This window comes from Sphaerodactylus townsendi, linkage group LG02 (assembly GCF_021028975.2).
Source record: "Sphaerodactylus townsendi isolate TG3544 linkage group LG02, MPM_Stown_v2.3, whole genome shotgun sequence".
In the NCBI taxonomy this organism is placed as follows: Eukaryota; Metazoa; Chordata; class Lepidosauria; order Squamata; family Sphaerodactylidae; genus Sphaerodactylus; species Sphaerodactylus townsendi.
The window spans coordinates 25,848,939-25,993,117 of record NC_059426.1 but is presented as its reverse complement, the minus strand read 5'-3'; the positions used below and the strand labels follow the sequence as shown (position 1 = coordinate 25,993,117).

General features: G+C 44.1%; 3 protein-coding genes and 1 long non-coding RNA gene across 10 annotated transcripts in view; 2 read left to right on the top strand and 2 right to left on the bottom strand.

The window, feature by feature from the left end:
- HNRNPA3 (heterogeneous nuclear ribonucleoprotein A3) overlaps positions 1-3,525 on the top strand; it is a 17,734-nt gene extending 14,209 nt beyond the window's left edge. For 2 of the 7 annotated variants that reach the window (XM_048483512.1, XM_048483505.1), the window contains 5 exons: positions 1-853; positions 941-1,006; positions 1,900-1,963; positions 2,658-2,822; positions 3,384-3,525. The exon at positions 1-853 is cut by the window's left edge and continues 1,896 nt beyond it. The gene's annotated coding sequence lies outside the window, so the exon portion shown is untranslated. The remainder of the gene's footprint in view (positions 854-940; positions 1,007-1,899; positions 1,964-2,657; positions 2,823-3,383) is intronic. The other 5 variants (XM_048483507.1, XM_048483510.1, XM_048483508.1 and 2 more) reach the window with 5 other exon arrangements.
- A 4,518-nt stretch (positions 3,526-8,043) lies between these two features.
- On the bottom strand, positions 8,044-42,098 carry NFE2L2 (NFE2 like bZIP transcription factor 2). The gene is made up of 5 exons (XM_048485255.1): positions 41,945-42,098; positions 15,383-15,646; positions 14,841-14,936; positions 14,444-14,635; positions 8,044-10,712 (listed from the first exon to the last, which is right to left on the bottom strand). Exons 1-5 carry the CDS (start codon positions 41,963-41,965, stop codon positions 9,504-9,506), a joined length of 1,782 nt encoding a protein of 593 aa, XP_048341212.1. The 5' UTR covers positions 41,966-42,098; the 3' UTR covers positions 8,044-9,503.
- A 40,226-nt stretch (positions 42,099-82,324) lies between these two features.
- AGPS (alkylglycerone phosphate synthase) lies at positions 82,325-140,393 on the top strand. Its single transcript, XM_048484774.1, has 20 exons — positions 82,325-82,646; positions 90,668-90,757; positions 91,517-91,607; positions 95,948-96,068; positions 96,159-96,233; positions 97,238-97,309; positions 99,785-99,864; positions 100,451-100,531; positions 106,988-107,113; positions 108,678-108,786; positions 113,395-113,522; positions 115,739-115,790; positions 118,834-118,910; positions 121,172-121,284; positions 123,572-123,641; positions 125,289-125,350; positions 126,463-126,552; positions 127,070-127,169; positions 128,093-128,150; positions 137,933-140,393. The coding sequence occupies exons 1-20, from the start codon at positions 82,456-82,458 to the stop codon at positions 138,052-138,054; spliced, it is 1,908 nt and encodes a 635-aa protein (XP_048340731.1). The 5' UTR covers positions 82,325-82,455; the 3' UTR covers positions 138,055-140,393.
- On the bottom strand, positions 133,254-143,746 carry LOC125426476. Its single transcript, XR_007243520.1, has 2 exons — positions 143,512-143,746; positions 133,254-133,774 (listed from the first exon to the last, which is right to left on the bottom strand). It is a non-coding gene; the product is annotated as an uncharacterized LOC125426476 (long non-coding RNA).
- Between the last annotated feature and the right edge of the window lie 433 nt (positions 143,747-144,179).

The following is a 144,179-nucleotide window of genomic DNA, read 5'->3' as shown; positions in this document are numbered from 1 at the left end:
CTGAGGAGAGAGTTCAATTTCTTATTTGTGTAAAAAAAAAAAAATCATATCCCACCCTTTCCAGAATCTGCCCAATGTGGCAAATAGTTTATACTCAGGCAAAACTTGTCAACTGAGCATCAGTTTAGTATTGTGGTATGGAATTTTCACATTACTAAGCCATGTGGTGTTCCTTTTTTTTTTTGTTTTTGCAAGGACAGAATAGACCCGAATCATCACTTCCAGGGCTACTGTTGGTTGCAGAGGCAGAGCCAGAGGATGGGTTTGAGGGATTTCATCTGTTCCTAGTCCATGTATATGGTGGGTGGGAGTCTTGACAGTGTCCACCGTGGGATTCACAGCAGCCCTGCGGGAAAAGAATTAATTGCCTAGCGTCTTACTTTGTTTTGCAAACCTCAATGTGAAATCTACAAGCTGCCTGTTGTTGGTGCCAGTGACTTAGACCTAGTTCTTTGATGCAAATGTGGAGAAGTGTCAGCTGAGGAGAGTGGCTTGCCAGCTGTAAAGACTCTAGAACGTGATTCTTAGCCAAAGTGTGGATCGCAGGAGACTCAGACAGGACTTCAGCAGCCTTTTGTGTATGTGGACCAGTCAGCCTAATAAAAGAATGACGAGGCAGCGACAGCACAGCACCAGCTTCAACTTCCAGGAAAAAAGTGAAGGCATAAGATTCTATGCTGATAGTGAGCTTTTGGAGAGCTGCTAGTTAAAACTACCTTTCACTGCTGAAAGATCGAAGAAAGTCTAGCAAGAGTTCTTCACCAGTTGGAGCCTCCTTGAGTCATAGCTACTTGAGTTGACCCAAAGTCATAGGTCTAGCATTTAGACCTGAAAGGAAGGGGAATAAGAATAGGTAAGGTTTGTCTCTAACACTTTTCATGAATTAAAAAAAAAGCATCCCTTTTCTGGACAAGGTGAAAACCATCTCTTTGATTTGCAGGTCATACAAGAAATCTCTGCTGGACAAGAGGCGGGTTTCTTACCCCGATTGGAAACCCTTGACTTGGTAAGATTCTACAGTACTGTGGTTGTCAAAGCAGCAGATGGGGGCCTAAAACCAGGAGGAGGAGATGGTATAAGTTGGGACATGGTCCTGGGAGGCCCAGTGGCAAATTCTGGGTTGCCTCTGCATGATTTGTAAAATGTCCATGAAACACGGCCTGTTGTTCAGTCATGGTAGATGCAAAACATGAAAAAATAAATTGCATTCTTGTGTGAGATTCTGTGCTTTATGTTGGGAGCAGCAGAGTTTTGCAAATGAGTCCTTGGTATTACATTCAGGCTTAGAAATGGATCTCCTTTCAACCATTTAGAGAACCACTCATCTCTAGTAGACTATAAAACCCACAATTCTGACTGAGAACACACACAGCTTCTGTGACTGGAAAAGCTATACGCAAATACAAAGCAGGTGCTAATGTGCAGCATGCATTGTCCTTCCAAGATACAAAATGGTGTATGGCCCAGTATCAAAAATGAAAGCCGTATCTGGCTGGTTTACAGACATATTGACTGCAACTGGTGGTGATATATTTAAGCATTTTCTTTAGAATGAAGATTAAAAAAATGCTGGTGGTTATACTGAAGTCACTTAGTGGACTCCTGCAGGTTTACTGAAAGGTGGTTCTCCAAAAGTGAACCCTAAAGTTCATGTTCCTTTACCATAATAGGTCAGCAAAGCTTTCCAGGACTTTGAAACAAGTTCAGCAAGCTGTCATGAGCCTGACGGCCAACAGGAGCTGACTCCTTAACATTGTGATCCTGAGCATTTCTATAATTTACACTTGAAATCGGTAGAATAGTCCATAGCAACTGATAAAGAGTCTTCTGAAAACTCAGTTGAGAATTGCAGGTATATTCAGCCAACTAACTTTGCTGATTTGCTTTGCTAAATTTCAGGCAAGGAAACGGGTCACTCGCTCATCTGGAACATGATGTGGCTTCAGGTGTTTGTTTTTTTCAGGTAACAAGTTTTTCTTCTGAGAATGAGTTCTTTCTAGTCCAGGGGTAGGGAACCTGCGGCTCTCCAGATGTTCAGGAACTACAATTCCCATCAGCCCCTACCAGCATGGCCAATTGGCCATGCTGGTAAGAGCAGATAAAGTATGGACTCCTAATTTATCCTGAGCTTCCTGGGATCTGTTCTAGTCAGTCTAACATCAGATATAGGATTGAATGCGACCAGCTTCTCTTTAACATTCAATGGGGGGTTGAATACAACTAGATTCTTCACTCAGTTCATTCCCATGCATGTCAGCTGCTCAGAACCTGACTTCAGTTGGGAAAGGCATGGTATACATTTAAATAAATAAAATCCGTCCTTCTTTGCCGTTGTCTATGCAGGACCCACAACCCCCAACATAATGTCCAAAGGGGATCCCTTTTTTACCAGTGGAAAACCTGTTTGGATCCAACCCCAAATCCCATTCCTTTCAGTTTTGTGAAGGAAGAATCTTCCGTTTAAGTGAAGGTGGAGTCATGTTTCTAGACGACCTGTACCTACTGGTACCTTGCCTGCCAGCATCATATTTGCATCTCTGTTCCGCTGTGAATTTACCCCACTGTGAACTTACCCATGGGTGATGTGGGAGATTGTAGATTTCTGCACGTACAGCAGGTGCTCACAGATGTATTGCACATTCTTGCCTTGAATGCAGATGCTTAAAATGGTTGCGTTAGAGCCTGCTTCTGGATTGGCATTTTCTTTTGCCTCCAGGCATCTTGAGTGAATAACAGCACCTGTGCCTGCTTTCAATCTTGTAAAATGGGGACAAGGCCAAGCTGTGTGCAGCTCATCACTGCCCAACAGAATGTAAAGTGGGGTGAGTGCACCTCAACTTCTCTCTCTCCTTCCCAAGCATCAAGAAGAAGAGGAGTTTGGATTTATCCCCCCCTTTCTCTCCTGTAAGGGGACTCAAAGGGACTTACAATCTCCTCCTCCCCACCCCAAACAAACACCCTGTGAGGTGGGTGGGACTGAGAGAGCTCCAAAGAACCGTGACTAGCCCAAGGTCACCCAGCTGGCATGTGCTGAAGTGCACAAGCTAATCTGGTTCACCAGATAAGCCTCCACAGCTAAAAAAGAGTGGCAGAGCAGGGAATCAAACCCGGTCCCCCAGATTAAAGTGCACCTGCTCTTAACCACTACACCACACTGGCTTTCAAAGATCAGCCGGCACTCTGAGGCTAGGAAAAGGGTCAAGCATCAGCCAGCTGGAGCTCTGCCGAGCGTAGTATTAGTTGGATGGTGTGGAAGGAGAGACAAGCACCAAGGAGCAGACCAGTAGAGAAGTGATGCTCCTGCCCCTTATATTGTTGCAAAGGTGGGGCTCTTGACTTACTCAGTACACTGGATTTGTGACTTGTTTGTTTTTACTCTGCAGGGTAACTAATCCTGAACATCTGTTCTCTGAGATGAAAGGCGATGATGTAACACACAAATAACACAAAGCGTAATGACAACCACAATTGACTGCGGTCTCAACACTGTTGTTCAGATGTTTACAATAAAGTGCCATAATTTATCATTCGTCTCTCCTTTTCTAGCTTCATGTAGTTCTTTATATCTGCCCTGTTCAGTGTTGCAGGAGTTAAGATTGTTTCAGCTCCCACAAAACGTTAAAGCTGAGAGACTTTGAAGAATATGGATTTCTCTAAAACTACAGGTTTACCATGTTTCCATTAGATGTAGAGTGGACTCTCTGGAATTTATTCATATATGGGAACACTGTTGATGTTACTTACTTGGATTTCAGTAAAGCTTTTGACAGAGCATCCCCATGATGTTCTGATGGAGAAACTGAAGCACTGCTAGGTGGTTAGGGAACTGATTGGAGAACCATGCCCATAGTGGCTGATGGTATTTATCTGATTGGAGGGAGTTGTTCAGTAGGGCTTGGTTCTGAGTCCAGTTCAATATTTTTATCTGGATGAGGAGGCAAAGGGACTACTCATTAAATTTGCAAATGACATCTACTTGGGAGGACTAGCAAATTCCCCGGAAGAGAGATAAAATCCAGCAAGATCTGGATACTAAAAAAGTGGGCAGATGTAAACAAGATGCAATTCAACAAGGATAAATACAGAGTTCTACATCTGGCTAACAAAAATGAAAAGTGACTTGTGGGTTTTCCAGGGTGTGGCCCTGGTCTGGTAGTTTTTGCTCCTAACATTTCTCCTGCATCTATGGCTGGCATCTTCAAAGGCGTGTCATGGTAGATGCAGATGAAACGTTCGGAGCAAAAACTAACAGACCTTGGCCACAGCCTGGAAAAAAACTCCACAGCAGCTGGTTCATTCTAGCCATGAAAGTCTTCAACAATTTTTCTTACTTAGATCGAGTGGTTTTCTCAACCTGTGGGTCGGCGACCCCCCCTTTGGGAGTCTAGCTGACCCACTTTCACAGCAGAGATTTGCCCTAAGACTCTGCATCAGTGTTCTCCATCTGTAAAATGGATAAATGTTAGGGTTGGGGGTCACCACAACATGAGGAACTGTATTAAAGGGTCGCGGCATTAGGAAGGTTGAGAACCACTGAGTTAGAAGCACGCATATTGGATGGGGGGGATACATGTCTGGGTAGCAGTGCATTGTAACAAGAACTTGGGGTACAAGTTCTGGCAGCCATTGATAAACTAAATGCTACCAAATCCCCTGGCCCAGATTGCATTCACCCAAGAGTTCTTAAAGAGCTCAAGCATGAAATTGCTGATGTTCTCACTTTAATATGCAACTTATCCTTGAAATCAGGCTCCATCCCTGAAGACTGGAAGATGGCCAATGTCACACCAATCTTTAAGAAAGGATCTAGGGACCGACCGAGAATTACGAGACCAGTCAGTTTGACATCACATGTTCCTGTAGTAAATTTAGTAGAATCTGTCATTAAAAGAGATAAAATTATTAAAGCATGGTAGAAAAGCAAGAACCTGCTGAGAAAGTCATGCATGGCTTTGCAAGGAAGAGAACTAAAATCCTGTCTTACAAACTTACTGGGGAAGTTCTTTGAGGGATGTAAAAATAGAGCATTGTGGATAAAAAAAGGGGAACCGAGTGGACATTGTCTGCTTGGATTTCCAAAAGGCTTTTGACAAAAGTTTCCTCACCAGAGAGACGTATTACGAGAAAAGAAACTCAGCAATGAAGGAATAAAGAGGGAAGTCCTCCTATGGATTAAAAAACTGGTTGAGAAGCAGGAAGCAAAAGGTAGGGTGTAGAAATGGGAGAATTCTCACAATGGAGAGATGTGGGGAGTGGAGTGTCCCCAAGGATCTGTATTGAGGACCGAGTGCTCTTTAACCTATTCATGCAAATGACCTGGAAGTAGGGGTGGAGTAAGCGTGAGTTGGCCAGAGTTTTGCAGATGATACCAGAATTGTATGTAGAGGTGGTGAGAACCACGAAAGGATTGCTGAGAGAGGAGCTCCAAGCGGACCTTGATAGAGATTAGGGGTGAAGTGGGCTAAGAAATGGCAAGTGATGCAGTTCGAATGTAGCAAAGATGTAAAGCAGTGATGCACATGAGGGGCAAAAAAATCCAAACTTCACATACACGCTACAGAGGGGTCAGGAGTGCTATCAGTCACAGACCAGGAAGGGATTTGGGCGTCTTAGTTGATAGTTCCATGGGAATGTCAACTCAATGTATGGCAGCTGTGAAAAAGGCAAGAACTCTATGTTGGGGATAATTAGGAAAGAAGAATTGAGAATAAAACTGCAAAGATTGTCATGCCCTTATATAAAGCCGTTAGGATGCGACCGCACTTGCCGAAGTAACTGTGTTCAGTTCACTGGTCCACCCACATCTCAAAGGATGACTTGAAGAGATTGAAAAAAGTGCAGAGAAGAGAGGCAAGGAGGATGATTGAGGGACTGGAGCACCTTCAGCTTATGAGGAAAGAGGCTGCAGGCGTTTGGGACCTCTTTAGTTTGGAGAGGGGAGGCAGCACGTCTGAGGGGACATGATTGAAGTCCTATAAAATTATGCATGGGGTAGAAAATGTTGACAGAGAGAAATTTTTCTCTCTTTCTCACAATACTAGAACCAGGGGGCATTCATTGAAAATGCTGGGGGGAAGAATTAGAACTAATAAAAGGAAACACTTCTTCACGCAACGTGTGATTGGTGTTTGGAATATGCTGCCACAGGAGGTGGTGATGGCCACTAACCTGGATAGCTTTTAAAGGGGGGCTTGGACAGATTTATGGAGGGAGAAGTCGATTTATGGCTACCAATCTTTGATCCCTCTTTGATCTGAGATTGCAAATGCCTTAACAGTCCAGGTGCTCGGGAGCAACAGCCGCAGAAGGCCATTGCTTTCACATCCTACATGTGAACTCCCAAAGGCACCTGGTGGGCCACTGCGAGTAGCAGAGAGCTGGACTAGATGGACTCTGGTCTGATCCAGCTGGCTTGTTCTTATGTTCTTATGTTCTTACAGGCCAATTGTAAGGTAAATATGAGTAGCCAGTGTGATGCAGCTACAAAATAGGCCAATGTGGTCTTGGGGTGTATCAGCAAAGGCACAATATCGAAATTGCAAGATGGTCAAAGTCCTGTACGTGTCATTGGTCAGGGTGCACCAGTAGTACGGTGCAGTTCTAGAGGCCTCACATCAAAATGGATATGGTCAGAATGGGAATGTGTGCAGAGGAGAGTGGCAAGTGACCGAACCCTGTGACGAAAAGCAAAGGGACAATTTGGAGGAGGCTGAGAGGTACATTTGGAAATCTTACAAAGGATAGTGGTCGCAGCCACAAAACAGCTGCTGCAGGAGGCAGAACCACCCACAAAATGATCGCTGTAGCATAACTTCAGCAACAGTGTAAACCTTTGTGCTGCAGTGGCAAAATGGCCACCAGTCAGAAGCTTGCTGAGCAAAAACTGCTGCCCCTTCTTAAAAGCACACACACTGACACTGTGTTGGGGACTTCTGCTTTAGGCTGATCCTGAGTTGAGCAGGGGGTTGGACTTAATAACCTATACGGCCTCTTCCAACTGTGATTCTATGACAGGTTTCTAACTCCAGCCTCTCTTTGGCCCCTTCCGCACTTGCAGAATAATGCACTTTCAATCCACTTTCACAATTGTTTGAAAGTGAGTTTTTCTATTCCACACAGTAAAATCCAGCCCCAGAGTGCATTATTCTGCCAAGTGCAGAAGGGGCCAAAGAGAGGCCTTTAAGGTGCAAATCAGTGTCAAAATTTTAAAAGAATCAAACAATGGCATAAATCTTGACAAAGCTGCATCGTGACAATGAACTGTCCTGTCGGCAGAGTACCAGAGATTGACCTGATTGTCATTTTCTATGGACAGGATTGCTTCATAGTTTGCAGCTGGGAAATGTAAATGCTGAATGGCTTCTCCGCAAAGTATGGCTTTTCTCTACGGAATGCAAACTGCAACCTTGTGAAGAATTCAAGCTTTGTTTCCATAGGATGCTCTTTCTTAACTGTCTTTTAGAAATATGCTCCCAACTATGGCATCTGATGTTCAAAGTAGCCCTCAAGCTAAAGTGATTGCAGCAGTCCAGTTACATAAAACTTCTTGCTATGTCCCAGAACAGGGATAGTGAGGACTTGGGGGGGTGGGGGGACAACTCAGAACAGGAGTCTGACTGGCTGCATGTCACGTTCCTGTGGTTTAGTGAAATTTCTCTTAATCCCCAAATAACCAGTTCAAGGCCCCTTCCGCACAGGCAGAATAATACACTTTCAATCTACTTCCAATGCACTTGGAAGCTGTGCGGAATAGCAAAATCCACTTGTGAAAGTGGACTGAAAGTGCATTACTCCGCATGTGCAGAAGGGGCCTTAGACACCCAAAAGATTAAATCGCTGGCTTTGGGAGATGAAAATGTGAATAAATGTCAAACTGGCAGCATGGTGCAGGTCTCATCCCAAAATAGTTATCCCAAGATTCTATTTTACAAAAACTTCCAGATGAAAATGTGAATAAATGTCAAACTGGCAGCATGGTGCAGGTCTCATCCCAAAATAGTTATCCCAAGATTCTATTTTACAAAAACTTCCAGAACTGAAGGATAAATGCAATCTGTTTAATATCAGCATCCAAAAGTCAAAGTATCTGATTACAGTGTCTTCCGCAGTTGCATAGGAATGTAGTTCCAGTGAAATCAGTGGGACTTAATTCTGTATGTTTTTGAGACCATTAAATTTTAAAAGTGAATGAATCCTGAAAACGCCATACTTAAATGGGTTTAGATGTCCCTGTTTATTTCCTGTTGTGTTCGTTTATACAAACTATGTTCAACGTACAGAAGGCCATTTTTTTAATATAACAGATCAAGTCTATAGACTAAAAAAATCGGAAGAAGTATACTGCATAATACAATGTAGAAGTCGATACAATTGTTCTGGTTTAAAAAATAAGTGTCTAGTCAACTATTTAAGTGTCCTTATTCAAGAAAGCCTGCATGCCGTGAACTGCATTAATGCAACTGAGCCGATCAGAAGACTGTCCCATTTTGGTGGCTGTCATTTTAATCATGAGTAGAGCTCCAAATCTTGGACTCTTACCCCGCCGCCACCTCTGGCTTGTTTTGATTTCCACAGATTCTACAAACTTTCAAGCACATTACAAAAGTAGAAATTCTCAACTGTACCCAATTGCACATTCTGTTCTTTTGCAAAGATTGTGACAGAATTGTACTTCCCTGATTGTAATCAATATGAAAATCACACACACACACACACACACAGAGGGTAAATAAGTCCAAAGTCAAAAGATTAGCATATATTCATATGCAAAGCATGTTTATACTTTTAAAATTAAGGGTGCAATGCAGCTAAGGATAAGCGCTTCAAAGGCTTCAGTGATGCTTAACTCTTCCATTAAAATTGAAGAGACTTTAGGGTACTGAACTTGGCTGTTTGGCACCCCAATTGTATTCCTTTATTATGTGTGTATTCTTAATGAAGCAAAGCAAGTAAAAATCTAAGAAACAGCAAATGTTCCATTTATAGTTATGAAATGCAAGTGCAACTTGCAAATGCAAGACTGATCCCCGCCTAAATGAGATCATCATGCTGGATACACAGTTCAGTAAAACAATAAAAGCATATAAATAAGTCCTGAAATATTTACACAGAAACAAATTAGTCAATCTGCTGCTATATATAAAGGGAGGAACTAAAGTTTTTGTAAAAGCGATACCCATTGCGCATACATTCTTTTTAACCTAATGATTTTTAAGTATACTTGTATATACGTAAAGTGCCGTCAAGTTGCAGCCGACATGGAAACCTCAGGTGTGGTTTTCAAAGCAAGAGACGTTCAAAGGCGGTTTGGCATTGCCTGCCTCCGCGGCACGCCCCCGGTGTTCTTTGGAGGTCTCCCATCCAAATACTTGCCAGAGTCAAGGCTGAGGGTGTATATATGCTTAGAACAGTGTTAAGTCGCTTGAAAATAGGACACGTTTTTGCATTGCGGAAAGGGTTAACTATAAGTGCAGCTCTGCAAACACAAGCCTTCCTGATCCCCGTCATTTAGTCTCTGGCTTCTTGATCTTAGGGACAAGGAAAATGTCTCCATCTCTGGTCTGCTGCAGCGAATAATCGCTCGGCGAGTACGGCTTGCCATCTTCGTCCCGGAGCATGCCGAAGACCTCGAGATACAGGGTGCTCAGCTGTTTCTTCAGCAGGCGCAAGCTTTGGTCGTTCGCCCCTTTCTCTTTCAGGAGCTTTTCCCTCTCGTCCTTCAGATCATCCAAGTCGTGCTCCAGCTCCGCTATGTTCTCCAGCTTCCTTTTCCGGCAGTTCTGCGCAGCGACCTTGTTCTTGCCTCGCCTGCGGATGTCCCGGATCAGAGTCAGCTGCGCCTCGCTGAACTGCTCCTTGGCCATCATTTCGTTGAAGTCGTCCACCGGGAGGTTGATGATCGTCTCGACGGGGAACGAGATGTGCAGAGCCTTCGCTCTGAGCTCGTCTCTTGTGAGATGAGCGTTGGGCTGGCTGTTCTGTTTGTCTTTCATGAATGGAGACTCAGGGTGTCCTGGGTTTGTGGGCAGTTCCTTTGGGGGCGTGTCTGAAAGTTGCAGGTCCGGCTTCTGCGTATTTTGCTCGAGAAACAGAGAGGCTTGCGGGTGCAACTGAAAGGAATGCGTTCTAGCATCACTTCCTTGAACACTGCCAGGGGTGCTATCCATCTCTTCCATTTCGGAATCACTGTAGCCAAAGCCTGTGTCTCTGTAGATGGAAGACGACCCGTCAGAATGAGGCGAAGCGGTTGTGCTGGGACTTGCGTTGAGCGAAATGCCGGAGTCCAAATCGCTGCATTCCAGTGCGTTCCCTGCCAGGTCACGGTTAAAAGCTTTGCACAGAGCAAAATCAGAAAGTTCAATTGACTCGTTTAAAAAGCCAGCCGAGACTGGGTTCACGAACGATGGCGGCGGCGGCGGCGGTGTGAGGGACATGTCACTGCTCATCTTGATATCAACGAAAGAGTAGAAATCCTCAGCAAAGTCCATGCTTGCAGGTGAAGAGATATCTTGCTTGAGATCACCAGGCAGTGCACTGCCAGGGTACGAAGGCTCCAAATTGTTCAGGAACTCTAGGCTGCAGCCGGCAACTTCTTTCTCCACGGCAGGCAGCGCGTTGTAAAAAGCAAAGTTCACATCTGCCTCCGGTGCTGGGTTGTCAGAGCACGTGGTTGTGGTTACATCAGCCAAACTGTCATTTTGAATGTTAAGACACTTTAAAAAAAAAAGAGCCAAAACTCATTAATAACATACCCACGCAATACAAGCCCTTCTCAGATATTATAAATTCGAATCACTGGAGTCCACTAGCTATGTGTTCATTGTCCCATTGGGACAGAGGCGTAGCTGGGCCATACTGCGCCCGGGGTGCACTCTGCCCCTGCCACCTCCCGCCCCCCGCTCCCAACACACACACTTACCTTAGTTCAGCCTGAAAGTGGAGGCTGAAAATGGCCTAGTGGGAACTACACTTCCCAGAAGACCTTGCAAGCCCCTCTTGGGAAGTGTAGTTCCCACCAGGCCATTTTCAGCCTCAAGTGAACAGGCCGCTTTTCCAGCCTCCACTTTCAGGCTGAACTAAGGTAAGTGTGGGGGCGGGGGGGGGGGGCGGGAGGCGATTTTCTTCTCCTCCCAGCACATGCTCAGTGCAATGCGCACCTCCCCGCCACCTGGTAGCTCTCCCCTCCATTGGGAAAATCAATGCATAGCTAGTAGGCTCCAGTGATGTGAGCCCAGTGTGAGCTCCAGCCCAGATGTGTGAAGAGGGGCAACGTGGTTTTCAACCGTGTGGCTCTGCCTTCAGACCACACGAACTGGCCACTGAATTTTTCAAGGTTCATGTAGTCATGTCCCAGTACCTAAAGCTATACAAATGCAAACAGGCCACAGGGTGAAGGACCATGAGTAGGGCATGCTCTAAGCCCATGCATTTAGTAGGCTCCCAATATTTGATTGTAACATCTGACAATGTACACCATTGTAATCTCCATTCTGTTTCTGCCCTTCTAATGCTGTGGAGGAGTACTCTAGGCTGTCAAGCTATCCCAAACTTCTCTTTAATGGTGCGTCTTTACAGTCTGCTGGGGCATACAGCAAAAGAAGTGGGAAATCATGCAGATATCTATGAGCCACACCACAGCCTGTAAGAATCCCTGCAAAGAAAAGAAAGGTCATTTGGGTGCTTGCATCCTATCAGCTTTCAGCATTCTGTTTATTCGTTCCTCTATGCTCTAGGTTCAGATCTCCACTCGACCTAAAGCTCCCTAAATCAGCTTGGGCTCTTTCAGCCTAATTTGCTTTGCAAGGGTCTTCTGAGTATAAAATGGAGGACCGGCATAGGCAAAGCTACAAGGGGGAGGGGGGGTGCGTGCCTCACACCAGGCATACATCTGGGGGGGTGAAAAATCACCCCAACCCCTCCCCCTTCCCCAGCGCCCCCCACTTACCTTAGTTCTTAAGTTTCAGGTTTAGTTTCAGGCTGAAAAGCGGCCTGTTTCATTCAGGCTGAAATGGGCCATTGTAGGAACTACACTACCCAGGAGACCTTGCGAGCCCCAAGGGCTCCTGGGTAGTGTAGTTCCCACCCAGGGCTTTTTTCAGCCTGAACTGAACAGGCCGCTTTTCAGCCTGAAACTAAAAACTAAGGTAAGTGGGGGGAGGGCGGGGGGCGGGGCAAGAGCAAGGCCCATGGGAAGGGAGCGGAAAACATAGAGTCTGCACCGGAAAACGTAGAGTCTGCTATTCTTTCTGCCACAACCCTCTCATTGATCATGCAATTGTCTGCAGCATTCCTGCTGCTGAGTGACAACTTCTTCCAAAGGCTTTTACAAACTTTTCAACATTTTGAGGGTGAGTGCAAGCCACTCAGCATGAGAGTGTTTGGTCAACTTTCAAAAAAAAGCAACAAGCTACAACCAAACCCAAGCACCACCCTGCCATGGATAAGGGACAGAGAAGGTTTTCCAAAAGTACCAGCTCTGTCTGCAAAAAAGAATCTTACAGAAATTACAAGGCAGTTTCCCCACCCAAAAGGCTGTCCACCCCATCCATGACAGGACAACAGATGTGCTCACTATAGAGCTACCACAAAACAAAGTGTTCTTTTTTTGGGGGGGGGGGGAATTAACAGTGCAAGCAGAGTTACACCCCTGAAATCCCAATGACTTCAGTGAACTTAGAGTGAGGTCACTGTTCTAAAAAATCACTATAGAGCTATCACTGAACACTGCTGCGTACTGGACCCAGCTCCGTGTAAACTGAGGTAACATGAGATCGGTTTTGGTCCCTGTGATTCCCTGGATTTAATTAAGCTTCAGTATCAGGCAATCCCTTTTGGTAGCCTCTCTCGAAAGAGAGGGGAACAGAACAACAAATTACAAAAGGCCCCTTCCGCACATGCAGAATGAATGCACTTTCAATCCACTTTCACAACTGTTTGCAAGTGGATCTTGATATTCCACACAGTAAAATCCAGCTGCAAAGTGGATTGAAAGTGCATTATTCTGCAAGTGCGGAAGGGGCCAAAGCTCCACAAGGAGGGATAGGGTCTGTCCTCCAAAAAGAATCAACTATAGTCTGTCTGGTTTTCAATGGACAGAGATCAGTTCCCTTGGAGAAAATGGCTGCTTTGAAAGTTGATCTCGATGGCACTGTACCCTGCTGGAGTCCCTCCCTTCCCCAAACCCCACCCTCCTTAGACTCCAGCCACAAAATATCAAGGAAGTTCACAACACAGAGCTGGCCAGCCTATGTATTTGTGGCAGAGAGAGGCAGACGTGGGCCTGTCTGCCTGAGGTCTTAAAGTAATAATTTGTGGCAGCTACCAAGTGAGAGTGTGCGGGCTATTGATTCAGAGGCAAGCGATAGCCAAATGGTTCCAGAAAGGCTGGGAAAGAAAGGTGCTCCATTGCTGGTTTCCCCCTGACCTTCCTGAAGGAGTAACCATGACAAAGGGGAAAACCCATTTATTCATTAATACATTTCATTCTGCTCTTTTCGTCAAGAAGATCAGGGCATGTGGTCTTCTTTCCGTTTTGTCTTCATAACAATCCCATGAGTTAAATTGGGCAGGACAGTGCGAGTGAATGAGTGGTCGGCTCAAAATTCTGTAGTGAGCTTCATGGCTGAGCCCTAGGCCAACCCTCACTGTGTTTCACTGGCTGTCTGCATCCAATCCCCGGTTCCAAGGATGTGCATTTGGCCTCGAGCAGAGCCTTCTCTGCTGTGGCTCCAGTCAGGTAGAACTCTGTCAGCAGACACCAGGGCCCTGCAAGACCTTAAACAGAACAGAGATGTTCCACCGTGACCTTTGGCTAAGGCCACACGGTTATTCCGTATCCATCTACCAGCCTCCAAACAGCTAACCACCAACACGTGATCTGGCATTGTTGACAAATTCTGCCTCACGCTCATAAAATGAGATTTGAGTCGAAACAAATTGGCTGGTTATCATAGGTCTAAGTCATTGCTTTGCCATCAGAAATTTTAGTTAGGCTGATGGACTGATTTTATATGTGATTTTATGGAATTGAATGTTTTAATTGTAAGCCACTCTGAGCCTGGCCTTGGGTGGTGTATAAACCTAATGAATAAATAAATATTAATCGGTGAGCAAATATAGCTGTCCGGGCATTTTTAAGTCACAGCCTTCAATCTTGTTAATGTAGATCCGAAAATAATTTGAACAAGTCACATGGGGAGGATCCTATTTGAAGCTATCATCTATCGATTGAGATTAGTGGTCCCATCTACCATTGCCTTCTCTGATTGGCTGCTGCTTTCAGACTGAAAGAGGCCTTCTCCTGATACTTGCAATTTGAGATCTTTTTAGCTGGAACCAGCTCGCCTTGACTATTTAGGGACAGAAACAACTAATGCTGGATTTCTACTTTTTCTGTTATCCGACAGTGCTTGAATATTCATTTGGCAACGTCTGCTGCTCTTACCTGTAGCTCTGGAATAGAAAACAGTTCTTTCCAGACTTGTTCTATAACTTGCAAGCCATCATCATCAGCCGACTCTGGAATGGAAGACTGAAGGCCGGAGGAATCATGTGACCGCACTGGATTAGAATCAACAAAATCTTGGCTGCTCTCAGTCTTGCATGGTACCACTTGTTGAAATTCAACCGAGGGAATCTGGAATGTTATCAAACAGACTTTGTCAGCTCGCTTTTGAAGTTGGCACTGCTAGTCAGAAACCTGCACCAAAAGAATTTTCAGTACATTCAGATGCTGTTTTTTCCTCAGTGCATAAAATTAGGGAGTGCATCACCAAAACGAAAACAGAAGGGACGAGTTTTACAAGGAGACTGTATTAAAAGCAACCTGATGAATATTTTACCTCATTTTCGTCCACAAAGGAGAATGTCTCTGCCAAGAGCTGCATACAGTCATTGAAGAACAAGTCATCTGCATCTTGTCTGGAAATGTGGGTACTCTATAGATGAAAAAGAAGGAGGTTTTAACAATTGGATGCAGACTCAGTTCGGATTTTGAGCAAATTGGATGTACTGAGAAAAGAAATGAGGGTTTCGGGCCTATTTCTATCTCATAATCAAGGAGGCTTCCGTGTCTGTCAGGAAGGATAGCAACATCAGCGGATAGCGGCTATGGGGCTAAATGGAAACACCAGGTTCGGAAGCAGTAAACCTATGCCACTTATTGAGGGACAGACACAGGAAGAGGTATTGACCTTTGTGGACATTCCAGGAGATTTGATTGGCCGCTTCAGGAAACAGGATATTGGCCTAGATGGGCTGTTGGTCTAAAAATCCACCAGGATTCATCTTAGGTAACATTCTTCTTTTACAAAAAACAACAACAAAGAAAAAAAGGTGTACAATGTGAAGTTCACCATGGTTAAAAGTGGATGGGTTTGTTTACCTGTGGATAGTTACTGGATATATCTGTGTTTCTTGACTCAATGGCTTCAGCGGGCTGTATAGGAAGAACTTCGCCAGTTTCTTCATCCAACTGCAGTTGAGCTAGAAAAGCTTTTTCTTGATCCTTCTGGAGCTGTTCTTGTCTCTCACTTTCAAGTTTCTTCTGCTTCTCAAGCTCATATTCCTTCTGCCTCTGACTGAAATCAAAAACTTCACGCCTTACTCCAAGATCTATATCTTGCCTCCAGAGAATGTCTATCAGGTTCTGTATGTATAAAACAGAATAAATCAGATTATGAATACTCAAGTTTCTCTATAAAACAATTTTAAAACAATAAAAAGTGCTGCTATTTTATACAAGCTAACTTAAGGAGCAGCAGTGGCGAAGGGGTTAAGAGCAGATGTGCTCTAATCTGGAGGAACCAGGTTTTATTCCCCACTCTGTTGCTTGAGCTGTGGAGGCGTATCTGGGGAATCTAGCCTGTGCACTCCAACACACGCCAGCTGGGTGACCTTCTTCTGAGCTCTCTCAGCCCCATCTACCTCACAAGGTATTTGTTGTGAGGGGGGAGCGGAAAGGAGTTTGTAAGCCCCTTTAAGAACATAAGAACTAGCCTGCTGGATCAGACCAGAGTCCATCTAGTCCAGCTCTCTGCTACTCGCAGTGGCCCACCAGGTGCCTTTGGGAGCTCACATGCAGGAGGTGAAAGCAATGGCCTTCTGCTGCTGCTGCTCCCGAGCACCTGGTCTATTAAGGCATTTGCAATCTCAGATCAAGGAGGATCAAGATTGGTAGCCATGGATCGACTTCTCCTCCATAAATTTGTCCAAGCCCTTTTTAAAGCTATCCAGGTTAGTGGCCATCACCACCTCCTGTGGCAGCATATTCCAAACACCAATCACACGTTGCGTGAAGAAGTGTTTCCTTTTATCAGTCCTAATTCTTCCCCCCCAGCATTTTCAATGAATGCCCCCTGGTTCTAGTATTGTGAGAAAGAGAGAAAGGAGAGAAAAGGGGATATAAATCCAAACTCTTCTCCTTCTTCTTCTTCTTCTTAAATGAACGCCTGAACACTGCTAGTCATGAGACATTCTATGACCTGAAACATAAGATTTGAAATGGTGCTCCGGATGTTCTTGGGAGCATAAATATAAAACTCATTAGACGAAAACAGCTTGAAAGTGCATGGAATTGTAACTGATTAAAGAACCATTACTAACCCTACAATAAGACTGCACATACTCAAAAGAAATCTCATTTTCTTCAACACAGCTGTATTTTATGAGTGAGCATCCATAGGATCAGCTAGCCTCTTCTATTAATATGCACTGGAGGTTCTAAGGCATGAACAAGGAAACCCGTACCCTGCAGCTGGGAAGTGATTATAGAATTCCACTACAAATCAAGAATACTCCAAAATGCTCCCACTAAAGTGTAGATATGAATAGATGTCACACTCGTTGTTCATGCTGAAGTCCCAACAAGCCGTCTTTGAAACAGATACAGTGGTACCTCGGTTTTTGTCGGTAATCCGTTCAGAAACAACCGGCGAAATCCAAAACTGAGGCAAAGAAGTCAGAGCAGGAAAAACACATCGGTCGCCTTTTATTCGCGCAAAAGTCGCAGCGAATTTCGTCAACAAAATCCGAGGTGACCGACGAAAATCGAGACAAGAAAATAGCTGGAAAACCGAACCGACAAAAATCGACGTCAACGATAACTGAGGTACCACTGTATTCACATCCACAGATTATTTGTAGAAGCCACGTATCGTCTCTGCTCAAAAATGGTCTCTTGATTTACAAACGGTTATTTTTTTATTTGAATAACCGGGAAAAGCAATGGTAAACTACCCCACAAAAACGGCTTGCCCATGAAATCACTGCTTGCAGTGGTACCCCAGGGTTGGACACGACTGAAGGGGAAATTTTACCTTATTCTGTGATTTAGCAATTACTTTTTAAAAAACGTCAAAGCTGCTTCTAACATTCACACATTCAGTAGTTTTTAGAATTGAAAAAGCTAGGATGGTGCAATGTACTCCCACACTTTAACTTCTTCAGGCAGGGAAACCACTCACTGACCTGTCTTGTTAGATTTTTCTAACAGTTTTGATATATGGCGGATTATCATAAGAAATTAAATAGGGAGTTTGGGGAGTTTGGCAGAAGCCACAGATGACACGTAAAGGTCACCAGATGATACAGAAAAAAGTTTAGAAACTCAGAAATGCATAAAATATATCTACAGTGTTGTATAATATCAGCATATTGTATCTTTTAATATCATAAATACACACAATTTCTGTTCTAACGTTGAAATAAAAGAAAAATTCAGATTCATTCTCTGGTAGGAAGGGAGGGTCAAAAAAATTTATGTGGATTTCCAAATTTGGGGTGGGGGGGTAGGCAACGTGTCCCTAACTCCAGTGATATGGAAGGGATAATGGTATATGGAGAAAGGTCTGGCTCAAGGTGTTTTCTTGCAGTCAGGAGAAATCTAAGCAACCTGGAGCTCTCCTTCCTCCCAGGTAGACATCCATCACTTCCCCCAACACACACCAGATGAGCCAGAATGGAGAAGGAAGACAAGACCCAGCATGACACTACCAGCAGTGTGCTGGAGTTCGCTTTGAACCTGGGTAGCTCAGGTGTGATGGCAGACAGGTGCAGGGAGCAACAATGGATACAAGCTATGCCTCTCACCTCTTCCCCACCTCAAATTGCTTCACTCTAAGCAGCCAACTGAGTTGGGTTGCTGAATGAGTCCTCTCAGATCACAGCATCAGAGCACAGGGACTGCCCAATGAAGCTCATTGGTAGCGGGTTCAGGATGAAAAACAGGATTTACTTCTTTGAAGAAGAGTTTTGGGTTTATATCCCACCTTTCTCTCCTGTAACGAGACTCAAGGTAGTTTACAAGTTCTTTTTCCCTTCCTTTCCCTGAAACAAACACCTTGTGTGGTAGGTGGGGCTGAGAGAGTTCCAAAGAACTGTGACTAGCCCAAGGTCACCCAGCAGGATAGCAAAAACACATCTAGTTCACCAGATGAGCCTTTGCCGCTCAGGTGGAGGGGTGGGGAATCAAACCTGGTTCTCCAGATTAGAATCCACCTGCTCTTAACCACTACACCACGCTGGCTCCTACACCATGCTGCATAAACTTTACAGCACTCGATACTACGAGATATGACGTTAGCTTTGATTCCTTTTGAAAGGATCAAATTCATGGGCCAATAGCTCTTGTCAACATGCAGCAGCTGTGATAGCTAAATGAAGCCTCGGTATTCTGAGGCTCTGTATCACTGTAGTCCAGAAAATCAGGATGAATCTCCTACGGAGTTACTAGATTGATGTGATGCTTATAAAATACCCAGAATCACGTGAGTGGAAAGAGAATGCTGGACCAGATGCACTTTTGGTTTGATGCAATAAGACCATTCTTTTGTTCTTGCCTCTGAATTGGCACAACTCCCACATTTCAGACATTCTCTGTAATTTTTAATTAAACCACCTTTAACATTTCTTGGACTCAGATGCCAGTTTACGCCATCACGCACAACAATGAAGATGCTGAAATATTTACTGTCAGCTGCCCAAGATAAGGGCTTGGTTCTTCCAGATTGGCAAGGTAAAACGAACTAATTAAATCTGGCGGTAATAAGAGAGTGCGATATGGCAGGCCTTCATTAAGGGCCGGCACTTTGCCAGCTGCTAAGGCTCTTCTCTTGTGGCAGATTCAAAACAGTGTCTTCATCTCTGAGCATTTGCAGTATGTTATGGGGAGAAATAGCAGGACCTGGATTTTTTTATCCTGTTTCTAGAAAACTCATCTTCAGGTTACCACGATAATGGATTTCCCTGCTATTTATATATCAATGAGATCAGCCAGCTCAGCACCCCTCTGTGATCCTAAACATGGCTGATCGCTAGAGCTCTACTCCTAATATCCGGGTTTAATTTTAGCTAGAGATATTGACAGAACATTTTAAAATGCAATGTCAAGTGCCAGACAAGAAACTATCTAGTTTGAAATGGATATATACGCTACAGCAATAGATATACACAGCAATACACATGCTTTTTTCCCTTTCAGACCTGAGGTGACCTCATAACATGCATGTTATACCACAAACTGTGCCAGCAGTGGAAAACAATAAATAACATTTACATATAGAAGCACAATGTGTCATTGAATTGTAACCGACTCATAGGCCCCTTCCGCACACGCAAAATAATGCATTTTCAAACCACTTTCACAACTGTTTGCAAGTGGATTTTGCTATTCCGCACAGCTTCAAAGAGCACTGAATGCAGTTTGAAAGTGCATTATTCTGCATGTGCGGAATGAGCCATAGCAACCTTCTCCATGGCTTGTTCAAGCAAGAGATGAGCGGGGCAGTCTGAATAGCCCTGATTGTCATCAGAGTTTGGAACCTGAGCAGGGTTGACCATGGTTAGTACTTGGATGGGAGACTACCAAGGAAGACGGGAACTGCTATGCAGAGAATGTTTGCCTGTGGCAAACCACCTCTGATTATCCCTTGCCTTGAAAACTCCATGGTCCTATGGTTGCCATGAGTTAGTTGAGATTTGGTGGCACTCAGTCATTATTATTATATATCAGAAAATGGGAGCACCAAACATCTAAACAATACCCTACAGCACTGAGTTAAGAACAGCTTACACAATGTATCTTCTTGTTCACCATGTCCCTTGAAAAGCCATTCCTGATAGCAAGAAAACCTTGAAAACTGTGGGACCCGCTGAAGGGAAGGATTGCATCACATGAAGGAAATCAATGGAAACAGCAGACACACACCTTGTGAACATGCAAAGGCACATTTGGTTCCAACCAGTGGTGGGATCCAAAAATTTTAGTAACAGGTTCCCATGGTGATGGGATTCAAACTGTGGCGTAGTGCCAATGGGGCTGGGCAGGGCACAACAGGGGTGTGGCCGGGCATTCCGGGGGCGGGGCATTCCTGGGCAAGGACGCAGCCACTGCGCCGGTCCTTGGGCGGGAAACGAAAGCACGCAGGCACAGGCTGCCACGCACGCCGGTGCACCTCCTGCTAGACTACTTCAAGTTCTGCACGCTACTGCTGAGAGGAGGAGTGTAACTAAGGCAAAAATCACGTGGCAAAATCACCAATTAGTAACCCCCTGTCAGCACACACAAATAATTAGTAACCTACTCTTGGGAACCTGTGAGAACCTGCTGGATCCCATCTCTGGTTCCAACCCAATGACTTTTCAGTTAAGTGGAATATGTTCAAAATGATAGCTTGTGGGTGTACTAGCAGTTTAATTATTTAGAATAATAGTAGATCTTCCTTTTCAAAAAGTATTTCATGCATCAGATTCTAAATAGATTGTTCTCCACACACTTAGGTTCCTTAGACATAAAAAAGTTTCCACAAATGCTTCTTTCAACTGCGTTCTAAATCAATGCCAACACTAAACTGAATGTGTCAATAACTCCATGCAAGATCAACAAATGGCACCCAAATGTGTTCCACACGTCTGGTTTTCAGAGCACTCCCCGCCACATCATAGAGAGCAATTTGCTGCCAATAAAGAGATGGTGTCATGGAGTAAATCTTGTGACTGACTCCACAAGCATTCTTTTGTTCTACCTTCAGTTCTGACAAGTTCCCTCATTATGTCAGCGGAAGTAGCCGCTTTGACAAATCCACAAAAGGGGAATGCCCAAGGAAATAACAGGAACCCTGTCAATGCATGTTAAAATCCAGTCTTCTGGCAGCTAAGGTGTTTTTCTTGATCCTGTGAGTTTTGCTAGATGCCAACTGATGTCAAAAGGTATGAGAGGACTTGTGCAAGATTCCAAAGCAACTTCTGTGGTAGACACAATTTAGTTATGTGAGAAGTACTATAGTCTTTGTCTAGTGAATTTGCTCAAGTCTAGGATCTAGTTTTTTAAATCAAACCATGAATAATCATAATATATACGAAAGAGCTGCAGCTAAGCCACATTATAGTATACCTCGGTTTTCGTTGGTAATCTGTCCGAACAGAATCGATGAAAACCAAAACCGATGAAAACCGAGGCAAACTTTTCCATAGGAATCAATGTAAATCCAATTAATCAGTTCTAGGCGCTCCAAAAAACATACCAAAAACACATTTTTGGGTGAATAAGCATAGTGTTTCATGCTGAAAACAGTAACAAACAATAACACTAGGACCAGCTTCAGAGCCAGTGGGCCAATGTCGCACCAGAAAGCTGTCCAAAGAGGTCTGTTTCTGACGCCTCTTTAAGATTTGTCTGAAATGGGGCAAGACATTGTCATTAAAGAAGTTGCCGACATGGCCTGCAACAGCTTTGTCCGGGTGATTTTTCTCCACAAACCCCTGCACCTTGCTGCAAATCGATGAAAACCGAGGAAAATCGATGAAAACCGAAACGAATTTTTCACTGAAAAAACCGCTGAAAACCAAAACCGATGAAAACCGAGGGCAATGAAAACCGAGGATCCGCTGTAGTTGGGAAGAGAGGCATTTTCATTGGCCGCGGAGACTTAACATGTGCTAGGAGTCAGCCCTGGAAACAGGTTTCAGCACTAAGGCCAAGTCTTAGAACATATAACATAGCAAGTTCCTCTGGGCATGAACAGACTGCCTGTACTTCGCCGCTGCTGTCAAGATTAAAAAGGAAGGGCTTCCAGGGCCAATTACGCGGCTCCTCAGCAAGCTCAGCATTCAACGCCCACACACTCCTTTTCTTTTTCAGAAATTAAGCACTGACTGCCATGTGGTGTTTTTACTCATTTACTGATAGGTTTTTCCAGAGTCTGTTCCAAGCCACATTGCTAGCTTAGTCCAGACTTATAAAAGGCAGTTTTAATAAGATAAACATAAATGTTAAACAATTCACATTAAGCCGCCATCTGGACCCCAATGGAAAATTTCATGTTTTAGATTTACATATCAGCATTTGCCATCTGGGTAGCCAGTTTTACATTTTATGGGAAACCCTCTGCGTGCATTGTAAAGTTTGACTATTAACTCTTATTGCTCTTCAGCAAACATATTTGCACTAGGATAAACAAAGAAGTGAGGCAGCGACCCCATCTTTAGATTTATGCGAGCGCGTACGAGTGCACGTGAGCACAATTCATACGACGAAAGCTTTTCCGCGGCCCAAATATGTTTTCAAATCCCTGCCAGCATGGAGAAGCATTTACAGAATGGAAGACGTTCATGGGAAACTATATAATTCAATTTGGAGGCAAAAAGAGAACAAGGTGTTTCAACCAGATTGCCAGTGGCTTCTACCTTCTATCCAGTGATGGCGAACCTATGGCACGCGTGCCAGAGGTGGCACTCAGAGCCCTCTTTGTGGGCACGTGCGCCATTGTCCCAGTTTGGGCACTCAGCAGTGGCATAGCACCAAGGGGACGAGGGGTGGGCGACGCACTGGGCATGCGCCCCTGCAGGGGCATGGTGAGAGAGTTCTGGGGGCATGGCGGGGGTGTTTCAGGGTGTTCCAGGGGCATTCCAGGTCAGGGAGGGGGCGGACAGGGGCATGGCAGGGGCATGCATGCCCCAGACACAGTTTCCCCTTGCTCCACCCCTGGCACTCGGTCTCTAAAAGGTTCGCCATCACTGTTCTATTCCATTCCTGCCTCACACCCTTATCAGTTTTTTAAAAGAAATACTGAACTTCCATCCTGGGTACATTCTACACAGAGGAACACAGAGAGAAACCGTTTGAATATCCCTATACATAATTCTCTTAAGGGTTTGAAATGTCCGATGACAAACCCCCAGCCAATGGGTGCACAGGATTCCCATCAGTTGGAAAAGTGTCCCTCACATTCCAACTATTCCCCACCTCCCTTTTCAAGTCCTGCAGACCTTGGGAGGCGAGGTGGGGGGAGAAGCACAAACGATTGGCCCCCACCTCCCTCCCGTTTCCCAAGTCAGGCAGGGGGAAATGAGGGGGGGGGGACAGACCAATCCTCCATGTGGGGCTCAGCTAGGATCGGGGTCCCTTCCCTGTTTCTCACCCTGCACAGGGCTTGGAAAACAAGGTGGGGGCTGCCCCAGTGGTGGGATTCAGCAGGTTCGCACCACTTCGGCAAAACCGGTTGTTAAAATGGTGCTTGTAAACAACCAATTACTTGAATCCCACCACCAGAACCGGTTGTTAAATTATTTGAATCCCACCACTAGCCAGCCCCCTTCTCCCCGCCCCCCACATCTACAGCCCATTTTATTTCATTTTTAAATGGGCTTTAATGCTAGTAAATAAATAAAAAGACTGATCTTCCTTGTCCCTTGTGAGCCAGTGTGATGTAGTGGGTCAGGGAGAGCTGGGTTCAAACAGTCACTCAGCCTTATCACTCTCTCTTAGGTTGATTCCACACAGGTCCAAAGTCATGGGTGTAGGACACTTTGTAACCTGGGGGTTTTTTTGGGGGGGGGGCTTCGCAAAACGAGCCTGCCCCATTTTATTTCCTGCAACCTGGGATTTTCAAAAATCGCTAAACCAGCAATCCAGCAAATCCCATGTGAACGGCCAGGCACGAGGTGCTTTATTTTCCTCCCTTCTGCCACTGGCCCCAGTATGTGTCTGGTCCATTGTCACCCAGTAAATGTCCATGGCAAAGTGTGGATTCGAACCTGAGTCTCCTAAATCTTAGTCCGACACACTAACCACTACACCACTAGCATGAAACAATTAGCTTCCTTTTTTAAAATGCAAAACTCTATTTTTTGGAATCAGCAGCTCTCAACCCAATATTCAGTTGGTTGGTCTGTATCATTACCACAGAGGCAGCAAAATCAATACCACCCCTAGTCAAGGTTGTGGCTTCTATACATTCAAGGGGCTCTTCAGATATGCAGAAAAGTATGACACTGTAAATTAACCAAGTGGTGGTCAAAAATGGCTTGAAGAGGCTTGAACATGTTCCAAGAGGCACGAAATTTAGACCACATTTGGAAATATGTTAAGGGAAAGAAGGAGGAATTAGTCCATTTGAGCCCCTGCTTATAGAATCCTGGGTTTGGGGGGGTTCCAAATGATTTATTCCCCAAGAAATTCTCACAGGCCCCCCAGCTTCTTCTGATAGCAAACTCCATGGTTGAGTACCTGTCACAAAGACTAGTTGCAGACAAGTTGGAGGTTTCTGCTGGGGGGGGGGGGGTGTCATTTCTAAGGTATGCAGAAAAATATTGTTTTGTAAATTAAAAAGAACTCCCCTGACAAGAAGCCTGACCAGAGACTATTGAGTGTAGACAAGAGCGTGGGAGTGGGGGAGAATATTCTGCATGGTTGCTTAACACTTTTATCAAATCTTGGAAGATGAAAACTGGGGAAGGGAAATTTTTCAGCAATGTATTCCTGCCACCCTACATTTCCTCCCAGGACCCCCAACCGCTCTGTTCTATTTCTTACGTGTATTCCATGCATGTTGCCTACAATGTAAAATTCCTCTTCGTTTAATTCCAGCCAAGTGCTTTGAGTTGCTATAATGGATTTCCTCAAGTCCCAAGCCAGTTGGCGGGAAAAGGGGTCTGGCCCAGCCCCTAAACACATATGTTTACATCCCAACATCTGCAACCCGCCCCCCCAAAAAAACCATGTTCATCAGCATGTCTATAAGCTCCGTCATGTAATGAGGAACCCTTGTTTTTCCAGCCCTCCCAACCACATGGAGGAGCCTCTGCTTGTACATACGTAGTTGAACAACGCAGACATTCAGTTGTAGGCGTGTGTGTTCCAGGAGAGGGCAGCAGGTGAGCCCCATTGCTCTCTACAGTCATTCAGAGCATACAATCTGGAACGTCTACTCAGGGCTCCGGTCCTACAAAGTAAAGCAATTGGCAGCAGATCCGAGAAAACCTCCCCTAAAAAGCACAAACCCTTAGGACAAGATCTATCCGCAATGAGAGAGACTGAGCTACCCGTGAGAGCAGATCCTTTCACAGGTGTGGCCTGGATCTTCACAGTCAGCTTACATAAGAGGCATGCTGGAACAGGAAGGTGTTGAGCTTATGATTCTCTTTCATAAGGATGTCTCTATCAACTTGCTTTCTCTCTGTTTCACTGGGCTTCCAGCACGTTCCATAACTTAAAAACACTGTAAATCTGGGTCACTTAACTCAATGTGTCAAGGTGCTAGCTAGGAGGCAGACACTATGGCCGATTATGGATGGGGGGAGCTTACCTCCTCTCCCCAACACAGTGGCTTCAGGCATGCACCTAAAGTGCTCTTGCTTTCCATAGAAGTGGGCAGAAAAAGCAGGAGGCGCACAGCAACAGTGGCGTAGGAGGTTAAGAGCTCGTGTATCTAATCTGGAGGAACCAGGTTTGATTCTCCGCTCTGCCCCCTGAACTGTGGAGGCTTATCTGGGGAATTCAGATTAGCCTGTGCACTCCCACACACGGCCAGCTGAGTGACCTTGGGCTAGTCACAGCTTCTCGGAGCTCTCTCAGCCCCACCTACCGCACAGGGTGTTTGTTGTGAGGGGGGAAGGGCAAGGAGATTGTAAGCCCCTTTGAGTCTCCTACAGGAGAGAAAGTGGGGGATATAAATCCAAACTCTTCTTCTTCTTCTTGTACGTCAGTTGCAGGCATGAGGTAATTGGCTGCTGTGTAATCAGACTATGGATAACATACTACTAAACAATGAAATATATAATAAATGAAGAAAGGTGTAGGAAAATATATTGAGGGGGCATGTTACAGAACAGTGAAGAATGAAAATAGGGAACAAATGAACTTCTCTCAGGCTCCGTATAGGACATAGCGGGTAGCAGAGATAGACTGGCAATTTAACTCTGGTCCCAGCCTGGTGGAACACTGTATTGTCAAGCGAAACCTGGTACGATTTCACAGGGCCTGAAAGAGGGGCTGTTCCGCCAGACTTCTGGTTGAGGATCGCCGTGGCATTCCATCTATTGGCCTCCCTCCTCCTCTTCCTTCCTTTCCCGTAATCCTGATCCTGGTGTGAATGGTGGTTTTAAGGTGTATGGCTTTATTTATTTATTTATTTATTTATTTATTTATTTATTTATTTATTTATTTATTTATTTACTTACTTACTTATTAATTAATTAATTAATTAATTAAATTTATAGGCCGCCTCATCCCCGAAGGGCTCGAGGCGGCTCACAACATAACTGTTTCCAGAACAGTAAATCAATATAACATAAAATCTAACTCATTAAAATTCAGCAGCAATTAAAACAATAAATACAGATTGAACAACAAGGTTGTGTAAAAACACACACACACAGGCACCCGGTCTAAAGGCCAAAGGAGAAGGGAGGAGAGGCAGGGCCCAGGATGGAATCAGGGCCCTACCAGGATGGAAAAGGCAGCTTAGTTCCGGTTTCAGTGGGGGGGCAATGAGAACCGCTGCCAGCCCTCCAAAAGCCCGGTGGAATAGCTCGATCTTACAGGCCCTGGGCGGAATTCACCAAGAGAACCTCCATGCAGGGAACCCGGACAGCTGGAGGTAGAGCATTCCCACAGGCAGGGGACAGAGCCGTAAAGACCCTGGCCCGGGTCGAGGCCAGCCGCATTGTCGCAGGGCCAGGGATCACCAGCAGTTCTGCCGCAGTTGACCGCAGTGGCCTATGTGGGACATAAGGGGTGATGCGGTCCTGTAGGTATGAGGGCCCCATGCCGCGTAAGGCCTTAAAGGTCAATACCAACACCTTGAAAACGATCCGGAACTCCACGGGGAGCCAGTGCAGGCGGCATAGCACAGGGATGATATGATCTAGATAATCACCACCTGTCAACAGCCGGGCCGCTGCATTCTGGACCAGCTTCAGCTTCCGGATCAGTCTCAAGGGAAGGCCTGCGTAGAGTGAGTTACAGTAATCCAACCTCGAGGTGACCATCGCATGGATCACAGTGGCCAGGTCGGACTGGGAGAGATAGGAAGCCAGCCGCCGTGCCTGGCGAAGATGAAAAAATGCAACCCGGGTAACGTGGGCCACCTGGGCCTCCATTGATAATTTAATTTAACTGTTAATTTAACTCCATTGATAATTTAATTTAACTGTTAACCCTAAGTGGAGTCTATGGCGCCGAGCTACAGTGAATTTTATTGCTTCTGTTGTTATTGACGATGTTGCATGCAGCCCTCAGCCTGCCTGGGGGACAGCGGTCTGTAAAACGAATACAAAAAATAAATAAAATAACTTACAGGAAAAATTCCTGGAGGGCCATTGGGAGCCAGCGGCAAGCAGGGCAAAGTGTGGTGCAGTGGTTAAGAGCAGTGGGCTCTAATCTGGAGAACCGGGTTTGATTCCCCACTTGAGTGGCAGACTCTTATCTGGTGAAGCAGGTTTAATCCCCTGCTTCCAGAGGAAATGCACCCTAGTGCACTGGCGCGTCCTCCACCCCGCCCACCCCCCCGGCCCCAGAACGCTCTTGCCACACACCCCACAGGGGTGCGTGCCCAGTGCATTGTGCGCACCCCAGCCTCTGCCTGCTTCTACACATGAAGCCTGCTGGGTGACCTTGGGCTAGTCCCAGTTCTCTCCGAAACCTCTGAGCCCTACCTGTTTCACAAGGTGTTCTTTGGGGGAAGACAAAGGGAAAGAATTTGTAAGCTGCTTTGAGACTCCTTAAAGATAGTGAAAAGTAGGGTATAAATCCAACTCTTCTTTAAGCTCCAGTAGCTCTGCCTGGACCTTTCCTTCCTTGCTCAGGGGTGGTACCGCACTACTCAGAGGAGGGGGTCAGAGGCATGCATGCATTTTTTTCACTGAAAATATAAAAGCACAACTACACCAGAAGTTCAATATGCCCAAAAGATGGAAATTGCAAATTGGTTTTTATGCCCTTGTAGTATTGTCATGTCAAAGGGTAATATTGCTGTTACAGATTGCAAACCAAACAACAGGGGCTGCATTCTTGTGTACAGTTATTCACTATTAGAAGGGAATTTCATATTATTAATAGAGAGCTACCCTTAATTTATCCATTAATCACTTCAATAAAACACTTGTTATGAGACCAGGTAGTCTTTCCAAAACTGAAAGCCTTTCCAAAGTCTTAAAGTCTTTCCAAAACTGAAAGCCAATGAGATTTCCTAGAACCAGAGCATTTCCTGTCTTATTCAGCAATCCACAAGCCAGCTGTCAATTGTGGAAGGAGAGAGGGGCCATTCCAAAAAAAGCTGTATTATCTGTCGCTTTGACTGGGAACATTCATTGCTCCTGACCACAATAATAAAACAAAAAAACCCACAGAAGAACTAAGAAATGTTCTGCACAACATATATGTACTTCTGGGACTCCTCTGCCTATTTTCCAGTGTGTAAACATCTGGTTAATACCTTGGTTACAATAATCCACTTGACTATCCACATAACTGCTCTAGAACAGGTTCAGACCTAGATTCCTTCCACTAGATTTATTTAGCACTGATTCGGCTTTGCCAAAGTTGTACAGACAAGTCACTTCTGAAGCCTTCTGTACACTTATACATAATCCAGAATCAGTGTTTAGAAAGTGAACATAAATCTTACATTAGACTCATCACCCAAAAGATCAAACTGTTAGAGCTGAAAGTTACCACTTTGGCAATTCTTAACATGAAAGTGATATGAAACTGTAACAAATACATGACCTCCATGTCCTTGAAACGGTCTTTAAGAGGGCTTCAAAAACCAGCAGACCCAGTTTGACTAGAGACAACAGTTGAACCACAGTGTTTACTCCATGGTCAACTTTGGCTCTATAAGATGACCTTCCACTATCCTAAAAACTATTCTCCCTCCAGCCATGCCAGAAGCATCCTTCAGGCTAATGTGGTGACGCAGTGCTAAGCGAGAAGTGTGACATTTTCCTATATGTCATTCCTTTGGACACTCCCGTCCACAGTGACCCTGCTAGACCCAGCTCTCCCAGTTAGATTAACAACAATCAGCGGTACAGGTACTGGAACTGTCCTCCCACAGGCTTCCAGATGTCAAGCAGCCCAAATCAGCACACGTGAAAGAAAGGGTGAGCCTTCATGTCAGTCAGCAGAAGGGACCCACAGGAACAAAGGAGAACATGTGTGGACTGGTATTCATGGAGAAGTCCACATAATAAGTCTGACAGCTTAGGACTGCACTGTAGAACAACCACATATGTGCAGATTAGTAATATGATCTAATGTCCACCCATTTCTTTATTTTGGTTTTAACAAAATATGGATAGCTGGTTCTGGTGGGTTTTCCGGACCATGTGGCCGTGGTCTGGTGGATCTTGTTCCTAACATGGCTGGCACAGATACAGACAAAACGTTAGTAATAAGATCTACTAGACCACGGCCACGCAGCCCGGAAAACCCACCAGAACAAGTTGAATCTGGCCGTGAAAGCCTTCGACAATACAAAATATGGATAATTGAGACAGAACCTGCAAGGCCAAATACAAAGAAGAGTGAGCTAAATAAGAAGGAAGGTTGAAAAATATGGGGAAGAGACAGCTGAAAGGGAACATGAAAAATGGTAATGGAGGGACGATACAAAACATAATGGTGTGACTCATGTATTCCGTTGCTCTTCAGGTGCTTTCTAGCAAGCATTTAAACTTTCACTTAGTTTTATACAACACCTGAAATAGTGTAATGAGGCTTTGTATCCTTAAGCGTTGCAGTAGTTAATGAGTACCTTCAAAGTTTGAACTATGTAACAGTAACATTTTATTGCATGACAGATCTGTCCATAATTAACTTTACATTTTGTTACTAGGCAATGTAATTATTTATTAAAACAAGCATGAAATACAGCTATTAGGTTGAGCAACTGTGGTGTCTCAACTATCAGAGCGTGAGATTTCTCAGGTCCAAACATATTTCCTTTTTCTGAAGTCCAGCTCTTCCTTTTTTTTTTAGCTATAGAACTCGTCGGTTGCATAAGTGGTAAAAGAACACGTTTTCGGAAGACTGTCCATCTTGCTGAATGTTTAATTTCTTCTACTTAAAATGTACACACTTTTCTCCGAGCAGAGTCCAACACTTTCTAAACAGGTTTCCGTCACAAGACTGAAGAAAAGCATTAGGAGGCAGCGAATTCCAGGTTTTCTGAGAGTATTCAAAGCAGAGAAATAGGTTGCTTTCGAATGGAATGGGATAGCTGGGACCAAGACAAAGTTTAACAAGGCTGTTATTCTGTGCTCCATTATTCATTTTGGCTGAAATTCAAAACACAGGTAGGGCAGATTAATGTTTAATTTCTGCCAGCTCTGCTCAGACCTGTGCACCAAAAGGTAAACTACTCATGTAAGTTAAAAAACAACCAGCTCTTCTTACTTTTAAGAACTAAGCAAGGCAGTGAATAAATCTCAAGCAGAAAAAGTGACATGGGACTGAGTAGGATTTTTCTGAAGACTTTTTGAGCGCAGAACATACAAAGCCACCATATCTTATGTTCTATTGCTAGGCCTGTGTCTCCACTGTGCTGTCAGTTTCTCCAAGACAAACTTGGGAGCTGTCATCAATGGCCATTTTAAGGTTGTTAACAGCGAATGAGCTCATGGAGTGAGCATACGTAGCTATGCACCCATAAAAAAGGACAATCCTAAACTGGCCTACTCAGAAGTAAGCCGCATTTTATTCCATGGTTCTTACGCTAGGGAAAGTGCTCTTAAGCTTTCAGTCCAAAGGTCCACTTCACACAGCTAGGCAAGTTTCAACAAATCCCAGGCACCGTAGTACCTATTAATTTCATTGTGGCATCTCGTAATGATTTTCTTGTAATGTCTCTCGGCCACGGGCAGAGGAAGTAGGAAGCTGATTTTTCATTTCACTTCAAGGAATGCTTTGTAGCATGAAGTTCCTGTCATTGCTTGCTTATATGTCAGTGTTACACCTTTCGGTGGCAGTAGACCATTTCTTGAATAGTTGCTTTCTGTCCAGTGTTCAGTGAAATAGAGCAGCAATGGAATTATTAGAAACTGGGGAGAAGGGAGGTTAGGTTTAGAGCAGGAGGCCCCAATCTTTTTGAGCCCGAGGGCACATTTGGAGTTCTTCTGACACGGCTCAGAAACAAAATGGCTGCCATAGGAGGCTGGGCCAGCCAGAAAATGGCTGCCACAGCCTAACTTTAGTAACACAGAATAGTTCATTGTGCTAAGGTTGCTGCCAAAGCAACATTTTTAGAAATCTGCACAGCCAATCAAATTTCTAATAGTTAATCAGAAATCTTGCTGGGCAAAAGATTTGCCTGGCCCCACACCCTTGCTAAACAATGTTCATGGACACCAGAAAAGGTGTCTGTAGGCACCCGTGGGTACCCCATAGGAACCCTTGATTTAGAGCTTAGCTTTTTGTCAACAATATGATAATCAGGATCACCCCACATTCCTTTATACCAGGGGTCTTCAAACTATGGCCCCCCAGATGTTCATTAACTACAATTCCCATCAGCCCTGCCACTTGGCCATGCTGGCAGGGGCTGATGGGAATTGTAGTCCACGAACATCTGGAGGGCCATAGTTTGAAGATCCCTGCTTTATACACTAGGCGGCTTTTGTGAGATCTTTAATAAAATTACAAGAAACTGCAAAGCGTTTAGGATTAGGTTTTGTGGCAGAAATAATTAGAAAAGATGGTAATTAAAATACAGTGGTGTAAAAAAATGTGTCTGGCTGGTTCCTAAAAGCAAAGGGAATTTCTCAGGGCCTGACCTATAAATCCTGCCACCTATTCCAGTCTTCCTCTTCTGTCTTCTACTTGGCACACCTGAAATCCTGCTACCTGCAGCATGAAGATAGAATCAGGGAAGAAACAAGCCCAGTGGAAGCTGTACCTACTTCCTCCTCCACCTTCACAACATGTTTGACAGACCAATTAATCAGCCATTCAGATGTTTGTCTCAGTCCCGTTCCTCTCCCAATCGTCAAGTGAGCCGTCCATCTTTTTTAAAAAAGTGCAACGTGTATATTTATGCATTCATCCCTCTATTTATTGCAGAACTATTAAATTTATTTATTTATTTTACTCAATTTATGATACCCCCCCCTTTCCCAACTGGCCTCAGGGCATCATACAGAATCATCATCACAAATACAAAAAAAAAAAACCCCGTACAAATCCATACATTTCAGCACCATAAAACCATTTAAGGGGAGGTAATGAAACCCGTATCTACAAACCCCATTCTTACTGTTTAAGGCAGGGGTCTACAACCTGTGGCTCTCCAGATGGTCATGGACTACAAATCCCATCAGCCCCTGCCATGCTGGGAATCGTAGTCCGTGAACATCTGGAGAGCTGCAGGTTGCAGACCCCTGGTCTAAGGGAAAGGAAGACGGGGAAAACAAAGGAGAAGGAAAACAAGAAAGAGAAGGGGAAAGAGAGGCCAAACAGATGGAATACCATTGCTATCTGCAACTATAAGCCCACTGGGTGGGGTAAGGGTTGGCGCAAACTACACCAGCCATAGCCACCTTCTGCAGCAAACTGACAGATCCCACTTCTCTTCAACTCAATCCTGGTGGGGAGGGAAAGAATGTGTGTATAAAGTACAGTGAGCAAGCTCCAACATCAGCCTGGCCATTTGTATCCACCCACTCACCTAAGAGAAAAATGAGAGAAAGAGCAGAAACTGGGGGCGGGGGGTGGGTGGGAATCAGCACATGCAAACAAAGGAATTGAAAAGCTTAGGTCCCAAAGCGCAGACTGGGATTGAAAGATGTGGAGACCACGTCTGAAAAGGCTGACAACTACTATGTTACACAATCCGCAGACATGGACAAAATAGTAAGGGATTGAAAGGGATCCTATGAAAAGGAATTGTGGCGTTTGTGCCATTAGATTCCAGGCTAGCAAGATAGAAATAACAACAACAACAACTACTACTACTACTACTACTACTACTACTACTACTACTACTACTACTACTACTACTACTACTACTACTATTATTATTATTATTATTATTATTATTATTATTATTATTATTATTATTGAATCTTGTATACCGTCCTCCCCCGGAGGGCTCAGGGCGGTGAACAGCATGAATACAAGTAAACACAAAATGGCAGGCAACTGGGAGAGGTTTCTAAGTTGCATCAGTGAGAACATGAAGTGAGGTAACACGAGGAAGTGAATCACAAAATGAGACAAACCAACATTATAGGAGTAGATATAACTATCTACAGAAAAGTTTAAGATACATGTAGTGTAAACAATTTGTACACAGGCCATCTTTATTTTTAGGTTATAAACCTCTTAATCTCACCCAGTACAACAGATACCACTTTGGATATCCAGCATCTTCACGCTCCATTTTGTGCAACGGGTCAAGTGAGCTATAGCTCAGAAAAGCTCAAGCCACAATAAAATTGTGCGTCTTTTATGGTACCAAAAGGTTCCTGTTTGTTTCTACAGCAGAACTCGCACAGCAATCCTTCCGGAAATTTAAGTTCTATTCACTACACAGAGGGGACTAATTCTGATGCTTTAAACCAGGGGCCGAATTCCCACTGAGAATTTCAATCTGGATACAACCAGGTTCCAAAAGAATCGGCACCTTTTCATCACGGTTTCTTCCTCCCAACCGCAGCTACAGTCTAGTAATCTATCCAGGTTTCGAGCAATGCAGGAATTCCCATGATCGCACGATCGAATGTGCAATCTGCTCAGCGGCTATGATCTCCTTATCCTGATTTGCTGTTGTGTTGTGTTGGGGCGGGATTTTAAAAAAAAATTCTGTGGAGCCACGTCACTATGCCCATGCGTAGATTGAGTCGGAGCCGGATGAAATGAGTAGGAACCGGATTTGTTTCCACAAAGAAACTCCCCTGTTTCCGCAATGTGCTTGGCTCCATATTAACCTTTGCTTACTACCCTGAGAACGTGCAATTGGTCCCAGTTACTCTATAGTTTGCACACAAGTCAAAAACCCGGGTCCATGTTTTAATGTAGCCCCATTGTAACATTGCCTCCGTGGGCGCCCTGGTCCCCCTCCCTCTCGCAGATCAGGTGTTGCTTTCCCGGGACTTCAGTTTCCACTTAATCAGTGTTGAGAGCAAGAGATTTTGGCCGAGGGGCTGTTCCCAGGGGTGGGAGGGGCTCTTTGGGTTTGGGTCGTGTGTACTCTGGGGAGCCCAGATCCCACCCGGCACCCCACACTGCTGCTTTGCCGAAGGCTGTGCGCCCTGCTGTCCAGCGTGCTCAGCTGTGTGGATCCGGGCAAGAGCCGCTCTGCCCCTTCCCTGCGGGTGGGCTGGACCTGACCCTTTCAGGTTGGGAATGGAGGCCCCGCAGGTCCTTGCGGCAGGGCAGGGCAGACCAGCGGTTGGGAGCGGGCGCCTGAGCCTCAGACCATCTAACCCAGCCATTCTCAACCAGGGTATCGTGGTACCCTGGGGTGCCATGAGCATGTCCCAGGGGTACCGCGGCAACACTACCGCCCCCCCTCATTTTTGTGGTGTCTCCCACCGGCACCAGCAAGGACATGGAGCTGGCCCATGGGGCAGGGCCTGCCACAAGGTCAACAGCCACCACCATCCCCAGTGCTTCCCTTCACCCTGGGAGGGTAAGGTGGGGGGTGTGGCAAGCAGGGGCAATGGGAGGGGAAGGTGGAGGGTGGCGGCAGGGGTACCGTGAGATATGAAGAGTATCACGGGATTAATTGACCGTGGGGAATCGGCCAGGGATCTCCAACCTATAGCCCTCCAGATGTTCATGGACTATGATTCCCATCAGCTCTGCCAACTGGCCATGCTGGCAGGGGCTGATGGGAATATTAGTCCATAACCATCTGGAAGGCCATAGATTGGAGACCCCTGCTCTAAACCATACAGCTATATAAGTGACTGGCAGTATAATCCTATGAACCAGTGTGTCAGCCAGGATGGTCTAGTGGTTAAGGCAGCGGTCTTCAAACTGTGGCCCTCCAGATGTTCATAGACTACAATTCCCATGAGCCCCACCACTTGACCATGCTGTCAGGGGCTGATGGGAATTGTAGTCCATGAACATCTGGAGAGCCGCAGGTTGCAGACCCCTGGGTTAAGGTATCGGACTAAGACCTGGGAAACATAGGTTCAAATCTCTGCTTGTGCCATGAAAGCTTGCTGGGTGAACTTGGACCACTCTCAGCCCTGACCATGGCTACTATTTGGATGAGAGACTTTCAAGGAAAACCAGGGCCATGATGCAGAGGCAGGTAATGGCAAGCTACCTCTGAACAATTCTTGTCTTGAAAACCCTATGGGGTTGCCATAAGACAGGGGTGTCCAACTCTGGCGCTTGAGATGTTCATGGACTACAATTCCTATCAGCCCCTGCCAGAGTTGGACACCTTTACCATAAGACATCTGTGCCTCAATGCCCCCCCCCAAGCCCCACTGAACACAGTGGGAGTTAGTTCACAGTAAATGTGCATACAATTGTAGTGTGAAGGTGTCAGAGTGAAATCTTAATGCCACTTTAAAAAGCATACTTTCTCCACAAGATGGAAATATGTCCCTAATAAGAAACTCCTTAACAAATGACCAGCAATATTTCAGACTACACAATTTTATACCCATGTCGGGGGTTCTTTTAAATTAAAAAGAATTTGGAAAGTTACCCAACTTTCAAAACAAGGGAAAAAAAGATAACTGTACTACCACTCTTACATTGTCTTCTGACATCTTGATATTTCTGTTTCTAGGAAGGAACTGTATGCAGAGTTACTGCTCACATGTACAGTTCTAAAAGTCATCTCCCCCCAATCTGTACACACAAGTCAATTTTAAATATTTACAGGTAACTAGTGTAAGTTTGATTCTGGAACTGTACTCTGAAAGGCTCATTCCAAAACAAAGTCGCCCTGAGGGAAAAACAGATGGTTACACAATTCCAACCTTCTTTAAAAGCCCTGAAATTTGCACGCTAAGAACAAAGAGGGCCCTTTTAGGGGGACCATGACGGACAACTGCTACTTTTCATCCAAGAAGGAAAAGCACTGAAATATCTTATTTTAGTAGCACAATGTATGAAATACGTGTCATTGTTCAAGTCGGCACTCTAGACATATTTCCAAGCCAGCAGGAACACGAGCTCAATTTATCTGAACATATTAGAGCATTTCATTTATGCAGCCGAGTTCTAATCAAACTGTTTCTAGGTGTGCCTTCAAAGGAGCAAACAGTACAGCTGGTAACAAGTTTGCTTTAGTATCATTCCATCATGTCTTATTCGGGATACGTTGTAAAGGGAGGATAGTAAATTGCCACCCTGGAGATAATGATTTCCCCCCTGATCTCCACCTCAGTGAAAAAAGTCACAATAATTTCACTGTCTCAGACAGAGAATGCCAAAACCTGTGTAATACAGGACACGAGCCAAGACTTCCATCTCACCGGTATAAAACTGAGTGTACACACTGCATGTGTGGCATCTGGTGCTGTGAACCCTTCTGTTATAAAGACTTCCGCTGATTTATTTGCCTGCCTTCCCAGGATTTGAAACACACTCTCCTTTAGGTCACTTACACCTAAATCCTAAAACCTGAAACATGTATCTGCCTGCCAAGCTTATGCAACACCACGGCAGAGTCAGCCCCAAAGCCTCATTTCAAAAGGTTGCTTTGCAACCTAATACGAGGGAATGGTACTCGGAAATAAATCCTGTCATGTTCAGTGGGGCTTTCCCTATCTAAATGCGCACAGGGCACATTTAACACACATCCTAAGCAACTGTGTGCTGCTAAGTATACAGCCCCCCTGCTCACAGTGCTGAGTTTCTTTTTGTGCTCCTGGCAACTGTTTCCTGGCTGTCTGACCTAGTTATCAGATCAAGAAGAAACACCTTAGTCCAGGTGTCTCCAGTGGTCATCTACCAAGGCAGTCACAGCAGGGGTGAAAGAGCCAGGATGGCATAGTAGCTACAGTGTCGGACTAGGATCTGGGAGACCCAGGTTTGAATTCTGCTCACTGGGTGACCTTGAGTCAGTCACACACTCTCAGCCTGACCTACCTCACAGGGTTGTTGTAGGGGGTAATGGAGGAGGGGAGAATGATGTAAGCTGCTTTGGGTACTCATTGAGGAGAAAGGCGAGGTATAAAGCAAATAATAAACTTGAGATGACCATCCACCAAGGAGGTCTTCTACCCCTTGCGGAAGACAGATCTTTCCAGCAGTTGAAGCTTGTAAATTTCGTTGCGTTGTAAATTTCGTTGTGCATGCACAATGACAATAAACGCAACGTTTCGTTGCGTTGTAAATTTCATTTCGTTGCGTTGTAAATTTCGTTTCGTTTCATTTCGTTGTAAATTTCGTTTCGTTTCGTTGTAAATTTCGTTTCGTTGTAAATTTCGTTTCGTTGCGTTGTAAATTTCGTTGTGCGTGCACAATGACAATAAAATGCTTATGCTTATGCTTATGCTTTTCTTGCCCTGTTAGCATTTATTTACTTTATTCATACCCTAATGCAGTGATGGCGAACCTATGGCATGAGTGCTAGAGGTGGCACTCAGAGCCCTCTCTGTGGGCACTCACGCACAGGGTTCATAATGCAGGGGGGGCAGAAAATCACCCACCCACACACACATATCTAGGCTGGCTTGGGCCGTTGGGCACGACACCCCGCAGAGAGCAGGAAGGACTCGGCTGGCGGGCCTGGTGCCTGTGCTCTGGATGGCTGCTGCCCAAGGGGAGGCAGAGGATTAGGAAGCGGAGATGCTAGAGAGGCGCAGAGCAGTGCGTGCAGGACTTGCTGGAGGTTAGAGCAGGCTGGCCCCTGCTCGAGTGGGTCGGGTGGAGGCACTGGAGCAGTGCAGGGCAGAGCGGCGGGTGCATGCAGGACTAAAACCTCAGTATTCAGGTTAAATTGCCGTGTTGTCACTTGCAATAAATAAGTGGGTTTTAGATTGCAATTTGGGCACTCGGTCTCGAAAAGGTTCGCAATCACTGCTTCCAGCTCGGGCCAAGGGGGCTTACATCGTTCTCTCCTCCATTTTAATCCTCACAACAACCGTGTGAGATTGGCTAGGCCAGAGGTGTCCAACTCTGGCACTTCAGATGTTCATGGGTTACAATTCCCATCAGCCCCTGGTGGTATGGCCAAGCAGGGGCTGATGGGAATTGCAGTCCATGAACATCCAGAGTGCCAGAGTTGGACACCCCTGGGCTAGGCTGAGAAATGTGTGACTGACCCAGCAAACTTTCATGACAAAGTTAGGATTCAGACCTGGATCCCCCAGATCCTAGTCAAATACTCTACTCACCACAACACCACACTGGCTCTCACACTGCTGTACAACTGCTGCAGAAACTAGAGCCTTTTACTCTTCTCTTGTCTAGACACATTACAAGAACCCACAATTCTGTAATCTGCACCCACTTGGATGAAGGAGTGGCATACGAAATTACAAACCAGACAATGCATTTATATGGAGCAGCTATCCTAGACCAGATTTTCTTTAAAGAAAAAAGGTCACCAAAAGCAGAACATTTATGTGAACTGGCCCACTATGAAAGAACAGCCAGGAGGTACAAGGGTATTTCTGTGCCTCGGTCTCCAAGCACTTATGATGTAGATCTGCGGCGTACCAAGAGTTATCCTCCAAGGCCACGAGTATACTCGTTCTCGTATTCATGGAGACCACAGCAAAACTCCCTTCTGACTATCACTATGACATCAAGTGTTCCTACTTCATTAACAACAACAACAACAACACAATCTAGTGCATTAACAACACAAAAGGAGTGTTGCCTCAGATTACACCCTGCATTTGATCAAGTTCAAGATGGGAAAGCGCCAAACTCTTGTTTATGCTGGGATCAAGAGATATGTATTATTCAGGCCAAACCTGGTACAGCCTCACTCCAGGAATGGAGAAAGAAACAATTCACAAAATGTTTGCCTATGGACAGTGAAGAAAGGCATGCAAGCATAATCCTCCTCTAGTTTAACATCAGTAGGAGATTCTCAAAAAAGATATATGTTTCAAAACTTTTCAAGCAGCTTTGAATATGTTTATTCTTTCCAAGTCCCCTTTTTTCTTTATCTCTGGCACCGAGCACTAAGCATGCAAATAAAATTCCAATAATCAAATTTACATGAACAAGTTAATGACTACTGAAAAGCAGTTCAAGGACTCTTTAAAGGCAGGGAAAGTTAATGCATATTGCTAGAAGTTCCCCAGAAACTGCGGACCTATGAGCACACCTCAGAAACTATCAGAACATGATGCAAGAAAAACTCAGGAGGTAGTACTGAATTTAGCAACAAGACATTACTACTGCAGTGCAGGTCTGGTTCTTGACCCACGTAACCAGGACAAAATGCATTGATTCAGTACTTCCAAAGCAATGATTTTGAATCTTTTCTTCACCTATCGGAGAGCCAGTGTGGCGAAGTGGTTGAGATGTTGGACTAGCATCGGGGAAATTCAGGTTCAAACTTGTGGGCTGATCTTGGACCAGTCACACACACTCTCTCAGCCCTGACCCTAGTAAGTATTTGGATAGAAGACCTTCAAGGAATACCAGGAGTGCTAAGCAGAGGAAAGCAACGGGCAAACCATTTCCAAACATCTCTTGCCTTGAAAACCCTATGAGGTAGTCATAAATCAACTGTGACTTGACAAACAAACAACCCTGACAACCCAACTTTTACAAAGCCAGAGCTCTCACATGCAACTCTGATTTTATCTCAGTTGTCCAGATAGACACTTTTTCCTTTTCCTGCTCTCCAAACTTTCTATTCCCCCATAGAGCCCCTTCCCCACAGTGTTCCTCAAGGCATCGAATTTAACCTCTATTGTCAGGATATTTCCCAAGAAAAAAGAAAGCTGGGCACAAGGCTTTGAGGAAGTCACACCCGCCACTCTGTCTCATCTGACTTCAAACTGTGACAATTTACGACTATTATTATGAAGGAGCAGCTCCCCTGACTTGGATGGCCAAGATTAGCCCAAGGTTGTCATACCTCAGAAGCCAAGAAGAGTCAGTCCTGGATGGGAACCACCAAAGAAGCCAGAGAGTGCTACACAGAGACAGGCAGTGGCAAATTACATCTGTTTGTCTCTTGCCTTGAAAACCCTAGCCCTTGAGGGGGTCATGAAAACTTTGAACAGAAGTTTAGCTTTTTTATGGCACCATGACTACATTAACAACACTGGTGACTTCCCACCCATCATAGGAGATAAGTACTTTCAGAAGCAGTGAACAGTTTTCTGTTTTCCCAGATAAGATATAAAACTGACATAACTGCATTTCGCTCTGTACTTCCTGCATTTCATGACTTCTTGACATTGCTGGTTGTGGGGTTTTTTTAAACACCTAATGTAGTGCAGGCCACTGAACTAGGATCTGACAGACCCAGATACAAATCCTTTACTCTTCGAGTGAAGCTTTTTAGATGAGCCTGGGCCCCTCACTCTCCCGCAGTCTGATCTACCTCAGAATGTTACTGTGAGAGTAAAACGGAGGGAGGAATAACACACACTGCCCTAAAGGAGGAATAAAAAATGGGCTAAAATGGGCTAAAATGAACACAGACTGAAGAAAGCAGTTAACTCTTCAACTCTGAAGAAAGCAGTTAACATTTTCTTCTGCCTTTTAAGTGGCCACAGCCTCAGGCTTGTTTTCACCCACTCAACAGTCACTGTAGGATTTATAGCAGTGGTGGCGAACCTATGGCATGGGTGCCAGAGGTGGCACTCAGAGCCCTCTCCGTGGGCACGCAGGCACAGAGTTCGTCATGTGGGGGGGAACTGCCCCCCTCACATCTAGGCTGGCCTGGGCCGCTGGACTTGATGTGCGTGAACCTCGGCTGGCAGGCCTGGTGCCTGTGCTCCAGGTGGCTACTGCCGGGGGGGGGGGGGGGGGAGCAGAGGCAGCAAAGATGCTAGAGAGGTGCAGAGCAGAGCATGTGGGACTTGCTGGAGGCTACAGCAGGCTGGCCCCTGCTTAAGGGGGTTATTCAGGTTAAATTGCCACGTTGGCACTTTGCGATAAATACGTGGGTTTTGGGTTGCAATTTGGGCACTCGGTCTCGAAAAGGTTCGACATCACTGATTTATAACCAATAAGAGGGAAGTGATAGGTTTATACAATCTGTATGAGCCTGTGTCCCAACTGTCCTCAAGCTACAGCTGGGTCATGGCAACCCAGGAACGTTTTCAAGGAAAGAGCCAGGAGAGGTGGCTTGCCATGGTCTGTCTCTGCACAACACCCTGGTACTCTTTGGTGGTCTCCCATCCAAATATTAACCAGGTCTGGCTCAGTTTCTGAGCTCTGACAAGACCAGGCTAGCCTGGGCAGAGTTTGGAGCCTGAGGGGGCGAAATCTCCAACTCTCCCTATAGCCCCGCCCTCCGCAGCCGGTGAGTCAGCGCGCCTGACTACGTGACGTCACAGAAGGTAGGCGGACCGAAGCGGCGGCGAGAATGGAGAGTCGCGATCAGCGCGACTCGCGAAAAGCAGTGTGGGCGGGGCCTCCTCTCCTCACCACGCCCTCCGAACAGACTTCAGAGAACGGAGGCGCTAGAAACCACGCCTCCTCCGCACGGGGGAGGGGGGAGAGGAGCTGTTGCGCACCTGTGCGCTTCTGTCCGCCCAGGTGGGCTCTGGCGGGACTTACCTGTGGCATCTCGACCTCCATGGTGGCGGCGCTCACCTCCGTGCTCGATGCGGCGACCAGCCGGGAATCCTGCCTTCTGCTACCGTCCCCTTCGCAGTTCCCGACCCCTCTGCTCCTCCGCCGGGAACCAACCGGGCCGCCTACTCGCCTCTGCTCCGCCTCTTCCAGTCACTGGACTGCGGGAGGAAGAGGGCGGAGAGGCGCCCTCTTCCTCCTCCCCCCCCCCCCCGCTTCTCGAGGGAGGGTGGCGATGCCGGGCACGCAGTTGCAGGACAAAACTCAACTCTCCCAGGCAGACGCTTGTTGCTGCTGCTTTGCCCCCTCTCGCCCTGCCAAACTAAACGAGAGTCTTGGAAAGTCTTCGAAGTTAACTTTTTATTAGTATATAACCGCCTCGTAAGGTTTGGTTACTTGGTGTCGTCGTCTCTCCCGCCCCCCTTGCAAGTGATGAGTTTGCACAGGGGTCTTATCCGACTAAAAGATGGTTGGGAGGAAAACTTTGCATTTCGCAGCCCCCTTTCTTGTCATTGTGCCAAATAGGTCCTCACCCGCTGGGGCTGTTGCCCTGCATTTGGCATGGTGACAACTGGGTTTTACCTAATTAGTGTGGCGCTGGTGTTTGCAACCTTTTCTTTTCTTTTCTTTTTTTTTTTTTTTGCTTTCTGAGCAAGTTTGAAGTGAGAAAAACGACAAAGTAAAATCTATAATTTGGGTATGTGAGTCTGCTTGGTGAGGGCTTGCTACAATGTTTCTGATAAAACGGGTTCAGGAGAGGTGGAATAAAAAATGGCTAGTGTTTCAGGTGTCCTAAAACTGTTGTTTAATTTTACTGCAACAAAGGAACAGCGCTGCTCCTCACTGGAGGGCAGTCATTCTTGGCCACCTTGGCAAAGAGATGAGGAGGATCAAGCTGGAATGCAGATTTTGTGCTCTGAATGTGCTGGGTGACTTTTACTCCCCTAGGCCGGTATTCAAAGGAAACATTGCATAAGAAACATGCTTGGAAGCCCTCAGCTGGTAAGACTTAAGCAAAGATTTCACTTTGCTTGGTCAGTTAATCCACATTCCATAGGAACCTGCTTATTGTTTTGTAATCTGCAGGCCGGGCCCTCTCTTGCACTTTTTGTGAATTGTCTAACATTGCAGAAACACACACACACCCCGCCCCCCCAAAAAAAGAGTTTTAGGAAACCCCCCTAGCACTTGTAACTGAGTGACGCCTTCTAAAAGGGTGACTCAATAGGGCAAGCCCAAGTAGGTCTTCTCAGAAGTAAATCCCAGTTCATTCAGCAAAGCTTCCTTAAACCCAGGAAAGTGCTTTTAGGATTGCAGCTGTAGTTTTTTAACTGTCTTGATAATTGGAAGTAATTAAAAAGAATTATGGGTTAATTTGAATATGAGTACCCTGTTTCCCTGAATATAAGACATCCCCTGAAAATAAGACATAGTAGAGGTTTTGCTGAAGTGCGAAATATAAGGCATCCCCCAAAAGTAAGAACACAGAAAAATAAGACATCCCCTGAAAATAAGACATAGTGCATCTTTGGGAGCAAAAATTAATATAAGACACTGTCTTATTTTCAGTGAAACACAGTACCAGAGTTTTTTTCCCCCAAAGTTTAACTTTGTGTCTCCTGTGTGCAAATGATATCATGAATTGGTTGGCTTTTAGCCCCTCTGACATATTGCAGTAACATAGTTAAAAGAGTCTAGTTTTAACACGCTTTCAAAACACACATCTAATCCATCACTGGATATGTGGAATGCAACTCATAGCTGTTCTAGATTACTTAATTAAAAACCCATGAGTGTGCTGTGTTATAAAAGATCTAACAGGTGATTACCACTATCACAATATGGTTACACACCTGCTCCAGTTCCCTGAGTGGGGGAGATGTTCCAGTTCTAACACTTACTTAGATTGGTTCCCTTTGGAGAAGAGAGTGGGGGAGACTTATGGCATCTTTGAAGCATTTGCTTTATTTACAAATATACAAGTAGACATCAGCTGAAAGTTCAGGAGCCGTTCTGCAGTACAGCAGCTCCATCATGCTACATCAAACCCTCAGAGAAAAAGAGAGATCTTGCTTATACCTCCCACCTGAAGAAGAAGAGGAGTTTGGGTTTATACCCCACCTTTCTTTTCTATAAGGAGAGTCAAGGTGGCTTACAAGCTCGTTTCCCTTCCTCTCCCCACAACAGACACCTTGTGAGGTAGGTGGGGCTGAGAGAGTTCCAAAGAACTGTGACTAGCCCAAGGTCACCCAGCAGGAATGTAGGAGTGCGGAAACACATCTGGTTCACCCAATAAGCCTCTGCCGCTCAGGTGGAGGAGTGGGGAATCAACCCCGGTTCTCCGGATTAGAATCCACCTGCTCTTAACCACTACACCACACTGGCTCTCCTGGGCTTCAGCCCATTAATAGCTGTTCACTCCTCTCTCCGTCTCCTGCCTTGAGTATTCATATCACACAGAGGCCCATTTATCTCCTCCCTCTGGTTATACAGCAGCTCACCTCTTCCAGCCCTTGTACAAAACCATTCAAGACTCATAGGAAACAAGTTATTATTCCCTTTGTCTTGGCACTTGCTCTCCCAAGCGTGGTACTTCAAGCTTGTCAAGTAAAACAATTTGCAAATCCCAAGCTTGTCATAGGACTTTTTAAATATCTCCTGCTGCCTTTTTCCCCCCCTGGCCCATTCACTTTGCCCATGCCATCCTGTATGGAATGTACCATATCCTTTTCAATAAAAAGTAGAATTGTAATTTCATCCACCATCTTTGTTTTAGAATGCCCCCTTTGGGTCCTAGTGCTTACTTCGTTTTCTTTGATAGGCGCTAGGACCCAAGCAGAGCATTCTAAAACAAAGAAAGTCCAGCAAGTGGTGGATGAAGTTACACTTCTATTAGTTCTTTTTGTTGAAAAGGGTATACCCAAAACACATACCATGAGGGCATATCCTCTCAGTGGATTAAACTAGGGAAGCTGACAGGGGGATTGTATCTGGTGATTAGATTAGATATTTATTTTATATACCGCCCTCCCCCGGAGGGCTCAGGGCGGTGCACAGCATAATAAATGAACAATACATGGTAACACAACAAGAAGTAAGCAAAACAATATCAATCATACAAGCCCCACATGAACCAACAGTTCAATAAATACTTGATTATTATATATCAGGTTAACAATGATTGAGATGCATTCCTAACTCAATGTAACTACTACAAGATATATGTAACCAGTCTGATATATGTTATCACTGCCATTCTGGAACATTCTTTCCTTGATCTGTGCTTTATGGCTTCACACGCCAAGTGATAGCTAGGCTTTTCCCTGACACTTTAGTCTCATGGGAAACAGGATTGTTTCCATTGTCCTGGGGGGTTGGATGCCAGGTGGCTTTATTTCTGTCTATCGCCAACCTTGGGATGCCTCTGTCCAAACTAACTCTCCCATTCCTTGGGAGAAAGAAAGAGGGGGACCAACACTGTAACAAAATGGGTAGCAAAAGCCAGGTTCCCCAGAACTTGGCTTTGCCAAGCTGGGCGCTTCGATACCAATCAATAAATGCTGCTGATCAACAACCCAGAGTCCGTTTATTGCTTTAAGGTTCAAGACTTAATAGCCCACACTTGTCTATATTGTACTTTGATGTCTGTTGCTGTGCAGAACACAATGCACACTGAAATCAAGACACATAATGGAGGGGGAAGGGGCATAAGCACAACCCTCTTTCTAGAACTCCCCTCCATCCAGAAAGGAGCAGAGCTACTGCAAAATGAAACCTACAGTCCCTGTTTTCACAAGACACTCCAATAGGCTACTATCATGAAAGCAAGCCGTCAGCATCAGACTCTCTGGTTACCATCTCAACCTGCACGCAGCCTTCTCCTCCCAAAATGCTCACACTGGAATCACGAAAGCAAGCCTGCCACAAAGCCATGAAGGTGTGTACCCTGGAGTATCGGAGACCACAAAAGCTGCCACCATATCATGAAAGCAAACCTGGGAGAGTCACGCTTGTTTCAGTAAAATCCTTTGGGTCCTTTTCTCCAATAACTCCAACCAGCTGAGGTCTCAACTATTTTTACTGAAAAACAGAAATAAAAGAAATAAAACATAAATGCAGTAAGAGATTGCTCAACTGGTTACATTCCTTTTGGTTCTTTGTCCCCATTCCAGAGAACCCATGCTTCTCTGACCACGTCTCAAGATGGAATTCAAAAACCTTTGTTTTCCCCTTCTCAGGAAAACTCTGTTCAGGCCACGAGGTAACTTAGGCCTTTGAAGTTTCATCCTGGCACCTTTGTATGGCTTCCTGTCCTCCCTCCAGGAGATCAAAAGGCAAAGATACTTTTCACAGTCATGTGTGATTTTGCTAGTTTTACAATACTATTCCATCACAGCTACGATGACTGATAAAATCAAAAATCTTTGGGAGCCTGACTATCCTCCAAGAGGGGCAAGAAGGGCAGCTGCCACCCAGGAACCCAAATTATAAAGGCTGCAAGCAGTCAGACGATGTACAACTACAATCGATACATTCCCTTCACCAGAATTATTTGTGTTGATGCCCTTGCCTGAAAGGGCTTGGAGAGTCAACATGGTCACAGAGAATCACAACCCCTCCAGCTCCCCAGTGAAAGTAATCTACTGTGCCTGTGTGCTAAACCCAAGTTATTCTTCCTGAAATTCCTCTGCTATCTGGCTGGAAACTTGAGATAAGAAGAGAAGGCCAATCCTAGATTCACGACATTGCTATTAAATACTTTTTATATGATAAGCATTTTCCAGCTTCCAGGTTTGCTGATCACGGGTGTAAGAATGGAAGCATTAAAACCAAGCACAGCCGTCCAGTAATAAGCTTGGAATTTACCTTTGCTGAGATTGATAGTTAAATATGGAGTTGATAAATTGCTAGTATTAAAGTGGGGGAGGGGGCAAACTTGTGTGGTTTGGTTTAGGCTAGTTTCAGACAGTTCTGTAGCAACCTCCAGATTGCTTGCAATAACCACATCATACAAACATCTGGCCAAAATTGATTTTTGACATGCTATATGACTCAGCCACACAGCTTTTAGAACACTCCCAGTCAGCAGAAGTTGAATATCTGTTTTGATAGCAAACATAGTTTGTAATTGTTTACAGTCTGTTGGACATCTGCTGCAAGACTAATTGGAACAATAAACAAATCATTCTTGGGATAAAATAGCGTTTTTGCAGACTCCATGTCGGACGAAATTCTTGTTGACTCTAGTGGGGTTAACAGGCTTTAACTTACATTGCTTCTCTCCTCAGTACTTTTAAAACAGGATCAGATTGTTTCTTACTACCAAAGTTCAGCTGCCATTTTGGTTACCCTGGCAACAGGCAAGGAGTGGTAGACTCTCTAAAGAAGAGAACTTACAGGAGTTTGGGAACTAGCTTACACAGCTTCTCATATTGTTTTTAAAGTGGCCTGGAAGAGCAAGGATTATCACAATTTAAAATATACCCCAAAACAAACAAACAAGCCATCAGCTAATCCTTCCCCCCAAGTTGTTTAGGTAGGGCTACCAAGCATCTGGTGGGAGCTGGAGATCCTCCAGTTCAGGGGTCTGCAACCTGTGGTTCTCCAGATGTTCATGGACTACAAATCCCATCAGCCCCTGCCAGCATGAACATCTGGAGAACCACAGGTTGCAGACCCCTGCTCCAGTTACTTGGCTGGTTCCATTGCTCATCACCACTGGAAGTGGCATCAGGAGAAAATTTTTGTAAAAGAATAAGGTCTTGTCTACTTACAGCACATTATTACCCTAGAGTTCTTGGCATTCCTAGAGTTATCTAGACAAAAGGTAGCTCTAGGAACTGGCAGAAACTCTTTGTACAAACCTCTGGGTTTTACTGTAAAGTTTCCAGAAATTCCTTGAGATACCCTTTAACATTTCCAAGTAAAGTTAGCAATTGCCAGAAACTCTTATGATAAGATCTTCCTGTAAGTGGATTTTATTTTTCTTTTAACTTTTCCTCTAGGGTGTTGCCCCACCCCCAACAACCTTCCAGCCAATTGCCAGGTACAGACTGGCAACTCTACCTAGATTCTATACCAGGGGTCGGCAACCCGTGGCTCCGGAGCCGCATGCGGCTCTTTCAGCCTTATACTGTGGCTTCGCGTGGCCTGGAGGTCGGAGGGTAGCATGGGCGTGTCCCTCCATCCCTCCAGAGCAGCGCTGGAAGGAAAGGTGAGTGGAGGGGTCGAACCGGAGGCGGCTCCGTGCGTGAGGGCACCGCTTTTCGCATTCCCTCAACTCACCTCTCCTTCCAGTGCTGCTCTGGAGGACTGAAGGGACACGCCAATGCTGGCCTCCGACCCCTGGAGGTCGGAGGGTAGCGTGGGCGTGTCCCTCCAGAGCAGCCGCCATCCCCCCTCTGCCATCCCTGCAGCTGCCATTCCCCCTCTGCCCCACGGAGCAGGTGGCTCCCTGCTCCACCGGGCAGAGCAGGTTTCCCTGCCCGGCGCCTCCGCCTCTCAGTGCTGGAAGGAAAGGTGAGTGGAGGGGCCAAACTGGCTCGGTAGATCTTCGGGGCTATGGAAAACAGATCCAAATGGCTCTTTGGGTGATAAAGGTTGCCGACCCCTGCTCTGTACTCTATAAAAAGCTCTGACACATAAAATGGTGCTGCAGCATCTCCTGAATTTTTTTAAGAGGGTGGCCCCCTCACCTCTTTATGCAGACCGTTCCACAAACTGGGAGCTACAATGGAGAAGGCATTGGCTCCAGTTGATGGCAGGTGTGTTGGAATTTGGTTGAATATGGATCAGCCTCGTCCTGCGTGTGAGTTCAGTAAAGGAGCTCTTCCAAACAAGCATATGAAAAAAGGAAAACTTACATTTATTTCAAGTAACTTCAGATCACAGGCATTGTTCCAGGTGAAAGGTAAGAAGTAAGTATCCTTATACTAAAGAGATAACTTTCCCCTATCACAAGTGGGCATTCTAACACGTATGTGCAAGTGTGAATTGTTTCTGTGGGAAAGCCCCAACATGTGCTCGGTGCAAAAGGAGAAGAAAGAAAATGGCTGCAGGGTGAAGAAGGAGGAGTTGGTGGGCGGAGCCTTAGACATGGAGAGCAAACAATAGAGCAGTTTAGAGATACATAGCGCCCCTCCCCCCATTGTCCAGGCATGCAGAAGTCGCTTATTCCAACAAGAAGAAGAAGAGTTTGGATTTATATCCCCCCTTTCTCTCCTGTAGGAGACTCAAAGGGGCTTACAATCTCCTTGCCCTTCCCCCCTCACAACAAACACCCTGTGAGGTAGGTGGGGCTGAGAGAGCTCTGAAGAGCTGTGACTAGCCCAAGGTCACCCAGCTGGCATGCGTGGGAGTGTACAGGCTAATCTAAATTCCCCAGATAAGCCTCCACAGCTCAGGTGGCAGAGCAGAGAATCAAACCCGGTTCCTCCAGATTAGATATACGAGCTCTTAACCTCCTACGTCACTGCTGGTGGGCCATGTTAAATAGGGCAAGAGGCAGAAGGTGGCAGCCCAAGGCCTGTAGCTGGTGTGCAGGACATAGGAGAGTAGGTGTCCTTTAGACACACTGTTCGTAAGCTGCAAAGTTCTTTACAGGTGATAACCAGTACCCAGAGGCGTAGCTCCGGGGGGGGGGGCGATGCACTGGGCCAGGAGCGTAACGAGGCAGCCCTGGGCAAACTGTAGCCCTGGGCAAAACCTGAGTTGGATGTCCCCCCCCCCATGGGCGGCCACTCCACCACGACCAATGGGAGCTAATAGGAGATGGGGGCTACAGTTTTGAGGGTCCATAACTTTGGCCCCCCTGAACCAAACTGCATCAAACTTGGGGGGGTGCCATCATCTCCAGATGATACCCTGAAATTTTGGTGCCGATACATCGAAAAATGCACCCCCTGCAGGAACATGCTAAAAATTTGCCCAAGAATCTTTGTTCTGCATTGAGTTTTCTGCATTGCTGTCAATGGGGTTCTCCTGATGATACACTGAAATCTTGGTGCCACTAGCCTAAAAACTGCACCCTCTGCAGGCCAAAAATGGAAAACCACTAAAATACCCAAAACCGAACCCAGCATTTTGATGCCCCCCACAAGGTGATGCCCTGGGCAGCTGCCCACCTTGTCCAATGGGCATTACGCCAGTGCACTGGGCGCTCATCCCTGTGGGGGCATGATGGGGGCGTTCTGGGGCGGGACAGGGACATTCCAGGGCGGGGAGGGGGCAGAGGACGCCCTGGTACACTGGGCGCTTTCCCCCCTTGCTACGCCTCTGCCAGTACCCTGAATTGGACTCAGAAATTAGTTGGCAGTCAGTGCAGCTGTTTAAAGATAGCCAAGATGTGTTCCTATTGGCCAGCCCCTGACAATAATTGGGATGCCTCATTCTGAACGAGCTACAGTTTCTGGATTGTCTTCAGGGCAGCAGTGGTTGGTATGCATGAGGGGGGAAAACCATGTTTCATCTGAGCACCGTTCCTGTACAAGTGAATGCTTCTAACTTTGCATGGTGTGTCTGATGCAAATAGCTTAATGCAGTGCATACCTCAAAATCACAGACAAATGCATTGACTAAAAAGCCCCTTAAGAGTAGAGTTAAGCCGTTTAAGAGTAGAGTTAAACGCAAGTAGGAACCTGAAAGCCCCCATAGCCTCTTCCTTTTTCCTGCTACTTTCCTTCCCACCCATCAACCAACCTATCTATCTCTATCTGACTTTCTTCAGCTTTCCCTCCTTAGCTTAAAGCTACAGATGCTGTTTCTGTTCTTTGTGGAGGAGGACAGATTTAACTCCCAATTTTGTATTTTTAGATTTCTGATTTTTCTCTAAATCTGAGGCTTTTCTCGATTTCGTAAAAAATATTTGTCTGGTTTGTTCATGGCCCCAATCTCTGGGTTAAGTATCCACAGACAGAGCCAAATTGAGATTATAAATATGAAAAGTGAAGAACTTGAAAAAAAGGAAGCTGAAGGTATTTCACAACTGGGAGGACAGCCATTCCACAAAATAGAGAAATGGAAAAAATGAGTGGGTTGAGCTAAAATCATTTAAGAACATAAGAACATTTGCAGTATGAAAGTCATTTAAGAACATAAGAACATTTGCAGTATGAAAGAGAAAATATATATTTTTTAATTTAACCGTTTTCGTTCACCATGGTCATTTTAAGATATACGGTTCCTGCGGAGTCTGTATTTCACACTGTAGCAAAAGTTGTCGCTCAGTGATGGTAGGAGTGGTCAATTTTGCATTTACTTTCAGGCAATCCTGTAGGATTCCTGCTGGATGTTGCCACCTGGTGGAGAACAAGCGGAACTGTGATCCTTGACCTCAAATACCAGTGTTCCTGTCAGGGCCCCTTGGGTCATCTCTTCAGCTTTCTGAACAGAAATACGTCACTGGACAGCAATGAAAAGAATGTAGAGCCGTCTCAAGAGAGTTGCAGAGTAATAGCGCTAAAGAGTTACTGTGTTCAGGGAATCTGCGAGAGAGACAGGGGCAAGCAGATGGTTTGCACACAAACTAAAACGTACAGCCGCTGTCCCAAGACAGAGAGCAGGCTGCTTCATCTGAGTTATCCTCTTGGGTTGTTGCAAAGAATCAAATGGCACAACTGTGCTAATATCTGTATGTTCTTATACATTCTTCAGGTTATAGTGGAAGCTGAGCTTGAGAGATCACTGATTTCATTTTTTTTAAAAAAAACTTGTACATTGCATGGATAGGTGTGAGTTTCACCAGCCTTCTTCATTGCTTAGGCAGGGGTCAGAAAAAGCATAAATCCCTTGCCCCTGCAATGCTAACTGTCATTTAGAACATGGCTGTCCCATCTGAGCACCATGGTGCGCAAGAACAACTTTTCTGATGGGTTCTGGTGGATTTTCCGGGCTGTGTGGCCGTGGTCTGGTGGATTTTGTTGCTAACGTTTCACCTGCATCTGTGGCTGGCATCTTTAGAGGTGTATCACAGAGAAAAGTATGTTTCACACTGTGTCTAAGTGAGAAGGGAAAGTTTAGTGTGGTATATTGTCCATGTCCCAGGGAGGGGAACCAATCATTAAGTGTTTGGGTGGAACTTGCTATGCAAAGGTGTGGTTGAGTGCATTGTATTGCGGGTGGGGTTATCAGTCCATTTTTTAAGTACTGGGAGCCAAGCTTTGCTAATTTTCAGAGTCTCTTCTTTCTTATTGAAGTTGTCCTGGTGTTTGTGAAAACCCACCAGAACCAGTTGAATCCGGCCGTGAAAGCCTTCGACAATACAACTTTTCTGATGCCCACCAAGTGTTTTCAGAAAGTGGGTGAAGCCAAGTAAGGCTTCTGATGGACTACTGGAGATTTGATTGGCTGTGCAGATTTTTAGAAATGTTACCTTGGCAACCACTGCCACCACAGCAGAAGGATCTGCACTGCGTTACTGAAGTTCAGCTGTAGCGATCATTGGCCCTTTCCTCACAAATCTCCTAAAACGTTTGTAAAACGTTTGTAAAATGTTTTCAATCTTCTCCCTTTTTTTGTTCTCCTTTGAAACAGTTCCTGGTCAACATTTTTTAATTTAGGTGAAAATGTCCTCCTCATTCCGGTAGCTGCGTGTACACTTAGCACTAGCCAGGTTTGACCTTGTAAAACACAGGTGTCAAATTCGCAGCCCTCCAGATGTTATGGACTACAGTTCCCATAATCCCCTGCCAGCATCATGCTGGCAATGGATTATGGGAACTGTAGTCCACAACATCTGGAGGGCCGCAAATTTGACACCTATGTTGTAAAAGAAGCCCTAAATTCAACCACTTCACGCTGATTAGGAGATGGAGCCTGGTTCTCTGGAGCTTATTTATTATCTTCTGGGATTCCTAGTTTGCGTTGCTAACCCTGGGTTGAGCCATTCCTGGAGATTTGGGATTTGACTGTAGAGAGAGCAGGGTTTGGGAAAAGAGGGACCTCATCAGGGTATAATGGCATAGAATCCACCATCCAAAGCACCCAGGACAACTGATCCTTGTAGTTGGATCAGCTGTAATCCTGGGAGGTCTCTGGGCCATTCCTGGAAATTGGCATGCCACCTCCTAGTGCTCACCCAGTTAGTTCCTGAGCAGGTCCACATCGACTTAAATGATGCTAAAGCAATGGGAAGTCCCAGACCATCTGCTGGGAGTTCTTCTTAACTTGCTCCAAAGCTAATTTTAACTATCCAAGTGGGGGCGGATCCTCAAGTAAATAAACTTTTCTAAACATGTCAGAGAAATAATCATTCCAAAACAGGTAGTATGTGGCAGCAAAAATAAAAGTTCAGTTGCACTTTAAAGATTAGCAAAATTGATTGCTGCAAAAGGTTTCATATCTCAACTGCACAATCATTTTAATGACACCTTTATAACCAAGACTAATACCACAGGAATAATCATAGTCATCTGCTGTGGGGAAAAAACAAAAGGCATTCTTTGGATACATCAAAGACTAATAGCATTACCAACTCCAGCCTGGGAAATTCCTGGAGGGTTGGGGGCAGTGTCTGGGGAAGGTGGAGTTTAGAGAAGGACGAGATTGGTGTAGCACCATACAGCGTTCCCTCTGAAGCTGTGATTTAATCCATGTGAACTGATCTCTGTGATCTGGAGATCCACGATAATTCCCGTTGGACTCCAGGCCTATGCGGAGCTTGATAACTACTAGATTTATTATAAATTTTGTTCATCCTTAAGGTGCCACTACATTCCGGTTTTATTTAACATATGTATTGTGGAAATTGCAATGCATATGGTATCTATAGGCCTCACTGTATATGCTTTCCTTTCATATCTAAGACTGCAGTCCCCACAAAATGTCATTTTACATATTGCACTAATTCCGTTATATGCTGGCACCAATGCATGCATATAGATAGATAAGTGGTTCGTGAACAGGGGGGGTCAGTAATGAAAAAGAATTTCACACCCGGGCCTTCTGAAGGTTCAAAAATGCTTCTTGCGTGTTCCTTTGTGTATCTCTGGGCATGTAAATCAAAATCAACCAGAAAATGAATAACCCATCTGGCAGTACACTGCACTAACGAAATAGTGTAATAAAGATGAAATTATTTAAATTAATATTCAAACCATACAGTCAGCCTTGATTTAACTTTCAATTATACAGAGGTAATTGTATTAAGGAATTACTTCATTCGCTGGTTGGGGGCTGAAAATAGCTGGAGTGTTTTAATATCTTTGTGTCTGCAAGATAATATATGTCTTGGTCTGCAGTTCAGAGCTGACTAGAATCCTAATTCTTATTGTGGTGGGTATATATGACAGTGGAACTATCGGTAGGGTCTGAATGTGACCCTCTGGACACACACTGCACAGTCTACTAAATCTGCTGGAAAGGACTTCCAAGATTTTTCTATGCCTGTTGCAGCTGCATAAGCTAGAATGGGTTTTACATCTCTGCTGCAGATTTTGTTCATCTTTATGGTACTGCTGACAGCCAATGTGGGGTAGTGGTTAAGAATGAAAGACTAGTGACTGGAAGACCCAGATTTGAATCCCAACTCACTTGCTGGGTACCCTGGGGCGAGTCCAGCCATCTTCTCAGCCTGACCTACCTCACAGGGTTGTTGTGAAAATAGAATGGAGGAAGAGAGAATGATGCAAGTTACTTTGGGTCCCCACTGGGAAGAAAGGTGGGGTATAAATGAATGAATTAAGTAAGTGTTATTTAAAAAATTGAGAAGCTGTATTAACTAGACTGTGCCTTGATATCGTGCCGCCCGTCTCCCTGCTGCAGCTGATTGCTCAACAGGTGAAGACGTGCTTGGGTTTTGGAGAAGCAAGCCAGCTGGGTCAACATAATCATGTTCTGTATTACTGCCCCCTTCATAACAGGGCCAGAACAAAGTTCCTCTCAATCTTATTGATGGGCTTAGAGTGCTGGACAGACCAGCAGAAGATGGTTTATCTGTTAAACAACGAATCCAGGGATTCTCTAGCAAACAGCCAAGTTTTTATGCACGGTCATAAACAAACAATCTTAATTTTGCTTTGTACTTTGTCTTTTAATTTTTGTCTTTTATTTTAAATCTTTGCATTATGTCATTAAAAGTTATCTGTACAAGTCATTGGGTCAACAGAGCTGGAAGATTTGTAATCACAGGCAGAGGTAGAAGTACCAGGGGCGGGGGGATGCACATTACACTGGGTGCGCACCTGGGGGGGGCGGAAATTCGCCCCCCATGGCACCCCCTCCTGCCTCCCCCGTGGCACCCCTTCCCACACACATACTCTTACCTTAGTGAAATAGTGCAGGGTGCACTCCTCTTCTACATCACTATTTTAGTGCACTCCTTTCTCCCTTGCTTGTTTATTTGCATTATTTCTGTTTGTTTTTTAATTGGGCAGGTCAATCTTTGAAGCGCTGAGTATACAAGGTGTAGAGAATCACAGCACGAAGCTGTGGAGCATTGAAGCACTGATTCTGCTTCTAACTCAAATGGTGACCAGGAATTGTTTCAAGGAGGTGAATGTACATTGTGGCAAAGGGGATGAGAGTTGAAAATGTTTTAGAAACATTTTAGGTGATTTGTGTGTCATCCATATGTTAAGTTTTCCAGAGGCTGGAAGTATGAAAGTAATCACTGTATTAGTCTGATCCAGCAAGATTTTTAAAATGTGTTTCTCTTCTCTCTAACCAGTATAAGTATACAGAGGTCTTTCAAAGGCTAGCATTTATTAGCAACCTGGTTGGTTGGTTTTTACGTGGAGAACTAACTTGGAACACTAATTGTTTCCCTCCTCCTCATAAGTTATAACATAACCCGGTTTGCTCTGAAAATGATCCTCCCCTATCTCTGTTTCTTTGAATTTTTTCTGGGTTTCCTTGGAAACAGTGGAAACAGTAAACTGTATCAAGTTCAAACCAGTTTAGCATGGAGCAAGAAAGAACAATCTTAAGTTCAGGTGTGCCTGATAACAGAGGCCCAGTTCTCTTGGCTCAAAAGAGCAAAGGCATTACATTTTTTTGAATAATATACTGAATGAAATAAAACCAGTACTAGGAGCTCTGTGTGTGATAAACAATGTGAGGAAAATCTAGTGAAATCTTTTTTTTGGAGAAATTTGTCCTCCTTAACACTAGTAGTTAGTGATCAGCTCGTCTTGTGACTATCAATGTATTCAATACCATAACTGTAAATCAGGGGTGTCCAACTCGGGCACTTCAGATGCTCATGGACTACAATTCCCATCAATCCTTGATGTTGATGGGAATTGTAGTCCATGAACATCTGAAGCGCCAGAGTTGGACACCTCTGCTGTAGATTATGATCCATATACTTTAAGATCCATATACTGTAATTTATGATCCACATACTCAACAGAACAAACTATTTGGCTTCTTTTATAATGCGCTAATTTCACCACAACACATCCCAAAGGGGTAGCCATGTTAATCCACCGTGGTCAAAATAACCAACCGAGTTACACCCTTCTCAGCCCATATAGGTCTGTTTAGCTCTGTTTAGGATTGAACTGTAAGGGAACAACCCTAAGGAGGTTTTCTCAGAATCCTATTCAAGTCTAGTGCTAGTGAGAGATCTGTATTTGTATTGCTTCCTTTTGGGTCATTCATCACCATTACAGAAAACTGTATCATATTTAAGGCTATTGTGGCCGTTGAGTGATCTTCCTCAGTAGCAAACCGCTGTCTGCACATCACAGATGTGGGGAAGCTCTTCTTGTGGGGGGGGGTATCAAACAATGTTCACAGATGTCCCCCTGAGCTCAGTTTCCCAAGAACATTTTCAAAATCCTGAAAATAGTGAAGCTTGAACAAAAGAGTCACAAAATGGCATTGCCGTGGACTCAGGGTGGAGGGTGAAGGGGCTATCGTTTCTCAGAAATGATCCCAGAGAGATGCTCGTGACATCTGCACAACCACACTGCTTGCCGCAATCACAATGTCAATGAATAAATCAGGGGAAAGTGAGGGAATAGTGGATAGTTGTAGGTAATAAATATTGTTCTGAGTTTTCAGCAACATGCCTCAAAAGTGCCACCTGGAGGACAAAATAACACCTAAAAAATAACTAACTGCACAACTAAAAATAAGTGGGTAGCCAAGTCAGGCAGTTCTAGCAACAGTGGGGATATATTGTGGTATAAGCCAGTGTGAACTACAGCCTGCTTGACCAGATGCATACAATTTTACCTGGAACTGGTAGATCAAAAGTTCACACTGCTTATAAACGTTTCCTTCTCTATCTCCATGCACTGTACCACACTGTGCCACCAACTGGGAATAGACTTTATTTATTTGTTTAATTTTTTAAAAAATACTCTGCAGTCTTAATAAAATATTTTTGATGTAGCTTCTGTCTCAGATAATCCAATAACCATGATCATTTTAGGGTGCCACAAAACTGTTGGTGAACCACAGGCCTTATGGATACAATTGTCATAAATCTGTGCATCGCAAAAGTGCAGAATTTGGTTATGGCTCCTTTTTAAGCGTAAACTTCAGGCAAAACCACATGTGAAACAGGAGGTCTCTGATGAGAAACCTCAGTGGCATAGCACCCAGGGGCCCAGGGGGCGTCTTGCCCCAGGCATGCACCTGTGCAGGGGCGTGGCATTCTGGGGGCGTTCCTGGGCAGGGCGGGGGTGTGGCAGGGGCACAGGGTTACCAACTCCAGCTTGGGAGATTGCTGGAAATTTGAGGGCCATGCCTGTAAAAGGGTGAAATGTGACACTGTCGCATCTGCCCTCCAAAGCTGATGATTTCCTTCAGGAGAGCTGACCTCTGTAGTCTGGAGATCTGCTGTAATTTCGTGGGATCACCAAGAGCCACCATAAGATTAGTAACCTTAGATGGAATAATGATCTCCTTTTACCACCATGGTCCCCAATAATTGGTTAAATTTTTATCCTACGCGTGCTCCTGAAAATAGTAAACATGGTGGAATGGACTCAAACATTCTGATTGCAGACCTAAGCAGTGTTATACTCATCTGTGTCCGTTAAGTGATGGATCTGTCCCATTACAGTTTAGGGTCATCCCATTTAATCAACAAAGTTTGAAGACTTCCCCCAGCCTATTCCTCTGGCTCTTCCTTAAGTTAGAGGAAGGCTTCATACTTTGCTGAGTGCAGTGACTAATATGGAGTCCCCAACATGGCACCTTTTCTGGGGCCCACCAAGTGCGTTTAGGACGAGGTCAGGACCAGGCAGAGGTGGGATCCAGCAGGTTCTCACAGGTTCCCGAGAGTAGGTTACTAATTATTTGTGTGTGCCGAGAGGGGGTTACTAATTGGTGATTTTGCCACGTGATTTTTGCCTTAGTTACGCCCCTCCTCTCAGCAATAGTGCGCAAAACTTGAAGCAGTCTAGCAGGAGGTGCACCGGCATGCGTGGGAGCCTGCGCCTGCATGCATTTGTTTCCTGCCCAAGGACCGGTGCAGCGGCTGCGTCCTTGCCACAGCCCTGCCCAGGAATGCCCCGCCCCTGAAATGCCCGGCCACACCCCCGTCATGCCCCGCCCAGCCCCATTGGCGCTATGCCACAGTTTGAATCCCACCACCATGGGAACCTGTTACTAAAATTTTTGGATCCCACCACTGGGACCAGGTAGAACTTTTGTCCTGTAAAGTTTCTGATTGATTGTGCAGATTTAAAAAAAAATGTTTTGGCAGCAGTTGCTACCCTAGCACAAGCATCTGTGCTGTGTTATTGAAGTTAAGCTGCGGCAATTGTTTTGTGGCTACAGCAGCCATTCTGTAGCAGCCGTTGCTGCATCCACTCTGCAATATTAGAATTCCAAATATGCCTGTGCGAGACCCACTCCAATGTCACCCCTTCCATTTTATCCCTACAGCTGCCCTGTGAAGCGGGTTTGGTTGAGTAAGAATGATTGGCTCAGTCAATTAAGTTTATGGTTAAGGGGATCTCCCCAGTGGTGGGATCCAAAAATTTTAGTAACAGGTTCCCTCGCCAGCCCCCCCTCAGCAAAGGGGGCAGAGGCGAATCACCCTAAGAACGGCAAAACCCTAGAGCCCTGGGCAAAACCTGGAGTTGGATGCCCCGCGCATGGGCCAGCTCCACCCCATCACATTTGAAGCATTTTTTTTTTGCACCAGGTCATTTCTAAAACATCATCACATTATAGAAAATGCCCCAACTCACAAATCTGAACACAGCAATGGTGAAACACACAGGTTCTTTGATAGAGACTGGTGAGAGATCTAAAGAGGCACAACAAAGGCTGGGAGAAATCAATGAGAATTGCAGTACCCTGAAAGAGATTAACCCAGTTCAGGGGAGTTACATTATTGAGTCTCAATTGCCATATGGAACCTTCAATGTTCAAAGGCAGTATGTGCCTCTCGAGGAGGTAGGAGGGCGTGGAGATGGAAAAGTTGGGACCCAATGTAGCAACCCCCTCTCGCACACACACACAAATAATTAGTAACCCATAGGGTTGGAGATTCGGACAGTCCAAATCCGAATTTTTACCGAATCTGCACGTATTCAGGGCCAGATTCAGACGAGCAGGGGCCGAATCTGAGCTGTCCGAATCCTAACAGATCCGAATCCATGGGATTGGGATTACCAACCGAATTACGTTTTATTTTTTTGGTGTTTTTTTCACATTTCGGCCTGCAGGGGAGACATTTTTTTAAAACTTATATCAACACCAAATTTTCCAGAGGTATCATCAGGAGACTGTCCCTGATGATACCCTCTAAGATTGGTACATTTTGGTTTAGGGGGGCCAAAGTTATGGACTTTAAAAGTGATGTCCCTATCCCCATTCTTTCCAATAGGAACTAAGGAGATGAGGGGCTACCCTTTTGAGGGTCCATAACTGGCTAAACTACGCAAGCTTGGAGAACATCATCAGGACAGTCTCCTGATGACTACTAATATTGAAACACCATTACATCTACAAATGCACCTACAGGCACCCCAGAAATTTGCACAAGATTCTTTGTTCTGCAGTTGACTTAGCTGCATTGCTGTCAATAGGGAATTTCTGGGGGGGCTGTGGGTGCATTTTCATGGTAAACCCACAAAACCAGGGTATCTTCAGGAGAGTCTCTGGATGACACCATCCAGGGTCGGGGAACTTTACTTCAGGGGGAAGTGGGAGATGGGCCCTACCCTTTTTGGGTCCCATAGAATTAAACCCCCTGAAGCAACATTCCCCAAACCTGAATAGTGACATCCAGAGACTCTCCTGAAGATACACTGAAAGTTTTGTGACCATACCTTCAGAAATGTGCACCCCTCCCACGGCTCCCTCTACCAGAAATTCCCCATTGACAGCTTGATACAGCTAAGTCACTGCAAGAACAAAGAATCTTGGAGGCAAATTTCTGGGGGGGGGTGCCTGCAGGGGACGCATTTTGAGATGTGTGGCACCAAATTGTCAAGGTGTCATCGGGTGACTGTCCTGATGTTTGCCCTGCAAGTTTGGTGCAGTTTGGTTCCAGGTATGGACCACTCAAAAGGGGTGCAACTATCCCCCATTGTTTCCAATGGGAGCTGATAGGGGATGGGGGCTACACCTTTGAGAGTCCATAACTTTGGCTCCCCCTAGACAAACTGCACCCAGAGCACTGAAATTATCATCAGGACAGTCTCCTGATGTTACCCTGAAAGTTTGGTGTCACTAGCTTTAAAAATGCTGGTTTGCGTGTTTCACCGCTCACTCACTCCAGCAGGCTTCATGTGCATCACCCCTATACATGGTTGTATTTGCCTTGGAATATCTGTCCACATTGGCAACATAATGTCATGTTTTGTGAAATCACTGAGGTTGGTACAGTTTATTTTACGCATCTGTTTAGAGGTGCTACCTCAGGGTTTTACTATAGTGGAATCCCCACTGAGAAATTAAAGCCAGATACAACCAGGTTTCAAAAGAAACAGAACCTTTTCATTGCGGTTTCTCCCTCCTCACTGCAGCGTGTTTCTACTGAAGCATCGCGCACAACCCGCTGCACTCTGATTGGCTGGAAGCCTCCGCGTCACTCCCTATGGCGGGAAAACAAATCTATATTCAAACCCCGAACCTCCCCACCAATCTGGATTCAGCACGTGTTGTTTTTTTTAAAAAAGGTGCACTTCCATGCAGGTTCTTAGAAAACACGTGATAAGGGGGAGAGGGCACACCAGAACTGGGATGAATCCGTGTTTGGTGATTAAGCAGCGGGAAGGTCTTGATGAAACCTTGATATTTTGCATGAGTATCATGCGATTAATTGTCCGTGGGGATTCCACCTATGTCTGTCTCCAGATGCCCTGGATTTTCCCACAACCACCCACACCAGCTTCCAAGCTGGGCTTGGAGACATTGCCCACCAGTGGAGGCACCGCCCACTGCCCAGCCTCCCGATGTCCAGGCCTACTCTCCTCCCTATCCCAGCAGCCAATAGGAACAGGAGACCCTCTAAGGTTGATCCAGCTGATGGGGATTATGCAGCAGAGGATGGGGCACATCTCGCTGACCAGCTAGGAGTGTGGAGGCAGGATGGAGAATCAGGACAGCCTTCCATAAAGCCTTGAGGGGGGATGGAAAGGAAAAGGGAGGAGAAGGTTGAGTCCCTTGAGTGTGTGGAGCTGAGCCAAACCACTGGAGGAGCCCATTGGCCTGGGGACCATGAGGTGGTTCCCAGAAGAGGTGGGCAGTGAAGGGAGGTATAAAAGAATGCTGACACCAGGGCCAGGGATAAAGAAGGTCAGATCTCTCTACTAAGCCAAGAGGTGCTGAACGGAAGGAGATAAAATGAAGCAACTCCCTTTCCCAGTTCTGAAATCCGATGATAGGGCTGCCAGCTCCGGGTTGGGAAATACCGGGAGATTTCTGGGGTGGAGCCTGGGGACAGCATGGTTTGGGGAGAGGGGGAGGGGAGGCCAATGGTAATAGTGAGAGAACTCCAGCCCCTATCTGGAGGTTGGCAACTCAACTTCCAAAGGGGAAATGTGAAGGACAGTGATAGTGGCCAGGAGGAGTTTCACAACCTACAAGCCTTTTTAATAAAGGAGATGATCCAGCTGTACACAAGGCCATGGGACATAAAATTCGACTTGAGCCAGAGGTAGATTAATAAAAGAGCCATTCTAGCCTCCACTCTTATTTGACCAGTCTCTAATCTTACCATTGAATCTGAAACACAATTTGGGACCTGAAGTAGAGCTCAATTTTTTCTTGTGTCTGTTCGAACAGGGCAAAACAAGAGAAGGCAGGTCCTAAAAGTGAGCCTTATAGGAGTTGTGGAAGCATTTTTGTTTGATAGTTTAAGGACTGCCGGAATAATATATCCACCCTTCTTACAATAAAACTACCCTTCTTACAATAAAACTGAAATAATAGTTTATAAATTCACTCTAATAAATGTTCTTTTTGTTGCATTATTATCTTTTCCAATTTAGTCAACTCCCTTGTGCATTTTGCTATGTGAATGTCCTTTTGAAATCGTGAAACTAGTTAAAAATATAGCAGCCATTCTACTTTGCTGCCTTCATCCTTTTTCTTTTGCCAAGACTTGATTTCTTCTTGAGAGTTTGTCATATCTCCATAGGTTATAAAATCATCATTTTTTTCAAACATTCTTATAATATGTCTCTATAGGTGACGGTAATGGAGATCTTGGACGGCTAACTTTTCAGGCGGAGTAAATGCCCAGATTTTGAGTAGCCCCCGCCCCCTAATTACATGGCTTCTATTTTGCATTGTATCTCTTTTAACTTTTTAATCCATAGGAAATTATGTAAACCTTCTTCCAAATCTGCTGTTTCTAATTGTTTTACTCTTTGATTGAGGTTTTTAATCCTGTCCACAATCCAAACCAGGCCAATAATTTAATATCAGGTACTGCCAGTCCTCCTCTCTTTTCTCATCCTGTAATAGTTTAACAGTGTGTAACCCTCATGCCCAGAATGGGTTGGCCCAGAATGGGTTGACCCAGTAAGGGGTGGAGACTCGGAGCAGCAGAGAGGCTGAAAGAGCTCTTTTGCAGAAGAACAAGGCTACCAGACTCGGACCTTGATTTCTATAAGCCCTTAACACCTTGTTAAGGTAATTTCAATATTGTTGGGAACTACTGGGAAGGTAGTTGTTGTTTTGCTGTGTTGTAAATGTTGGAGTTTATTGTTTCAGGGTTTCTTTTGTGGTTGTAATGGGTGAGAGTTCTCCTGGAGACCTTCATCATGTTGCAACCTGTTCATCAAGCCCTTCAGGAGCCAGCCAACTTGCAAAGAAGATTTGGACTTGGCAATATCAGTAGACTGTAAATAGAAGGACTTGAAATGCAACCTGAACAGGACCTTGAATTGTAACGTTAAATGTTGATGTTATATGTTATATGTAAAGAAAAGTAAACCATTGTTGTTGTTTAAAAATTGTTGTTGCAACTCATTCCAAGTACTGCCCCACAGAACCCACAAGCTGAGGTTACAAGTGCAGTCCAGAAGGGATGTGCTGGCGGGGCTGGTTTGCTGGAGACAGTGTTCCGCCGCCTCCAGCAAGCCTTCCTAATGGCATGGGGAGGGGAGAAACTCAAAAACACCCCACCACCACCACCACTGGGAGTGCCCTAATGGAGCCTGTGCACTTACACCGCCCTTTGGGTGGCCTAAGTGCAGGTTTGGGGCCTTGATGCAACTGACACCAAATCTGGGGTTGAATTGGCCCTCCGCCTCCAGAGAATGGAGCTACAACAGAACAAACACTCACTCTGACGTTCAATTCAGTTGTCTCTGCAAAACTTGCAGTGCTCTGGCTAAGAACGGCAGTTCTCTCTAGCCAATCACATGGAGTTCCATGTTAACCCTTTGGGTTCTCAGCATGGCTGGAGGCGGGATAGTAGTGCCTACAAGAGGCCAGGCTCTGTGGGCACCATTGCAGTGTACCAGCAGCTGGGAAACAGCAGATTTGCCCCTTTGCTGGGGTAAGTGTCCCAGGGAGGGCATTTGCACTGACATAGGCCCGTGCCACTTCCAGAGGGGGATCCCCCCCCCCGGATTGGGCTGCCCATCTGATTCTTGGCTTTTTGCCATTCCACATGAATGTATTTATGTCTCTGCCATTCCTTCAAGGTTATATATATCTATAATATATATAAAATCAGAAAATGTAGGCCAATTACACACTGATGTGTTTCCTGCTTCAAGCAGTTTTTTGCTTCAGATCAGCTTTTTAATTATGCAACAGTTGGTTATATGATTTGGGTTAGATTTCCCCTTATGCAACTGCTCTGAAGTTTTTTAAAGGGAAGCCCTGCGTTTTCCAAGTGTGGGAAAAATCTGACTTTTTTTCACTTCACAGGGAAGGCAAAGTAAATACATGTGCAATGTCTCCTTCAGGTCTTTCCCTCCCTCCCCTCTCCTCCTTTCCCCCACCCATAACAGTATCCTCCTACATTTGCATCATTCCAAACCTTTTTGGGCCAGCCCTCTCCTCATCCACTCCAACTTCTATTTTTGTTCTGCTATCTGGTCAAGTAGCTTCTGGTGAATTTTATTTTATGTTTTTATTTTATTGTGTAATACATAGATGCATTAATGTATTAATAATGTGAAAATATATGTGCCAAATATCTGTGAACGGCGCCCATAAGGCCTCCGTTTGTCTGGGGACCCGTGCTGGCTTTCGCGTTCACTTGAGAGCTCCTTGCCCATCATTCCTACACCAACTTGTGGGGGAATCCAACCAATCCCAACTTTAAACCCTTTGTCCAACTAGCAACCATTGTGGAACACCACATAAACACTGCATGGATACATTTTTTTGTGAAATCCACTTTGATTGGGAGTTTTCGCCATCCCTGACAGGTTTGCAGGGCACCACTGGTACGGTTGGTGGAACAGCTCAAACCCTTGCTGGTTTCCCTATGCTTGTTTGTGATCAATGCAGTTTTCCCAGCAGAAAACCCCCCAACTTTCGTGGCATCCATGGCAAGTGTTTTTGCCGCCTTTTTCATCCACACCATAGAATCCGTTGTTTCCCACTGGCAGTAAAATCAATGTATTGATAAATTAATGTTACGTTTGTTTAAAATATGTTTAATAAGGTTTGTATTGCCCCCTCCCCAAGCGGGTTTTGGGTAAAGAGCTCTAGAGGGCATATGAAAGAAAGACTGCATGCGCTGCAGGATACTGATCCACACAGGCGCAACCGTGCTAATTCCCCGGGCAAATATTATTGATACAGAAATACACACAGGCAACACATCATGGCTGATGGGTGATCACCAGAGCAAGAATCAACACATTTCTTCTTAATCTATCCCCAGAGAGATTTAAGACATCCTTACACCAGACGCGTGCTTGCACACATTGCCCAATCTCTGTATAGTCATTAGAGCATATTCTGTTTGCTTGCCCAAAATTTACAGCACAAACCCAGGGCAGGAGAATGTGATTTCCAAGGAAATGTGTTACTCCTGCACCAAGACAGAAAAAAGGTGAAGAGGCAGAGACAACAGCAGCACAGTACACACTACTTGCCCAACATGAAAGAGAGGCAAATTTACTGCTGAAAAAGGCAGACTAAGGCTCATTCCGCACATGCAAAATAATGCACTTTCAAACTGCTTTCAGTGCTCTTTGAAGCTATGCGGAATAGCAAAATCCACTTGCAAACAGTTGTGAAAGTGGTTTGAAAACGCATTATTTTGCGTGTGCGGAAGGGGCCTAAGACAGGGGCGCATAATTGGCCTTAGTCTTGACAGTACATTCATTTTTAATTAGAATGTAGCAATCGCTTTGAAATACTCATTTTAGACCATCTCTGCAGATCCTCTTGTATCTTCACACACCGTGCTTTGTAATGTCTTTAAACAGTGTGTCATTTTGTCCAGTCAGATTTATTACCAAATAGATAAATGCATCTGATGTTACTGCACACCCTGTACTCCTTCTAATATCTGTCTCTTCTTGATTCATTAATTTTAAAAAAATCTATTTTTTCATTTTGTTTTATTATGTATGTCATTAACAATTGCCAGCACCACGTCATTAGCATAACTTTTTAATTTTAAACTCTTCTCCATGCATTTTCAATACTTCTAATTCTAGGATGCTGTCTGATCTTAGTGGCTAGCATGTCAAGCACAAGAAGAAATAAAAGTGGAGATAATGGACATCCTTGGCATGTTCTTTTTTAATTTAAAATCCATCAGTTAAAGCTGTGTGAATACTATTATATTATTTATTTATTCGACTTATATACCGCCCTCCCCCAAGGTGCTGTATGCAGTTCATGTATCTTGAGCTACGATTTAAACTTTCAAGCATTTCCAGTTTTTTTTAAAGCCAGCTATATTGTCAAATGCTTTTTTAGCATGTGGGAACATAAATGCTGCTTTCTTTTCCCCCACAAATTTTGTTGCATAAATGACAAAAATGTACATTTACTTTCATGGATTTCTTAATTAGACTGAATTATGAATTAGACTATATGTCTGGTTATGCATTTCCTTAGACAAGTTATACATGTCCTTAACTCCTCCGACATTATTGAGATGAAAAGAGTATAGTTCACATTCAGCAATAAGATGGGTCTTTAAGATTGTGGTAGTGTTGGATCATTGCCTTCTTTATGTATCTATGTATTGTAAACTTCCTGCTAAGATGAGAGCAGTATTTTCTGTTTGTTAATTTAATTCATATATTTTAAAAATGATAATATCATATTTTCTTCCAGCTTCTTTAATATATTGATGTAAGTCTGTCTGGCCCAGCACTTTGTCTTTTTTTCAATTTCTTTATAGTTTATTTCTTGAATTGTAATAGTTTGATTAAATATATCCATGTTCAGATGAGACTTTCTCCATATGTATTCCTTTTTATATACTCCTCTATTCCTTCTTTTCTGGTGAATCCTTTTTATAAAATTCTGAAAAGTAGAGATCAAACTGTTTCTACATCTCTTTTTCTACATAAGTAATTTGATCTTTTCACCCCTGTAAACATTCTTCATTCATTTTCTTTGCTTAAAAATGTGCCAGATATTTTCCAAGTTTACTCATATGTTCAAAATGCTTCTGCCTTAAAAATCTTGATTTCTTCTGTGTCTTCTCAATTTCAAGCATATCTAATTGGTTTCTCAATTGCTTAATTTCAGTTAAAATTGCTTTATTAAGGCAATGTTTATACTGTTCAGCATTTGAATTCTGTCCATTATTTTCTTGATTGTAATCTTTCTTTTCTTTTTTAAACTAAAGTTATTAGGTTTCCTTGCATATAAGCCTTACTGGATTCCCATATTGTTACAATGTGGGTATAAACTGTATTGTTTAATCTAAAACTTATTCTATACCTCTTCTATATTTTTACTATATTTTCTTCTAATAGAAGATTGTTATTTAAACAAATATGAAATTTTCCTTCAGTTGTCTCTTAGATTCTATAGATTTGTTTTCAGTTAATAATTCTTCCAGTTGCTTAGCTTGTTCTACTGTAGTGATTATTCATCTGCCCTTTGGTAGTACAACTTCTATAGCAGACTCTCCAACAATAGTTTATTTAATTCTTTTGTAGAATTTGTCTTAAGAAACCAGAGTTCCTTCTTTTCCTCAACAAACTTGTAGATAGGTCTTAGAAAATTTGTGATTCTTTCCTTACCACATCGAGTGGAGATTCTCTTCGGGGTTTTTTTTCAGTTTAGGGCCTCATGTTTTCTTATGTATAAACCTGACCAGTATATCTCATGGAAATTTATTCTTAAATGCAAAACTAGAGTTTTCTTCTGAATATCTGGTCAATATCTGAAAAGTGTCATTGGATCTTCGGGTAACTTGCAAAAATTGTTTTCTAAATTTGCCCTACCAAAACATTCTGGAATTCCTCCTCATCATAAATTGCTGCTTCTCCACCACTCCTCTAAAGTTTCAATCCTTTTTTTCTGCCCTTTTCATCGAAAGGTCTTGCTCATCTAAGTGTTGTTCAATTCCTTTCTGTTTTCCTTTGATTTTCCTGATTTCATGTGTATTTTCTTGTATCCTTTAAAATTTTCTCGTAGTCCTTCTATCTCACAACTAGAATTTCTTTTTTATCCTTTCTTGCATGCTTTCTTCTGTTTGTTTAATGTTTTCTCGAGTACTTTGACTTCTTTCTTCTGGTTGCCTAATTAGGGTTGTAACTGCTTGAATTTGCTGTATCAGTTTTTCTGAAAGCTTTCTTTTCATCTCTAGAAAGAACATTCTGTTCATCGTCATCTTCTCCTTGTATCACTTCTGCCACTGGCTGTGGACAGAAGCCAGGGCCACCAGCTGATTTTTCATCAGAGGAATACTTGGTAACTCCTGGACCCAGTAGGTCCATAACAGATAATAATAAAAACATTAGCATTTGTATATTAATGTATTAATATTAATGTAAAATATAAAAATTAGTATTTTTATATTGCTGTTAAATATTAGCAGAATAGTCCCAAAATATATATTGGAGTTGTTGTTTTTTTAATGTCACACGAGTTAATTCCAAAACAAAAATTCTTTTTGTAGCTCTTTTTTAAGCCACCAGATGGCCCCCAAATCTTTCTTGTTCAGCCTTCTTGCAAAATACTATTGGACTGTGTCACCAGTTCGCTTTCAAGATGGATCCAATCTTTCAGAAATCTCTATCAAATCTTGATTCCACAAACACTTATACTCAGTGGTAGGATTCAGATAATTTAACAACCGGTTCCAAAAGGACTCAGTGAACAAAAAATTAGCTACCTGTTCTACTGAATAGGTTCGAATAGGCTGAATCCCACCACTGCTCATACTCAATGTCTTCTTAAAACATGTGCCAACTGTCTACTTAAAAAAGATGTTGTGTAAAAAATTAAAAAATGGCTGCAATAAAACAAGAAAGAAAAAGAAAACAACAGCACCAGTCTACTCATTGGAGTGGGGGGAATCTTCAAACAGTCCAGGTTCTTTATAAATCCAGCTATTTTGTCTTTGGCCACACCCAAGACAATTAAGGACTTCACCAGAATAGTGTCATTATTCAGAATATGTGTCATAATCAAACAGACCTCAAAGAACATTGCTTGGTAGTTATTCAGACTTCATTAAATCTCTGAAAGGAAAATATGGCAGCAGATGCAATAGCAGAAATATTTTCCTCCCTTTTTCTAAAAAAAAAGGAAAATTTGCAACTCCAGCTTGATAACATTGGGAGATCTCCAATCTTGCTCCCCACTTAATTACTTGTTGGCATTTCTGAAATTCAGTTACAAATCACAGAATGTTCTTGACAAGATTTCCAACATTTCAGTTATTTCACCATTTCCTAGAAATAAAAATAATTTTGCCACAGTTGTGCAATCAAACTTTCTTTTAAAAAAGTAAAGTCCATGTAATAAAGAAGGAAATTAAAAAGATAAAAAGGGAGGAAAGTCAGTCTTTAAGCCTGTCTTTCTTTCTTTCTTTCTTTCTTTCTTTCTTTCTTTCTTTCTTTCTTTATTTATTTATTTATTTATTTATTTATTTATTTATTTATTTATGTGTTTATGTGTTTATAATTCAATTTGTAACCCGCTCTTCCCCGCAGGGCAGTGAACAACAGTAATAGACAATATAAAACAAAATAAGCATAAAACATTAAAGCATAAAACAGCTTAAAAACAGCTTAAAACATTAACAGAAGTTGGTGCCATCCCATGCCCTTATACATCCCTGGGAGGCCACAACAATGGTTTGATTTCAGTTCAAATCCAGCTGGCCCGATATAAAAGCCTGGTGGAACAGCTCCGTTTTACAGGCCCCATGGAAACCATTCAAGTCCCGCAGGGCTCTGATCTCACTAGGGAGCTTGTTCCACCAGGTAGGGGCCAAGGCCATAAATGTCCTGGCCCTCATGGTGGCCAGCTGGATATCTTTTGGGGCAGAGACCACCAGAAATTTTTTCTCGAAAGAACGGAGGGATCATAAGGGGCAATATGGGGAGAGGCAGTCCTGCAGGTATGCAGGTCCAAGACTGCTCACAGCCTTAAAGGTCATGACCAAAACTTTGAACGTGATCTGGTACTTGACTGGCAGCCAGTGAAGATGATACAGGACCAGAGTAATCCGGTCCACGTAGGATGCCCCAGTAAGGAGCCTGGCTGCTGCATGCTTCAACTTCTGGATCATGGACATAGGTAGGCCAGCGTAGAACGAGTTACAATGATCAAATCTGGAGGTGACCATTGCGTGGATTACTGTGGCCAGGTCGGAACGGGAAAGGTATGGGGCCAACTGCCGTGCCTGATGCAGATGGTAGAAAGCTACCTAGGCGGTCCTGGTAACATGAGACTCGAGCACTTTTGACAGACGAGGCCAGATGTAATGCCTCACAGGCCCCTTCCGCACATGCAAAATAATGTGTTTTCAAACCACTTTCACAACTGTTTGCAAGTGGATTTTGCCATTCCGCACAGCTTCAAAGAGCACTGAAAGCAGTTTGAAAGTGCATTATTTTGCATGTGCGGAATGAGCCTCTGTCTAACAGAGACAGACCAAAGGCCACCGATGATTCCCCCTGACCCACCCACAGAACCTCTGTCTTAGCTAGATTTAGCTTCAGCCTACTCGCTCTCAACCAACCAGCCACAGCCTCTAAACAACACTGGAGAGCCTCAGGGGCAAAGGTCGGGTGGCCAGACTGGGTTGGGGGGAAAAGATCACTAGTTTAGCGATTTTTGAAATAAAACAGACTGCAGCTGTTTTGGGGAAGAGAGCTGCGCAAAGTTCTCCTGCAAAACATTTTTTATAATGTCCTCCAGAAGTTATATTTCTGCTATGCAGAATCCATCAAACCAAAGCAGGGAAAGACTCTGGGTCTGACCGACTTATGGCAGAAATTCTTCGTTCTGATCCTGGGCCCTTTCCTGGCACACATTTTTATATGCATCAACAACTCAAGCAAAATACCTATATCTTGGCACCAAGCTATTATTGTACCAATCCATAAAAAGGGAAACAAATCTAATCCATCAAATTACTGATCAATTAGCCTTTTGTCTATGCTGGGGAAATGGTATGCTTTATACTTACATCAGAAACTTGGCTACTGGGTTTGATTAGAACAGACTATTGGCCCTGAGCAGCCTGGTTTTTTGGTTGGCTGCTCTTTGCTGGATCATTGTGCAATTCTCTACTACTTGGCAGAAAAACTATAATCCCAAGTGCTCCTTGTATGTTGCCTTCATTGATCTACAGGCAGCTTTTGACTCTGAACCAAGAAACCAACTATGGACCAAGCTGAAAACCACTTGCAATGATTGTAGACTGTTATGACTAATAAAAAGACTATGGTCCTTTCTGCACATCACAACTAAAACATTTTGAGACTGGAAAATAAAACATTTCCTGCAGAAGTTCCATACAGCTTTTAACCAAAAATGTTTGGGAAATGTTTTATTTCAACCTCAAACAATTTTATTTGGATATGGCAAACTAGTAATCTTTCCCCCCAAAATGTTTTCAAAATGTTTCCTACTTGCTGTGCAGAAATCAGGAAATGTTTTATTTCTCCCACCCGATTTTGAAGCGCTCACTTTTGTTTCTCTGCCACCTGCCATTTTCTACCACATCAGTGATTCTCTGCCTGTCTGCCATTTGCTGAAGTTTTCTATGGCTGCTGTCTCATTTGGCATCGCAGCTACCCACCATTTCTGTAATTGCTGTCCACTAATAAATTCATTTTTGCCTGCTGATTACGCAAAAGTGCTGTTTTTCCTTTTAATTTTTGTGTGTGTGAGCTAGATTCGATGCTATGTAGATACGACATACAGATTTGCAAGGCTTTGCAGATTTCAAGTCTTTGTAGCTTTGAAGACACATTGCACTTAAAAAAAGAAAACTGTTTTCATCTGAAATGCTAATTTTTCTGCGCTAGGTAGACAAAAAACATGAAAACAATGCTTTTCAAAATGTTTGCAAAACATTTTAAATGCTTTGTTTGGAAAAAGCCTCTATTAGCCCTCCTATTGCATGTGTTTGTTACAGCAATGCTGGTCATTCGTCTAGATCAGGGGTAGGGAACCTGCGGCTCTCCAGATGTTCAGGAACTACAATTCCCATCAGCCTCTGTCAGCATGGCCAATTGGCCATGCTGGTAGGGGCTGATGGGAATTGTAGTTCCTGAACATCTGGAGAGCCGCAGGTTCCCTACCCCTGGTCTAGATCCTTTGCAGAGAGGGATCCGTCCGGGATGTATTTTGACTCCTTTATTGTTCAATTTATATTTTAATGACCTTTTTGCCAAGTTGAAATCACCTGATCGTCACTCCCCTCCTTTAGCTAATGTTGAAATTCCTTTACTGCTATATGAAGATGATACCTTCCTTCTCTCTCATACTCCTGTGGGCCTTCAGCATTTGTTGAAATGTTTTTCTCAGTACTGTTTTAGGGAAAAATTGGAAATGAATTATGACAAGTTCAAGGTTATGATTTTTGCTAAGTGACATCAACCTTTAATTTATAACTGTATAATCAACTGGCAAAGGTTAGGACCAAACCTGGTTCTCCAGATCAGTGTCTGCTGTTTTTAACTGCTATACCATGCTGGTTCTTCCTAGCAGACAGCAATAATATAATTTCTGGGCCCTAAACCAAGTGGGACTCTGGGCTGTACCAATGCTGAATGAGAAATGGACCCTAGACGATCTAGTCCAGTCTAGGATTAATGCATTGTGCAGATCCTTGAGTCCCATCGGGGGGGAGGGGGGTCTAGATTTGATTGGTGTTTGCTAGTTTGGTAAAGCTAATATTGATTTGTTTTTTCACGCTATTGATTATTAATGTGAGACCCTGTGGTTGTTACAAGACAGCTTTTATTTCAGTCCATTCCTTCCTCTGCTTTAAGTCTGGGAAGAGCTCCTTTCTGAATGCCACATCAAGCAGTGAACAGGGCTGGCATCACTACCACAGTATCAGAAATAAAGCTGGCAGAAGGAGGAGGACCACACCTAATTTCACTGTACTAACAGAAATAAAATATGCTGTCCCAAGTGAAGCTTTGCCTCTCTTGATATCTGGCCATAAGTTTCTTCATCAAAGACTACCAATGATTAACCAGGTAGTCACAAATAGAACCTGTTGCATAAGCATTTCTCAAATAAAGGTGTGCCTGTCTTTGGGTGACCTTGTGACCCAATTTAGACTACTGAATTGCCAGCCAAAGCTTCATGTTACAGACGAGGCCTTGCCTGCTACCCAGAAACACTACCTCTTCCCTATCTGGAAAGCCAGACATCTTCTACTTTTTACTTCCATGACCTGGAATTAAACCCTCCAAGTTGCCTCCCCTTTCAAGTTCAGAAATGAAGGAGTTATGTTTTGGGACTCTTCTGTTTGTCCTATAGCTGGGGACAGAATATGTCCCAGAAATCAACTTTCTAATCCCCATCCTGTGAATTCTGCCTCTTGCCTTTCCATTCAATTATTTGCCACATTTGGATCCCTCGGTGCTTAGATAGAACTGCAAAGATGAACTTTCAAGGGACACGTTAACATACACTTGCTCACTTTATCTTTTGGCTTTCTGCCTTCCTACTTCCGTGGGAAAAAAATGTGCATAGATGTTTTGAATGGCCAGGCTTCTAGTATTGTGTGATAGAAGTATTACCATGATTTATTCATAGCTTCTCAAGTCAGTAGGTCAGATGAAAATCCTGTGGGGCAGGAACACTTAAGAAATGAGAGTTAGAAAGCAACATATGGGGGTGGGGGGGAAACGTGCTTTGCGGGTAACAAGCTTAGATGTTTAATAGATCGCTTCAGACTAACCGAGAACCGTTTATTTATTTATTGTTTGTTTGTTTATGTATTTATTTATTCAATTTGATAAACCACTCTACCCCCAAAGGGCTCACAGGAAACAGTTACTGGATATTTAATATGTATTTTTATAATTTTGTTTTCTAGTCTGTTTTATATTACTTTTTAATATTAATCCAATGTGCCTCCTTTTAATTATTATACTGGATTATATTTTTGATGCCAATAAAGGGATATATATGTACTGGATATTTCAGCTACAGGTAGCTAAAGGAAATGAAAAAATAGTCCTAAGCCGATATGCTCAGAATCCTACTCAGATGTATTCAGTGGATCTTTACTCTCTGAAAAAGATTGTGCAGTGTGGGGCAAGTTAGAATGCACTCTATTCCCATTAAATCCATCCTGGCTACCCTAAGAAAGGGGTCTAAGTAAATGAGCCTGGGGTGCTGCCAGGGTAGTACAATTTTCCAGGCATACCTCCCCCCCCTGATATGAACGTATAGTTTATAATGTTTTAAGCCATATATTTAACTCTGAACACTGAAGAAGCTTATGGATGGTTATTTGTGAGTAACCGGAGAGAGCTTTAGCTCTGAGAACAGGGCCCTGCCCTGTCCCTACCACCCCCACCCCCACCCCCCCCCGCTGCCTGGCATATGTCACAGCTGTTATTACTGAATGCATATTATTTTGACTGCTTTCCCTGTATTATCCCCCTTAACAAATTTTACCTATGTTTTGACTCTACATGGGGTTGCAAGCCAAGGGCAAGCAAGCTCTGTAAGTTTCTGGAAGTGAGGCTGGGAATTGCACGGCTGCATGCAACACTATGACCTCATTTCCTGTTGCAGAACTAGTAGTGATGTTGTGCATCCCACATTGCTTCTAATTATGTGACTAAAAGTGATGTTGCAACATTCCCCCTCCCTCCTTCTTTTTTGCCTAATTTTTTCCTACTTGTTGCACCAGCCACAGAAGAGGACAGATGACAGGAGTACTTGTACTATCCAGATCTTGGGTGTTTGTTCCAGGCTGCTAGAGGCACCTCACTGCTTTGCCAAAGATACCCTATTGCCATTTTGTGGGTCACTCTCCTCACTTGAAGTGTTCCTTAAACCGGGTGTAGAACCATTCAGAAGTGAGAGGTGGCAAAATTAGAGTTTTCTTCTTTATGCTCAGGCTATTTTCATGTGGATTTGGGCTCAAAATATTGTCACACAGACCCACCTTGGAATCCGTCCATGGATTTTCAAGCTAGACACAATTATTAGCTGGGCTGAAAAATTTTGTGTGTGTGTGGGAAATATTAACTTCTGTGGATTAGTTTGAAAAGTTGATATACTGTATTAAGAAAATGATTAAAATTATATCTTTTGACTTGCTGCTGGACCAAGGATTGACGGATGCAGAGGTGGGATCCAGCAGGTTCTCACAGGTTCCCGAGAGTAGGTTACTAATTATTTGTGTGTGCCAAGAGGGGGTTACTAATTGGTGATTTTGCCATGTGATTTTTGCCTTGGTTATGCCCCTTCTCTCAGCAGTAGCGCGCAGAACTTGAAGCAGTCTAGCAGGAGGTGCACCGGCGTGCGTGGCAGCCTGTGCCTGCGTGCATTCGTTTCCCGCCCAAGGACCAGCACAGTAGCTGCGTCCTTGCCACAGCCCTGCCCAGGAATGCCCCGCCCTCAGAATGCCCGACTAAGCCCCCGTTGTGCCCCGCCCAGCCCCATTGGCACTACGCCACAGTTTGAATCCCACCACCATGGGAACCACAGTTTGAATCCCACCACCATGGGAACCATCCCCTACGGGGATGGGGCGGTATAATAAATCAAAATAAATAAATAAATAAATAAATAAATAAATAAATAAATAAATAAATAAATAAATAAATAAATTTTTTGGATCCCACCACTGGACGGATGAATATGTGGGTAGAGGGGCTGAAATATGAGTTTGATATTATGCAGTTGCTAACAAATCATAAAGATTTGTGAAACATTTTAGATTCAAAATGGATCTCAGATGCAGCTTATGCATCAACTTTGTGTGATTCTGTAATATGTTCATGATACAGATGAGATGACTCATACAATGGTGGTATGAAGCAATTTAAAACTCTCACCTTGCGCCTGTCTCAAAACTGTAGCAAAGAGACACGATGTAGTCTCCCAAGCTCTTGCTACAAAATTGTTCACACTTATGTGGACTCCTAGGATGACATACCGTGTTTCCCCGAATATAAGACAGTGTCTTATATTAATTTTTGCTCCCAAAGATGTGCTATGTCTTATTTTCAGGGGATGTCTTATTTTTCCTGTGTTCTGTTCGTCGGGCATGCTTCCAAACAAAAACTTTGCTACGTCTTACTTTCAGGGGATGCCTTATATTTCGCACTTCAGCAAAACCTCCACTATGTCTTATTTTTCGGGGATGTCTTATATTAGGGGAAACAGGGTACTATTCATAACAGATCGTCCAGATATTCCAATAAGATTGCACATCATCCTGTCTGGGTGAGTTTAAATCATCCCATGTTCCATAAAGTTTTACATCCCTGAACTCTGCTGTTACCCAGGGTGGAGACACAGTCTCTCAATATAGTGGGGGAAATTAGCATTACAGTAGACTGCTTATTAATGTTGCAGGAGGCTGGGTAAGGGATATTTAATACCAATGTATACAAAGAAGAAGAAGAGTTTGGATTTATATCCCCCCTTTCTCTCCTGTAGGAGACTCAAAGGGGCTTACAATCTCCTTTCCCTTCCCCCCCCTCACAACAAACACCCGGTGAGGTAGGTGGGGCCGAGAGAGCTCAGAAGAACTGTGACTAGCCCAAGGTCACCCTGCTGGTGTGTGTGGGAGTACACTAGTCTGAATTCCCCAGATAAGCTTCCGCAGCTCAAGCGGCAGAGCTGGGAATCAGATTAGAATGCACCTGCTCTTAACCACTATGCCACTGCTGCTCCTGCTCTTAACCACTACGCTCCTTCTCCTGCAAAGGTCAGCTCTCAGACATCATGTTCTGGTTGAAGAAACATGGTGGCAGTTTGGAAGATACCAAGGTGTACATTGCCAACTTCTTTCACCTTCTGAGGTCAAATTTTGAGCAAAACTGCACATTCAATTTGTTGTGAATCTTAGTTGTGATAATTATATCACAGTTCTTACATATGCAGAGTTTGCACAATAAAGAGAGAGACAGTTGCTTACTGAAAATAGAGTTCACTATCTATACAAGAAGGGAAGGGTGAACTTAGGTGAAAAACAAGAAAGTATTTTTCTATCCAGCTAGCTCCATTTGCTAGCTATTACTTTGGCTATCACATGGCTAATAAGCTACTGGAGAGCATGTGCAGAGAGTAACAAAGGCCCCTTCCGCACATGCAAAATAATGCGTTTTCAAACCACTTTCGCAACTGTTTGCAAGTGGATTTTGCCATTCCGCACAGCTTCAAAGAGCACTGAAAGCAGTTTGAAAGTGCATTATTTTGCATGTGTGGAATGAGCCAAAGATTATATACCTATTGTCTCTGTGCAGACCTGCATGTATCTCATGCCAGGTCTGCTTGACCAATAGGGGTCAATTATTTGGTCACTGATTTCTGACCTCACTAACTAATTAGCATGCACAACATTAACTCCTTCATTCTGGATTGTGTGACTGGCAACTTGCCAAATACCATCACAATTAAATAAACTCAGTAGAAGATGGAGCAAAGGATTCTTGGATTACTTTTAAGAAGAGCTGCACCAAGCAATCTTAACTCATGTCAGTGCCTGGATTCTCAAGAAACTGAACATATATAATGAAAGAAAGTGTGTCATGCCCCCAGGGATGCCCTCACAATTTTCCTTATTTAAGCTTCAGTTATTCCCTTAGTTAGAATGGGTTTAGTTGTTTTTTTAATAGTTTTCTATGGTTAGCCCCTGTCCCTTTAAGAAGCCCTCTAGAGGCAATGCACCATAGCATTCTTTTAGCAGTTCCTTCTTTACAGTTTGTCTTAGTTCAGGTGTCTGGAGAAGGCTGGAGACAGCAATATCTCAGACGTTTAGGGTGTAAAAGACCCATGATATTTTCAGTAATCCAGTTTCCAGAGTTGCAAGGAAACAGAGTCCAAGCAGAGGGTACTGGGAGAACCCAGAAGAAGCCAGCAGCACAGACTTCTGTAGAAGCAGTTAAGAAAAGAGTTGATGACTGCAAATTCTTCAAACCATCTCCCAACATTTCCAGCTTTGCAAGTATTCTTTATTTAGACTTCATAAGATGAGTCAGAGCCCTAAGCTTTCAATATTATTAAATCGTTTTTGAACTGTTACTCATTTGTTTGTGGGTCTTACACTCTGTTCTGGCCCAGTACAAGGCACCTGAATTTAGTTTGCTTGGGGAACAGAACAAAGTGGAATCACGACAAATGTCTCTAAGAATTTTCATGCAGCTCTGAAAAGACTTTCACAATGGAAAAAAATGATAATGGAGACAATGGTGTTATCACTATATGCAATGCAAAACTTTTACTGGAGAGAAACTTTGCGTGGATTATGCAACACTAGAAACCTTCATTTGCAGCCTCAGTTTATCAAGCACTCGAGATCACTAGAACATACAGTCTTTCCTCATATAGCTTGTGATGCATCACAAATAATGAATCTCATACAACATGGAGAACTTCCACAGCCTAAGAAAGATTAAAGCACTAGCAGACCTTACAGTACAGAACAACTTAACAGCTCTTTGTCCACAGCTGGGTGTGTTTGTGGTGAGTGATGAACAAAATTATGTTGTCCATCTTTTCCCCAAAGTTGGCCTTGTCCATCCTCTAGGACTTGTTACCATTTTATAGCTGCCAAAAAATCCATTGGCATGCCATCAGTACCAGGGAAGCCTCACCGGTTGCAGCTCACGCAGCTGAGGTGAAATAAAAGACAGAAGACTAGATTAAGAAGAAAGTTCCCCAGACTGCAGGAAAATATAATTATGGCTCCAGCATCTGACTCAGTGGAGGCAGCTGAGGAGTTTGACTCCTTAAAGGCAGATCATCTACTGATTATGGCACAACTGGAAAGCACTCGACCCCAGATGAGCTCCACTCCAAAAGATGGGAAAGAGGATTCGAGAGTGGCCAGTATTGATTCTTCTCATAGCAGCTCTGTGTTTCCAACACAAAGTGAGAAGTGTTTGGACAAATCACTGCTCTGTACGTCTGACCCTCCGTGGTTCAACTGTACCTTCACCACACTCAGTCAAGAAACCACTGGACTTGTGTGTGTGATTATGACATAGACACACTGAAAGGATCAAACTGGATAAATGACCACATTATAGATGCATTTCTTGCTTCCAGGGTGATCATGGGCAAAGAGCTAGTTCATGAGGGAACAATTTTCCCACTTAGTTGCCACTTCATTCAGACCTTGATGTGTCAAAGATTGTCAACAAAAACGTTGAAGTGCTGTTTGAAATATGGAGTGCTACAGAAAGATGTTTTGACCATTCCAGTAAATGAGGAGGAAGTCCACTGGATACTGATAGTTATCTTTAAAAGGGAGACCATGCTCTATCTAGATTCCAAGCATGGATTGAATTATCATGTGACTGATATGATAACATCCTTCTTAGCATGCCTGTATGAGGTGGATTCAAAATGCCCCTATAGTTTTGCTGACTGGTTTTTTTTTCACCAACTGATATACCCAGGCAAAGTAATTCCAGTTGACTGTGGTGCTTACACATGTACCGTTGCATATCTGATTGCTTCTGCTGCCCAATTACAATTTACACAAAAGCATATGGCTACTACTGGACCCTGGATCACAAAAGAAATAATCTGGTTCAGAGGGAAAACCTATCTTGAAGGACAAGACAAATATATCCCATTGGAAACTGCCAGTGTTCCTTCCAAGAGGAGACGTATTTTGAAAGAGTCTTGTATTACTGTGTCTAGATCATGGCCAGAGGGATACGAGGATACACTGGCCTATTGCTCAAGGATTTTACCTTCGAAGGCCACTGGTCACAATGTTTTTTGAAGGAGAAGTGCATGAGGCCCAGCAGTGACCTTACCATGGTTTACTGTGAAGGAAACTGCAAAGATTGGTACCACTGTTTTTGCATTGGCATTGATTCAAAAGAACTACCACAGGTTTTCATGCGTCCAGACTGTCAATCCACTAGATTTTGAAACAGTGAACCAACATATTCCACAGGTTGGTATAGTACAACACATAAAATATGTGACCAGGAAAATTTAAACTGCTGTGGGGAGTTCTTCATAAAACCTGGGTATTTCAGGTGAGTATCCCGGGATTAATCAGCAGTGGGGATATCGCCAGGGAGTCTACAGGCCACAAACTGAACATGAGTCAGTAGTGAAAATGATGAACTGAACATGATGCAGAGGCCAAACGGAACATGATGCAGAGGCCAAGAAAGCCAATGCGATTCTGGGCTGTATCAATAGGAATATAGTGTCAGGTTCAAGGGATGTAATTGTACCTTTCTGTTCTGCATTGGTTAGATCTCACCTGGAATATTGTGAACATTTCTGGGCACTGCAATTCAAGAAGGACAAGCTGGAACAGGTCCAGAGGAGGGCAACCAAAATGGTAAAAGGTCTGGAATTCATGTCCTACAAGAAGAGACTTAGGGAGCTGGGGAGGTTTAGTTTGGTGAAGAGAAGGTGAAGGGGTGACATGATAGCCAAGTTTAGATATTTGAAGGGATGTCATGCTGGTGAGGGAGCAAGCTTGTTTTCTGTTGCTCCAGAGACAAGGACCAGGAGTAATGGGTTCAAGGTGAAGGAAAAGAGATTCCACCTAAACATCAGGAAAAACGTCCTGACAGTAAGGACTGTTCAACCATGGAATGCACTACCTCAGAGTGTGGTGGAGTCTCCTTGTTTGGAGGTTTTTAAACAGAGGCTGGATGGCCATCTGTCAGGAGCGCGTTGATGGCAGGGAGTTGGACTTGATGGCCCTTGGTTCTCTCCCAACTCTATGATTGTATGATTCTATGTTGTTCGATTCTTGCACTGGGGGCAGATATAACACAATCTGTTGGAGAGAATACCCCTGGGACAAGAGCTTCTTCTATTCTGATAATCACTGATACCCTCCTTACAGATAAGGAGACAATTGCCAAGGTTTTGCTGTTCATGGATTTTGATCCAAAAACAAGTCCACACAGTATATTTATTTACTGGAACTCAGACGGATTAGGCATGCTCTGGTGTGTTTTTCAGGGATGCCCCATGGCAGAGAAGTACTAATAACAATGGCCAAATGGAGGCTAAATACTGTGTCAGCAAGCACAGAGGCACAGGCTTCAGAACCATGTCTGCACTGGGGAGCTACCCCCTGATACCTGCAATGTGTGTTTATGTGGTAGAGTCTGTGGTTATAGACTTGATATGTGAATTCATGGTAAATTTGCTAAAAGCCAGAGGATCCATGAATAACAGTGCTTCAGATCCATCTTTTTGAATGATGGCAGTCCTGCAAAACAGTGGGTGATTGATCTTGGTGGCAAGCTGTGTCCATAGATTTAACATGTCACTTGTTGCTGCCATTGTGGGGTTCATGAGAATCCATACTTTCCAACTTTCATGCTTTCCAGCTAAGCATGGCATATATGGTGGATGTGTTCAGACATGTGGCTAGGAACAAGAGCTAAGATGTTATAGTGTTCATGAGGATACACAAGGATCCGTGTTTTTCCAGCAGGTTTTTGTGTCACTGCAGCACCACGGAGTGTGGGATCGTGATTGTTGTGTTCAGACATGTGGCCAGGGGCATGAGCTGTGATGTGCTAGTTATTGTGGGATGACTTAGTGTAGAAATCATGAGGATCCATGTTTTGCCAGCAGGTTTTTGCGCCACTGCAGCGCCACAGAGCGTGGGATGCGTGATTGTGTTGGTGCTGCCTGTAGACTATGATCTATAGTTTCACAGTGGTTTAATTTCATCCCAATTGAAAAATCATATGAATTCATGAGGATCCGTTTAAAATAATCTGGATCCCCGTTGCATTTTTTAAAAAACACACTTGTTTGCCTTTAATTAAAATCAAGAGCACAGCTCAGGACCTCATGGTTGTAAGTGCTAAGAAATTGCGATTCAGGATTAGGCAATTGTAGGCCTGTCTCAGAAAAAAGATTGCTGGTCCTATAAAAGCCAGAGAGAAAAGAAAGCTGCTATAAGCCGCAATAGTAAGTGCCTCGTTTTATTTTGATGCTAATATCGCTACCCCTCTGGAATCATCAATTTCAGTATATTGTCCATAGCATAGGTGTCAAACTCGCAGCCCTCCAGATGTTATGGACTACAGTTCCCATCATCCCCTGCCAGCATCATGCTGGCAGGGGATGATGGGAACTGTAGTCCATAACATCTGGAGGGCTGCGAGTTTGACACCTGTGGTCCATAGTGTCTCCCTGAACCAAAGCAGAAATAGAGTTTATGATTTGGGGGTTTCCAGATAACTCTACAGAAGTTACTCGAGATTTTAAAAAAACAACAACAGCGCATCGACTGGGATAACAAGCATCTAAACTCCACAGTCAACCTGAGGGACGGGAGGAAAGCCGGGCGGGGCCAAGGGCGTGGCTTATCTCGCTTCCTAGGCGTGACGAACAACGAAGGCGCGAGACTAACGGCCCCAGACTCAGACGCGCGCGCGCGCGCCTGGTTGGCGGGGGGAGAACCTATAAGACGCGACTCGGGTCAGGCATGACCTTTCACCCGACGTTGCTTGACTGCGCGACACGGAAGTGCAATGGCGGCGGCGGGGCCGGGCGGTAGTGGAAGCGGCGTTGCCTCATCCTCCGAGTCCGTGGCGCGCCGGAGGCTGCTTGTCCTCTCGGGCCACCTGCGCGGCGCTCCGGAGACGTCCCTGTCAGCCAGTCAGTGCCGAGGGCGAGCGGTGCCGTCGGCGGAGTCTCCCCCGAGCACCTTCCCCAAGAGGCGGTGAGTCCTGGGAAGCGTGGCTGGGGACCGCCGGCCCCGGAGAGGCGCGATGAAGGGGCGGGATGGGTTTTCACCCGGTGCTGCTTTTTCCTTCTCCTCGCCCAAGGAGGGTCGGGGCTGAAGGGTGCTGCTCCCTCTCAATTGACCCGCAGGGCGGCCGTTGCGCTTTCCTCAGCAACCGGGTGGGTTTTAATGGCGAAATTTATTGGACGGGAGAAGGCTTTGGAAACTGCTCCAGGCTTCTCAGGAAGCTGTGGAGTCGTCTGGTCTTAGATGCGTCTCACTATAAAATGGGCCCTTAATTTCTGAAGTCCTTGCTTCCAAGTTGGTAGTCATAGGTGTGTAGCTATAAGCTGTGGATTTATTAGACAAGCAGTTTAAAGAGGAAACCAAATTATCTAAAGGGGAAACTGCCTATCAGAAACAGACTGCACGGACATAAGTCATGTACAAAACAGGATATAGATTTTGTGGAAAGGTACTCTTGCAAGAGGAAGCAGGTACCTGTTTTTTAGCATTGCCTGCTGGACCATGATGCGCTATAATTGCAAGGTTAGGTTCAGTTCTCTCATTTAAATGGTAAAAATTACACCCACCTTTTCTGATCATACACTGTATATTCTGAGAACACTTACCTCTGAGTAAGCTCGGTGGCTAATTAAATTGAGTTGTTTTGCATCGTCTTGTTAAAAGCAGCTAGCGCATCAGCAAGTGTCAAATGCATAAGAACCAGATAACAGACAGGATTTTTTTAAAAAATACCCTGGATAAAAACAGGGCTTCTGAGTAAACATGCATAAGATTGTTCTGTCTGCCAACCTGCCCCCAAAGTTGGTGCCCTGCCCTGTTTCTCAAAATTCACTTGGCCTATTTCTCAATTGTGGTTATTAGCATGGATTCTTAGTCCACTGTCAGATGTAAACTAAATGAGATGTGTGACTGCTAAATTGTGTAGGAGTGGATATTTAGATCCTGCAGTCTTAATCCTAAAAACATCTATTCAGAACTAAATCCCAGAAAGTTAATTGGATCTTCAGTTGACCACCGTAGAGTGATCTACAGTAGAGCCATTTGATCATTCTGTGGCCTTGCTTGAGGAGAAGCCCAATTGGACTCCCTTAAATCCTAATTTTAGAAGCAGGTTGTTAGTGTGTGTTTGTTTCTTGCAGGAATTTGTTGTTCTGTAAACTTCTAACTCTTAGGTTTGTGTTCTGGAAATCCCAACTTCAGTTAATTTCCCTGCTAGTTCTTGTAGCTGTAGGTCAAAGTGTAAATGTGTGAACAATCTACTGGTGGTCCCTGGCCTGAAAGATATCCAGCTAGCCCTGTTTCCTACCTGGAGGAACTCTCAGTTTAGGGAGATCCAAGCCCTGCAGGATCAGATGCAGCTTTGCCAGGCCTGTAAGACAGAGTTGTTCCACCAGAGCTATGGTTGAGACAGCTACCCTATGGCCTCCATTCTTTTCCTCTGCTGCAAATATTGTCGGGGGGGGGGGGGGGGGGTATATGTTGTTTGAATGTAAATCAAGTTTATTTGCCATCTAGGATTTTTAATTGGTTGTGTATTTATACTTTTATGTTTTAGGATTGTACACTCAATTTGTTGGAAACTGCCCTGAATCTGCAAGGGGGAGGTGGCATCCAACTCCAATAAAATAAATAAATTCTACCATGCTCCTTGGGATTGAAAAGTGGCCCAAGTTGGTAGATAGGTTTTGAAACAAAGGTCATTATAGCAAAGCAGTAGTAACTGAAAGCTTCTGGAGATCTCCAGATGAAGAACTATACAATTGAAGACACAAATCCTGCATTTTGCTGGAAAGATGCAGAAGTTAGTCTTCTCCTCCCACCTTCTTCTGGGATGTTGCACCCGCAGTACAAACAATGGATGTTCCAGATATCTTTCACTGTTTGCAGATTTGGGAAACTGAATACTTGAGGGGGTAGGGTCCTTATAGTACCGAAGGGAGGTAAGTCAGCAACTGCAACAGCGTATGTGTCAGAGGCAGGGAGGAATGATAGCAATGCTGTTTGCTATTCCACTCTTGGCAGTAGCTGTTTGACTCAATAGCAAGTTGTTTAGCCAGGAACAAGGCAGTCTTAATGGCTGGGTGAAAAAAGATAATTATTTTGAACGTATCTGTTCTTGATGTTCAGTTTGTCCAAATGTTAACTTTCCCTGCTGTCAGGATTGTATTTCCCAGTGTGAAAATAATAATCACATCATCAAGTCCTGATGTTGCCGAGAATTTTTTATAGCGTTGTCAACAAGTGTTAATCACAATGATGCAATGCTACTATAGTAACTGGATTTTAGATAAGTGGACTGGAAATTGTAAGAAAGAAGGTATCCATGGATACTTGCAGCTGAATCAAGAAAGTTAGAGATTTGTGTTGCAGACATGTGATAAACAACCACACCCTCTGTGTATGGGATCTCAACTTTCTAACCTTACTGAAAGGAGTTGGACATTTTTACACCACTTAGAAGTTTGTCTCTTCTAGCTCGTATGTATTGTGTTGGGTCCTATCTGCTGTCTTATCTAATATCTAGTGTGATATAATTCATCTTTGAATTGAGTCATTTGACAGAAAGCATGAACAAGGAAAACATCGCAAACCAGAATTGTAATGCTGGTGATGATGCAACTCCTTGGTTTCTTGATTTGCCAGCATTTACCTGAAGTATGTGTTGAACTGGCTATGGAGAGATTATTTTACTCTGTAGAGTTGCGAAAGGAAAACGAAATGGTAACACGGGCTATGAAATGGTAACACAGGCTTCCTGTGTTAGGGATGGAAGTAGATCCTATCTTTGGGATCAGGTTTACAGAGCCATGTTTTTCTGAACAACAAATCCAGTATGAATTCTTCAGATTTTCTAGTAGGCACTACCCCTTTCCTCCATTGTTTCTTTGTGAAAGGTCTTAAGGCAGTGATGGCGAACCTTTTCGAGACCGAGTGCCCAAATTGCAACCCAAACCCCACTTATTTATCACAAATAAGTTTATACATAGGCAACATAGTACCAGAAGCATTGAAATGCTTTCACAGAGGACTAAAATCCTCATTTTAAAGTAAGTAGTTTAATTTTGCTGAATTGTTTCAGCTAAATTAAAGCTTCTTTCTGAAGTCAGCTTGAGTACATGTAATTATTTTAAAGTGACATTCTTGTAAATATGAGTGCACCTTGAATGGGATATGGAATGCCCTGGATATAATGGGAGTTAAATATGTATGTAAAGATCCATATTCAATAACAGCAGCTCAAAATCAGATCAGTATTCCTAATGACACCATCAAAACATCATTTAAAAGCTCTCTGAATTTAAAGTATTTGGGACATCCTCCTAAAACAGTGGTTCTCAACCTTCCTAATGCCGTGACCCTTTAATACAGTTCCTCATGTTGTGGTGACCCCCAACCCTAACATTTATCCATTTTACAGATGGAGATCACTGATGCAGAGAGGCATCAGAGAAGCAACCCGACCCCCAGGTTGAGAACCACTGTCCTAAAGGATAGAAGAGATCCTAACCTAGAAGAGATCTTTCACACTATTCCTGGAAGGGTATTCTTTGGTAGACCAGTGGCTTATGCATTCTGAAATTCAGTTGATCAAGAAAGCTCTAATGGCAACAGACCTGTAATCCTCTGGGTTAGGTAACTTCTTAGTCTTGGCTTGGGTCTTCACCATGTGAGAGCCAGTGTAGTGTAGTGGTTAAGAGCAGGTGGACTCTAATCTGGTGAAGCAGATTTGTTTCCTCGTGACTACGCATGAAACCTGTGTGCGACCTTGAGCTAGTCACAGTCCTCTCAGCCCCACCAACTACACAAGGTGTCTGTTGTGGGGAGAGGAAGGGAAAGGAGTTTGTAAGCTGCTTTGAGACTCCTTTTGGTTGAGAAAAGTGGGTTATAAATCTCAACTCTTCTTCTTGAGGCTTGTGTCCAAGATGAGTACTAGCATAAGTTCCCGTAAATCACAATTTCTGCAGTCCCAGGAAGTATTCCATAGGGGTTTTGCAGTTCCAACCCTGCTGAATAATAAAAATTTTCATTAAACTTCCATAGATGAGGTTCAGCACGTTCCGTGTATTGACTTGCATACAGTAATGCATAAGCAGGAGCATAAACTGCCCAAGTGCTGCTTTGCACTCAACAGATCTTTTGCAGCATCTAGAACTTTATTCCATATTTTGTTTTATTTAATGCAAGAAGCTGCTGCAGCCTGTTGCTTGCCTCTCCACTTGTGCAAGAGCTCTAGCACAAGCAGAAATTTGGTGCTGAATTCTGTGTCCCAATACTGTTTGCTTTAGCCCTGTATCCAAAGACGCTGGTAGAACTATGGCAGAGTGTTTTGGTCCAAGCATCACTTTTCTTCACTTTAAAAAATTCCCTGTTCTTTCTTTTCTGCTGCTTCCCCCCTCTCTCTCAGATGGCAGAAACCTAGGATGTAACAACGTGGTATGCTCAGGATGTGTCATGTCTCAGGCCAGGCTTGGTAGCAAGTGTAAACTGGGGGAACTCACCTTAAAAAGCGCTCTTTTGCTCGGGGCTGTGATGGGGGAGAAGGAGCTTCCAGTTTCCCTCCCACCTTGCTTTTGACAGCGGAAATGGTAGCATTGGGCTTTTTGCGTCTTTTCTCTGGTTCTATGTGTCCTAGAAAGGACATGTGGAGCCAAGGGAAAGGTGGGGAAAGCCTTTCCCCCCACTATTTTTGCTGGCCAAACAGGCACAAGAGAGACACTGGAAGTGTCTTCTTCCTCCTGATAGCATCAAGCGAATAAGTGTTTTTAAAGATGCGATTCCCCAACGTATGTCTGACTGTGAGTCTAGTTGTGACTTGACATGTGTTTGACCCTAAGAGACATGTACTGAGGTAGCATAGGGTACAGTTGTATGCAGCTATGTTTCTAGCATTGTGTTACCTAGCTTAACAGGGGTTGTGAACTTATTTCTAAGGAATCTCCACCAGCTGCTAAGAGTGTAACAGCACACAAGTATCTTAAAGTAGCTATTGGGAAAATACTCGACTTGGCAATGCGAGAGGTTGCTAGGAGAGGATCTTTTAGACTATGTAAACGGGGAATGGATGGCAAGGAGCGTTCCGCAGAGTAATACAAAAGTCCAAATTGAGTTTTAAAATATTTATATAAATTTGGTTTCAAAAGCATACGTACAGCAAGGCATAAGAGCACATACATACAAGTTCCTAATATATAGAAAGGTTGGAAAAGTAGGTGGGAGGATAGAGAGGGAGCTGGGAAGCAGCGGGGTGATACGTTACCTAATGATCTTAAGGAGTATACGTAGTAGAAGGCAGGGATTCCACGCCAGCACAGAAACCCAGTAGAAGACAATATATCGTGCAGGACTAAGGGAGGTTCAAGTTGGCAATGAGCAAGGTGTTGCAGGTGAACCAGGCTTTTATAAGGTAGATCGTTCTCTTGGCGGGAAAAATGGACCAATTGCACTAAGTTTCGTTTCTCCACATCTGCTGGGTTTGGGGTGCTGATCTAGTTAATCAGCTCATCTATTACTAAGTCCGGGACAATAGGGCCAATTGCTTGTTATGCTAAGGGGGAAGCGCTGTAAGGCTTCATGCAGATTAACTCTGTAGAGACACTGCCCAGGTTATTCAAATTTGGCTGAGACAATAGGTGGAGGGAAAGCAAAGAAGCAACCATTTGTTGCTGACATATTTCCTAAAAGAGACAATGAAATGCAACATCTGATACCAAGGTGTCTTTCCATATTCTTTTGTCTTACAGTATTTTAGCAAGGTGTGGTAATCAAGATCATGCCCACAAACAAAATGAGACCTCCAAATTATACTGGAGTAATTCATCCCCTTGATTAGATTTTGTAAAGCAAACCTTTTGCCTTTGGCTTGCTGCCAAGTGGACATTCTGCTACCTACACAGAGAGGTGTGTGACAACTGGCTTCTGCCAATATGATTTTACCAAAGAAAATATGTTGCAATAATATGTTGGGGGTGATCAGGACCGTAACAATTGGGTGTATTTGTAATTTTGTTTTTTTCTGTCAGGTCACAGCTGTCTTATGGCAACCCCGTAGGATTTTTAAGGCAACAGTCATTTAGAGGCGGTTTGCCATTGCTTGTCATTACATCACAACCCTTATATGCCTTAGAGCAATGATGGCGAACCTTTTTGAGACTGAGTGCCCAAATGGCAACCCAAACCCGGCAATTCAACCTGAATGCTGAGGTTTTCGTTTAGAAAAAAACGGTTGGCTCCCTCTTCCTCCGCCCCACCTGCTGGAGCAGGGGCCAGCCTGCTCTAGCCTCCAGCAAGTCCCGCACGCACCGCTCTGTGCCTCTCTAGCATCTCTACCTCCTCTGCGCCCCCCCCCCTCGTGCAGCAGCCACCCGGAGCACAGGCAGCAGGTCCGCCAGCTGAGTCCTCCCTGCTCACCGCGGTGCACACACGTCGTTCTCAGTGGCCCAGGCCAGCCTAGGTGTGTGTGTGTGTGTGGGGGGTGATTTTCCGTTCCCCCACATGATGAACTCTATGTGCGCGTGCCCACAGAGAGGGCTCCGAGTGCCACCTCTGGCACCCGTGCCATAGGTTTGCCATCACTGCCTTAGAGGTCTCCCGTCTAAACGCTAACCAGTCAGGGATTTTTGATCATAGAAAACATTTGTACTTTTAAATTAACTGAATTATCTCTAACAGTACAATTTTATATGTTAAATGATAAATGAAGCATTTTATTTCAAAGCCATGGAATAAGTTTGGCCTTGTTCAGAAAGTATATATTTTGATTTTGCCTCCTAAATTTTCAAACTTTGCCTGAAAGCTGGAAGAAATTTTGCCTCATGTTTCAACTGTTCTGGACATTGTATACCTCTGTTTTGGTTAATGATAAAGTGATGTGTATTGGCTGTCTTAACTATTCGCACATGGTTGTTAGAACTTTTTACCAACTGATCAATCATATCCAGGGACACGTGTGAAAATGTTCAGATCGTTTTCAGCTGCCGTTTTCCAGGCCTAAACTAGTAATACAGAATTCTACATAAAGCTGTTGCAAGTTAAAATGTTCTGCTCCGTGCCTTCTGAGTAAAGCAGAATAACCAACATTTTATATCAAACTGTTTAGTGATGCGGCATCATCAATGGCAAACTGCCTAGTTCATTAGCAGGGGTTCATGTTTGTCAGCTCCTTGGATACAGTCTGTTTTTCTTCCTTCAGAAACTCCTTGTCAGGCGAGTGTGTTAGTTTTGCAGACTTTTCACAATCATTTATTATTTAATTTGTGTGTTGGATTGCTAGCTTGATGTGAAGTTTGAGCTGCCTCCTTCCTAAGGTTTGGGCTATATTCTTCATATGTGAAAGGCCGGTGGGGTGTAGTGGTTAGGAGTGGCAGACCCTAATCTGGAGAACTGGGTTTGATTTCTCACTCCTCCACATGAGTGGTAGACTCTTATCTGGTGAGCTGGGTTTGTTTCCCCACTCTTACACAGGGAGCCTGCTGGGTGACCTTGGGCTAGTCCACCGGTCTGCAACCTGCGGCTCTCCAGATGTTCATGGACTACAAATCCCATCAGCCCCTGCCAGCATGGCCAATGATGAACTGTCACAAGTACCCTTGTGCTTAGCTTCCATATAAATTTGTTTTCAAAGATTTATATCCTACATTCGTTAGAATCTACTGGGTGCAAGCCAATGAAGGAAAGGACAGCTGCCCCCCCCAAATGTATCCAATGGGTTTTCTGTGACTGTCATGTTGTTCTGCTGTAACATGTGAATGGCCTGTTCATAGTTCAGTTGTGTGTTCAGTCAGTTCGTTGGACTTCTTTTGTTGGAGCCAGCACTGAAGATTACATGAATAATTGTAACTGAACCAAGGACTGTGGGTTTCAATACTGGTTTCATAATAATAATGAGACATGTTTTGTCAAAGTGGACAGCGTGTTCGACTACAAATTCAAAATTAAATTGATGGTATTGCAGTTGCCCAACTGAGTGTATTCTATTCTGTTCTTCTTTTAAGGCAAGAAATTTTGAAGTGGAATGGCTGGGGGTACAGTGATTCAAAATTCCTCTTCAATAAGAAGGGGCAAGCAGAATTCACAGGAAAAAGGTAATGAATGAAGACGAATGGTCCATATATGGGAAGAGTTGGCGGCAGTTCCACGGGGTTACTGTGTTTGGCTACTCTTTGGCAGCTCTCTAGTCTTTTTCTGCTCCTTTCCTCTTTAAGCCGTTTGTTCTCTGGAGAACTGATTGACCACATAGTTAACATTATTATGAATGAAAAAGACATTGCTGTTCCCAGTGTGGAGCTTTGGGGAGGCTGGTTTTTCCACCTTTCCATTGTGAAAACTTATCTTCAGCTTCATTTGTGGCAAACGAAATAAAAATGGGGCTGGATCCAAAGAAGAGCCTTCTAGAAGTGCGGAACTTTGCTTCTTTCAAAAATGAACATAGGAACACTACAGAATAGTGTTCTGGCACGGAGTGCCGGGGGTGGGAATCAAAAGTTATCCTCCCCTTCTGTTGACTGAAAGGAATTTTGGATTCAGGTCATAATGTCTGCTGAACTATCTCTATTAATCTGTTTGTTACCATTCTCGAAGAATTATACAGAATGGCCAAACAGCACTTTTCCTTGGCGAAGCTGTGCTGACTTTTTTCTTAGCAAGGCTGATTCTTCTTAACAATTCCTGCATGTGTAAAATTTTCATAAGAAGTGATACTCTGACAGATCAGTAATTTCTTGGTTGCTTTTGCTTTGTCTTCATAAATAATCTGCCCTTTGCTTGTGTGAAGTCATATCCAGTTTATACAATTGGGGAGGCAGGAAATAACTGATTCTAAAATAATTTATTTTTTGGTTCAGGTATCGGTTAGGTGGTACAGCGTTGCCTCTTCTGAAAGAATGGATAGAGAAAAATCTTGGAGGAAGTCTAGAACATAAAAGTATTCCTAAGGTAAATGTATACATGCAAAAGTGAGAGTAGGAAATCTGTTCTGAATTGCTGACCACTTAACTCCTCTATAACTTCTGTTTGCATGTGTTTGTACGGAAAATGTGAAGTTGACCTGTACTAAATGGGACCATTGCCCTTCTAGGCTGGTAACCTAGAAGTAGCAGCTTTCTAAGGGTACTGGCCAATTTCTCTAGTATTTTGAGTTTGCCACACACTGATATTTTCCTCCTTTTTTCAGTTAAGTCCTCCAGGAGATACTCATAACCTGCATTCTCCTATCGAAGAAAATGAAAAGCCACTTTCTCACAACCATCTTTAAAGATGCATACAAACAGATAAAAACCTAGTCTTAGGTGGCGTGCCTTATTCAAACCTCAGTCGCAAATAAAATAGCATACCACAAGAGAGTTAGCTTACTATTAATTACATTTATATCCTGCTTTTCCTCCAACAATCTCAATCAGTCTAAATCAGGGGTCTTCAAACTATGGCCCTCCAGATGTTCAGGAACTACAATTCCCATCAGCCCTGCTACTTGGCCATGCTGGCAGAGGCTGATGGGAATTGTAGTTCCTGAACATCTGGAGGGCCATAGTTTGAAGACCTCTGGTCTAAATGATTAGATAGCACAGGCCTAGGAGCACAGGCCTAGGGGTGCTTACTCAGAAGTACTGCATGCGTGTAACTCCTAAGTGGTTGGGGGGGGGGTCATGAATCTTTTAAGTACCAACATGATGTGGTTAAAAAAGTGTACCAAACATTAATTGTATTGGTTGAATGGATCATGAGCTACTGAGAGCTCAGTTATGACCAGTCCTTTCTTAAGCAGGTCTACTCAGAATCCTACTGAGGTTTTCTCAGTGGGGCTTAACCTCAGGAAATTGTCCTTAGCGTTGCCTTGTAAATGCTTGCCAAAGGCTAATCCACAAAATAGGCATTGGTAATCCTTAGAGAGGAACAGTTATCAACCTTGGTAGATTTGGATTCCTGATCCTCCGGTATCAGCATGAGATTCACAGAACAAGTGACATTAGTCATATGACAGGAATCGGAGGAGGCCAAGTCTGAATCAGCCTGTGATAAAAAGGAATGCTCATCACCAGTGAGTTGCATCGCTTCGCTGTTTTGCTGCTCCTTGCAGAGATTTCCCAGGTAGTGGAGGCCCACTTTTACAGGATAAAAACCACTGACAACCAAGGGTTTACATTTTCCACTTTAAAAATAATGGCACGGCCAATTTTATTCATGGTTAAATGAAACCAGAGCTGCATATGAATTCCCCAACAGATCAAGGCACTTCACAGTGTCGAAATCTTGTGATACACTTTCTCTCTACGGCCCTTTCTGCACATGCAGAAGAATGCACTTTCAATCCACTTTCAGCGCACTTTGCAGCTGTGCAAAATAGCAAAATCCACTTGCAAACAAGTGGATTGAAAGTGCATTATTCTGCGTGTGTGGCTGTGCTTGATCTTTAATCACTGCTGCTGTGCAGAAACTGTTATCTACCCTTGGGAAAGACTGCCTTCTGAGTCTCTGCATTAGTCACTGTTCTGGTTTATTCTCTTACAAATAGGAGGTAATTGTGGATAAGCAAGTCAGCGGAAATGTGCAGGCCCCAGTTTATCCAGTGCTTTTATTTCTCTTCATTTTGCCATGTAGCATGTTCCCAAGTGTGAACTGAGCTCAGTGCTAAGGGAGCTGCCCTCAAACCATGAGGAGAAGCAGGGTGTAAATATTTTAGTAAGTAAAGTAATAAAGCCTTGTCATTTCTGTCCTGACTTCATTGAAATAATCCAAGCCGCTGTAACGTGAATCACAGTGTGGAATTAACAGGCAATGCCAGGATTCTGTTTACACAATTCGGACACTTCAGAATTTCAGTGAAGTGTCTTGATCTGTTGGGGAATTCATATGCAGCTCTGGTTTCATTTAGCCATGAATAAAATTGGCCGTCCCATTATTTTTAATGTGGAAAGTGTAAACCCTTGGTTGTCAGTGGTTTTCATCCTGTAAAAGTGGGCCTCCCCTACCTGAAGTCTGGGAAATCCATTTGGCACAATATAACTTGGCTGCAGTTGAGTCATAATGTGACCACCTTACCTTATGAAGCACGTTGTCAAAGTAGTGCATTGGGCTGTTAACTATAAATCTAGTAGTTTATGGATTGCTGCCGCCAGTGTATTCGGATGGCAGCAGAGGCAGCAAACAACTGCGAAGATCCAGACTTATAAGAACGAGAGCGTATGAAGTCTTGGGGTTTTGATCCGACGAACTCAGAAGGGAGTCTTCTAAGTGGGCTAGTACATGAGTTTTTGATGGCTGTGAGAACTGCTTGGATAAATTCAAGTGGCTAATTTAAAACATTTCCATTCACGGAGTATCCATAACACCAACTGAAACAGGCTGTAAAGTGATGATAGCAACTGACTGTACGTGATGAAGGGGGTACTATATGATTAAGGAACACTGTATTAAGGCAAAGACTCCATGCCTGAATTGGTCATCTAGCTGGATTCTGGGTATGCCTTTAAATACTGGTGTAATCAGAAGGGTTAGGGTTAGGGTCAAGAATGAACTGGTGGGATAGGAGATGCATTGCTGGTATTCCAAAGTGGATTATTTTCCCAACAGTGTATTGCAAGCACTCTGGCTTGGATCCAGACAAACTTCCACAATGCAAGGATTTCCATTCACAATGTGAAATTTCCCCCCCATGGTAACAGCCTGAAATTCTCCCCCCCTCCCCCCCAATCCTGTTCTTGGGGGAGAGGTGACTGTGAAGGTTGGGGTGACATGGTAGCATGTAGCATGACGTAACACTTTATGAGCCCAGCCCTAACCTAACAGATCTAGCCCAAATGGTTTTTGAATAAAGTTCATCATCTGTGAGGGAAATACCGTGTTTCCCCAAAAATAAGACCTACCCTGAAAATAAGCCCTAGCATGATTTTTTTTTGAATGCTTGAAATATAAGCCCTACTCCAAAAATAAGCCCTAGTTACAGATTTCCCGGTGCAGCTGATCTGGTCACTTGGGGGTTGCAAAATCATGGGAAAAAATAAGACATCCCCTGAAAATAAGCCCTAACACCGTGGTGGCGAACCTTTGGCACTCCAGATGTTATGGACTACAATTCCCATCATCCCTTACCAGCATGGCCAATTGGCCATGCTGGTAGGGGGCTGATGGGAATTGTAGTCCATAACATCTGGAGTGCCAAAGGTTCGCCACCACTGCCCTAACACATCTTGTGGAGCAAAAATTAATATAAGACCCAATCTTATTTTCAGGGAAACACGGTAGAAAAAGAACAGTAACTTTAATTTCCTTCGAAGGGCAGGAGAATAAAGTGATTCAGAAAAGGGGATAGAAACTATTTATAGGTATAATGCAGTTGGTAATTCAGGAGAGCAGTTGGCCGCCAAGTTTGTATTCTTGAGGTGAGTATTGGCCTTCCTTCAGCCTCACGATTCTCTTAAGTGGAAAGCAAATTCATTCATAACTACTGTAATTCGGTATAAGCATGCTGTGTGGAATCCACAATAGTGTAAATGTGAGCTGCTCTCAGAATTCCTGAAGGAATTCTTTTGCTAAATGTTTTGCTAGTTTCACTCAGAACTTGGGGCTTTGAGTCAACTAGTCTCTTCCTCAAAGCTAGGTTGCTTTATCCCCAAAGGCAGGCTCTGAGACCCAAAGTCTCCTGACAGAAGGTCTCTCCCATCTGACCCTTTAAACGATGCAGATCCTATCTCCACACATTTGCCTGCTTACACACAAGGCGAACTCTAAGACTAGATCCCTCCATTCTCTTTTTCTCCTAGATCCCTCCATTCTCTTTTTCTCTGAAAGTTCAGACCTTGTCCCATCCAAGCTGGTGGTGAAACAACTTTTTCTGTCTTGCTCCCCCTCCCCCGTCTGACTCATCCAACCCTTCCAGGTATCCAGCTGTCTGTTAGCTGTTCTGCTCATAGACTAAAAGGGATTGCTGTATTTCTGAGGGCACTTTCGCACATGCAGAATAATGCACTTTCAATCTATTTTCAATGCACTTTGCAGCTGGATTTTACTGTGCAAAATAGCAAAATCCACTTGCAAACAATTATGACTGGAAGGGCATTATTCTGCATGTGCAAAAGTGCCCAGAAAGGGGCAGGAACTCACCCAGAAACTGGATTTTGAGGAGCATTTTGGGTTGCCATTGGGAGGGGCATTGGCTCCATGGGTGGAAATCCTTCTGTCTATGGAAACACGACTCTGGGGCCAACCCTGTGTGTCCCCACTGAGAAATAATCGTTCAAGGTTTGTATGTTGACTATTGTTGTTTCTTAATATTGAAGGCATCCTTAAATATTAGCGATGTGCCTCCTGCTGTTACAAATGAAGAATTCCTTCAGGACCTCAAAGTTACCAATATCCCATATTCCCAAGATGCAGAAGACAGGATATTCAGAGCTCACGGTAAGCCAACGACCACACACAGCTGTATGTTTAACTTTTTAAAAAAAGGAAATGTGAATAACCTTTTTAATTATTACTCTTATCCTTTAGGTCATTGCCTACATGAGCTGTTTTTACTCAGGGAAGGGATGTTTAAACGAGTTCCCGATATAGTTGTGTGGCCAGGTAAGCACCTCAGAATATTCTTTTCATTCTTCAAAGGAGATCCGGTATGGCAGAGTTAGAAACTGCGGGAAGCACTTCCAAATTATGCCGATTGCAAAATGTATTCCAGTATTTGTTCCAGGCACGCTCCGTTTGTTTGTTAATCTTGTGGCCACACTGTTCTCTCAACAAGGCCTTTGATTGTTCCCGTGCCTCAGTCTTCTCTCTCATTCACGTGGTCTGCCGACATGTACAAAACACAGTCAAGAAGTGCATTAGTATGAGCAAAAGTTGGCTGGCTTCACTATGTTTAAATCTTCAGCAACTCAAAGATGGTAAAAATCAAGACAAAAGTTTTTGGCCCATTCTTTCCAAACAGATCTCCTGTGTATTACTAAAAGGAGCCATTTTCAAGAAAACAAGTTATGTTACTATTTAAATAGAATTATATTGGCTCAGAGTCTAGCTTTTTCGATAGTGTCTGTTACTGATTTTTTAATATTGTGAGCTGCTGACTAGAAGGATTTTTAGAGCATTTCTCTCAAACCACGAGTTTCTTCTAGATCTACTTTGAGGATGCTGAACGTTAATGTTGTTTCTGAGCCTTCTTGTATACCAAGGTTTGATTTCAGTTTTTCAGTTTTATCTTCCAACTTGCAATGGGACATAAATGACTGAACTGTGCAGCTGGTGAAGTTGACTGAAGCTTGAGATCTTAAAGTTTACATTTTAGAATTAAGAAAGTATTGCGTGTAGTTCCATTCACCCCAACATTTTAATTCTTTTTTTTTCATCCTGTGGTAGAACTGTTAAAAACATTGGAGGAATATTTCAGGTTTCCTGTTTTGCTTCCTGTCATAAAATTATGTCCTCTGACTTCACTTTGAAGCCAAGCCATTTTTTAACTTTTTAAAAGTTCCTATAATTCAGTGTGTAGCTGCATTGCATTGTTAATGCATTCTGAGAAAAACATCTATAAAACCAACTAAAATATATTTTTCTTTCTCTGTTCGTCTCTGATATAGAGTGCCATGACGACGTAGTTAAAATCGTTGAATTAGCCTGCAAGCATAATGTTTGTATTATACCTTTTGGTGGTAAGTAATACAACCATTGAACCGCTCTGTAAGAATTATTATGAATAATAATGAATTGTGGTTGGGATTCATAGAGCTACTTCAAGTGTGCCCGAGATATATTTTTGACTGTGATCAGTAGCTGCGCATGCCGCATTGTACTTTGCTTTTTGGAAGTCCACTCGAAACCATAGAAACTCTTAACCAGAGAATAAAATGTAATAGAAGGAGAGCAGTGTAGGCTAATTTGGGCCGCCAGCAGCAGGGCCAGATTAAGCCCTTTAGAGGCCCTAAGCCAGGGGTGGGCAATTATTTTTTCCATGGGGCCGCATAAGAAACAGAAAATATTGTGGAGGGCCGGGCCAAAAGGCAGGCGGGCAAGGCGCTTTTGAAAGCCCCGCAGAAGCCGGCAGCCAAGGCAACCGGCTTCTGTGGGGCTTTCAAAGACGCCTCGCTCCCCAGCACGGCAGGGGGGCCAGTCAGGGTCATCCGGTGGGCCGGATGTGGCCCGCGGGCCGTATAATGCCCAGGTCTGCCCTAAGCACTGAAAAGGTTATGGTACCCTCATGTGCTATCTACATAATTCAAAATAAAAACAACAGTGAAATGTAAAATATACGTTCTAATGAATAAATATCATTATTTGTACAAAACAAAACACCTATTATTCCATTGCTTTCTTGCCTTGAAAATACATTGCGTTGTAACTTCTACAAATCAATGAATGCAAAATAATGTTTACTGTTGCTTACTTGTAACTTTATTGATACTGCGTAAAGGTTTCTCCTGCATTTTTTAAATTGCAAAGTCTATCAAATTGCAAATTCTATCAAAATTAATCTGATGTAACAAATCTGCTTCAATACTTAGCAGAGATAAGGAAGAAGAGAAAACTCTCATCGGGCCATTTTTACTTGAGACCTTAGGCGTGTGCTTATTTTGCTTAATGGTTAATCCAGGGCTGACAGCCAGAGAGGAAGTTTCAGTATATATTAAAAGTAGATAAATAGATCAGGGATCTTCCCTAACCCTAATTCTGTTGACTCTAGTTCTGAATAGCAAAATAAATCCTGTGAATAAATCATTCACAAAACGGTTTTGGAGAGAGTGGACATAAATCTAATGCCAGCCTGCTAACCTCCTCTAACCCTGAAATAATAAGCTGGCTAAATGCAATCCCTTGCACAGTGGCACTGAACCACTTTCAGGGTGGGGGGGTGGACAGCTGGAGGAGGAAATAAATACATGATGTGCTGCTAATTGTTTGGATAGAGCCCATTGTCTCTTGTGAGGCTTGGCTTTCCTGGCTTCCTCAGTCATGAAAGCCAGCCGTTCACTTCCCGTTAACATAGTGTTTTGCGTATTTTAAGATTCTTCACAAGTTATCTCACGCAAATCTCCTGGAAGAATTTAACAAGCATGAATTATTTGTACGTTCAGAGAACAATTTGACAGACTTGAGGGGAACGGGACACTGGCAAAGCAGGGATTGGTGAAATACTTGTCCCGGTCACAACCCAATTCAGTCTTCTGACTGAAGGAATCCCTCATACTTAACTATCCCATAGTTGCCATTCAGCTCTTGTTGCTTGACCCAAGGAGTGATAAAGAAGCCACTAGAACAGGGGTCTGCGACCTGTGGCTCTCCAGAGGTTCATGGACTACAAATCCCATCAGCCCCTGCCAGCATGGCCAATTGAACAACTGGAGAGCCGCAGGTTGCAGACCCCTGCACTAGAAGGACTGTCACTGTGATGACAAAACTGATATTTGAATTGTAGCATTTTGCTCTTTCTCCCATCCTCGTCCCATACTTATGGTGTCTGGCTTCTTATGTGTGAGGTAGTAATTACACAAGTATTTCTGTTGCATATGGGGAACAGTTGACTTGCCTTCCAGTTTCCACCTTGTGAAGAGCTAATCCTTCTGGACAGTCACTTTGTGTGGGTAGTTGATATGCAAGAGCCAGCCATGCACGTGAATGGGTGGACACACCTTTATTGCTTTGGGAATTTTTTTGGGTGCCCAGTCGGCTTGCAGGTAACCTCTTAAAAGCAGGGGTCCCCAACCTTTTTGAGCCTGTGGGTACATTTGGAATTCTGGCAAAGTGTTGTGGGGTGAGCCACTAAATGGCTGCCACAGGAGACCGAGCGAGCCACAAAATGATTGCCATGGCTTAACTTCAATAACACGGTGCAAATCCTCATGGTGTGGTAGCGGCTGCTGCCAGAGCAACATTTTTTTTAATCTGCAAAGCCAGTCAGAAGCCTTGCTGGTCAAAAGCCCTACCTGGGCCCACCACTTCCTTTAAGTGCTCGGGTGTCAAAAAGGTGTCACTTGTCTCCTTGGCACTGATGGGCACCACGTTGGGGACCCCTGTCTTAATGGGAAAGATCTAGAAGTGCCACTTTTTAAATGTCCCCTCCCTTAGCTAGAGTATTAGCCACTTGGGCGAATGAATTCAAAATGGGTTTCCTGTATTTCTTCCCCTTGCAGGCGGAACAAGTGTTTCTAGTGCGCTCGAGTGTCCTGCAGATGAGAAACGAACCATTGTGTCGCTGGACACCTCACAAATGGTACGGGAGAAAACTCTTTCTAGCAAATAGCTGCTGGCCAGACCTCCTTGAGTTCAGTTTCTAGTTCAGCTTCCTTTCAGTTTCATAAATGGGCTTTGGGGTAAAAATTAGTTGGCTGAAAATAAATTTTAAATGGGCACTGGTATATTGTCACAAATCCTGTCACAAGCAAGGAAGTACGCTCTGCTAACTTACTAGCTTGTACCGTCAGTTCAGGATGATTGCAACGGGTTGGAAATCTCCCTGATTCTTATCCGCTTGGGGAAGACAGATGTGTGCCCGATCTATCCATTGAATAAAGGGCCTTGCCTTTTTAAATTCATCTTAGCAGACTGACACCTGTGAATCTGTGAGCCTGAATTTTCAGCAGTCGTTTTTGCTGCTGATTGAGAGATGATTTAGTTTCCACACTTAATAGCTTAAATAGAACAAGGCGAAACCTGAAGGAAGGAGAGGGAATACTTTTATTTATTTCCACCTTCCCTGATTCAGTCACACAGCTAGCTAAACACTTCTGCTTTTGTTGGAAAGCTAAGAAGCAAACTGCCTTTTAACAAACAATCTCACTTTTGTTTCCTTACAACAGAATCGGATTCATTGGATAGATGAGAAAAATTTAACGGCTCGTGTCGAAGCCGGCATTGTTGGACAAGACTTGGAAAAACGGGTATCTTGAATTTCTTGTTCTGTAATGAATTCCTTTACCCTGCAATTTCCCACATTCACTTCATATATCCTTCTTTATGTGCGACCTCTTCGTTCTGTGCGTTCTTATCAATTAATATCCACCTGTCCCCTGTTCTGGGTGGTTATTCCAGCTCCTAAACTTTTTGGTATTTATATGGTTCAGGGCCACATTTAGAAGTTTGTCTACAAGGCAAAGCAAGTCTGCAAGTATAACTGGCAAAAAAAAGTCCCAACAGTTTCCAAGACAAAACACAACTCTGCATTTTTCTCAAGTTTTCTAGCATGCTTTTTGATATATGTTGCCATTTTTGATACAAAATCTTCCAGTGAACAATCTGATCCTATCCGGGGTTTTAGAAGTTGTGTCTGTCTGTCCTGCAGCTGCTTCAGCCAACAGCTGTGTCAGTGAGGCAGAGCTGTCCTGTTTAGTCCTCTCAACTCGCACCTCCAAAAATTTTGCTAAGCCAGTTTGAAATAACTATGGCTGGCGTGGAGAAAGAGCAAAATCCATAAGATCTAGCTCTCTCTCTCTCTCTCTCTCTCTCTCTCTCTATATATATATATATATATATAGAGAGAGAGAGAGAGAGAGAGAGAGAGAGAGATATGCAGTGGCATAATGGTTAAGAGCAGGAGCAGCAGTGGTGTAATGGTTAAGAGCAGGCACATTCTAATCTGGAGGAACCGGGTTTGATTCCCCGCTCTGCCGCTTGAGCTGTGGAGGCTTCTCTGGGGAATTCAGATTAGCCTGTGCACTCCCACACACGCCAGCTGGGTGACCTTGGGCTAGTCACAGTTCTTCTGAGCTCTCTCAGCCCCACCTACCTCACAGGGTGTTTGTTGTGAGGGGGGAAGGGCAAGGAGATTGTCAGCCCCTTTGAGTCTCCTTACAGAAGAGAAAGGGGGGATGTAAATCCAACTCTTCTTCTTCTTATGCCTGACCTGCTGTTAAATATGATTTTTACCTGTAAACCTATTTTGAGCATCCAGCTTGTAAACAAGATTCTTAACCTGGGATATCTGTTAATCTGAGTTTGCTCAATCTAGTTTTGTATAGTAGAACAGTGAATCATGACAGACGTAATCGTAGCGACATGACGCTGAGGTGAAAGCATCCGGGGCCTTCTTTCAGCACAGCAGGGCAAATGATAACATCAGGGTGGATTCAAAGCACTCCCTGTGGAGTGAGAGATCCCTGCCTTCCCCCTTTCTTCCCACTGACACCTTGGAAATTCTCTTCCAGAGAGTCAAGGGATCCTCAGTAACAGCGTGCATGTGTATGTATGTGGGCATCAGGCAGGTGAATTGGCAAAAACTGCTCCTACTTTCTTTGCCAAGAGAAGCATCACTCTGCGGGGCCTTTGGATCTCAAGGTAGTAAAGGGCAAAATTGTAAGCTATTTTATGGGATGGAGCCTATGTGTTTATATTTGTACGACCGCTCCTGTTGATGTTTTAGTGAATGTTGTTCACCGCCCGGAGCCCTTCGGGGATCGGGCGGTATACAAATTAAATAAATAAATAAATAAATAAATAATAATAATAATAATAATAATAATAATAATAATAATAATAATAATAATAATACAAAGCTACAGTTTGTTGCTGACAAAAATAAAGCCTCCAACTGGAGTGCAATGCCAACAGACTTTTTTTACTTATGCTTCATTACAATCTTAAACGGATATATACACAAGTTGACAAGTATGAAACAAACCGGCCATCTATACAAGAACAAGCTAGACAGAAATCTATAGCCGGAAATCTAGACTCTATGCCGACCTCGTAATGAAACTTCACGGTTCGCTTTTGTCCTTTACTGCCTTGTGGTTGTGTACCACCCCTTTTGCTCATTATGGTGGGCCTCTGGATCAAGCAGTCATACTAGTGAGGACCAAGTTCCACTCAACAAAACAGAATCTGGCCTTGTTGTGGTGAAATTATTGTAACCAAAGCGGTTGACAAACTCATTTCCTTCCTTTCCTCACAATGGCCATCTTGCGAGACAGGTGGGGCTGTCCAAGAGACTAGTCCAAGGTCAGCCAGCTGGCATGTGTTGGAGTGCACAAGCTAATCTGGTTCACCAGATAAGCTCCCACCGCTCAAGTGGCAGAGTGGGGAATCAAACCCAGTTCCTCCAGATTAGAGTGCACCTGCTCTTAACCACTACGCCACTCTTATTTAGTAGAAACCAGTTTCTAAAAAGTTATCCCAGTAACTCTCACATTTTGTTATTTTTAATGTTTGTTCTTTTTAAAAAACGCTTTCCCTCTAGCTATGACTTGACTTAGCCTATGATTCCTTTGATCATATTTTTGCCTTCACAAAATGGGCTGTTGCACACATATTCAGTGTTGCAAGTAACCACTGGTAAATGTGTTCCCACTGTCCTGTGAGAGAGTTTCTTTAACTTTGGGCACTTTTGCACATGCAGAATAATGCGCTTCCAGTCCACTTTCAATGTACTTTGCAGCTGGATTTTACTGTGCAAAATAGCAACATCCACTTGCAAACAATCGTGAAAGTGCACTGAAAGTGGATTATTCTGTATGTGCGAAAGTGCGCTTTGAAATGGAACAAATGAGTTTGGATTTGGCACAGATTAACTGCCCCTGCAGAGGTGGCCAGAAGTCATTCTGAAGTGATAACACCTTTTAAAAATACTTGGCAACATTTTGTGAGGGACATCCCAAGGAAGTATATCCGGGGATTTTTTTAAGAGTTCTGTAGCATTTTTCAGAGAAATTTTTTTTAAAAAAAAAGTACTAACACCGCAATTTCGGATGAGATGGCCTTTCATACTTTTTTTAATTTTTATGTCTTTTTATCATTTGATGTACTATTTTAACCTTTCTGGAGCTGCGGGTTTTTTTTTTTAAAGGTTAGAATTAAAATGCACGGAGTACATTCCCTTAATTTATATGACATTTTTCTAGGCTACTAACTTTTGATATTTCACCAACTGCTCCATTCTCGAAATGCCACGCAGCCTTTCGCCCCACTAGAATATGGCATAATATCGTCTTTTTTCTGCAGCTTCTTTCTTTAAAACTAAAACATAAAACTTCCATTTTCCCCCGACTTTCAGAGCTTCCCCTTCATTAGAAATCAGTTTTGAATGTGTCAGTACCTGGGTTTCCTCCACCAATTCTGTATCGCTGTATCACTTGCATCAGTGCTGACCAAATTTGAGGTGTTTATTACATTTTTCAAGTACACAGAATAGTTGTGGAGTGTGTAGTAATATCATTGTAGTAAGCCACTCGACCCATTAGTAAGTTTTATTGCACGCTTATGGGTACTGCGAAGTACCTTATTAAAATTTGTGAGGGGGAGAAAGGGCTCCCAGCAGTGCTTGAAATGTCAAGTAGAAAGTGTTACGGCATCGAGGATCACGGTGGCAGTCTTGATCGTGCTGGCTAGAGCTTGCCTGCCGGGAGGACTTGCAGTCGGGTCCCGTTGACAGTGGCGCATACCCCTCAAATCCCCCTTGAGGGTGCTGGGTTTTAAAAGTAATTGGGGATTTCTTAATAAAAAGTAAGCCTCATATTTTTATTCTGTGGTAACTGCGTTGCGTTCACTGCCATCCCAGTTGGAATTGGCTCCTGGATGGTCAAGGGAGCCACACCGCTTCCGTGTTGTCTGAACAAAGAGCACTGAGGATTGCTCCAATCACGTGATGCTCTGTATGCTGGATCATGTATAGGCCATGCAGCAGATGGAAGGTGGATGCAAGCAAGGACCCATGAATGTGGTTTACCTGTGCTTACAGTTTCATGTTATAAAACACTCTGGAAATTCCTGGTCTTCCAGCTCTCTTTCCCTCCTCTCGTTTGTGGTTTTCAGATTACTCCCTCCTGCATTCTATGCAAACCCATGTTAGGAGGCCAGAGATCAGAGCAGCTTCCGCCTTTCCTGGAGGACGCATCAGTCCTGGACCCATTTCAGTTGGGCTTCCACCCTGGTCACAGGACAGAGGCAGCTTTGGTTGCCCTCATGGATGATCTCTGGAGGCAACCGGACCAAGGCACTTCGGTGCTGCTGTTATTGCTCAACTTAACAGCTGTGTTCGACCTAGTCGATTGTGAGCTTTTTGGCTCACCCCCTTTCTGTCACTGGGATTTGTAAGACAGCCTTGCACTGGCTGTGCTCATTACAGAGAACCAGTGTGGTGTAGTGGTTAAGAGCAGGTGTACTCTAACCTGGAGACCGGGTTTGATTCCCCGCTCCTCCACATAAGCGGCAGACTGTTATCTGGTGAACTGGTATGCACGAAGCCTGCTGGGTGACCTTGGGCTTGCCACAACTCTCGCGAGACACTCTCAGCCCCACCTACCTCACAAGGTGTCTTCTTGTGAGGAGAGGAAGGGAAAAGGAGTTTGTAAGCCACCTTCAGACTCCTTACAGGAGAGAACATCAGGGTATAAATCCAAACTCTTCTTCTTCTCCAAGGATGGGGAGAGGTCCTCAGCATGCCAGTCATCGGTGTATGGGATCCCACAAGGGACAATCCTCTCCCCAGTGTTACAATGTAGTGATCAAGAGCAGCGGAATCTAACTTGGAGAACCCGGTTTTGATTTCCCTCTCCTGCACATGAATGGTAGACTCTAATCTGGTGAACTGGATTTGTTTCCCTGTTCTTCCACATGAAGCCTGCTGGGTGACCTTGGGCTAGTCACAGTTCCTCAGAACTCTCTCAGCCCCACCTACCTCACAAGGTGTCGGTTGTGTGGAGAGGAAGAGAAGACAATTGTAAGCTGCTTTGAGGCTCCTTACAGTTACGGAAAGCTGGATATAAATACAAACTTCTTTGGGTTCTGATATAAGTAGCCCTCCTACGCCTCTGTCCTAAGCATGTGATTGGGAATGGGTGGAGGATTCTCGCTCATTGCAAGAATTCTCACTCCATTTTGAGCCGTAGCTCATGTGGGGTGACTCCTGTTGCTTCCTCTTCCTGGCGGCACCCTATGCCGTTTGCAGGGCTCTCCCTAGTTCTCAGGAGCAGCTTTTTAGAACTATGGGCTGCAGTGGGAAGGCAAAATCTGTCTTTCCATTCCATTAATACACTCCTGAATCCAAGTCATAGAGCAGTGGTTCTCAACCTTCCTAATGCCGCGACCCTTTAATACAGTTCCTCATGTTGTGGTGACCCCCAACCCTAACATTTACTCATTTTACAGATGGAGAACACTGATGCAGAGAGTCTTAGGCGACCCCTATGAAAGGGTCATTCGACCCCCAAAGGGGTCCCGACCCCCAGGTTGAGAACCACTGTCATAGAGTGACCTGGATCCAGCCTAGAATTTCCACAGGCACAAGGGGGGAGGGGCAGTGTTGGATTCCCTCCTCTCAATTGGAGACCTCTGATTCCTCCCCAAGCTTTACAAGGGTGTCCTTATCCCCCAGCAGCAGCAGCATTTGGGGTGGGGTGGGGACATATTGTGCTTCCACAGTGGAAGGGGGCAGTTGGTGAAAATAGCCACCCTTCTTGTGCCTGCAGAAATTCCAGGTGGGATCCGTTTATTTTTGCTTTGGTTGTTGTGGAATAGCTGTAGAATCCCTGATACGCTCACAAGGCCACCTTGAATGTCGGCTGCTGCTGCTCACGCGGTCAGTAGCCGTGCCAGTTGTGAAATGCTTTCATTAGAGCAAGTATTGAGGGTTACCACACAAAGGCGTTTCATTCAGCTGCGGAGGCAGTTGCAGATGGCAAAAGCCGAACTAATAAAGAAAAGCAAAACCCAGGCAATAAACGTATAGGCGTTCTTGGTCCGCGTAGCAAATGCCCATTGGTATTGCATCCTGCAATTCCATCCAGATGGCTGTATATTAAAAAGAGAGCTCTTCTTGGGAGAATTGAAGTAGGATCTGTTTGGGATTTCTGCAAGCCAGCTGTGAATCACATTAACAGAATCATAAATGAAGGCTTCCTTTATTTTTTGCTAGGGAAATTTAGTTGAGGTCTTTTAGGTAACACGGCATCCTGTGAAGCACGCTTTGCGGTATTTAATAAAGTATTGGACTGAAGTTTTTGTGAGAGGAAGGATAAATAAAGCTACATCTTAACAGCTGTGGTTTTTAATGCACGCTGCTAAGGCCAGTTCGCTTAGTTAATTCTTACTTTTCTTGGTCAGGGCCAACTTTATAGCCGTGCACACTGTACAGTATGATTTTTTTTTTTTGCAGTGGTGGCATTACCCAAAAATATTCCCCTGGGGATGGAAACGTTTGAAGAATGGATGGCATTCTTCTGTTTATTGTGCCCATGCTTCTATGTCTGCGGAGAAAAGTGGGTGGCAGACATGAATGTAAACTACTTGCTGGAAAACCCAGGCCTGTCTCCAGTTTCTGGAGGAGGAAAATCCTGCATCTGCAGAACCGTTCTGCAGTGGAACTTGAACCATCTCTGACAATAATGGATTGTTCTTTCCTTTAGCTGGCTGAAAGTGGTTACTGCACAGGCCACGAACCAGATTCCATGGAATTTAGTACTCTTGGAGGATGGGTGGCAACCCGGGCATCCGGCATGAAGAAAAACGTTTATGGAAACATTGAAGACCTGGTAAACGTCTTCCTCTTCTCCCCTTTCCTACCCAGCTTTCAGTAAACGATCTCATTCTGCCAAAACTGTGTTTTGATCTTGGTGTTGAGCCTTTTTATCATTGACGCTGAATCAGTGAGGGTTAGGGATGACCGTGCTGCCCAGCTGGCACTTCACATCAAGGACGTAGGTAAGGGGGGGTTTCCTTGGGTTCAAAACCCCCCCCATTACATGTCCGAAACTCCACCCCCCCATTTGTGAGTTTTTTTGTATTTTTTAGGGTTTGGGGGGTTTTGGCCTGCAGGGGGCGCAGTTTTTAGACTAGCAGCACCAAAATTTCAAGGATTTGTTGGGAGACTCTCCTGATGATTTTACCCAGGTTCGGTAATGTTTGGTTTAGTGGGTCCAAAGTTATGGACTCCCAAAAGGGGTGCCCCATCCCCCATTGTTTCCAATGGCAGCTAATAGAAGGAGGCTACACTTTTGAGGGTCCATAACTTTGGACCCCCTGAACCAAACTTCACCAAACCTGGGTGGTATCATTAGGAGAGTCTCCTAAAGATACCCTGAAAGATTGGTTCTGTTAGCTTAACAGTTGCACCCCTGACAGCAGGCACCCCCCCCCCCCCAAATTTCCCCAGATTCTCCTTTTAAATCCACCCCCTTTGGCATGGATTTAAAGGGAGAATGTGAGGTCCCCAGTTTAAACATTGAAAGTGATACTATTTCAGGATGGGGGAGAATCCACCACAAAACAGCATCACTTTCAATGTTGTTCTAACTGGGGACCCCAGATTCTCCCTTTAAGGTGGATTTAAAAGGAGAATCTGGGCTCCCTAGTTTAAACACCATTGAAAGTGATGCTGTTTGGGGGTGGATTCCAGCATCACAGTGGCCACCCATGGGGGAAGGGGGCAGATTTTGCACCGGAGGGGAGGGCAGAAGGAACTGCCGGCTGCGAGCCCAGCCAGTGGAGGGGGGCAGGGCAGGAGCAGGGGAGTCTGCTGTCCCCGGCCTCGGAGAGCTGCTTTTATAAGCACTGAGGCTGGGGCGGGGCTTGGGGAGGTGTGGTCATGTCCCTGGGGCGGGTGGGGGCGCGGCCCTGCCCCCGAACCCCCAATAAAAAATCTATACCTACGTCCCTGCTTCACATATTGTGACCCAAAGTAGAAGGTGACTTCAGGTAGAATTGTGGGAAGGAGCATTAATGTACGATTGAATAAAAATATTTTGGCTTAGATCCCATACTTTCCTTTCCGTTGTACTGTTCCCTGCTCTGTTGGAGCAGTAGTCCCCTGGGAACTGGAACCTATTCTTATCCTCCTACTCTGCTGCACAAAGTTTGAAGCCTTCTTTCAATCTAAGAAGGCATACTTTGACGCTAGTAGCTTTTCTGTGGGAGAAAGAGCCACGGATGTTTGGAGAAAGGCTCCTTGTAGTTTGGTTGGTTCCCCCCCCCCCCTCCCGTGTGACGTTCCAGATTCCTCCTTCTCCATACGCTACTTTGATATCAGCTACTTCTTGCCCAGTTGGTTTCATATACATATATATATATATTCTTCATTGTATATTATGCATTAAACAGGTCGTTCATATAAAAATGGTCACCCCAAGAGGCGTAATAGAAAAAAGCTGTCAAGGGCCGCGAATGTCAACTGGACCCGACATCCACCATTTCATGTTGGGATCTGAAGGTAATAAGCAAAATCCAATTGAATTGCAATGTCCGAAATCCTTGCTGCAATCTGTCGGGGTGGGTGGGTGGGCAGCAGGGCAAACAAAGGGATAGGCTTTGTACTGACTGCAGGTGATTGTTGTATAGATGTAACACAACGTGGCTATAGAAATAGCGCAACATGAAATCAGGGTGACAGGGCTCCTTGGTGTTAGGGCTACAGATCGTGTCTTCAAGCATGTTCTGACAGGGAGATGTTCTGTGATGTTGGCTTTCCAACTATGCATTGCTAGAGATGGTCCCTGTCCTTCTAAGGGAGCTGCTAGAATCCGACAAGAATAGACAGGGGCTCCACAGAGCAGACATTTGCTGCCTGCTTGTCTCTACTGCCCTTTCCCCCCATTTTGCTTGCCGTCAGTTGCCTTCCACAATCGCTCTCCCTCTGTGGTGCTTTCTGGAACACCCAAGAGGAACTGCGGCTGGCAGCCGAGTTCTTCCAACATCCCTAGTCTGCCTAGCACTGCTCTGCATTAAGGCCGTTCTATGGGAGCTGCGTGTGGAACTGTTTGTGCCGGAAGCAAAAACGAGCGAGCCGTGAGTGCAGTTTTTCTACAATGGCTCCCTTTAATTCGGAGTGCGCTTCAGGCAAAGCTTATTCTCCTTTCTGGCTTTAGGGTTGTTACAGCTACAGCTGGAAGGGTGAGTATAGCAAGGCTTTATTGTGTGCAGTTACTATATGGAGTAGTGTCTCCTTTGTGACCTTTAAACACCCATTAAGCTATTCAGGGGGAAAGAAAGAACTATCCCAGCCTTGTTTATCGGGTAGTGTTGTGTAAACTGCGCACTTCTAGGACAGCTGTATGGGTAGGCTCCTATCTGCCGCACTAGGGAGGCTGCGGGGTTCCTGAAGGTGGTTGTTGCTGCAGTAAAGAGTTACACAGAATTATAAAGTTAAGAAAGAGTTAATGTTTGGAGGAGAGGCAATCTGCGTCCTAGCGGCATCTGGGAATCTATTGGCCGTTGTTGAGATGGCTGCTGGAGTTAGGGCCTCCCGGCCCAAGTTGTGTGTACATGTAAAATAAAACCTCTTCAGCACCTTCGTATGTGACTGGGATCAGTTCTTCATAGAACCTGAAGTCATCTTCCTAGGTTACTATTGTAATAGTTACTTGCAGTTGGTAGCTGAGTCAAAGGTGAATATTTTTATTTTTACTGGATTTATATCCCACCCTATCCCCACAGCGCTAGGGCACAGGTGTTAAACTCGCGCCCCTCCAGATGGACTACAGTTCCCATCATCCCCTGCCAGGATGATGCTGGCAGGGGATGATGGGAACTGTAGTCCATAACATCTGGAGGGCCGTGAGTTTGACACCTGTGCGCTAGGGGATACACAGGCTGAAAATGTTCAGAAAATAAAATTAATTTTGATTGTTTTAACAAGGTATATAAATGGAGGTGTTAACACTTGATCCAGGCTATGGTAGGTAGCAGCCCCTTAATGCAGCCCGATTTCCATACGATGGAACAGACTAGTTTTTCTGCCCATGCTCTTCCCAGGGATCAGGAGACCTCTTTACACCCCCAACGTGCCTTTCTGCCCCTTAGCCTGCAGTCTCAAGAAATGTGAGCTGAAACCTCACTAAGCAGGAGCCATGCACAACACCACCCCTTTCCTCTCGTGGCTGGATGCAGTGCCTGCTCATGCAGTTGGGAGGAAAACTAGGTGGTTTCATCCAGAGCGGCAGGTCCCTATGCCCATGGACATTAGGCTTGATCCAAGGTCCATCACAAATGAGAAGCTTTTGGAGTCTGAACTGCTCAGTTTGAAGTCAAGGTTAGGAAGAAACGGTGCAAGTTCAGTCTTTGCATACACACAGACACAGTTTCTTTTGCAGAGCGGTTTGAAATCTAACTTCCTACATTGAAGCCAGCCTTTTTAGAACTGTTGAAGGCTTTCACGGCCGGATTCAACTGGTTGTTGTGGGTTTTCCGGGCTGTGTGCCTGTGGTCTGGTAGATCTTGTTCCTAACGTTTCACCTACATCTGTGGCTGGCATCTTCAGAGGTGTATCACAGAGAGAAGTCTGTTACACACTGTGTCTAGTCTAGACACAGTGTGTTAACAGACTAGACTAGACCAGACCCAGTGTGTAACAGACTTCTCTCTGTGATACACCTCTGAAGATGCCAGCCACAGATGTAGGTGAAACGTTAGGAACAAGATCTACTAGACCACAGGCACACAGCCTGGAAAACCCACAACAACCACTTTTTAGAACTCTTTTTAAGAATAAAAGGAAAAATTATGATAGAAGGTTTCTAACAGATTGATAGCTAGGCCAGCTAGGTGAGCATCAGTTGCTTGGAGCAGTGGCAGTCAATTTACGCTTATCTGTTCTCTCCTTCTCTGTAACTATATAAGCTAAAGGGCTCTTGCCTCTTTAGCTTGGACTTGCACCTTAGGGTATAAATCACTTTGGTGGATCCTGACCAGCTCAGATTTGTTGGCTTTTTGTTCATATTATAATAATATTTTATGATGTAAGACCTTTTTTCTTTTCATAGACCATTTTGGGTTCCTCCTTGGGGGAAGGGGGTACCACTTTTTCAAAAAACCTTAAATATATCTGAAATGTAAAATGTAAGTGGAGTTCAGACATCTCTTGAGCTGTAGCATATTCTGTTTTGATTTCCGTGAGACTCATTGGCTTCACTCAAGTCACACCAAACCGTGGCTTGTGCTAACTAGAAGAAGAGGAAGAAGAGTTGGATTTATATCCCCCCTTTCTCTCCTGTAGGAGACTCAAAGAACTTACAATCTCCTTGCCCTTCCCCCCTCACAACAAACACCCTGTGAGGTGGGTGGGGCTGAGAGAGCTCCGAAAAGCTGTGACTCGCCCAAGGTCACCCAGCTGGCGTGTGTGGGAGTGTACAGGCTAATCTGAATTCCTCAGATAAGCCTCCACAACTCAAGCGGCAGAGCTGGGAATCAAACCCGGTTCCTCCAGATCAGAGTGCACCTGCTCTTAGCCACTGCTCTTAGCCACTACGCCACTGCTGCTCCCTACAGTTTAATGTCCTGATCATGGTTTGAATGTCAGGCATTCTGCCAGATCTTTGTGTATGAACTATTTGGTCATCTTTTGATTACTCAGCATTCTAGCCCCTGATGCTTTGGCAACTGGAAGTGGAGCAACAGCCCTGTGGTTTAGCAGGTCAGCATTACACTGAGCTATAGCAAAGCTTCTGTAACTATGGCCCCTTCCGCACATGCAGAATAATGCACTTTCAATCCACTTTCACAAATGTTTGCAAGTGGATTTTGCTATACCGCATGGTAAAATCCAGCTGCAAAGTATATTTAAAGTGGATTAAAAGTGCATTATTCTGCATGTGCAGAAGGGGCCTTAGATCTTGTGTGGTAGCTGAACTGAGATAGTACGTTAGGCTTTTCCCCAGTGGTGACCTACATTAAATATCCAAACATGGGGTTGGATCCAGTGATCATTCGTGCAAGTAAAAAAGGAAGGAGGGAGCCTTCTTGGATTATCACGCCACACTTGGAATCATGAGGCCTGCATAGATAAAAGCCCTATGGGATATAGGGCAAATGGGCGGTCTTGAAAAAATATAATGGGATTCAACCCATATTCTTAGCAGAGCTGTCACAGGATAACTGTGTACCTCCATGAGCCCATCTGCCGCTCCCCTACAAAGTCTGGCATTCTTTTCATTTGTCGTTTTCCTGGAATCGTGCCTCTTTCTCACTTCATTGTAGAACTGGGCCTAACTGCTGCTTTTTAATCAGGTGTCCTTTCTGTTGGGACCCAGTTAAACGTGACTAGCACAAAGTTCCAGTCTCCCGCCCATGCAGCATCCCACTGAACTCTCTGAAGCTCCGCCCATGACATACCCTCGCTTATAGGATTCGAGGGGGGCGACAGAGCAAGAGGTCTAAAAGCTAAATCTGTGCATCCCGCCGACAGACTTCCTCCTCTGGCAGGCCAAAATGCTTTCCTAAGGAGCCACTTCTAGGAGACGGGGCTCTCAGAAACAGCGTGGCAGGCAAATTGAGACCCCTTCCACACGTGCAAAATAATGCACTTTCAATCTACTTTCACAATTGTTTGCAAGTGGATTTTGCTGTTCCGCACAGCTGCAAAGTGCATTGAAAGTGGATTGAAAGTGCATTATTCTGCATGTGCGGAAGGGGCCATAGTGCATGTAGTTGGAGAGGGAATCGGCACAAATCATTTTCTTTCAGTTAGTGGAAGTTTACCATAGGTTCTAAGGCAAACTATGACATTCTACAATTATGGTAGCTTGTAGTATAGTTACTTTGTACCTATAGTCATATTTGATCTTTGAAGTTTGGAGCGTTCCTGCAGTCAGAAGGGTAATTGTCACCTTTTGAAGAATATACATTATCAGTGTACAACTCTTTAGAGGTTCTAGAATGGGAAAGTGTTTTCTTTTTTAAAAAATGGACTAAACTCACAATTTTCAAAACTTGTTTAACATACGCGCTATCAAATATTCTGTATCTTCCATATGAAATCACAGTGCAATTTTGTCAGTCTTTTAACCACTGCAACCAAATAATGTTTGTCCTTTTTTTTATGAAGGAACCCTTGGAGTGGTAACAGAAGTCACAATAAAAATCCGACCAGTCCCTGAATACCAAAAGTATGGATCTGTCGTATTTCCAAACTTCGAAAGAGGGGTGGCCTGTTTAAGAGAAGTCGCAAAGCAGGTAGCGTATCTTTGATCTGAAAGTTGCATTTCAGTGATCTTTCTCAGAAGAAAATAGCAGTATCTGAATACTTTCACTAGAGGGCATGCTCCGGTCTGCCTACATTTTCTTTGTAGGGTTGAGAAATGGATTTAAAGGGGTAATATTCCACTCACGTTCTTAGAAATTTGATTATGCATTCTTCTGTTAGCTTAATGGGTTTTTGTAGCTTGTTTTCTAAGCTCATTTTTTTAAAGGCTGGTTATTATGCAGGAAGGAGAGTTCCAGGTTTGAATGCACTTTTTTGATAGTATAAGCAATTCTTACTTTCCTACTTGTGGGGCTGGAGCTAGCCCTTCGTTGAAAGTATTATACACCTTTGTTCCCGGAGTGTTTTTGTGTTATTCCTCTTCTCTCAGTGACCTCAGGCTGCAAGGAAGAGTACCGGTAGTAGATGGGGGCAGACTTGCCTTCAGGTTAGTGGGAAGGTCCTAGTGGCCCCGCTGGCTTGGGAGGAGGGGGAACTAGCAGCCAGCAACACGTTGAGCCAACTGGCCCCTACCCTGTTGATTCAGCTTACTCCCAAGGCTGTTTTGACATCCGTTCGATCCTGGAAGTAGATCAGTTGTTGACGTTTGTGTTTGGGTGTATCCCTATACTTTCTGCATAACTGGTAGGCAGGCGAAGCTTGATAAATATGCAGTGTAAATTCTGTGGACACGTTTTTCGAAATACGTTGACTCAGACCAGGTGCTTGACAAACTTAAACAGAGGGATTTAAAACCTCCTCCCTTCCTGTCAGTACTGTAATTAGTTATCCCTTGAGGATTCAGTGCCTGGCTCCTTTTGTGCTGATGAACTAATCAGAGTGGAACTTTCTTCACAAAAGTGCTGAATGTGTTTACACCCATGGGAAAGAATGTCGTTTAATCCTTTAACCCACGTTTCAGTGACCAGAGCAGTATCTCCTCTGTGTTTGTAACAATTTTTGTAACAGCCCTACATTTTGACTTGAATCCGCCTACGAGAAGTGTTGGGATGGTTGGCTGTGTTTTTATTACATTTAAAAATTCAATTATTTTCTCTGTTTTTTAAAGAACAGAATTATTTTTCTGGTTGTTTTTTTCCCCAAAAATGGAAACCTCGAATTGATAAAGGTGGACTGTAGACAAGGCATAGCTGTAAAACCTAAACACATGGAGGTGGGAATCCAACGTTTATTGTGAAGTCAGCCGATAGATTAGATATCCAGAGATGCATACAGTTTTGAAAGTGGTTTTCTAAAATGATTGTGGTTTATCACTTCCATTTATTAATGGCAGTCCATGTACTTCCAAAAATCTGTCACTGATAATCCGACACAATATGCAGGGCATGTGTCATATGCAGAGATGTTGGGGGGGGGGGGAATGGTGCCCAGAGCAACACCTACTCTGACTACCCCCTCCACCACCCCTGCGCCCCACTTACCTTAGATGGCGGGAGCCTGCTACGGGCTGCCCCTGGGCTGAAGGAGCAGCCAGGCGGGGCCGAGGGGAGGGCCCCCCCACGTGACCAGCTGGCATGCGCTTGGGGACATGTGACCCCCCATGTCCCCATGAGCGCTCCACCCCTGGTCATATGTTTAAACTGCCCATTCTCAAAGGCTGTCGATAAAAAATACATTATGAAAGATCACATTTTGACTGAATATATTGTAACAGTGGTGGCGAACCTATGGCACAGGTGCCAGAGGTGGCACTCAGAGCCCTCTCTGGGCACCCGATTCCCCCCCCCCCACATACACACACATCTAGGCTGGCCTGGTGCCTGTGCTCCAGGTGGCTGCTGCCTGGGGGGGGAGGGGCATAGGCGACAGAGATGCTAGAGAGGCACAGAGCGGAGAATGTGGGACTTGCTGGAGGCTACAGCAGGCTGCCCCCTGCTCAAGGGGGTTATTCAGGTTAAATTGCCGCGTTGGCACTTTGCGATAAATAAGTGGGTTTGGGGTTGCAATTTGGGCACTCGGTCTCGAAAAGGTTTCCCATCACTGTAATATAATGCGCCTGTTTACACACCATGTTTAGATTTCTTTAATCCATGCCTTCACTGAATGAGTCTTAAATGTACTTTTCTATTTGTATGAAAAAATTCTGTGTAGAAGTCGGCATTGAGGTGTTAGGGAGAATATATGGGGAGATTTCTCAGTAACGTTCTCTTAATTTAACTTCCGTTGATACACAATTTTGTCTGTTTAGAGATGTGCTCCTGCATCCATTCGCCTCATGGACAACGAACAGTTTCAATTCGGTAAGTTCTTACTTCTTATTTGATGTTTGTTTTTTCTGATCTTACGCCAGACGTGAACGGGTAAGATACTTTGACCGGGAGGGGCCAGTATGGACCTCCCTTAACTGTGGGGTAAGGGATTGAAGATGGGTGTTGCGTGAAACGAAAGTAACGTTCTGGGCAAAACATTCATCTTGATCGCATATATTCTCCCAACAAAAACAATTTCCATTTATCCCATCTTGACATATCCTTTTTAACTTCATTCCATGCCTTATAATGATACAATTCATATTTGACAAAGCAAACGCCCAGATATTTTACCATCTTTTCAATCTTAAAACCAGTTGCATTCATCAAATCTGTTTGATCTTACATGTTCACATTTTTGTTTTCATCCTTGTTTTCTGTGTATTGATCGTAAAACCCAATTCCATGCCGAATTCTTTCAGTTTGGTCATTAGTAATTCTGTTCCCTTCAAGGCATTTTCTGAAATAAATACCAGATCATCTGCAAAAACTCTTCACACCCGTAATCCTCTTACCGTGTCTTAGTTCTTGAAATACTGAGTAAAGACATAATATAAACATAGTACATAACCACTGTCTAATACCTAATGCCAATAAAGGTTATTGTGATTGTGTGACATAATATAAACAAGAGAGGGGACAAAGGGCAACTTTGTCATGGAAGCCATTGAAAGAAAGGATGATCAATTTTTAAAGTTTTGGGCTTGTTCAGTGGTTCTCAACCTTCCTAATGCTGCAACCCTTTAATACAGTTCCTCATGTTGTGGTGACCCCCAACCCTAACATTTATCCATTTTACAGATGGAGAACACTGATGCAGAGTCTTAGGTGACCCCTGTGAAAGGGTCGTTCGACCCCCAAAGGGGTCGCAACACCCAGGTTGAGAACTACTGGGCTAGTGCTTCTCAAGCATCAGGATCCCACACCAAGGCAGAGCCGTAGCGAGGGGGAACTGTGCCCGGGGTACATGTGTGCCTTACGTCCCTGCCATGCCCCCGCATTAGCGCACACCCGGTGCAAGACACCCCCCTTTTCCCCTGGGCGCTACGCCACTGCACCAAGGAAACCACTTTTGAAATTGTAGAGTCCTAACTTGTTAAGTCAGAAAAATGTGAAGTTCAGAGAAAAAAAGGAAAGTCCCACTAGCTCTTTGGATCCCAGCCTCTCTGCTCCAATGCAGAACAATGCACTAACTCAGCATTTTGGGTCAAGATTTTAAGGGGAAGGAGGAGGTAGTTGGCAGCTGGGTCTTGATTACATAGAAGAGTGAATACATGGCTGGTGTAATATCTGCCCCTCAGGTACAGAGAGAACAGTAAGTTTTATTTTCTGTCTCTTCCTCTGAAGCCAGCTGAAATAAAATTCAAAGGCATTTAAAGACACATAACCAGGACCGCAGCATTTACAGGGCCATTTCAAGTTAGAGTTGCATTCATTGACGTTTAGAAGGGCTGAACTTGACTGCAGACTGTGCTGTTAACTTGTTTGATCTCAATAAGAAATGCAAATGAAAAAGGAAGGAAATGAAATGAAAAGGTTCCCTGATTAAGGATGCTTCTAACGCCAATCGATTAGAGTCTGAAGGTGCCATTTTGCATAGGGAAGGGCAGCATTTTTGCAATATAAATGTTTACCAAAACTGCGTTGGTGTGGACCTGGTTAGAAAAAGATTCCCTTTCGCCTCTTCCAAGGTGGTGCCTACTAGGATACCCGTAGACAAGCATCCAAAAACTGTAGCTTGTTGCCCCTTCATTGCTAGTGATTTATTCCTACGCAGAGGAGTGCCTGTTTAATCAGTTAAAGCTCCTGCGAGTTCTGGTGTAAGATTTCTTAATTAGGTGACAGCCTTAGACACAAACAATTGAAAGCAGGCCAAAAACGAGGTGCCGTAAAATGTCAGCAGTTGCACTAGCCAGCTCCTGTAAAATCCATTTGGAATCCTTTTGGGAATGCAGAGTAGGCAGAGAGAATTAGGTGTTTGGCTCAAGACGGTCATGCCAATCTTTCATTTAGAGTTCTCGAGCTGGAAGTAGGAGCAATAAACAGGAAACTTCTGGCCTCGTCTCCAGCTGCATCAGCCTTGACATATGTTGGGTTTGTATCTGATTAGATTAGATCAGTGGTGAGGGGTACGGAAATTTCCTACTTCTCCCTCCTGCTGTAGCCCACTGATGTATGTCCCTTGTTTTGTTCCTGGACTTCAGGAGCAGCAAAGTGTGTGGTGTGGGGGGTCTACAGTATGAGCAATGCATCAGCATAAAGCACTTTCGTCCCCCGCCCCCCAAAAAGCCTTCTTTCTTTGGAAATGTGTAGACATTCCTTGATCAGACAGTGGGGGGGGGGGGAGTGGGGAATTAGAGGTGAGGAAAACTTTTCATTCTCCATCAGTCCTGTCAGTCAAAGCCAGCTGCTGTAGATTAAGTGAAAATTGTCCCCCAGTGTTTTCAGCAGGCCTGTGATCTTCTCTTCAGATCTGGCCTCCGGAGAAACCTCTCCTGGCAATTGCAGGGAGAAACGAGCTGTGCCAGTTGGCAATGCCTGTGGCATCACAAAGGAACTTCTTCTAAAAAGTGGCAGTGCAAAGGTGGCTACAAAAAAAATACAAGTGGAACTTTAAATAGCCAGCAGTGAAAGGGGGGGGGGCGGAGGGGGGCAGCCCACCTGTAGCATGGGGACTGGAACCTATCTTGGAACTGGAAGCAAAGATGCCTGTTGCATGGTGCGAAGCACAGGGTCTCCATGTGGAATAGATCTACGGCGACTCCTTTTTTGAATGCCTGCACACCCAGAAATTTAGTTTCATAGATATTCGTGTGTTTTCATATATGTACAAAGGTGTCTAGTTGGCCTCAAATCCCTTGCAACAGTGCCCACCATCTAGATTGGCGCAAGTGGGAGCACTTTTGACTGGAGTCCACAGAGAGGGCTCGGTGTTCTCACATGACGTTAATAGCAGCCTGTCTTGTTTTCAGGTTTTTGTTGTTGATATCCGCTGCTGTCTTACAAATTTTTCTTTTTCTACCCCCCTGCCAAGGACATGCTCTTAAACCACAGGTTGCTTCTATTTTTACATCGCTTTTGGATGGGTTGAAAAAATTCTACATCACAAAGGTATTTAACGTTTAGTCTCGTTATTTTATCTGTGCTGTTCGGTGTGTATCCTCACAGTGCTTACCCTGATGGAATTCATTCATGGTTTTTTTTAAAAAAAATGAGGATTAGAATGTCTCTCTCAGTGCAAAAAGCAAAGAGGTGAGGGAAAAGCATATTCCAGATGTGATGCATTTGCCAGCTGTGCTTAAAGAATTTCACAGGGTAGGGAAGGAGAGACTAGAATTTCTGTTGCCGGGTGGAAAGTCATATATCTGTCTGAGCAGGATCTCCTTGGCCATGGAAGGGATTCTATAGGATTGCCAGATTCACTTGTTGATTTAAGCTGAGATGTAGGGAGGCAAAGAGACCACCCAAGTCTAGAACTTTGGTCATGCCCCATAGAACCCCATGGGCGTAGAACTGTCTTAAAAGGTTCTGAGAACGTGAATCTCATTTCTTCATCCCCCCTAATTGTAGTAGCAGCTGCAGAACCCTTGAAACTATTTCATTGCATCCACTGACTCTTGGAATCCTGTAGCGATGTATAAAGTAAAATGGTGGCAGTCTTTAGCTTGATGGTTGTATGCAGCACTGCAGTTAAGAGGTTTCTCAATGTGAATTGTAGGCTTGCATTCCTGACCTCTTCTTACTTAGAATGTCCCCAGGCGTACCATTTGATGATTGGAAAATGCCTAAAGATTCACATTAAGAGAAATTGGTATATAGGGTGGAAAATATTTTTGAATGTGATGGTCCTTTTTCAGGGGGAGGACTTAATATTTGACCCCTTCAAAGCTCAGGCTCAACCTAGATATGATTTGATGCCTGTGACCTAATTTGCTTTCTTCGCAGCTACACAGCAGCGATGAGGAACTTTCTCCCCCAAAAAACTCAGGGCCAGATTTGGATTGATCCCATAGCAGCGAGAAAGAAGAGGTGTTAGCTTTCTACCCCATGCAACACCCCTCGGGGGTTTTGTTCTCTTTCACATGCAGCACTGCAGTAGGGCAAATGTCCCTCCCCCAGGCCATTTCAGCTCAGGAAAGCAGCATTCTGGAGATAGGCCGAGGTATTGCCTCCTGTGGGTCCTGTCATAATCTGGACCAGACCCCGCATTTCTCAGGGAAGGAAGTTTCCTACAGCTGAAAACATCACAATTTTCAGTTGGTTTTTGTATCATGTTTTTCTCTCCTGTAAGGAGTCTCAAAGCAGCTTAAAATGACTTTCCTTCCCCCCACCCCCACCCCACAACAAGCATGTTGTGAGGTAGTTGGGGCTGAGAGAGTTTGAAGAGAACTGTGACTAGCCCAGGGTCACCCGGCAGGTTTCACTTGAAGAAGTGGGGGATCAAACCTGGTCCTCAGAGCTCACGTGAAGGAGAAGGGAATCAAACCCGGTCCTCCAAATTAGACTGCCACTCTTAGCCACTATACTTAAGGAGTTCTACAAGGATTTTTAAAATCAATATTATAGGGGATAATAAAGGCAGTGAAGCAACTAAAATGCTAACATTTTTTGGGCATCAAATCACAGCTGACTTATGTCGACCGCTCTTGAGATTTTCAAGGGAAGAGACATTCAGAGGTAGTTTGCCACTGCTGGCCTTTGCATACCAACCCTGCACTCCCTTGGTGGTCTCCAGAGGTGGGATCCAGCAGGTTCTCACAGGTTCCCGAGAGAAGGTTACTAATTATTTGTGTATGTCAAGAGGGGGTTACTAATTGGTGATTTTGCCACGTGATTTTTGCCTTAGTTACGCCCCTCCTCTCAGCAGTAGCGCGCAGAACTTGAAGCAGTCTAGCAGGAGGTGCACCGTCGTGCGTGGCAGCCTGCGCCTGCGTGCATTCGTTTCCCGCCCAAGGACCGGCGCAGCGGCTGCTTCCTTGCCACAGCCCCGCCCAGGAATGCCCTGCCCCCATCGTGCCCCGCCCAGCCCCATTGGCGCTACGCCACAGTTTGAATCCCACCACCATGGGAACCTGTTACTAAAATTTTTGGATCCCACCACTGGTGGTCTCCCATCCAGCTACTAACCCGGGCTGACCCTGCTTAGCTTCCGAGAGCAGGCTAGCCTGTCCCGCCCCTCAGGGCAATCCAAGTCACGGCCACCTCAAACGCCCTTGAAATCTGCCACTAGTAACATCAAACAAAAGTATGGTGGAAATGAACATATTGTTGTATTTTTGTATCACTTAGAGGAAGATTAAATGGGGGGGGGGGAATGGTATTTTGCTCTGCACGTCACTTGTGTGTAACAAAGCTGCCCCCTCTTTCCGCAGTTTAAAGGCTTTGATCCCAACATATTATGTGTTGCTACCTTGCTTTTTGAGGGCAGCAGAGAGAAGGTCCTTCAGCACGAAAAGCAAGTTTATGATATCGCTGCAAAATTTGGGTATGACCTAAGAGTTTTGCCTTCTAATGCTTAAAATTTGGGGGGAAAGGTTTGAAATCTTTGTATGGTTAGGAATGGAAATTGCTCTTTTATTAAAGTCATGGGGTTTTCAGTGATATAGAACTGTTTCAGAAAGTCAGCGTGAAGCCTTAGAAAGGAGTAGAAAATGTCAGTGTCTGATGGGTCAGAATGCAGCTGACAAGATGAAACCAATAGTAACTTCCATTTGCTTTTTTTGTGTGTACATTTTTGCCAGCGTCTGCAATCAGAAGAAAATATATTTCCCCCCTCATACTGTAATACCTTAAAATATTATTTATGCCCCACCTTCCCATTGTAGCATTGTTGGCTAATAGCCATTAAAACGCTATGAAATGTACAATAGAAGTAAATGCCTAAATCAAGAGTCAAGTTATGGCTATTGAGAAGCCGTTCCTTGTTTTCCTGCAACTCAGGCAAGTCACTTTTGTGACATTAAACAAACTGATCCCTAACCCACCGAGGGAAATCCGTATTTTAAGGTTGAAGGGATAATACTGTGTGTTATTGATCAGAGCTGCAACGGGAGCAAGCCTGTTTTTAGATGGAAATTGCCTTTAATCAGCAGAGCTTGATTGATTATCTGTACCCCACCTCCTGTCACTGATTGCTCTGTGCCGTTACAAAGAAACAGAAAACATTTCACTTCAATAACAAACTGAGTAATGATAGTGCGGTTTGCGTCCATGTGGCTTGATTGATTGCGGGGGCTGATCAATGAAACCACCAGGTGAAAACATTGCCCGGGCCACGGCTTCATTTCCCACTTAAACAAATTATTTGTCAAGTAACTGTTGCTGTATTGGTGGTTTGCTTCATTGCAAATGAATAGAGGTTTGCTGCCCTTAACCATTTGCAGCGTGTGACGTTGTGTAGAAGGGCCAAAGGTGTCCTTTCATAAATGCGGTCTTAATGTAGACCTGTTTTATGGGGAGGAAAAAACAGTAGCAGCAGACGGCTTTCTGAAATGTGCGATTGCTTATAAATGTTTGTGCACACCCTTGTAGCCACTTTGCAGTTAGGAAGATAGAGGAGCCTGCAAGTTGGATCCAGTGGCTGCCAGTGAGTTGGATCCACAGCTGGAAGGATTTCTGCCTTTCGAGTACGACTTTCTTGCCTTGTTCACATGCTGTTGATCAAAATGCTGTTCCTAGCATGTTCACATGATCCAAATGCTGTTCCTAGCAGTGTTTGGTGTTACCGCAGGAGACGAGGAAGTCACACACTGTAGCCAGAAATCATCCTGCCTGCAGAAATGCTCCACTGAGTTCAAGGCAGCATTTTTAAAGGTTACTTCCTGTTCAAGGAAGAGTGAACTCTCGACCAGCCTTACAGCCCGTCCCACTTAGCAGGTATTTCCTGAGACTGGCTGCCTCGGCATTCTTTGTTTCCTCTGGCAGTGGAAGAAAGCACAGCCTGCAACCCAAGAAACCCGCTGTGCTCCCCGGCCATGACTGTCTGTAACCATATTATGCTACATGCCTGACTAGCTGTTAAGAGATCTCTCACCCTGGAAGGCTCAGTAGAATGTGATAAACACATGGAAATAGCCAGTCCAAATTCACTTCGGTTGCAAGCAAGCAGGGGTGGGTAACAACTGCAAACCTACTTTACAGTGTTCAGAGCTTGATTTTGGCTATCATGATTTTTTACATCTAAATATACAAAATTCCTTCTTGCTACTTTTGTGGAAGTCAGCTCCTTGGTACCAGGAAGTCGATCAAGTCCCAAATTAGTAAAACATTAAGTAAGGGTTTTTTTGCTGCTGTCTATTGCTAGCAAATAGTAGAGTCTCTCCCCTGCCTTACACCGTGGGCTGCCTGCTTCTTTCGATACTTTAGTTAAGAAAGCAAAGTCTGGCAGACACACCAATTGTCATTTTAAAAAGAAAAGGAAATCTAAGGGGTTGCTTTCAGAGGTTCCAAGAACCATGAGCAGGCTCTCCTGCCCCAGTCAGCAAGTCCACTGGATTTCTGCTCTTGGGAGTCAGGGGCAGTCCTCACAAACAACACGAGGCCATAGTGGGAGGGAGGAACTGGCAACTCCCCCCCCCCACACACACACCAGTTAACCGAAGGGCCATTCCGCAGAACAGCATCTTTGGATCCAACCAGTTACATCTCAGAATGAATTTCTGAATCTGTCCAAATACCATGGTTTGACACATTATTGTTGTTGACTGTTTCATGCTGTGGGTATCTTTTTCTTGGGCTCTGTGTTGATATTTTATTACCCTTTCAAATTGTAGAGGTTTGGCCGCTGGAGAGGACAACGGACAGAGAGGCTACATGTTAACATTTGTCATCGCTTACCTTCGGGTAGGTCTCTTTAAAAACAAAATTTTGTGTGTGAGTATAAGTTTCCACTCTCTTGGGGAGTATATAGTTTCCATTTTATGCTGTGGGTTTGTGTAAGTTTCCATTATATGATGTATTCCTAAGACACGCATTCTCCTGGAGAAACATCCACAAGCCCTTCGGGGATCGGGCGGTATACAAATTAAATAAATAATAATAATAATAATAATTTCTGAGTTCTTTAGAGTTCTTCTGCCAGACAGAGTTTTACCTGCTCCTTTAACACAGAATTGCTTTCACACTTGTCCAAGAGAAGGTATCAGATGCCATGCTTTTACAATCTCACAGTAGACCTCACAGCGTCCAGTTGGCAGGGCTTTTTTATATTGCCAGTTGCGTGGTTTAGCATTAAAATAGAGCCACAGGAGGCAATAGTGGCAGAAAGAGATATCCGAGGAAGGTAATATAACAGTCCTGGATTGATCCTGCCAGTCTGGCTAACTTGCAACTAGAATTGTGGGAGCTGGCATCATCTTTGTGACATAAGGGTGACAGGCTTACTGAATTGCCCTAGGCCAGGGGTCTGCAATGAAGTCGTTACGGACAACGCAATGAAGAGACGAGACGCAGCAATATCATCCGGTGGAGAGAAGCCAGTGGCGATATAGCGTGATCCATGGATCTGGCTACTCTGCCGAACTGGGGTCCCTGGCACCTTTTATTAGGGTTTTGGGAAGGCGGGAGAGCGGGAGAATGTTGCACAATACATGACTCATAGGGGCTGCGTACGTGCGGGAGGAAACGTTCCTGTGTGGGCCTAATCCATACCTGGGGGTAGGCACCTTTTGTCCCTTTGTCCAGGACATCTTGTGACCCGTGAGTCACGGGGGTCTTGTGACCGGTGAGTCTGCTTGCCCAGAGGGCAACAGATGGCGCAGGCATCCCTGTGCACTGTCTGAGACTCTGCTGGGTTCGCTGGCTCACCCCAACACTGCAACCTGCAGTTCTCCAGATGTTCATGGACTACAAATCCCATCAGCCCATGCCAGCCATGGAATTTGTAGTCCATGAACATCTGGAGGGCCACAGGTTGCAGACCCCTGCCCTAGGATAGCTAGCAGTACAAGGTAAGGGGCAAATTTGCCCTGCCTGTCTCTTCTTGGAGCACTTCTACCAATAGGAAAAGGAAGGTGAAGTTATAAGTTGTGGAAGTTATAAGCACTGTTATGTTATTTGTTTTTAACTAATAAACTTTGATATACTCTGAAAAAAAAAAAAGGAAGGCCAAGCAAATTCGCCACCTCTTCACCTCCTTAACCTGCCTGACTATTATCTGAGGGATCCTGGGGGAGAATCAGGGAAAAATTGTAATCCTTGCATGAGTGGATCATTGGATCCAGGCTGACAAATTAAAATAATTCCTTAGTGATCTTCCCTCCAAATATAGTCTCTAAACCAGGGGTCTGCAACCTGCGGCTCTCCAGATGTTCATGAACTACAATTCCCATCAGCCCCTGCCATGGCCATGCTGGCAGGGGCTGATGGGAATTGTAGTTCATGAACATCTGGAGAGCCGCAGGTTGCAGACCCATTCTCTAAACCTATGGAATTGTAATAACCTTTAGAAACACTAACCTGAAACATTTTTTTTCTGGTTACTTTTAACAGGACTTTGGTATGGATTATTATTTAATAGGAGAATCGTTTGAGACCTCCGTTCCTTGGGACAGGTAAAAGGAATGCTTTTGCTGTTCAGTGATGCCCTCTCTTAGCAGACCTGTTTTTTACTTTTACCTTTCTGAGCTTTTTGTCTTGGGTTTAATGTTCTAATGTGGTAGCGGTCTGTAGTATAGCGCTGTAGTGTATCATTAAAGGAAGACAGGATTTTGTATTTGGTCAATTTGAAGCCTGTTTTAGCAACTGAAGATCTTGCGTTTTTGATTAATTAAACCATTCAGTTGTATTCGAGAACCAACAATTAGAAGGGGAACATTTGAGAACAAAGTTTTCAACTGGCTGTTATGGTTTTCCAGGCTATATGGCTGGGTCTAGTAGTATTTGCTCCTAACATTTTGCCTGCATCTATGGCTGGCATCTTCAGAGGTATATCACAGTATTATTATTTTTTTTTAAGGTAAGATGTGTTTCACAGTGTGTCACAGAGAGAAATACATCTTACTGTGATCTGCCTCTGAAGATGCCAGCCATAGATGTGGGTGAAATTTTGCGAACAAAAACGACTGGATCACAGTGACATACCCAAGTCCAGGAGTGAAAGCCTTTGACAATGCATTCATTTTTCAACCTTAGCATGGATGAGCAAATGAAATGTTTCTTCTCTTCGTTCTGTCTTCCCAAAACCATTCCAGTCGATCTCTCTTGCTGGTCTTATAACTCTAGAAGAAACCTTCAGGGCTAGGACGGTCTATTAAATGTAATAAATAAAATAATAATAATATTTTTGACGTGGAATGTGCAATAAGGAACGTGAAACTCCAGAATAATGTACTGGATTGTGTTTAGAACTTGAAGAGAACTGTTCTCTTGTGCAATTGTTCATTTCCAGTTTCTGGTATGTTTACTGAATGTCTAATCTACCGTCTTAGTTATTTTCAACCTGTGCCTGACCCAGGCCACCTGGACCGCATTCAGTGCAGATGTGCATTTAGACTTTCCAGCAGGGAAATTACAGTTAAAATGAAGGAGCTGGATGCACAGCTCTGTTATTAGGTACAGGGCTGTAATCGGGGTGAAGTTCTGACAGAAAAGAGGATGTTTTGAAGCTGAAAGAGGGAAACTACTACAGAGAGGATCAGTACTTGTTTCTCTTTTTCTTTTTCAGGGTTCTAGACCTCTGCAGAAATGTCAAGGAAAGAATAGTAAAAGAATGCAAAGAGAGAGGTGTTCAGTTCCCCCCTTTCGCTACCTGTCGGTAAGGCTTAATTCTTAATGGCGCCTCCCTTTTGCAATGGAATTGATTAGTAGTGTAAATCTAAGAATGAGGCAATAAAACTGTCAAGTCAGTGCATTGTGGATAATTGTGGACTACGTTCTGGGAAGCCCAGATTCAAATCCCCACTCTGCCATGGAAGCAGCAGGGTGACCTTGGGCAGTCGTACTCTCTCAGCCAAACCTACCTTGTAGGGTTATTATGAGGATATAATGAAGAAGACGAGAACAATGTAAGCCACTTTGGATCCTCGTTGGGGAGAAGAATGGGGTAAATGAAGTAGCTGGATCCAATAGTAGCTAGAAAATGGTCGCTAGATTCAAATGATGTGTTCCTCTGTTTTGGGGGGAAAAGAGCTTTCCAGGGTGCTCCATTGGAGGAAAGGGCTGCCATTAATGGAAATGGAACGGTTGGATCCAGCCTTTCTGTGCTCAATCTTGAAGTAGCATTTATTCAGAGGAATGTGGTTTATCTAACTTCTTTTTTTAAAACACAACAGGGTGACGCAGACCTACGACGCTGGTGCCTGCGTGTATTTCTATTTGGGCTTTAACTACAGAGGAATAAGTGACCCTATTCACGTTTATGAAGAAATTGAGGTAACATACCTATGTATCACTCTCACTTTATTGACAAGTGACTATGGCAATATACCAATATGCATGGCCCCAGAGCACGGACGGAAAAATCTTCACAATGAGGCTATGTATAAATAGGAAAGGGTTGGGGTTTATTACAAATCAGGTGGTGAACCCAGGGTGATAAAAATCTGTAAATTGAAAAAGAGAGAGAGTATGATTTAAAAACAAAAATTCAAGCTACATAGGGGGAAATTAGATTTTGGAAGTTGTCTTGCCAGACTCAGCTGCCATTTTCAGGGTTGCTTGAGAATCCCATAAACATTGTCGAAAGGTCCACTGGCAGGACGATGAAAAATAAGGCAGCCGGAAAGGATGAGAATGGCAGCAGAAGTAGAAGGTCTAGCGGGTGAGGGAGGGGATGTTCCCACCTCATACTCTTCTACGCATGTAGTAAATTCACAGGCCACAAGAGCTCCCAAAGGCATCTGGTGGGCCACTGCGAGTAGCAGAGTGCTGGACTAGATGGACTCTGGTCTGATTCAGCAGGCTGTTTCTTATGTTCTTACGTTCTTAAATCCATCAGTAATTAGTTTCAGACATCAGTTTTATACTTTGATGGTTCGCTTCCTAAATGTGCAGTTCTTAGTGGTATGGCATTCTTAAAGGTTCCTCTTCCTTGGGGAAATTCTGTACCTTAGCCAGCCCATGAAAAGTATTGCACTGGTTTTATTTCACAAGTTTTAACAGCTTGTCCCTCAGTATAGGTGTTAAAAGTGACCATCCTAGAGACTATTAGAATTGCAGGTGGAAGTTCATTCTGTGGGATGTCTGAACAGCCTTGATTTTGCATTAGTTGTTAGTGCAGAAGCGAATGAAAGGGGTTGTCTTGCTTGTTTCAGCCAAAGCTGGATTGATGAATAACGCAGCATTCTTTCCTTCAGAGCACAGCCAGGGAAGAAATCCTTGCTAACGGAGGGAGCCTGTCACATCATCATGGAGGTATGTTTGTGTCTGAGGCTCCGCCTCTGCTTTGTACTTAATTTTCTGTACAGTGTTCACAGATACTGTTTTGCAGGCAGGATGTCAACCCTAATATTGCTGTATTACTTTGCACTTCTAGTTTTTCTCGGTCCCTTGTGATAAATAAGACACTAGAGAGTTTTTGGTTCTGCAAGCAAGAACAGTTTATCACCGAGAGGCTCCAAAAACTTGTCTAGGTTGTAAGACTTAATCCCACCCCCACCCCTATTGGCTGGTATTTGTTCTTTTCGCTTGTGTGAAAGGGATGCAGGTGGAGGTACAATTGGTGTAAGGAGCATAATTTGAGAACACAACTACCATGTTTTCCTGAAAATAAGACAGTGTCTTATATTAATTTTTGCTCCCAAAGATGCACTATGTCTTATTTTCAGGGGATGTCTTATTTTTCCAGTCCACAGCTGCATGGTCTGTTCAACGGGCATGCTTCCAAACAAAAACTTTGCTACGTCTTACTTTCAGGGGATGCTTTATATTTAGCACTTCAGGAAAACCTCTACTACGTCTTATTTTCATGGGATGTCTTATTTTCAGGGAAACAGGGTATTAAGTCTACTTTAATTTGTAAAATGTTACCATGGATTATGGTTCCCTGCTGTTTCAAATCATAGTGGAAATATGAGAGGGGGACGCCATGTTTATCTGGCTTAGATCCTAAGAAAGCATGAGGGGAGAGGATCTTTGCTGCATCTTATTTTCCTGATTCACCTCCAAGAACCCACTCTTAAGGAGACCTTGAAGCTTAAAAAAAAAAGGGTATGTGCAGAGGTTGCCCTCTCTGTTCATGCATGGGCTCTTCTCCAAATCATTACTTGTGGTACAGCTTTGACCTGCTAATTGGAGATGTCTGTTTGGATATATCCAGTCTGAAAATATACCCCAAATCAGTGGTAATATTTGGGGGATATAGTCCAGATATAATTTATATATTCCCAGTCAATACTAGTATCCCAACTATTCCTGGAAATATCCAGGATTGATATTTTAAAGCACCACATTTGGTGTGTGGGAGCGGGGGGGGGGGTTATTTTTGCAGGTTTTCAGGGCAACAGGAGGGAGAGGGAAGGGCAAGATCTCTTCCAGGCAAATGAAATCTCGGGGGTGGGGGGGTGGAAGCCAGTTTGCTTCTGCTGAGATTCTCTTGTTTGACATTGTTTCTGTTGATCTTCTGCTGCCTCATTTGCCGTGAGTTCTGTTTGGATTCTGTGGGTCGACATTGATTCGTTTGGGCTGTACTTTCCCTTGCTTCAGTCTTTTGGCTTGAGTTTTTTGGTCTGACATTGGATGTGTGGCGCTTGCCACATCGGTCTGGGATTCTCTGGTTTGATGTTGATTTCGCTGGGCTTGTTGGTTCTATTGTGGGAGGGTTTTGACCAGTGTTTGCTTGCTCTTGTGTGTTCGGCTATTCTTTGTCCCAGAGAAAGCATGGGATTTTTTCCCCCTTGGAAACAGTGGCGCATAGCTAGGGGCGCCTTTCTCCGGGGCCCATATATATTTGGCTGTCTTGGTCCAATTCACTTGAAACTTAGGGATTCTTTAGTGGACAGGCAGCACCAACTCCGCTGCAATTATCTGAATACTGAAGCAGTATTGGAGACCTGCGTAATGCAGAACACTGATAATTATGCCCACTATGAAATCTGGATCTGAAAAATCTTTTTTCTGATTCACATCCCCACTGCTAATTTCTCTTTCTAGAAGCAACTCCATTCACTTTGCAGCGAGCCAGTGTGGTGTAGTGGTTAAGAGCAGATGGATTGTAATCTGGAGAACAGGGTTTGATTCCCCACTCCTCCACCTGAGTGGCAGAGGCTTATCTGGTGAACCAGATGTGTTTTCCCACTCCTACATTCCTGCTGGGTGACCTTGGGCCAGTCACAGTTCTTTGGAACTCTTTCAACCCCACCTATGTCACAGGGTGTCTGTTGTGGGGAGAGGAAGGGAAAGGTGCTTGTAAGCCACCTTGAGTCTCCTTACAGGGGAGAAAGGGGGATATAAATCCAAACTACTACTACTACTTTCTTTCTTTCTTCTTCTCCCCCCCCATTCTTGAGGGTGCCCCCCCCAACTCTTCAGAGCACAGATGACTGCAGCAACAAAGGAGAAGTGGCAACGACCTCTTTGAGTTCTCCTCCTTTTATGGTTTCTGATGGTCAAAGCCTATGGAGGTTCCGTGTTGTCTTTATCAGGGATGATCTATTGTATGATCTGAGATAGTTGTATCCAGGCAAGATAAAACACTCCAGTTTTTCTAAGGGAAAGATGAGGCTTAAGCAGAGCTAAAATCCGAAAGGGAAAAGGGCTTGTCTAAGAGGCTGCTGATAAAACACTTTGTAGAACTTCCTAAAGATGTATTCCGATTATTGATTTGACCAATGTAAATGCATGCAGTCACAGAAAAGAAGCTCGATAATTAAAAAGCCATGCTCAGGTTGCAGAATACGACGCAGCAGCAAGCAGGCCCTCTGATTTTCCTCAGCTGTTAAATTAGAACTAGCTTACTAAACATTCATCAGTCCAGTAAGCTGCTGATACTGTTGAGAAGGCTGAACGTGCGATAATTGCCTTGAACAAATGCAAGGCGTAATGGAAACAATCCCAGAGCGCTTAGGGCTTTCCCCATCATCTATGGTGGATACTCCCCGGATGCAGAATAAAAGCTTGCAATATATTTCTGCTCATCTGCTGCTGCATTTATCTAATTCCTTATATTAAATTTCCACTGTGAATATTGATTCCTGAGATATAGAATTTGTTGTTTGTGATTCAACTTGGTTGTGTTCCTTTTTTTCCTTGATATTATTTACTGACCTTCAGGCCTTGTCATGACATTCTCAGCGCTGCTTTTCACTTCCTGTGTGGGGAAGGCGAATATTGATGCAATTCCTCTTCAGCGTTTCACCCTATAATTGTGATTAATAACAGTTCCTTTCGCTATCTGGAAACAGACAGCCTGGTTTGTCTGCTTACAATCATGTTGTGATAAATGAAGCTGTTTTAACGCCGGGTTTGAGTATCAAATAAAACAGATGTAGTCTTGGACTTGAGGCTCTAAAGGATGTAAAAGCCTGTTTAACTCTATTTTTGTCGCGCTTGAGATTTTCTAGGCAGAACTGAGCACGTTACGTAGCATAGTTTATTCTAGAAACAGAGTTGTGATTTGTGGGGAGGGGGCAGGGTGTTTGCGGAAAACGGCCGCATTCCCGAGGGGATCGACCCCCCCCTCCTGTGAAAATCTTAATTGTGAGAAGTATGCTGGTCTAGTGATCTCGTTAGTTTTGTAATAGAAAGCAAAGGTTTTTCATGTCACAGCTCGCTGATTGAAATACGCATAATTCATTTTGCCCAAAGTGCACATGAATGCATTTGAACATCAGCCTTACGCTATAGGTAATTGGATGGGTTGGGGGAACATGGCCCATATACCGCACAGAATTCAGTATGGATTAAAATGCAATGAGCTGGGAAATTCTGTAGTGGAAGAGGGACTTTGCTTTTCTTCCACGACTCTGACTTGGCTTCCTTTCTTATCTCCCATATCCTAGAAATGCAATGGAGAGGGACGGTCAAGCTGGGTCCAAGACTTGTCTTGGCAAACCTTGTCTGTAGCCATTTTTCCACTTTCTGGCTCCAGTTAGCAAGTGTGCTAGTTACAGTGCTGTTACAGTCCAGTCAGGCCTTATGGATATGGGATGGGTAACCCAGAGATAATTTCAACTGAACAGTTCTCAGATTTAATGTAAGGGTTGCAGAACAATGAAGTAAATGTTAGGGGGTTTAACACCGTAAGCACCTCTATCAGTGCTCTTAGGCTAGTAATATCATCAGCAACCAGAAGATTGCCATTAAGCAATCCAGAGACCTTTAGAATTCTGTTGAAAGTTCTGAGTGTGTTTTGTTAATTCCCTGGTGATCAAAACGTCGAAGTAGTTTGCCATCTGTATCCTTTCCTAGTAAATAAACCCTGCTTGTTTTGCACCTTTTGAAGTGTGTTTGGGTTCAGGAATGCTGTCCCCCCTAACGGCTGTGCTTCCTTCTGGCACAGAGACCCTTCCACTGAAGGCAGCGCTTCTGTCCGAAGGATTTTGCACCAGAGGAAGGCACTGCTGGAAGTGGAACTGAATGCATGTTGGTTTGGTTGATGCAACACCAAGCTGGGTTGTCCCAGCAAGGAAGTTGAGGAGGGGATGTGACTGTATGGCAGCAGGAGGGATCGTGTGTTGCGCAGTGTGTCTCCAGTCCTCCAACCATTGTTTGGAAAATCGTGATGCTCCATCTGGTTACAGCCCAAATGAAAAGTCATGGATTGTTGTGGTCAAGTGATATATGTGCAACACCATGCATCTTATCAATAATAAGGCACTAAGGGATGGAATGTCCGACACTGAACCCTCCACATGAGTCCTGCTCCCTTATTGGTGGAGGGTTCATTGTTGGGCATTCCATCCCTGCCATGGAGCAGCGGTGCCTTTCTGCTGCTGCTCTGGGCCTCCAAAAGTCCCCTACCTGCCCTCACCCTCGTCCTATCTAGGTCCACTGTATTTCTTACCCTACAGCAGGCTTCACTGCTAGCTAAGTATAAACTGTGGTGTAACGTTGAGAGCTTGAATTTTCCGAGCGAGACAAGATGGTTTTTAACCCATTTTGTGCAACGTGAAACTTTAATCCCCAGAGATCGTTTCAAGAAGCGGCTTCGTCGGTCTGCAGCAGAGATTGTAGATCAGTTTCACCGGAGAGACCAACAAGATTTTGGGCGTATCATCTTTCAAGAGTAATCTGAAGGGAGGGGCTTTGACCCACAACAGCTCGTACCCTGAAAATCTTGTTGGTCTGTGGTTGGTCTCTTAGGTGCTGCCGGACTCAACCATGCCCTTTTAATCCTCCAAGCTGCACTAATTGGATATGTCTTGCATATACGGGGTGGTGACGGAGAGCTTGCAGCCTAATAATATAAAAGAGTTAATTTTTTAGCAAACGTGCTGTTCATGAAGGACCACCACAGTCTCCCATGCCGCTTTTTTATATTATTATTTTTTAAAAAAAACAACCTTTCCGGTTCGCTAATCAAATGTATGTTAGATTTATTATTGTAAAAGTATGAAGCATAGAAAATGTGACAAGATAGATGTGTAAATTATCACTGTGACAGAACTAATGATGCACTCCCAGCACCTTCTGTTTTCGAGCGCTCAGTGAGCGACTTCATTAAGTATGCCATGGTTGTTTGGTGGCTGCTCAGACATCAGTTCAGTTCCTCGTGGGATTGTGTTGTTGTGGGAGGTGGGGGAAGAGGCGGGGCGGGCTCGCTGTCCGACATCCTGCTGTGGCTCTAATGTGCCCCATCTTGTTGGGCCAGCCGTTTGGCATTCTTTCCGGAGACAATTACATCTATAACCACAGGATAAGCTCACGGAAAACTGCATTACTGATCATGGTAGATAATAGTGCTGGCTGCTCGTTGTCTCATTAGCTGTAGCTGGAATGTAGGTGGCCGGAGTTGAGGCGTTTGGTCCTCCTGGGAATTTCAGCAGCAAACTTGCCTTTGTGGGAGTGGGAATGTAGTTGCAAGAGAAATGCATGTTGCACTTAAAAAAAATACATAAAAGTTTCACATTAAAGCTCAATGAATGTATTCATGAACGTATTCAATAGAGGCAAGGCTTTTAGTCTTGGTTTGCTTCAGTACTTGTTTACCTGTTCTTTTGCTTTTACTTCTGCTGGTCATTTAAACAGCAATGTCAGGCTTGTTTTCTCTTACATTTTACCTTCCCTCCCTCCCTCCCTCCTTCCCTCCTTCCCTCCTTCCTTCCCTCCCTCCCTCCTTCCCTCCCTCCTTCCTTCCTTCCTTCCTTCCCTCTTTCCCTCCCTCCCTCCCTCCCTCCCTCCCTCCCTCCCTCCCTCCCTCCCTCCTTCCTTCCTTCCTTCCTTCCTTCCTTCCTTCCTTCCTTCCTTCCTTCCTTCCTTCCTTCCTTCCTTCCTTCCTTCCTTCCTTCCTTCCACATAGTGAGCTAGCGCAGACAACAAAATGGGATGTTCAATATCCGACGTATTAGGATTTTAGAAGTCCGGAACTATCAGAAAGAACTAGGTCATAACATAAATAATCACACAAAATATTAAGCAGTACAAAAATGGCATGATAGGATTCTACTTACACTAAACTGTACACAGCAGAGGCCCCTATCGACATGGATGAACCCATCATGCAGAGCATAGGAGGACAGGTGGTATCTCAAATAGGGAGGGACCAAGCCATGACTGACTTAGTATGTGATTGGCAATACCTTAAATGGAGCCCAGTAACAAGTGGGCAGCCGATGGAACATCTGCAGAATGGGAGTAATACGCACGCTCCTGATAGCCACAGCATTCTGTACCAGTGGGAGTTTCTATGTACCTTACGTTCCAGTAGTCTATTCTCAGTGTTTCTGTGGTGTAGATTCAGGTGCTTAGGTCAGCTGTATAACGGTAAGGAGTCATCTTATGGGCTTGGCTGAACTAGCCGAAATCATTTTTGCATTCGCAGTCACTTACTTCTTCAGTAATAAAGCTGGGTCCAGCATAACCCCAAAGCTTTTAGTGGGTCAGCAAAATTGATCTGTTGATCTCCGTCCAAACTGGGGAGAACAATGTCCTTCCCAACCATTACTTGACTCTGTCTTTTCAGGGTTTAGTTTCAATTAGCTTTTTCTTGGTCGGCTCTGCAGCCTGGTTGTATCCCTCAGAGGGAATGAACAGAAATATTCTGCCCTCCACTGGTGTCCCTCATAATTCATTATTCTGATGGCAGTTCAGCTACCCTGAGAACAGGAGCGTGCAAGATGGTTTGAAAATAGCTGCAAATACTTTGGAGAGGCAGGTACCGGAGATGCAAAATAGGTCAGGTTGCCTTGGTTCAAGAATTAAAACACTTGCGTGGTTGATAGTCATTTCCTGACCAAAAAAAAAAAGTTACTTTATACAAAAAGTATAAGTTTAAAAAAAAACATAGGTTGTCCTTGAAATTAGAATTTGCTTTTGATTTAGGCTTGAGCAAGAAATAAAAAATTTGGTAAAATTCGGATTCAGGTTTTTCGGGCTTCCAAATTATCAGGAAACCTGAAAAACCAGAATATCTGATTTGGGAAACCCGAAAATATGCGGGTTCCTCTCTCCCCCAAAATGGAAAAAAATCAGGTCTTTTAACGAAAATTGGGTTTTTGGCTTCTTCTTTTTTGGTTTTCTACCTTTAGGGGGCACATTTTAGGCTAGAGGCTCCAAACTGTCAGGAGGGCTTCGGGAGACTCTTCTAGTGAGACCACCCAAGTTTGGTAAAGTCTGGTTCAGGGGGACCAATTTTATGGGCTCCCAAAGGATGTGCCCCCATCTCCCATTGTTTCCAATGGCTTCTAATGGAAGATGGGGGCTAACCCTTTGATGACCCTTAGCACTAGCCCTTCCCACCCGAACCAAATTTCACCAAATATGGGTGCTGCTATTAAGAGGGTCTCCCGAAGCCACTTGGAAAGTTTATGTCATCTATCTTTAAAAATACACCCCCTACAGACATTCCCAGAAATTCACCAGATTTTCCTGTTGAACTATCTTGGCTTTGGCTCCTTTGTAGCCAATGGGAAATTATATGGGAGTGTATGCAGGGAGCATGTGTTTCAAGTCAGAGGCACCAAACTTTCAGGGTGGCTTCAGGAGACCCTTCTGGGAAGAGCACCCAGGCTTGGTGAAGTTTGTTTCAGGATGGCCAGTACTATGAATCCTCAAAGGGATAGCTCCCATTCCCCTTGAATCAAACTTAACCAAAATTGGGTGCTGTCATCAGGAGAATTTCCCAAAGCCACCCTGCAACACCAATGCCTCTACCTTAGAAATGCGCCCCTATAAGAACCCCCAGAAATTCTCCATTGGCTACAGTGGAGCCAAGTCAAGATCAAAGAATCTGGCAGGCTTCATCAACAATCTATGGTGGGAAAATTTTCCACCATAGACTTGCATGTGTGGGGAAAAGTAATTACTTTTTTCCCATCATAGACTTACTTGGGCTTGCTGTTGTGCTTCAGATTGCACTGTGCTAGAGAATTTTATTGAGGGCTCTTGCTCTGGGTAGGGGCACAGAATTTGCCACAGGGCTATTGCTGATGACTCTCCTCACAGGAACCAACCAACTTTGCTGAAGTTTGGTTTGGGGGGCCCAATCCTGTGGGCACCAAGTTTTCCTTTGCTTGAGTGCCCATGGCATTGCCTTCAGCAAAGTTGGTTTGTTCCTCTGAGGAGAGTCACCAGCAGTCCTGAGGCAAATTTGGTACCCCTTCCCAAAGCAAGACCCCTACCAGAGTCCCTCCCCTAAAATCTCCAGCGCAGCGCCAACTGGGCATAACAGCGAGCCTTCCCACTATCCTCTGTTTCAAATTGAGGGACAAAAAAAAAAAAATTTAGACCAGGGGAAAGTAGCTAAAATTTAGTCCAAAGAAACCTGGAAGGAGCTGCTCTAAAAACTCTGAGGCCTAAGTCAGCTCACTGAATCCAAAAAGGTCACTTTTACACTGTGTGACTATTTGCAAACCCAGAATCTTCACTATTATTTGAACCTGCTAATATCCTGTTAGGAAGGAAACTGAAACCCTACAGCGCTGGATTAATGAAACTTTAACAAACCCTACCAAGCCTTTTACAACTAGTCTCTAATTGAATCTAACTATTGAGAAAATTGTGACTAAAATGTAGAGAACTAAGAAACTGGATCGGGGTTTTTTCCTCGGTTTTCTAGCGATTTGGCAGATCACCAAATTTTGGGGGTTTTTTTACTGATTTTATTGATTACCAAATCAACAAGCATTGTTTGAATTAATATTTGTAATTAACTAGATTGTATAACATGGGTAGTTCTGATGGTTTTGTAGCAGGTTCCAGATGGGTGTAGGGGTGTGTGTGTGTGTGTGTTGTGCTGTCAAGTCACAGCTGATTTATAGTGACCCCATAGGGTTTTTAAGGGGAGAGTGATTTGGAGGTAGTTTGCCATTGCTTGTCTCCACATCATGCCTCTGGTATTCCTCTGAGGTCTCCTACCCAAATACTAGCCAGGTTCCAGGCTGACATGCCCAAGGTCACCCAACAAGCTTTCATGGCAAGAGTGGGGATTTGAACCTGGATTTCCCAAGTCCAGGTCTGACACCTTAACCACTGCGCCATGCTGGCTCTCTTTTGGGCTATACCTTTGGTGTAAAATTTAACAAATCACCTTTATGAGTAGGGTAGTTAGATTCTGGCATGCTGAGCTTATCTCCTTTGACCATAATCTGCCGAAGTTCCATCCAGCATGTTGGTTCCGGGTTTGTCCTAAAAGGATTGTGCGGATAGGTTTTTAAACCTTCTAAACGCATTCTTCAGAATTGTTGCATTTAGGATTGGCGTTGCTGTTCAAACATGCCGACGCGTCTCGTTGAGAGAGTCTGAGCTATGTGTAATTATTTCTAACGTGGCGCGTGATCGTGGCCTAAACTTCATCTTAAATTTCATAGTTTTGCAAAAGAGGGTAGGCAGCATGGGCTTCCTGTGGGAGTACTCTGGGTTTAATGAGCTTGATAGTCTGGTGGGCTCAATAAATCAAACAAAGCAAAACATTTCTCATTTTTGAATAAAAGCATTTATCACCCAGTGTTTGTTCATTCATGGTCACAAGATTGATTGGCTCCTGCTATTATGATGAATATTAAAGACTTGCTTTTTCTCTCTCTCTCTCTCTTCTTCAGTGGGGAAGTTACGGAAGCAGTGGCTGAAGGAGAGCATTTCCGACGTTGGCTTTGGAGCGCTGAAATCTCTCAAGCAATACGTGGACCCCAACAACATCTTTGGAAACCAGAATCTTTTATAAACTTCTTTTCCTGCCCGTATTCAGACGACACACAAGCAAATATATATATTCTTGGTTTTGAGACTCATGGCGGTCCCAGTTTCCGAATATAGCATGGACCCAATTTCAAACTTGCTTTTTTCCATCTTTAGTTTCTTTGGTCAAATAGATTAATTGGTTAGTCACGAAAGGAACTTTCCAAGCTCCTTCTAGATGTTTCAAACACAACCAAATGTACTAAGGATCAGTTGATCAGAGAATGCAACTTTTGACGAACTTGTTTGGACTGCTTTCTTCTAGAGTGTGTTTATTGTAAGAATATCTATGCCTGACTCTTGATGTTTCTGTTGTAGGAAGCCTCTCTTTATCAAAATTACACTCCTGGGACACAGCTGAAGGCAGAGCTTTATTAGGACTGTCCAGTGAAAGGTCAAGCTAATGGATAAGGAACTTTGTTTATTTTTATAAAACCAAATCCATCATGTGCTTGGGAGTTCTTTGCCCCACCCTCCCAACTTGAGGTGCTTCCAGCCAGGAGGTATGAATTGCATTTGTTCTACTTATCTGGAACAAAATTTATTGACCCGGAAGAACAAACAGTTCTTTTTGGCATACTGGGAGGAAACAAAATCCTCACCTTGTAAAATGAGTTGGACCTTTGTAGTTTTGTCTTGCTAAAATTAGCTTCTTTTAGAAGGCACTCATTCTTGGAAAATGCCAGTCAGTTTCAGTCATACCACCATTTCAGCCCTTCCAAGTCAGAAACAACTTGGGTTGGATAAGCCTCTTTATTTTAATTATTAGCGATAAACGTATTAAGTTCTTCCATATAAATAGGATGTTGAGCTAAAAAGAGTATTAGTGAGCATTAAAATGAAACCTACATTAAAACATACGTCTAATCTCGATCATTAATATTCACAATGGGGGTATTAGAACAAATTGGCTTTCTTTTATGATTTTAAATGACGATGTAGAATGTCTGCTTCATTTTGTCTGTCTCTTGTCTAGATCATACCCTTTTTTTTTTTCAAAGTTAAAGCACTTCTGGGTCCAACTGATTTCAGTTCTGTAATTTGCCCATAGTAAATAATGGCTACCAACAGTACGGGGAGACAGACATTCTATATCTGAAGTACTCTTAAACAGGAATATCTAAATGTTACTTGAATTGCAAACTTTAATTCACAGGTTAAAATTTGCCAGCTACAATTGGAAGTTTTAATGTGTGAGTTGTACTACACTAACCTGGCCACAAAACCATTTGGGTGGGATGCGAACTATTTCCACTCATGGGAATGAGGGGTAACATTTGCGCATTCTCCTGTCTTCTGAAGACAGAGCCCTGTGAATTCCCTGACCCAAGTGAGGCGCAGCAGGCAGAAGGAGAAAGCAGGAAAGTCACTGCCTTTCCATTGTCCTGTGGATCCAGTCCTTTTGTTTTCACTTACTCAGTTTTTTTTTATTGTGGAGAAGCTCTAATGGAACATATAGCCAAAATCTTAAGATAATAGCTTTTTTAATACCCTAAAAAGCACCTTTGAAGTGGACATGCACCACATCCTGTCACAGTTGCTCATTCTCTCCTTGAATTTGAAATCACAGGTGCATTCCAGAGATTAAATCTCTTCCTAATCCATAAGAAAAAAGTGTTTGTTCCAAGGAATTTTTGCTGACGACTTGAGTGGACATACATATTTTTTCCATTGGAGTTTGTCTGGTTTTTCATTCAGACACCAGGGATATTTAGCTCTCGTTTTGATAGAAATTGAGAGTGTTCGTGTTTCCTCTGGAGCACCAAATTCTAGTAGCAAAATGTGTGTGGGGGGAGGTGGCCTGTTCTTTTCATAGAATGAAAGCCAAAAATTAACTTCCTAATTTTTACTCGTTCTGACCAAGGTTGTGTTTTTCCCAAAACGTGCAAGTGCATTTATGGTGCTTAATTGATTTATCTTACTGATGGAGGTTTCCTCACAATGTTTCCTAATCTTTTGGTGTTTTTATTGGAAATCGCACAGTAGTTTTGGGAGGGAGGGGGCTGTATTTTCATAAATCTATAAATTGCTAGAGAACGAGGAGCGTTCAGATCATGAAGTGTAAACTTGTGTGTTAGTACTGTCATTTCTAACAAGTAAGTGTGGGGCTTGCAGAAGTGGACTGGCGTGAAGGATAAGACACAATGCAGATTACTGTGAACAAATTGTAAATTGCTTTACCTTTTTTTGTGTCTATTTTGCTAAACCTTTTTTTGGTTCCTTCCTTGGAAACCATTTAACTGTTCAGAGCAAAGCACCTGTAAAGCATACCCGAGTTGAGTGCTAGCTCAAAAAGTGAAATGTTCATTAAAAAATTCAAATTTCCACAATGGAAAGTTATTGACTGTGTGTTCGTGGCGTCCCTGCAGGATAAAAACGGCAGCAAATAATATTCAGGCATATGCAAGAGAATTTGCGTAATGGTCACCTTTTCACTGTAATTGCAGAGCTTGAGTGCTCATTGGTGGTTTCCCAGAATTCTCATACATTTGTGCATGCACCAGGACTTTGGAACGCATTCAGCTGTCATGCACAAACACACATATATACGGTGTGTCAAAGTCACACATCACTGGATCCTTTTGCACTAAAGATGGCAGGGTTTGAGCCTGGGACCTTCCGCATGCGAAGCAGATGTTCTTGCTGGCCGACTGCCTCTTCTTTGCTGTTCTTTCAACAGCTTCTCCTATAGGTTGGGGACAAACTGTGGAGCAGCATCTGATGCTGGCCAAAAAGACAGAAGTAAAAAATAGAATTGTATGTGGACTGTTCTTTTAGGAGCAAACGCCAAGCATCTTTACCAAGGGATGAGTTAGCCGTACTTTAGAGCAGGAGTCACCAACACGGTGTCCGTGGATTCCTTTCCTGGAGCCCGCCAAAACATTCTTAGAAAGCGGGAAGGGCCAGGTGACACTTTGGTAAGCCTTCTGATTGGCCGTGCAGATTTTTAAACACGTTTCTTTGGCTGCAGCTGCTGTGAGGATCTTCACTGTGTGATTGAAGGTAAGCTGTGTCAGCCATTTTGTGGCTGTGTCAGCCATTTTGTGGCTGGCTCTGCCTCCTGAGGCAGCCATATTGTGGCTGGGCCCAGCACCCTGTAGCAGAATTCCAAAGGGGGCAACAGTTTCAAAAAGGTTTAGCAACCCCTTCCACAAAATGGCAGCGCCGAAGAAGCATCCTACACAGAATGACTGGCTAGTGGCTTTCTCAATGTTAAATGGGGTGTCCCAGCCTTCTGTATTGAGCTCTCTGGTGGCTTTGGATGGGTTCTGGAGGTAGAAGATCTCATAGCTGGGAATGGAGGATGGGGCAATGGGCTTTCCCCACACTCACCAGTGCCGAATTCAGAAGTGAACAGACTCTCCAAAATAGCTAGCATTATATTGTGGAGTAAGTCAATTCAAGTAAGTCAATTCTACCAGCACCCCTGGGAAAAAGCTCTTTGGATCTTAATATTGCTTCACCTTTTGTTTCAAGTAGGAGCTTTTGCTGTTGAACCTCTTCTATGTCACCCAGGTAGACCATGAGCCATTGTTCTTGCTTTCAGCAAAAAGCAAGAGCCAGAATGCAAAGAACTGGGCAACTTTTGTATTGGATTCCCACCCCCAAGCACAGCAGCCTCCTCTATGCCTCGTGGCAATCTGCCTTTTGAAATTGAAAGATTAAAAAACAGTTTGGAAGTAATTGGGAATTACTGCTGTCTATGTGTGCTTAAGATAGTGCTTTAGTTTGTGACTGAAGTGCTGATAATTTCTTCTCTGGCCGAATTCAAGTCTCTAATCGTGACATTAAATCTTGCTGCGCTGTTATATCTTAAAAGTCATTTAGATGTCACTTCATAACATGGATCTAAGAAATTTCACAGAAATTTCCCCTTCAAGTTGAAAACGGATGAGAAATCAGTGTTTTACAGAGGTTTCAGTGTACTGAAACTTGACATAACATGTGCCTCTTAACGCTATGCTGAATTAGATTATCAAATTAAACAGCTCTTCCACATTAATGCTAGCTGATCAAAGCATACACAGTTTTATGTAATTGGGAGGAAACTGAGTTATATCATATACTGATGCTAACTGTACAATTATAGTGATGAAGTTGAGTGATGGTGCTGATTAAATACTTTTTAAAATGACCAGTTGTGTTTACTTTGTTCAAATACAATTTGCAAAGTTAAAATAACAATGTAGAGCTTGAGCATATTGCATGACCAATTTGTAACATCTTTATCCTGTTCCCTTCTAAGGAGTCGTGACAGCGTGGATCACGGGTGTCAAACTCTGACCCTCCAGATGTTCATGAACTATGATTCCCATCAGCCCATGCCAGTATGGGAATCATAGTCCACGAACATCTGGAGGGCCAAAGTTTGAGCCCCCTGACATACATAGTTTCCCCCTACCTCCATATGGTCCTTAACAATGACCCTGAGAGGTGAGGGAGGGTGCTAATTGAATAGCTCACTGAATTTTTAGGCTGATGGGTTTTAAAGCGGGGTCTCCACACTGCAACCTAACACTCTAATTCAGCAGTGTTCAACTCAAAACCTACATGGGCCAGAGTAGACCTTTATCTGAACTACCTGGGGCACACCATGGAAATATGACATCATTAGGCCCTAACCCCATCAATGTCAGGATTGGGAAAGGTGGGAATATGTTAGTGCTAAAGGCACAAACCATCACCATCTTTTAATGGCAAGCTCATGCAGCCTCAATTTGCCTCAAGAAAGGGAAGGGAGATGAGGTTTAACCCTTCAACCACCACTTTGCTTCACTATTTGAAAACATGCTCCCAGCTCTGTTAGCATTTTAAAGAACATACCATCTTTCATGTCTGCACCACTCAGTTTTTGAAGGCTTCTGCCCATTTCTCATGGCACTGCTTCTTAGGCACTCGGCTAACCCCAGCTCACAAGTGGAACCAGCTGGGGGTGATGGAATCTAGCAATGCCTGCTGGGTCACCAAGTGTTACGTGGGGGCTGTAGGCTGCATGTTACGTCAAGCGAGTTTGTCTTTTGAACCAGGTATTTCCTGGATCACCAACTCATTCTCTTCGAAGCGGATCTTGCCAACGGCAAGAGAAACTGATAGTTGAAGAGAACAGAGCTTTCCCACTTTATTTTTCCTTTCTAACATATTCTGCTCCCTGAAACCCTTTCCCCTGGGGGAAGTAGGACCGGCAGGTGCATGGTGGTGTCTGTAGTGAAGTAGGGCCCCAGATCATTCTCTTCTGTAAGCAGAAAAGTCAGGTGATATGGTAGATGATATTCAAGCTGTAGTTACAGCTGCTCACAATGAAGCGTGGGAGTGGGCCCACCATCAATAAAATAAGGGGATTTAACTTAGGTTCCCAATGCTCCTGCAACTAAAGGTACAATGGCATATTTTTCTCCTCCTCCCCCAGTTCTACAAAAACAATGCATGACTTATGTAGTCTTACCATCCATATCCAGGTCAGGCTAACTTAAGTCAGGTGATATGGTCAGGCCAGGTAAACAGCTTACGTTGTTATGTCTTCATTCTGACAGTGGAGTTCTCCCACAATTCAGGAAAGCCGATAATAAAATTCATGGCTTGTCTTCAAACCCTCAGCTTTATACTGTTTCCTTGTTTGCTCCTGAAGCTGTCGGATATGAGAAGGGGTTCCTGAGATGTATTTAGAGCCATGTGCAACATCGCATCCAGCACTGAGAAAACAGAAAAAGCAGCGAATAATTTGTAGTACTTTGGTTAGAAGGATAGACATGGCAACTGAAGTAAAACCAGACACTTGCTGTGGACACAAAGGGTGGTGTGTGTGCAATCCATCAAATCCTGAATTGATGCAACTCTGGGGAATTAGAGGAAACGACAGAGGCCAACTTTAGCGGTTGACCTTTTATGCTGTGACCCAAAGGCAGAAATAGTTGAGGGTTTCCTGAGGAGAAGTCGGCTAACATGGCTAGCCAGGAAATCCTGACTGCCCCTCAGCAATGCATTTCAGAAGGGATGGCTCTCTAGATTTCCCCTCATTTCCGCCAATATTGAAAAAGCAAGAAACAGTCTTTCAGTACTTCGTCTCTCTTTTCTAGTCAGACCATATTGTGCTAATTCGGGATTTCTGTAACT

What these genes read in the sequence shown, in the direction of transcription:
- NFE2L2 (XM_048485255.1), bottom strand. Translation starts at nt 41,965, where the DNA reads ATGGAGGTCGAGATGCCACAG. An exon ending in TATCCAGTAACTATCCACAG is followed by an intron (nt 14,937 to 15,382) that starts GTAAACAAACCC and finishes TTTCATCTATAG; the next exon opens with AGTACCCACATTTCCAGACA. An exon ending in TTTCTATTCCAGAGCTACAG is followed by an intron (nt 10,713 to 14,443) that starts GTAAGAGCAGCA and finishes TTTTTTTTAAAG; the next exon opens with TGTCTTAACATTCAAAATGA.
- AGPS (XM_048484774.1), top strand. Translation starts at nt 82,456, where the DNA reads ATGGCGGCGGCGGGGCCGGGCGGTAGTGGAAGCGGCGTTGCCTCATCC. An exon ending in CAGGATATTCAGAGCTCACG is followed by an intron (nt 96,069 to 96,158) that starts GTAAGCCAACGA and finishes CTTATCCTTTAG; the next exon opens with GTCATTGCCTACATGAGCTG. An exon ending in ACCTCCGTTCCTTGGGACAG is followed by an intron (nt 125,351 to 126,462) that starts GTAAAAGGAATG and finishes TTTCTTTTTCAG; the next exon opens with GGTTCTAGACCTCTGCAGAA.